The sequence below is a fragment of the Leptodactylus fuscus genome, chromosome 5 (genome assembly GCF_031893055.1).
Source record: "Leptodactylus fuscus isolate aLepFus1 chromosome 5, aLepFus1.hap2, whole genome shotgun sequence".
Lineage (NCBI taxonomy): Eukaryota > Metazoa > Chordata > Amphibia > Anura > Leptodactylidae > Leptodactylus > Leptodactylus fuscus.
Genome location: NC_134269.1, coordinates 67,050,824 through 67,172,719, shown reverse-complemented (window position 1 = coordinate 67,172,719; position 121,896 = coordinate 67,050,824). Strand labels below are relative to the sequence as shown.

Sequence of the window (121,896 nt, the reverse complement as noted above, 5' to 3'; positions counted from 1 at the left end):
GCTCGGAACTAATTGTCTGTTATATTCTGTATTTGGTTCCTAAAGTACCATAAAGACAGGCAATGTGGCTGCTGTGGGCCTCTGGAGAGAGCAGGCCGAGCCTTGGTTGTTTTCATCCCTAAGAAGTGCAGAGAACCTGTGCAGGATTTTCCTCTACGTTTCCTCTGCATGTTAGCCAAGAAAGAGAGTAGAACTGACTCAAGGATAATCAAAGAGGATAAAAGGAGGAATAAACCACAAGCTCTTCCTTCCTTGGAAGCAACATAAAGAGGGCTCTCTTTCTACAGTCTGCACCACTGGTTTTGGTTGTTCTTTAGAAATATAAAAGATATAATGACAATCCAGACCATTAATGGTGTTTTTTAAGATTTCATCCACTGTCCTGCTTACTTTCCTTATATTTTAAGTGATATAACACAGATCTTAAGATGTAAGGCCAACTATATAATGTGTATGAGGTGATTGCCTGGTATTCATGTGACATATGTTGAGAAAATAAAAGATATTGAAATTCTCAAGGAAGATAAAGCCTCTGAGATATCTGGTAGCAGCCCATTACCTCTCATATTGCACATGCACACTCAACCAAACTGGGTGCTTGTGTATGATGAGGTCTGGAGGAATAACTTTTGGCCAAGAGGCTGTTGAAAGTGTATGACCAACTTTACTTATAGAACCATTTTATCTATTGTAAGCCGATGGCTGGTCAGGTAATGGAGGGGGTGTACATCTCACTCAGACTACACAGGTGGGTGAGATGAGAAAACTCTAGGAATGTTTGTTCTCAGCAGACTTTTGTCTGCTGAGCATTTTGGTAAATGCTCAGTACCAGGCTGGATTTTTAGGAATGACAGGTAGGTTGGTAGTGGGACCTGTCATTCCACCCCACCCCCTCCTCCAGTCCACACTTTAGGGATGTTCCAGCAGTGACTCAGCTGCAGAGAGTCTCCTGGTCAAGGAGGCTTAAGAAGCCAGCTCCAGCAGCAACACTTGGGCAGAGTTTGGCTGGAGAGCTGATAGAGAGGTCTTATTTTTGGGAGCTGTGTCCTGAATGATTCTACTATTTTATTTTTTATTTTTTTGGGGTGGGGGGATTTCTGTTATTCTAGGTGAGGTAACATATACTATGTTTAGTTAGAGCCTAGCAGGGCAGGTATTTAATTTTGTATTGTTTCCTTTTGTTGCTGCACTACCTTTTTGAGTGAAAATAAACTCTACCTTTGTTTTAGACTAAAAGAAACTGGACTTGAGTGTCTATGTCACCCCATGTAGCAACCCCAGACCCTGACACTATCTATTGGATTACAACCTCTCTGCATTTCTGCCATTCAGGAATTTGGAGAGCTGGATGACAGCCCTTTTAATGGCAGTTACATTGGTTAACACCTAGATTTCCCAAAAAGGCTAATTGGATTGTTAAGACCTTGACAGAACAGCAGAACTAAAGAACTTCCTGGCATAACTATTCTTATTATTACAGCTATTATTATATTTGATACATGCCTCTTGACAGTAATACTTAGGTTGTCTGGTTTTTATAAGGACTTTCCAATATTTTGCAATTTAATTTCATAATTGCTCAGGTTATAAAAAAAACCTGATGTTCCATTGTTTTGTTATCTGGGAATATTGACAGGAAAGGCGACAGCATTCTACCTTGTGTTGCCAGTTCTTCAAAGTTTTCTACAGCATGATGATTTCTAATTAAGATTTCGGTAAGACTACAGCCATAGATCTATTATTCAGGATGAATGCTCAGTCAGGTTGCATTGTTTTATGTCCACAAAGATAATTCTGCCATATAGACGCCTGTTATGGCATAATAATCTGTGGTGTCTGTGGTGACAATAAAACCAATACAAATCTGTTTTGAACTGACCATATACATTAGATATATATTGGGCAAACTCTCTTATTGTGATGAGACAAGATCCCAATCTAATCTGCATGGTGGCCTCCTGATCGCACATGTTGGTGGAGAGGTGGATTGCCCAGTTGGCCTTATCCATTTGACCCCAGATAGATAAGCTTCTACCTGAGGAGTCTGGCAGTGGTTACTCCTGTCTCACAGTTCTATACACATGCACCCCCCAGGCCGAGCTGAGCTTGCACGTGTATGGAGGAAAGATTCTCCTTCATAAAATCAGAGGCAAATAAAACATCTTCACACCCCGGCTTCGATGTGCTAGAGGTACAGCGCATGCGCACTAAAGCCGAAGTGTACTCCTCTGGCTTCAGTGACGGACTGCGGCACAGGGAGTACAGCGACAGGGTGAGTATAAGGCTTTTTTATTTTTATTGAGGGCACATATGCCTTTACAACAGGGTGATTTGGTACACTAAACCATTGATCCATAAGGTCCTATGGGTGGTCCCAAACTGCCCTAGCAAATTCCCTATAAATACATAAAATGGCATTAAACCAAGGGGTTTTAGTCATGTCAAGCTAGTACAAATTTAAAGACCGTATCACAAATAATCTACAACAAAATACACCAAACCTATCAGGTCTGAGGCAAAACTCGCTATTCTAGATACAAAAACTGTATAAGCTTCCAATGGAATCAGGATTTTCCATGAGAATAGCGCCGTAAGACCAGCACAGGATTCTAAACATTACATTTATATGTATTTTATTACTTAGATTCCAGGAGATGCCATATAAGAAGCCATGTGATCACTTAATCGACCAATCAGAGGTTTAGTATTCCCTGTTGCTAGGTGAGAGGAATGATTGCTGTTCGGGCCTGTGCTATGTGATGTTCTGAACCCCTGGAGGGACATAGGTTTTGGTGGATTAACATGACATACCTTCTCTCCATATCTTGAGCTGGCCATTCACAATTAGATGTGCAGTGTCGGACCGGGATGTCTAGGGCCCACCAATGGAATTGTTTGTAGGGGCCCCAACACCATGAACCCTGCAGATCAGCTGTTCTGAGTGCGGCTACAGGTAATAACAGTGCTGCTCACCTGCCATATTATGTGCACCACTGCACTACCTAAAAATTATATTGTGTGGTGGCAGTCATAGGAGCATCCTGGGGGGGACATTAAAGTGTGTGGGGCATTGAGGGGGAATATTAAAGGGGATGTCAGGCTTAATACCTGATTGGTAGGGGGCTGACACACGGCTCCATCAGCTGTACAGGGCTGCTTCTGGTGGCCGTCCTGTACAGAGTATGGAACCAGAAGCAGAAATCACTGTATCTAAGCACTTTATGAAGTCAGTGGGAGCTGAGCTGCAGTGAAGTTATTGGGTCACTATATAGTGGATGGGGAATTCCGTTTCCAGCCCTGTATTGTATACAGGATGGGTGCTGGAATCAGCTCCATACAGCTGATCAGTTCAGGAGCTGGGTGTCAGCCTCCTACCGATCAGGTATTTATTAGCCCCCATCATGTTACATTCGTGTCTGAGTCCAGACCCAGATTCCAGATTGCAGGTTGCACCGCTAAGGAAACAGGGAAGGGAGACTATCCCTGGCACTACGGTGGCTAGCTAGGCCCTGCCTACGGGTGGTGGTCGGCTGTCCCCAAGCTAGTCTTGGCCCCGACAACTCCTGGCTCTCTAGCACGAAGACCTAGTAGACAGATAGGGCAAGAGCTATAGGAGAGCTAGGGACTGGGGTTTCTAAAGTGGTGACCCCTACAGAAATCCAGGTGCAGCTGCAGACAGACAAACGGGCTGGGAGGTGCTGGACAACGGACACGCAGCACCACACAAAACAAAACAAGAAAATGAGGAGAGGGACAGTGGAAAGGTGAGGAAAGGGTTAACACAGGACTGGGGAAAATACTGGAACCCAAAACCTCTCAAACCACAAGAAAGTGCCAGGCAAACAGAGCAGAAGGATAGGGTGGAGATGAAGTGTGAGGAAACAAACTAGATTCACACAACAGGCAACTTTCACACCACTTCATAATCTGCTGGAACCTTCACCAAAACAATCCTCCTCCTAAGCCAGGAATCCTAAATTGTAAACCATGAAAACCGGCAACATGTGGAGCCAGCCCTCCTCCTTAAAAAGGCCCCAGAATCCTCCCATAGGATGATGGCAAATTAAACACCCGAGGTTCGATTCCTGGAACCTCAAGTCTGCTAAGAGGACTGGCACCAATACCAAACAAGATGGTCCAGTGGTAAAGCAACCACCAGCAGAACACAGGAGGCCGGATCAAATCCCCATACACAAACAACCAGGTCATGACACATCACTACTCCCCACACAATATAATGGCACCATCACTAGCCCCCATACAGTATGGGTGGGAGTCAGTGATGTGGCCACCGTATGGGGGGGGGAAAGTGAAGTAGGCCAGTGAAGGGTGTTATGACGCCATGTGCGCCCTGAGCAGAATTGAGTGGCAGAGACCTTAGAGCAGACAGGTAAGTACCCAGGTACTCAGCCACTCCCTCTCCAATTCTGCAATCCACTTGTATTTTTATCAACAGGATTGGTAGAACCAGGGAAATCTGGGTGCATTTACTTACCAATCCCTGCTCCTGCTCGTGGCCTCCTCCGCTTCTCTATTCAGCCCGATGATGTAATGTGCGCTGCATGGGGCCCTCTGCAGACTGAAGAAGAAGACTGCAGTGAGCAGAAGCGGAGATAGATAAATTAATAGGGACTATTTCTGCAACTCCTCTGCTTATTACAAAAAAAGCAGTGGGGGTACACTAGGGCCCCCTAGAAGCACGGGGCCAACTAGGAGATTCACCAGTTCTCTGGTGGGCCAGTACGAGCCTGTAGATATGTATTGGCAAAGCCCAATAATGTAGTATGGGGGTCTTCTGACTCTTCTCCAGCAGCACATGTGGATGACATAAGGACCAGCTGTTAATTTGCAAATGTCTGAATGCTTTTGCTCTGTAAAGACTGGTTGGCTGCTTGCTATCTATAGTGTATGGGTCAGCTCTGGTCTCACTAGTGGTTAGTAATCAAATTAGACAACTGTTATTTTACATCTATTCAACTGCACAAAATGAACAGGGGTCTATCCACTGAAAACCATCAATGCCATTTTCCTAGATCCAATGATTGCCACCAGTACTGGCCAAGTCCTCTGATTTCCGGTTTCTAGAAAGAAGTGCTTACATTTACATTTGATGTACTACACGTGTCAGTACCGGTTTCTCTCCATTGATCTATGTAGTTAGTGTTCTGTCAGGGGAACAATGGCCATTGTACTCCAGAAAAGTTATTTATGGCATGGAAACCAATAGCAAATCAATGGATGGTGGATCTGAGGCTGCCTGAAAACGCTGCAGAAAAAAATGCAAGGCGTTTCCGCCGTGGTCTTTTCCGCAGCTCTTTTTGGCTGCTACATTGAGACTTAGCCTTAAGGTGGACCTTTCACCAAGTACTGAATGTAAAGGACAGAACCTGTTTGATTGCCATTGTATCTCTAAACAATTTGGTGATTGCTTTTCTTAAATTTATGCATAAAAGGACACAAATGAGTAGTATACAAAATAAGTAAAACATTTACAAATGGGGACCAGTGAGGAAACTTCTGGTGCACTGCATATTACTGACTGCCCTGTATAATAGCAGTAATCATCCTGCCTATATGCAAGTGGAAACAGGCAATTGGAATCAAAAGAACTTCAAGGGAAATATCAGGTCATCAATATCAAATTATAGGTCTGATGTCCAGAACCTCTACTGATCAATTGATTTCAGCAGCCGCTAGGACTGCATATTGTGCAGAGATGGATGCAGACACCTTTGTACACTGTAGTAGCCAAGCTGGGCTTCAATAGTCCGAAGCAGTCACAACATAGATGCTACACAATATGCAATTCTGTATATTATACAGTTCAGATGGCTGCTGTTGTTGATATTCGCTTATCTGTGGGAGTGACACTGACATAATATTGATGACCTATCAATATTATGTCCTCAGTATCACAATCTTTAATACTTTAATACACACACACACACACACATACTGGACATCCCCTTTAAGACATTTGCACACTTTCAACATAATGTGCACCCTGATGTTACCACTATACACACATTCTTTGTACAGCATGGCAGTATATGTTACCTCTATACACACATTCTTTGTGCAGCATGGCGGTATATGTTACCACTATACATAGATTCTTTGTGCAGCATGTCGGTACATGTTACCACTATACACACATTCTTTGTACAGCATGGCAGTATATGTTACCTCTATACACACATTCTTTGTACAGCATGGCGGTATATGTTACCACTATACACACATTCTTTGTACAGCATGGCGGTATATGTTACCACTATACACACATTCTTTGTACAGCATGGCGGTATATGTTACCACTATACACACATTCTTAGTACAGCATGGCGGTATATGTTACCACTATACACACATTCTTTGTACAGCATGGCGGTATATGTTACCACTATACACACATTCTTTGTACAGCATGGCGGTACATGTTACCACTATACACACATTCTTTGTACAGCATGGCGGTATATGTTACCACTATACACACATTCTTTGTACAGCATGGCGGTATATGTTACCACTATACACACATTCTTTGTACAGCATGGCGGTACATGTTACCACTATACACACATTCTTTGTACAGCATGGCGGTATATGTTACCACTATACACAGATTCTTTGTGCGGAATGGCAGTATATGTTACCACTATACATAGATTCTTTGTATAGCATGGCGGTATATGTTACCACTATACACACATTCTTTGTACAGCATGGCGGTATATGTTACCACTATACACACATTCTTTGTACAGCATGGCGGTATATGTTACCACTATACACACATTCTTTGTACAGCATGGCGGTATATGTTACCTCTATACACAGATTCTTTGTACAGCATGGCGGTATATGTTACCACTATACACACATTCTTTGTACAGCATGGCGGTATATGTTACCACTATACACAGATTCTTTGTACAGCATGGCAGTATATGTTACCATTCTTTGCGCTACATAATTTAGTGCCAATTGTAACTAATAGTAAATAAACTGATTTGTAAAGTGTCAGAACTTGGTGAACATTTAGTGTATTTTAGGATGTCGTGTATATAGAAGTATTGTGGAAGTGACAATATAATGAAATCGGTAATTATATGTAACAGAAGTAGCTGATCTGGCACGGTATTAACCCTTCCTGGGCCACTAGTGTGTATAAGCAGCCTGGCACACACACACTGCAGGCTGACTGACTAGATGCAAGCATTCCTCCTGTCCACTAGATGCTCCTCAATCCCGGGTCCCTATCCCAGGCGCTGGGGCTGTGATGCTGCTCTCATGTCGCTGTCACTTTAAACAAAGGGATCAAGGACCTTGGCAATCCTGCGAGCTGGTGGCAGGGAAGTGAGGAGCTGCTGGTATGGAGGCACCGGGCAACCTGCAGCCATAGCCCTGGCACGGATGATGATGGCAGCGCTCCACCTGTGATCCTCCCTCCTCCATGCCGGGGAGCCGGCTGTCTGCCTTCATGCATATTGTATAGGGGCAAGTTGTAGCGGGGCACGGAGTGTAGTGCAGGGGGCACCACAGCAGCCTCTCCCGAGGGCTGCCATCATCATTGGCTATGCTCGGGCTGAGCCAGAAATAAATCAGCTGTGGGTGTAATAGGACTCTGAGGGCAGAGCAGGGATTGACACAGCAGGGAATGGACTCCTCCTTGTGCTCTGCCTGCATGTAATAACACTGTGCTGCCATACAGCACTGGGCATGTGGGCACTGACTGGCACAACAGCCCCTTCTGACTAAGGCCTGGCATAGACTGGAATTAAACAACGTGGAGAATCTCAGGAGAAACAACCACTCCAGGACCAGGAGGGGGCATTACTGGGGTAAGTAGTCTTCTTGTCTCTACTTTATGCAGGGTGGCAGTAGCCCATCACTAGCCTGGCATGTGCCAGTCACTGGCTTAACCCCTCACCTGCTGGAGACCATTCATTGCACTGAATAGCAGGCTGCTGTCTGATTTCACAGTACACGTACAGTAATCTATAATGGTAGTCACTATGTCTCTATTCAGACGTGATTCAATGTTTTTGCTGTACACCTTTCTTGTACAGCCTGTGTGGAAAATAATTGCAGCGAGCACGACTTCAGTCCGTATTGTGTCAGGCTCGGAGACTAATTGGAGAATCCATTGGTTTCCAAGTCCGTCTCCTCTATTGACATTTGCACTAACCGCAAAAAATGCAACAGAGACAATATCTCATACATCCGCGATAATCCAACGTGGCGTCTCTATGGCAAAAGCCACACATAACGAATCGTAGCGTAAAACCGCTGCAGAAAAAGTCAGCAAAAATGCTTGTGTTTTTCACTGCTTTTCCACTGTTTTGTATTTTTGCCTCCCCAATAGGAGTCTATGGAGGAAACGTTGCGTAAAATTTAAATTTCTGCACAATTTTTTTCCTTTAATGTGGAGAGTAAATAAATCTCATTCACTTTACTGTAAAGCGCAACATTTTTTACCACTGACAAAAACGCTTCATGTTTGCGACACGTGGCCTCAGCCTAGGACAGTTCTTAAAAATTTTCAACATTAGGAGATTATTTCCCATATGAAAAGTGTCTCTGTATTGAATATTATTATTTATTTATTATGCTTACTTATATGGCGCCATCATATTCCGCAGCGCTTTACATTCATTGCCAGTCACTGTTCTATATAGGACTCACAATCTACATTCCCTATCAGTATGTCTTTTGTTCTGCTATTTCTGGCTGGTGAGACTTATTCAATGGGATTATTGATAAAAAGTCCAAACCCGAAACATGTCTGCCCCCAATCACTACTTTATCTCCAGTCCGAGAGCCTATATGTGAATGATATTGGCAGCTGTATACATGTATACGCATTAACACCTTCTGTTTGGTGCTCCTTTAAGAGGATGCGTGTTGTGATGCTTGCCATGCAGGACTGTTGTTGTAGATGTGTGCTGTGTGTACATAGGCGGCTGTTGGAGCTGGATGAAATGCCAGCTGTTAGATTAGTAGGCTCCTAAGGATTTGCTGAACAGAGGTATGGGACTGCAGTAAATCTCTACGCGGGTTGCTGGGAATACTAACATCTGTGCCGGATTCTCTAGAACACCATTACATCTTTTTGTTGTTGATAGGCTTGAAGAATCCCTATTTAAAGAGAGTAACAATCCCTCTGTGCATTCATCCAGTTCAGGCTCCTGAAGACAAGGCTTCAATGTGTCACGATGCTATTATTGTGTCGTTCTAACATGACAGTGATGGAAATCTCTGATTCGGGTTCACGATGTTGAGAAGTACTTTGCTTCATGGCGGGGATCTGATCAGCTGGGCTTCTATGGCAGAGCTTTTGTGTTTACACCATAACAATTTGATGGCTTGTTTAATAAGACGTACAATATCTGTCTTAGAATGTTATTCCGATTATTACAAATATTGTTTGTTTGACTAGTGTGTTATAAACATACACAGAACTTTAACCATTAGGCTGCAATTTTTGATGCAGTTTGTAGAGCAGTTTTTAAGATACAGAACCAAAAGTGAATCCCAAAAGAAAAGGCTGACCCTAGTCTTAAAGGGGTTGGCTTGCTACAGCACTGTGAGTCCCGCTCATGCCACTGATCGTGTCATGGAAACCTGTGCTCAGCCAAACATTTTCTCTGCAGCGGCCACTGCAGGGGAATTGCAGTATTGCATGGCGGATCAATGGCTGTCCATCTACTATATGGCTGACTCAAGACTATCAGAGTGGGAACTGATCTTAGAAGGTGGCTCTGTTTTGATTCCTAAACGTCTTTGACAATCACAGATTGGACAGGATAGTTTATTTCTGTCCAATACTTTTGTCTCCTTATAAGGCAACTGTAACCAGAGGTAAATGGCACCCACTCGTATTACTCCTGTCCTCAGCCAAGCAGGTGTATAACTGGACGTCTGGCCATGTTAGTTGCCAACAAAAAGATCTTTAAATATCAGCCTGGTTATTCAGTCCAGAACAAATTTGCAGACAAAGGGACAGCTAAATGGCCTCTATTTGCTACAGTGATAGACGTCGGCCTCCAGGTCCAATTGTGATTATATATAGGAACAAAGCCTTTATTTGGGCAGTTTTTGGAACAATTTTACGGCTCACAAGAGCCTTTCTGAATGCTAGGACTCCTATACAAGAATGTGATGAGATTTTGGTATTACAACTGGACGTGTTGTGTCCTGTATTCTGCCCTCTGCCCCATATTTCAGCTGACAGGTGAATTTTCCAGTGTCCGTATTCACGTTTTCCATGTATGTTCACTTCAGCTAGAAACGCAGGAGACAAGAGTGCCATCAGATATCTCAAGACGCTGCTTACTTCAGCAGAAACAATAGGCTTGGACAGGAAAACTCCATTATGTCTGATATATGATTCACCTATAGACAAGTGTTTGGAAACCTGATGGCTGAAATTCACATTGATCTGTCAAATGAATATAAGGGCTTGTTCCTTTCAGCCGTCCTTGAGTGTATAGATGACACAACAGTACATATATACTCTCATATTCCTCACTTTACTATGTCAGACCAACTTTTCTACAGGGCTATAGTTGTTTTCTAGCACATCGAAAGTAGAATATTTTGGTGGATACCTTGAGGTTAACAGGATATGTGACCAGCGCAGCGATTTCCATATGTCTCAATGTTTGTTTGCAAAGCCAGGATGTAAAGAGAAGGTTCTGAGAATCTGCACATTATTCTTAAAGGGGACTTCTACTATGACTTATTCATATAGAGCAACTGAGAGTGTGTCCCTCCAACCTTAGAGACAGTTACTTTGCCTTTAATGAAGGCCTATGAACTTTCTGTCCATCAAAATAAAACTGTGCCCCAGAGACTGTTACATTGTAGAAAAAAAATATTATAAATCTGAAACCCAGTTATTAATATAAAGAGCCTCAAAATATCAATAGCCGATTGCCCCCCGCCCCTCCCCATTTAGCAGGAGCATACATCACAGTAAGTATACCACAATCGGATTCAGAAAATGCATAGCACACATCACTTTCCCAGGCTTGCATATGCGTGTTATACAACATCGCCTATATGTGTTGCTGTGAAGAAAGGAAATGTGATGTAACAGATCTATTCAGAGAAACCTTGTGACTATGTGCAATGTACATTGTGTAGGGGGGGGGGGGTCCTGTGCTACATCTTTATTATACATCTGCAGATTGTCAGAACAGCAGCAAAGGGTTTTCTGGTCAATGTTTCCATCACTTACTGCAGAAGTTCCTTTTGGTTTTAGGTAGCAAGGATCTCTATTGTAGGAGAACAGTACAATATCACAGAGTGTTCACTCTCCTACAGAACCGTGGAAATACGATTTCTTCAATTGTACATATATATATATATCTCATGAGAGATCACTAATATCTATATGTAAAGATCATGTTCCATCAAAAATACCTGCAGATATAAGCCCATAGATTATCTCTATTCAGTCTATTAGATAACATGATTTTGCAAATGTGACCACCATTACCGTCAGTCAAGACTGTACCCATAGGGGTTGTCACCCACCTTTCCAAAGACACTCAGAGCATATAAATCTGCATTATCTGCATTGTTCTTCAGAAATGTGTTCCTTTTCACTTTATGTTACTGCTGTGCCCTTGTTCCATTGTAGTTTTTAAGCTGAGTTCGCGCTTAGTTTTTTGGCAGCGGATTTTGATGTGGAATCCGCCTCAAAATCCACTGCCAAAATCGGCAACCAGCTCCCATTGACTTCAGTGGGAGCAGCTCGCTTCTTTTTTCCGCTACTAGCTCTCAGAAATGATGACCCTTCTTGCCGTGGATTCTGCGGCTGAATCAGCCACGGCATCCGGGGCACGAGACTCGCTCCTGACTAGGCCCATTCATTTGGGCCTAATCTGGAGAAGAATGCAGCGACTGTATGCTGGTACAATGCATCGGCATCCAGTCACTGCTAGCTGCAGGAGGCATTTTTTGAACCAGATTCTGAGGCGGCCTCTGCGTCAAAATCTGGTACAAAAAACTCTGTGTGAACTCAGCCTTAGTTTTCTATTTCTTTCCATGAATCAAAAGGCAATGGATGACCAGTACTGCAGACCCTTCTCATTATTGGAAGTAAACAATGCCGCCTCTTAGACATCACTTTCTGAGGGCCTTAAAGAACGATGCTGTAATATTAATATGGTGATATCGCCAATGCAAGGAAAGTATAATAACAGTAACTGAAATATATAGATTGGTATACAATATACAGTTTGGAGTTTTGCACATTGCAAACTAGTCAACTAGAACTAGTGAACTGGACTCTAAAGCTGGCCATACAACATCTCATTTGTCTGATAGCTATCCCTCCTTACCACCCATGCATGTGCATGCTTAGCTCTGCCCGAGTATACAGTACGAATATACAGCTAATTCCAGACTTTTCTGCTACTGATTAATCTCTTCTGAGAGAATAAGGATAGGATGAAATCCAATAACCTCATTCTTTTTCGCTTTGATATCTGTAGTCAGCTGGTTCCACCAAAATTGGAAGGTTCGGCCAACATAATTCTAATGTGTTTGGCCAACTTAAGACATTACATGGTGCAAAATATAAAGACTGAGTAAGTTACTTATATAAGTAGTAATATGACCCCATGAATTCTAAATTGGTTTATTTAGAGTCACCACTTTTAGATATACAATAACATACTGCACCAAATGATAGTACATTTCAGAAAGTCCAGCCTGTCCTTGTCTAGCTGCAGGGCTTTTGGAAGTTTACTAAACTTTAGAAAAACTCTTGCAAATGAGATGTCAGGTTAGAGTTTCCCGCAGATCCAGGTCGTCTAAAGCCTGAGAATTCCATCTGATTTATTGTCATCTCCTTTATATTCCTTCATAAAAATGCAGTGACATTTCTTGAATATTCTCCTCTTATAAATTGGCCAGAGATTCTTTATTGATATGACTCCGTCTAAGCAAAGAAAATGTACATGACATAAGTTCTGGTACTGCTGCTGTGTCCAATGATTCCTGCAGAGGTTATGTTGTGCGGTACAACGTTATTGCAGGGATTTCAACAGAAACTGGTACAGAACCATTGGCGGTGGATCAGCTCAGTTTACAGAGCCCTGGCAGGCTGGGAATGCCACTTATTTCTAATAGAGATAAGTGAATTGATTCTGTACAAATCAATTTCCTGAAACTTTTGGGATTCATTCCATACAAATTGTCCACAATAGCACCCATCTTTTTACAGATCAAGAGATAAGAAGAAATATCATATAAGACCTGGTTCACATCTCCGTTTGGGTTTCCGTTTGGGGATTCTGCATGAGGGCCCCCCGAATGGAAACCTATCCGCTTAAAAAAGCGGTTACCTAAGGAAACCTGTGGACTCCATAGACTATAATAGGGTCCGTGTGGTTTCTGCACAAAAAATGCGGAGAGAAAGACTTTTCTCTCTGCATATTTCATGTGGATAGGGGAATGGAATGGCCCAAATGCAGATGTGAACCAGACCTAACTTCTAGTGGTGGCCTAGCAGGCTTTCCCATAATCCCTTGCAGGCAACCCTCCCTCTAGCTCAGGCAATCTCGACAGGTTATTAGTGTGAATCACTGATGATTCACTGGACAAGTCATAGCTACTCTATAGCCAGGGTTGGTAACCCAAGCTACCGTCTCCAACTTTGACTCCTTTATCTTTCCATAGTCCAACTACAACTTTAGAGGAGGTGCTGGGGGTTAGGGAGGGCACAGGGGGGGTTGAGACCAGAGGGCAGAAGGTAAGTGGGGGGGGGGGGGGGCGGCGATTGCACGTGCGGAAAGAGGGGGAGGGTCTCCGGGGTCACGGGTGGGTGGTGGTGGGGGGAAGGGGTAGATGTAGGAGGTGACTGTGATCTCTAAAGGGGGAGAAGGGGGCCGGGGGTGCAGGTTCGGGAAAAGGGGGGGGGGCGGAAGTGCAGCAGCGGGCCGCCTGCCAGTAGGTCGGCGTGGGGGCCCCCGGGCAGCGCTGCAGGTGGTTCGCGCAAGCGTGTGGGGGCCGCGGACGAAGTTGCGGGTTATAGCTAGTTTATAATATTAGTAGGATTAATAATTCCATATTATTGAAAATAGTTAATAATTTTGTATTGAAGTCGGAGAGGGTAACTTTTTTCCACCTTCTCTTCCCTGTATAACCCAACCAGAAAATTCTTCTGCTTTGATACAGATAGGAGAGAATCACAAATGACCAAATCTGATGGCCTGACACGAATTTCTGCAACTTCGTTCACCTCTAATGAAGAATTTACTCTTTTTGCCCATGGAATGCTTTTCATCCTCAAACCTATGCACAATACAACAATACAAAGAACAACCAAAAGAATTCTGGCTGTAAAACTTAGTCTGCAATTTGTCCATGGAGTTTAGCCATTGGTGAAATGTAGAAAGATCCAATCATTACAATAAATACTATAATCCTGTATCAATTACTTTCTATGTCAGGGTTTCTGTGATGGTAATTACTTGTGCATGCTGAGTCCTCTCTGCCTTAAAATCCTGCAAATTAGATGGTGAGAAGAATAACCTTCTCTTTTACTATTTATTTAGTGTGTATGTGACCATTCTGGGACCTGGATAATGACCACATTGGAGCAGGAGCGCTATATGAATCATGAACATCTGCAGTGCTAACTAATGATTAAAATGCAATTATTGTTATTGCACAAGAGGGGGTTATCTGAGCATGCTGTATATATGGCGCTGAGCATAGCTGATATAGGTCTGGGAATGCATGTCGCTAGTACAAGTCTCAACCATTCCCCAGCATAGCCTACAGACAGAAGCCTTGGAAAACTAACACAAGGCATGAAACTACACGTGGTGCAGCCGCTGCATAAATAAGTATCTGCAGAAGTTCACGGAATGGTTACGCCATCTTTAACAAATGTTTCATTAAGATATTCAATTCCTGCTTCTTTGTGTGTTTTCACCCTGTGGATTCTTAAAGGGGTTGTCCAGTTCATATTCTTATTTAATACTATTGCTAGTGTGGATATCCACTGAGTAATCCCCTTTCCCCAGGCAGGGGCAGCTCCAGTCTTCTGTATACATGTATAGTTTCTAATATAGGAACCGAAGCCTGGTATGGGAGACACATAGAGCTCCATAGAAGCGTGTCACCAGAGCCTTATTCACATTGTACCTAGTAGGGCTGGGCAATTTTGACCTAAATAAAAATAAAATGTTAGTTCAATTACGATTAATGGCGATTATTTAGGTCACCCCCCTTTATAGTATGATTACGTGTTGGGTGAACACGTGAGATTTCGTTCAGACCGAACATATCCGAACCAAAACTGCTATTATTATACTACGTATTCTCTTCAACATGTGACGTCAACCAGAAGTACCGAAGACAGCAGAGACTTGTGCAGGGGAGGTAAGTAACACTGTTTTTTTATGTTTCCTCACCACTCCTGGCCCTCCACTTATTATACTCTGGGGTATAATAATAGCTCGGTTTGGACCAAACGAAAATGCAAATAATGTAATAACCAAACCGAAATAACCAACAAGAACAAAATCACATTGGTTATCCAGGTTGTTGTTCATTTCCAGTTATTTTTTGATTAATTGTCCAGCCCTAGTACCTAAGCAATGGCCTCTATCTGATATATAGAGATGTAAGAAGCAAGAAAAGGAACAGGTGAGAGACACATGAGACTTTAGCTTTGGGTAGAATATCCAGTTCTGGGGATAAGGTACTGAAAGGAACATTTGCATATGACTGCTTCCACATGTAAATTATGTGTGTTGTATTTTAAATAGTAATTTGAATTGGAATTGGAGGACGCTTCAGAGGGAGGGGACAAGCTGAAGACTACAGAGTGCTTTATCTTCTAGAAAGCAGTTTAAAGGGAGTCTATCATTAGAAAATACCTTTTTAACTAATTAATTAAGTCTATTGTACTCCTACTGTCCATTCTACTTCCTGCCATTTGTGATACAATCTGTTTCTTCTGTATGCTAATTACAATCACAAAGCAACAGGGACGTTCCCCCTGTGCTCCGAGCACCCCCTGGGTCATAACTTTCCACCACCCCTTAGCTCGTTGTGTTCACTCCCCTCTTCCTCTTCTCCGTATCTTCTGCCTTTCGCAGGCATCGGACGCAGCTCTGTAACAGACCACCAGAAAATGTCGGCTAGGTCATGCACAGTTGACTCTGCCCGAGCTGCCATTTTGTGTACACAACGAGCTGAGGGGCGGTGGAAAGATATGACTTGGGAGGGGGTGCTCAGAGCACAGAGAGAATGCCCCCGGTGCTCCGTGATAGTAATTAGTGTAAAAGAAGAAAGGCTATTCCAATGTGCCATTAGTTAAAAAAGTGTTTTTCTAATGATAGACTCTCTTTAAGATCATACATGTCTGGTAGAATAAAATCTTTTTAAAAACATTGGGCTGTGGTGGAATATGGATCAATCTTGGGTGGAGAATTGTGGCCTCTATATAAAATTATTCAATATTATGCATTATTAAAGGGATTTTTGGGTGCTCAAAGAGGGATGCCTTTTTTGAAGAGAACAATGTCATGGGTTATGGATTCTAGATTTTAAGGACACGTTGATCCAGGGTTTTTATACTGACTGCCAGATTGGAGTCTGGAAGGAATTTTTTCCCCTGAAATGGGGCAATTGGCTTGAGCCTTATGGGTTTTTTGCCTTTCTTTGGATGAACACTGTAGGGGACTGTAGGGTTATACACTCACTGGCCACTTTATTAGGTACACCTGTCCAACTGCTCGTTAACACTTAATTTCTAATCAGCCAATCACATGGCGGCAACTCAGTGCATTTAGGCATGTAGACATGGTCAAGACAATCTCCTGCAGTTCAAACCGAGCATCAGTATGGGGAAGAAAGGTGATTTGAGTGCCTTTGAACGTGGCATGGTTGTTGGTGCCAGAAGGGCTGGTCTGAGTATTTCAGAAACTGCTGATCTACTGGGATTTTCACGCACAACCATCTCTAGGGTTTACAGAGAATGGTCCGAAAAAGAAAAAACATCCAGTGAGCGGCAGTTCTGTGGGCGGAAATGCGTTGTTGATGCCAGAGGTCAGAGGAGAATGGCCAGACTGGTTCGAGCTGATAGAAAGGCAACAGTGACTCAAATAGCCGCCCGTTACAACCAAGGTAGCCAGAAGAGCATCTCTGAACGCACAGTACGTCGAACTTTGAGGCAGATGGGCTACAGCAGCAGAAGACCACACCGGGTGCCACTCCTTTCAGCTAAGAACAGGAAACTGAGGCTACAATTTGCACAAGCTCATCGAAATTGGACAATTGAAGATTGGAAAAACGTTGCCTGGTCTGATGAGTCTCGATTTCTGCTGCGACATTCGGATGGTAGGGTCAGAATTTGGCGTCAACAACATGAAAGCATGGATCCATCCTGCCTTGTATCAACGGTTCAGGCTGGTGGTGGTGGTGTCATGGTGTGGGGAATATTTTCTTGGCACTCTTTGGGCCCCTTGGTACCAATTGAGCATCGTTGCAACGCCAAAGCCTACCTGAGTATTGTTGCTGACCATGTCCATCCCTTTATGACCACAATGTACCCAACATCTGATGGCTACTTTCAGCAGGATAATGCGCCATGTCATAAAGCTGGAATCATCTCAGACTGGTTTCTTGAACATGACAATGAGTTCACTGTACTCCAATGGCCTCCACAGTCACCAGATCTCAATCCAATAGAGCATCTTTGGGATGTGGTGGAACGGGAGATTCGCATCATGGATGTGCAGCCGACAAATCTGCGGCAACTGTGTGATGCCATCATGTCAATATGGACCAAAATCTCTGAGGAATGCTTCCAGCACCTTGTTGTATCTATGCCACGAAGAATTGAGGCAGTTCTGAAGGCAAAAGGGGGTCCAACCCGTTACTAGCATGGTGTACCTAATAAAGTGGCCGGTGAGTGTAGGTTGAACTTGATGGACTGATGTCTTCATCAAACCTTATCTACTATGTAAGTATCTGATTTAGGGGCGAGGTCTGACGCCCCGGATTAATTATAGCTGAAATCTACACTCTAACTGGTGTGGATTTCAATTTTGGGAACAATGGACCTCCCGAGATGCAAACTTTGTACAGCCCTTCATGTTATGGCTAGAAGTACTGCTACGGGGCACAAAGTCACTTCCTTACAGATGTCATTAGTGTGTAAGCTGCACATCACAGCACGGACAACAAGAGGTTACTGACTGATGTCGATTACTGATGTAATGTGCAGATTTTGCATCCAAATATAGGTTAGTAATTGGGCATAGTGGGAAGTGTCAGTGTGTTCACAACAATCACTACATTAAGAGTTCTTCAGGCTTCAGTTGGCGCACTTCCAGGGAAATGAACAGCTTGCATATTACTAGTTCTTGCGCGTCTACAACCTTGTACTAAAAATAAGTCACTTGAAACAAGGCCAGCATGCTGTCATATGATAAGTTATTCATGCAGACATTTTTTTTGCACCTTCGTCTACATATTACCTGTGCTGCATTCTTTTCCTGTTTGGGACTCCCCTTCTGTTTGCTAAGACTAAGGACCAGGTCCAGAATAGCTTCCAGGACTGCTGAATGTATCTGATAACAATGATGTGCTGAATCCTATGGTACTGTGCAATGCCTTAGATGCCCTAGAACAGTTTCCACAGATTACTAATGGAGGGGCTCAAGCAGCAAGACCTCTGAAGTTGACTTCATCATGAAAAGGGCTTGTCTTGTCCAAACCATACGCCATGCAACCTCTGTGAAAAAAAAGGAAACTATGTTCAGTAACACTGCTAATCCTCAGAATCTGTTCTCCTACACTGTTTTTCCTTGCACAGCGGCTCCCTAGCAGTTGCCTATACTGATCATTTACAAGCAGCGTTTAGTCGCCATTCACTCCTGTACTCATAGTTTGGGAGCAGCATTTAGTCTCCATTATTCCTATACTTATAATATGGGTTCTGTGTTTAGTCTCCAGTCTAACCCTATTCTAGTCATTTGGGATCAGTGTTCAGTCGCCAGGTCTCTCTTATATTCAGAATTTGGGAGCAATGTTTAGTTTTAGTCCCTTCTATTCTAATACCGTATATACTCGAGTATAAGCCGACCCGAATATAAGCCGACCCCCCTAATTTTACCACAAAAAACTGGGAAAACTTATTGACTCGAGTATAAGCCTAGGGGGGGAAATGCAGCAGCTACTGGAAAATTTCAAAAATTAAAATGGTCAGTGTTTTTGGGTGCTGGGGAAGGGGAGGGGTGTTTTGGTTGTGTCTGTCCCTTCCCTTCCTTTTTTTCCCCCACTTGGAATTCAGCCTGCAGTATCTGCAGTGCTCCTATTAACCCCTTCCTGATGGAACAGGAGCACTGCAGATCCCCTATATTCAGTAGATCGGGCACTCTCAGACACAGGGATACCTAATGTGTATGTGTTTCACAGCAATTTTCTACTTTTCTATGTATTCTAGGGAAAGGAGCAATTTAGATTTTTTTTTTTTTTTGCATCATTTTATGGGAGATTATATACATTAATATTGTGGCTGGTCATAGACCCACCCTCCTAAAAAAAAAAAAAAATTTTTTTTTTTTTTTGCTGACTCGAGTATAAGCCGAGGTGGGCTTTTTCAGCACAAAAACTGGGCTGAAAAATTCAGCTTATACTCGAGTATATACGGTAATCTGAGAACTGCTATACTTATAATTTCGGTCCTGTGTTTAGTCACCAGACCACTACTATACTAGTAATTTGGGATCAGTGTTTAGTCACCGGACGACTACTATACTAGTAATTTGGGATCAGTGTTTAGTCACCAGGTCACTCCTATAGTTATAATTTGGGATCAGTGTTTGCTCGCCAGGTTATGATTTGGGATCGGTGTTTAGTCGCCAGTTCATTCCTATAGCTATAATTTGGGTTTGGTGTTTAGTCACCAGATCACTTCTATAGTTATAATTTGGGATCAGTGTATAGTCACCAGATCACTTCTATAGTTATAATTTGGGATCAGTGTTTAGTCACCAGATCACTCCTATAGTTATAATTTGGGATCAGTGTTTAGTCACCAGGTCACTCCTATAGTTATAATTTGGGATCAGTTTTTGCTCGCCAGGTTATGATTTGGGATCAGTGTTTAGTCGCCAGTTCATTCCTATAGCTATAATTTGGGATCAGTGTTTAGTCACCAGTTCATTCCTATAGCTATAATTTGGGATCAGTGTTTAGTCACCAGATCACTCATATAGTTATAATTTGGGATCAGTGTTTAGTCACCAGTTCATTCCTATAGCTATAATTTGGGACCGGTATTTAGTCACCAGTTCATTCCTATATTTCTAATCTGGAAGCATTGGTTAAATCGCTTGTATTAATATTTGGGGAACAGCATTTATTTAAAACTTGCCCTAAAGGCTCATAACCCCTCAGGAGGCAAGTGAAATGTTATCTATCGATATGGACACCACAAGTAAAGCTGAAGCACAGATTTTGTTTACATGTGAGACTGTATTCAGTGACACCTTGTCTAAGCCCCCCGACAGCTCGAGGTCCTCCTGGGTCTGAGTTGACATGGATAGCTGCGGACAAGTATCTACTTTCACAGCCCCCTCAGGCATTCCATTGATGCCACAGGACTAATGTCAATTGATTTTTGTTCTTTTTTTCTTTACGACCCCCTAATAATTTTGATCAACATCATCAGGATTGGTCCTGGCCACCATTTCCCATAGTAATCCCTGCCCCCGCTGAAAAAAATAGAGGCCTAAAAAAAAATGATGTTGTGTGTACTCAAAATGAAGCATCAGAAAGAATACAATATATCAGTGTGAATTGTGCCCCACAAAGCGGGATTGCGTATTAAATATTTCAAAATTTACCACTCTTATTTAGATAATTTTTTTTTAATTATCCACTCATACTTTCTTGTACATCAACCATTAAAATATATTTTTCTTCTTTATTCTATATTAATTCAATATATAATTTTATATTGCCCGCAGCCATGTCACTCATTAATAATTCTCTCTATATCCCTAGATAAATACCATGAAGTGTCACTTTACAAATTAAAATTTCTCACTACAAACATCTCCCTCTGTAATTCACATCCACATTTGGACACATATATAGGAGAAATTGTTTATCAGGTTGCGGGGTGCATCTTCTTCTTTAACACTTTATAAACAAAATGAAATATTTAAGGGGCAACCTTATACAGTGGTACCTCGACATACGAGCTGCTCCACATACGAGTAATCCAAGTTACGAGCCTCGATGCGAGCGAAATTTCTGCTCGACACACGAGCTCAAATTCAGGATCAGAGCCGAGCTTCAGGATGCTACCGCTAGTTGGCGTGTCGCCTCTCTGACCCAGAATCCCCTTGCATCCGGTCATCTCGGCCATTCGCACACATTACAGCGCTAAACAAAGTCTCATCTTAGTCGCGTGAGTGAACTTTTCTTGTGCATCATGGGTCCCAAGAAAGTAATCTCAAGTGGAAAGTCCACTGACAAGAAGAAGAGGATGATATCCATAGAAATGAAGCAGGAGATGATTAATTTACACGAGAAAGGGACTCATGTTATTGAACTTGCTCGGATGTACGAAAGTGTACGTATGACGTGTACGTAAGAGTATGACTGTGCAGTCAACTCGTCCTTCCTCCCCCTCGCTCCCTCCTCGTTAGCCGCACTCGTCTGTCACCAATGTAAGATTATTGTACCGTGTTTTATACATTTTATTTTTGTACTTTGTGCATTTCTCTTTTCATTATTTATTTTATTGTTTATACGTGTTGCATGTACATTTATTAATTAAAAACATGTCTTTTTTAGCATTTAGGCTAATTTTGGGACTTTTTAGAGGGCTGGAACCAATTAGATTTATTTACATTATTTTCTATGGGAAAAATCCGTTTGAGATACGAGTAGATCGACTTACGAGCTCGGGCCTGGAACGGATTAAACTCGTATGTCGAGGTACCACTGTACTGGAAAAATTGTAATTTTTCATTTATTTGGCTCAATTTTGGGAAAACTTAAATGCTCAATATACCCATTGATAAATTCCTTAATAATGTCATGTTTTATGAGTTTGGGAGTCCGGAACCCTGCAAATATGTGAAGTTACCTAAGAATTATTCCAGCCAAGTCTTCCCTTCAGAATCCCAATGCGTTCCTTCCCCTCTGTCCCTTGCTCTATGTCTAATATTTCTGCACTGTGGAAAAATTGTTTAACAAATTGTGAGTTGGATTTTCTCTTTTATTCCTTTGTAAGACTGAGGCAAGACTGACATTGTGGAAAGATTGTTTCGGTTGTTGAAGATTTTGTTGCAGTTTTTTGAGCCAAAGCCATGAAAAGCTGCAAGAAGAATAGGAGATATACACAGTCCAGTAACATTAATGTGACCACCTGTCAAAATCTAGAATAACCACCTTTGGCAGAGCGGACCGCTGCGAGACGTGCAGGAAGAGAGGGGATGTTGTGATGATGTTCACTGGGATGTTGAGCCATGCCTGCTCCAGTGCTGTGACCAGCTGCAGGCTGTAGGTTACACGGTTGAGCATCTATGGCACGAACTGCCCGATCGAGGTGGTCTCACAGATTCTTGATTGGGTTTAAGTCCGGGGAATTTGCTGGCCAAAGAAGTATAGTAAACTCATCCTGGTGCTCCATAAACCACGCACGTACACTGCGAGCTTTATGACACGTTGCATTGTCCTGCTGGTAGATGCCATCATCCTGAGGAAAAACAATTCGCATGTAGGGGTGATCATGGTCTGCAAGGATAGATGCATACTTGTGTTGATCCATCGGGCCTTCCACAATGATAAGTGCACACAGATGGCTGATGACACGTGCCATCTGCGATTGGTTATTTAACGTTGACGTCAAAAGTAGGCGGTGGTCACATTAATATGACTGGACTGTGTAGAAGCAGCGCTTATACTTCTACCTTTTGCTCAATCCACTCCCTGATTTGGCTAAAAAGAAATACCACAAAATCTGCAACAAAAAAAGTTCAGTTTCCGCAACTTCGGCCCTTAGCTGGCCGAAAACGCAGTGGTAAAAATCGTGGCGGAAACGCAGCAGTAAAAATCGCTGTGTTTTACAGTGCTTGGAAAGTGGATGGGATTTATGCGAATTCCATGCCCACTTTGGGGAAAAAATCGCAGCGCGATCACGCTGTGATTTCCAAAACCGTTGTGATTTTTAAAAATTGCAGCATGTCAATTATAGCTACGGAATCGCCGGCGGCTTTCCTATAGATATAAATGTAACAGAAAGTCTGCGGAGGAAAACTCAGTGAACTTTCTGTTGAAGCACTGCGGTAAGAACCACATTGGGTTTACGCTGTGGTTCTTCCCGCAGCGCTTTAGCGCTGCTTTTCTGCCCAGTGGGGCTTTAGCCTTAAGATGTACATTTTAGGGCTAAATAAACATTTAGAATTTTTGAGTGAAACACTTTTGAAGATGGGGAGATTTAAGGAGGGTGGGGGGTTAGTAATATAGAGGTTTTTCAGATCCCTTACAGAACTGAATTGATCCTTAAAAAAATTAATTTGGATTTTTTTTTTCAGATTTGGATTATGGCTGTTGGTGAGCTGAGCCTTTTAACATACTTAAAAAATGATGTCAAGTTGGGACTTCACAAATATTGATTTTGATCGAAACCAGATGTGTCTGGAAGAGTCAATATACTCCTCGGTCTCCTCAGGCCCTGCAGGGTAACAACCAAGGCACAGGGAGGGTGTGTAAAAATAATAGTTACTCACCTTTCCTTGTCTCTGCCACAGCATCCTCCAGTGCTCTGGTTCTCTTTCTAGGTCACATCTTATTAAGCCTGTGGCAGAGGCTACGTAAGGTTAGTAAATTTTATACACCTTTGCTGCCCTTTAAAACTGGCAACAGGCAACCATTTTGCTGGATTCATGCAAGGCATGCCTATAAAATTCTCAGTTTGGTAGACCTCAAAGTTTTAGTAATTTTTTTTTTTATTACAAACCCAGCTTAATTATGAACCATTCCTTTCAGTTCAAGTTATTAACTTATTAATCTTGGTGGTACGCCATCTTTCTGAAAAAAAAAAAAGTACCGTATATACTCGAGTATAAGCCGACTTTTTCAGCACATTTTTCATGCTGAAAAAGCTCTCTTCGACTTATACATGAGTCAGGGTCCACGGAGCACAGAAAACTGGAAGGGGGTTAGGTCCTTTAGTGCTACTGCTCTGTGATTGGCTTGTCATGAGGTCACGTGACTGTGATGTCATCAAGGTCCTGTAGCCACTGGTATGTAACATCTGCAGATAAGGTTGAGTCTAAATCCTAGTAGCTCCGCCCACACCAGAGTCCGATCACATGGTCATGACGTCATCAGATGTCTGTTAGCACACTAGGATTTAGCATCTACCCTGCAGATGAGTGGCCAGGATTCATTGTGTCTTATGGAAGATGTCTGTTGTATGGAGGAGAGGAAGCTACAGTAACGTGACACACACAGGGACCTTCCTTTAGTTACTCTGCCTAGTAATGTCAGGCATCTGGGGTTATTAATTTAGTTTCAGTAACTCCATGTGCCTCACATTAATAACAGTTAACCCCATCATGTCCCTCATATTAACCCCTGTGTGCCCCATATAAGGGTTACTAATATGTGAGACACATGAGGGTACTAATGAAGGACCTTAATTATGAAGATACCTAATTATTACCTCCATATGTCCCAGATATCAGTAACCCTTATGTGAGGCACACAGGGGGTTAATGTGAGGGACATGATGGGGTTAACTGCTATCACTATGATCCCCATGGAGTTACTAAGCTGCAATGCACATGACCAGACTTTTTTATCTGCCACGGCGGATTCCCCCCCCCCCCCTCGGCTTATACCCGAGTCAATAAGTTTTACCATTTTTTGGTGGTAAAATTAGGGGTCTCGGCTTCTATTCGGGTCGGCTTATACTCGAGTATTCAAATCTTGAAAGATGCAATTTTTGTACATTTTTCAATAAGTAAGCACAAAACATTGACCAGAATTTACCAGCATGAAGTATAATTTGTCTTGAAAAAAAAAAAATTCTCAGAATCACCTGGATGAAGTTAAAGCATTCTCAATGTATTACCCTATAAAGTGACACGTTAGATTTCACATATAGGGTTGAGTCAGGAAGTCTGGCGCTGTGGCAAGGGGATAAACAGGTTTGTACAAAAAAAAAAGAATTAACAATAAATCCACTGACATATAAAGTGTATAACTTAGATGATATCTCAACAATAGCATGTCAAGGGGTGAAATATTTAGGAAAGCAACTGAACAGTCAGTTTGTGATGTGCTTGAAACCGTAAAAATTGGCAAGCAGAACGACCTTAGCAACTGTAAGAAGGGCCAAACGTCGCTGGTTAGATGACTGGGTCAGAATATCCCCAAAACTGCAAATAGTGTAAGCTGTTCCCAGCATGCCAAAAGTGGTGGAAGGAAGAACAACTGTGATCAATAGCTGTTACATACACACACTCTATACTGCAGGTCCTCCAATCGTCTAGCCTTGGCAGTGTCAAAAATAAAAGGTCCTGGTTTAGGACCTCTTATTAGGTCACAAGCAAGTGAGAAGTCACATGCATGGAAGGAGTCAGGACTCCTTCCAAGATTCTGCAGTGACTGCATAGACCCATTTCAGATTGTGCCCTTTGTTCTCGTGTTTAGTGTGTTTCCATCCTGACCCTGACGCTAGGTTCACACTAGCGTTCGGGTCTCCGTTCTGAGCTTTCCGTCTTCTGCATGCAAAAGACGGAAAGCTGTCAGACCGGGACCGGCCGTGAGTGGTGGTGAGCGCTTTATGCTCTCCGCCGCGAAACCGTTTTTTTAAAACCAGACACAGAGTACTGCATGTCCGACTCTGTGTCCGATTTAAAAAAAAAAAAAAAAACGTTTTGTGGCAGAGAGCATGAAATGCTCACCGCTGCTCACGGCTGGACATCTTTCAAACCCATTCAAATGAAAGAGTCCTGCAGGTTTCCGTCTCCTGCCTCTGTTTTGTGCAGGAAACGGAAACCTGCATAACGGAGACCCAGACGCAGATGCGAACGAGCCCTTACTTATTTCTTTAATATGTGTAAAGGTTTTAAGTATGTCCCCCTCCTTTCTTCTTTCTTTACACTACACAGATTATTTAGGCCTCTCCTGATATGTTTTATGCTTCAGACTCGTAGCCTGCTTTTGCAGTCATTCTATTTTATCTATGCCTTTTTGTAGGTGGGGGTCTACAGAACTGGACACAGTATTCTTAGATGTGGTCTCAGTGCTCTATACCACAGGATCACGATCTCTCTCTCTTGCTTCCTCTAGCTGTACAGTTGAGCATCTTACTTGTTTTCCCTGCTGCCTGGCTTGACTGTTCTCTCATTTTTAGGTTGTCACATATCAGGATCCCTTGATCTTTCTCTTCTGAAGTCCTGGCTAACTCAGAACTACCAGTATGTTATTCAGAGAGTTCCTTCTTCCCATGTTCATTATATTACATTGAACTGTGCTGTATATAATAGAGCAGTGTGTGTGAGCCTGCAGTATATGTGTGCATCAGTGTTGTGTGTGCCTATGTATTGTATACAGAAGAACTGTCTGTTTATATGTGCAGCAGAGCTGTGTATATGTATATATGTAGTATATCTGTGCTTCAAGAACAGACTATCCTAATAACTCCCTTTATCTACCCTTGAGTACAATTCTATGGACCACAATGCCTAGAATAAAATATCAAGTAGGTGACTCTATCCCTCCACTTCCTTTGATCAACAGATATGGTTTAAATAGTCTAAAATATTTTTCTCATTTTTTTTGTTGCCTAAGCCTAGGATATTTCTTATAGTCAGTAACTTTTTTCACACTCCACTTAAACATGTCTCTAACTGCACAACTCTGACTTCATAGCCCTGGCTACAATATCACTGTAGATGGGTGTATAAGTTGAAGCCTGACTTTCTGTTACCGTTATGCTTCTGCAGTGACTTCATAAATCAGAGGTATAATATGTGTAAAAAGTTTGGTGGAAACTAGCTACTATAATGTATGTTATAGACCACACATAAAAAGAAGAGGGGATTCTACTAATCTAAGTTCATTTCTCTAACTCAGAAGCATCATCAGAATCACATGCATTGATGCAAATAAAGTAGTTGAGGTAAAATAGAAACTTCCTGTTCATCTCCAGAAGCCTCTCTCCCTAGTTTTACTCAGCTCCTGATCACTCCATCCTCTTTCCCTTAGATGTACAGTTCTAGCTGTAATCTAACACTTCTCTGAGTTGCAGTCTTGTTTTGCTTTAGCAAGACAGAGTCAGCAAAGTGTGAAACACAGAAGAGGAGACACCGAGTGCCAATATAACATAGTAATATTGGATACTGATGGTAAGAATAAAGGTGAGCTAATGATTAGCCTCTTACCTCAAGATGTTGTGATAAGTCACAACTAGAGATGAGCGAACACTGTGAGCAGTGAAACCATATGGACCCCACAGACTATAATGGGGTCCGTGTGTTTTCCGTGCAGTGTCCGTGCAGTGCGCGGCAAGCACACGGACCTCATTATAGTCTATGGGGTCCGTGTGGTTTCTTTGCTCACCGCTTTTTAATGCGTTCTGTATTCTGTTCAGGGGGTCCCCAAGTGAACTTCCCGAACAGAATACTGAACGCAGATGTGAGCCAGGCCTAAGGTGGACATGATCACAGGTTCTCAGTTTACTGGACTAAACATTGTGTAATATGCAGAAATTGGGGTGTTCCAGAAATAAAGAAGACTTTTTACTTCTCCTGACATGTCTCTCTTAGTGAATGTGTGCTTTCCCAGGAAATAACAATTCTGGAGCATCTTTTCTTATAACTCTATATTGTGCAGTTACTCTGTTACTCTTCCTTGAAATTCAGGAACAAATTGAGTGATTCTTGTCAAAGGGATGTGTCCTTACACAGAAGGATACTAAAAGCGCTGGTTGGACAGTGTCAAACTGAGTAGAAACAAATCCTCAACCAGCAACACCCAGTTGACAATTTCTTTACACCATATAGAATTAAAGACAGTCTACCACCGCCATTTCTTATATGCTGTTGTGGGGGTTGTTAGTGACATAGTGACATATTTTTTGTGAGTAAAAGTGCAGAGAAAATGAGCATTTATTACATATGTACATGAGCTGTTCAGTGCATACAGGGTATGGGCTTCCGAAGCATCTGTTTCCATCTGTGGTCCCTATAATTTGAGTAAAGTACTGGGTGGTGACCACAGGCAAAAAGGGGTGCTCTAACAGCCACAGACACGCCCCAGGTGTACCGTACAGCACATACAGAAAAAAATTGTTAATTTTCTGGCCAGAAAAATTACACAATAGCCCCAACAAGCCTACAGCAGCATATACTGTAAGTGGTTTAGAAGGGATTTTGGTGGGAGTAGACTCCCTTTAAGAAAGGATACTCCAATATTGTTACATCATGCCAAATACATAGAAATGGTTACTAAGACAAACAGGTCCACCCTAGTGTACCTGAAATTTCAGAAATGGCTTGCTCTCTCCAGTAAGTCCCTGCCAGTATGCTATAGAGACATGTAGAGGAGTTATGTTTATTCCTGCCAGTATGAGCTGCACGGGTTGTCATCCTTGTTCCTTTGTCTATAGGAACAGACAGCCATCGCGTCCTCTTCTATTACATTGTTCATTGTCCTCTGTGAGGAGCAGGTGTCTTGTGCATCGTGAACCCATAGGAATTGGATATCCCCTAGTCAGTAGTACAACCTGCTGTTCTTTTGGCGAGAAATAATAGACCATGAATACTTGGCAATCGCAATTGCTGTCAATGACCTCCTCAAAGGAATGGTTCTTGTCTGCTAATTGGCTGCCCTTGCCCAAACAATAGGAGGAATAAACTGCATTATCCCTTATACCTGGGCCACAGAGTTAATACAATAGGTACAATTTATTAAAGAAGTTAGAACACTTTTCTAGCAGTAAAAAGTCCTAATATTTGGAACATGGATGATTTTCTGCTAAAAATTTAGCTTTTTCCGTAGCTTTTTTTTTTCTTTTTTAAAAGCAGGAGTGAATGCGAATTTTAAATTTTTTTTATTTAATCCACCATTACATTACATAAGTAAGCCATAAATCAATGCAAATTAGGTAAGGAGAAATCTACAGTATGTCATGGAGCAGATAAGGTAAGTATTGGGTGCATTCTCCCCTGGCAAAATGGAACTCTGGTGAAATCCAGTTTTGCGGGGGTGTCATGAAAAGAGATCCTGCAGTTTGGGAGTAAATGAATATTAAGAATGTTATTAGTTTCTTCTAGTTACTTTTATCCTCCTAAGGACACAGGGTAGTTTGGGCGTTTGTGCTCTGCTGCTTTCTTTCATTCCAGAATTCATAACGCCTTTATTTTTATGTCAACATGGCTATGTGAGGGCCTATTCTTTGTGCACTAGGTTGTATGTTTATTCTGCACCATTGGGGTACATATAGTGTTTTAGCTTTTTTGGAGGTTTCTGTGTGGAAAAACAACATACAATTCAGCCATTATTTTTGTTTTTGTGGCATCCACTCTGCATTATAAATGACATGGCCATTCTAGCAAATTCCACCCCCTCTTTGCAGTAAAATACACGCTACAGACACACAGCGATTTCCAAAACCGTCACGGTTTTAGAAATTGTAGCACGTCAGTTATACCTACAGAAATGCCGGCGGTTTCCCTATTGGTATAATTGAATCAGAAAGTCCGTAGAGGAAACGTATGTGAACTTTCTGTCCAAAGTATTACGGGAAGAACTGCAGTACGTTGCCGCAGTGGTTTTTCCTGCAGTGTTTTTTTTACTGCAGGACGCCATGTGGGGCCTTGGCCTTATACCTATTATTTATACTTTTTCACAAGGGGATTTGAACCTGGGATTACTTGATTCCCTTTGTTATAGGACCCCATGATCTTATTGTAGGAGAAATTGTGGGTTGAAGTGGGAGAAGCCAACTTGCTCCCTAACCACTCAGACCCAATGGTTGCTATTGTTCATGGTATCTGAAGGGTTAAGCTGTGGGAGTATTTTCTGCCTCCAGCAGCTAGTGCCAGGTCCAGATTATGTAATACAGCCGAGATGCGGAAGCAATGCAGAATGTGCAGATTTTATGCCGCTTCATCCACTGTCTAAAAAAGTGGCGAGCAAGACGCAGAGGCTGAGATATGCCACAGTGCATAACAAATGTGCCAGGCCAAGGTGCAAATACCTTAGTAAATGTGGACCAGTGCATAGAGCTGCTCACTTCCAGTATTGTGTTTTTGCTGGTATTACAGCTCCTGCAATGAGCTAATCGGTGGAGATGTCAGGGCTCCTAAGGATCAGTCATAGATATTAAAATCCTGGAAAATCCCTTTAAAACAAGTACAGATAGTCATGGTACCTTCTTTAGTATGGTGGTCTTTTGAACTTCATCATTGCATAGACCTGGTCCAATGTGAATACATATCTATAATAATGACAGATAAAGCTGCGTGTATCAGCTTTACACCCTCACCTGGTATAGTATGTACTTTCTGTCACAGATCCAGGACTGGAGCTAAAAATATCCCCTGCTCTCTGCCTATCATTAACATGGGATTATACTAAGTAGGACACAAGCAATGTTTGACAGGCTACGAGACAGCGCGGGGTCTTCTCTTCCTAGTGCGCCTCTACATTTCCGTGTTTAAAGCAAAAAAAGAGGAACTGCTTTTGCAACTCCGCTAAGATATGTGCCAATATTCGAGGTCACTTATTTATATTCAAGGGTCACTCTTTAAAGGAGATATAATTAGGCAAGTAAATTAGTTTTTGCTCACTATGAACAATAATTACTGAATTAGCGATAAGCGAAAATCTCTAGATAGTCATTAAAACACAGATGTAAATGAAAAAAGTAAATCTGTCTGGCCCAGGCTGGGCGTAATATATATGTCCCCGGAATCCTTATACATTATTAAAGCATGGGCTACTTCTGTGTGTTTTAATTGAAAGATTCCGCATATGTATCTGCGTTGTCCATTCTTCCTAGTAGAAATTGCCTTTTTTCAACATTGTACCCTACAGGGGACGCATTGTATAACTGATACGGACAATAGCTATAATATTACAAGTTGTGTAATGCTTTGCACAAAGTTCTAAAAGGGTTGGATGGAATTTATTTCTTTGCATGTAACTCTTATGACCAGCCGTAATAGTAATGTAGAGAATCTCCCATAGACGGCAATACACTTGTATTGCCGTCTATGTGACTTGCAATCAAATGACTGCAGGTTCAAGTCCCCCGGGGGGGTAATAAAATAGTAAAAAAAATAAAAAAAATATAATAAAAAATATAATAAAAAATAAAATAAATAAAAGTTCTAAATCACTCCTTTCCCTAGAATAGATATAAAGGCGGGTTCACAGCACTTGATCTCAGTTATGCAGGTTTCTGTTTTCTGTCGGCAGAAGACAGAAACTGACATTCAGTGTCTGTGGATGAGCGTCCTCTGCTGCCCATGGCGAAACCGTTTTTTGTTTTTTTTTACCGGACACAAAGTCCTGCATGTCCGACTAAAAAAAAACAAAAAACCAGGGCCGCCATCAGGAATTTTGGGGCCCCGTACAGCCTAAGTGTCTGGGCCCCCCCCCCCCTGCCATTTTTGCTTTGCGCGCCGCTGGAAATTTAGCCCCACCCACTGTTATGTTGACTCCGCCCACTCATTAATTTTCCATTTGCCTGCACACTGTATAATCCTCCTACAGTCACCCGTAAATTATATGTCCCCCTCCGTCTCTCCCCTAGCTTCATATACACCCTTCATCATACACCCACATTTCTGCCCCCAGATTCATATCCCTCCATCTCCATACCTCTCAACTTTTGAAGAACTAAAAGAGGGACAAAATGTGTGGCGTGCCGCAGCAAATTTAGCCCCGCCCACTTTTGTGTTGACTCCGCCCACTCGTTAATTTTTCATGTGCCCGTACACAGTATAATCCTCCTACAGTCACCCGTAAATTATATGTCCCCCCTATATCTCTCCCCCAGTTTCATATACACCCTTCATCTGCCCCCAGTTTCATGTCCCCCTTCCATCTCTGCCCCTAGATTCATGTCCCCCCTCCATCTCTGCCCCCAGATTCATGTCCCCACAGTGTCATGCCGTCCCCTCCTTCATCTGCCCCAGTGTCATTCCGTCTTCTCTTTCATCTGCCCCTAGATTCATGTCCCCACAGTGTCATGCCGTCCTCTCTTTCATCTGCCCCCAGATTCACGTTCCACCTCCACATTAAACTTACCTTCTCCTCCGCTCCCTCGCCGCTCTCTGCGCGTCTCTCTCGCTGACACATATGCGGCTGAAGCGAGGAGCTGACCTGTGTCAGCTCCTCGCTTCGCCGCTGCCGCCTCTCTCGCTGACGCTGACATGTATGCGGCTGAAGCGAGGAGCTGACCTGTGTCAGCTCCTCACTTCGCCGCTGCCGCCTCTCTCGCTGACACATATGCGGCTGAGCCGGGTTCCGGCTCAGCCGCATATGTGTCACCGAGAGAGGCGGCAGCGGCGAAGTGAGGAGCTGACACAGGTCAGCTCCTCGTTTCAGCCGCATATGTGTCAGCGAGACAGGCGGCAGCGGCGAAGCGAGGAGCTGACCTGTGTCAGCTCCTCGCTTCAGCCGCGTATGTGCTCAACTCAGATCTGCGTCCTCTGGACGCAGATCTGAGTTGAAACAGGACATACAATGACTGCTGCCGGCGCCAGGGGGCCCGGGCCCCCCCCCATTTTAAAATTTGGCCGGGCCCCTGACGCCAGTAGCAGTAGTACTGGCCTATCGGCGGCCCTGTGTGAAACACATACACATTAGGTATCCCTATGTCTGACAGTGCCCGGTCTACTGAATATAGGGCAGATACCCTATATTCAGCCAGGCTGAATTCCAAGTGGGGGTAAAAAACCCAGTCCTCAAGCTCAGGGAAGGGGCAGACAGACAACCAAAATACCCCCTCCCCTTTCCCAGCACTTACTGCACCCAAGAACTCGGCCATTTTAATGTTTTAAATTTTCCAGTAGCTGTTGCATTTCCCCCCTAGGCTTGTACTAGAGTCAATAAGTTTTCCCAGTTTTTTGTGGCAAAATTAGGGGGGTCGGCTTATATTCAGGTCGGCTTATACTCGAGTATATACGGTATATATAAATATATATAATGTACTGTGTAATTCCTATTTGTTAATGCATCCCCTCACACTGGCACTTTATTGGTGTATGGGGATACCTATTTTTACATAGGCTGAGCAAGCAGAATGATCAATGTTAATGAACATGAGCTTGCACTAAGGTTATTTTAATGACAGCTAAATGAGAAATTCTCAAGCCGGTACACATGGATGATCTGTATTACAAGCAATTATGTCTTACAGAAAGCTCTACTTTCTAATATAGCACAGAATGCCTTAAATATCACCTTAAGTAACATGTGGACAACATAATTTGTATAATTTAGCCATAAAATATCTGACCTTTAAAGATTTTGGTGAAAAAGAGCTAAAAATTATCTGATAATCTAATTGAATAGTAACTCTGAGATTAAACATCATAATATTTCCTAGCATAGCTTTATTGAGTTCTGCAATCCATTTTTTAATACAGATGTCGAAATCCCCTATTTTCCCTCACTCAGACATGTAGTTAAATAATGAATTCTCGCTACCTGCAGCCACCTCTAGGACGGCTTTAATGCATTTGGATTTTTATAGTTCCCATTGAATGCAATTATAATGGTTTCCAGGCAAAACCATCATCCTTTATTTTTCCAGTCTGTTCCAACTCCGAATCCTTCATATCCAATAAACTATACATTTAATTAACTGTACAATAGATATAATATAATTGTATATTATCATTTAAAATAATAATTTCATTTTGAAGTTGGAGTCAGTAACTTTTTATCGATTTTGACTTCGGCACCGTCAAACATTTAAAGAGGACTTTTTACCACCTCAACTAACTCTAGTTCTTATCATCTGTTAATAGCTGTGCAACATCTTTACCTGTTCGGGTCTCTGCACCTCCCTCCCCTTGCACGCTGCATTACAGGAGGCATGTTCAGTTATGAATCCTTGCTTTTAGTTTGTGTTGCTCTGTCTGAACATTGCCCTATTCCCTCATCTCTGAATTGATTTTCCACCATATCCATCTCCTTCTTGCTTTCCCTCTACTCCTCTAATAGCTAATCTTAGCCTTACCTGGGTGATTGACGGCCTATCTGCCTAGTGGGTTCTGGACTACAGATATACATCTACCCTCACATGCTTGCTGGCTATTGAGACCCTGTCCTTGCTCAGCTCTTCTCTTGCTATTGTATTGTATTGTACTGTATTGTATTTACTACTTTTGACCTTTGGCTTCCCTTGTTACTACTCTTTTGGATTTCGATTTGGTACTGTTTGTCTCTCTGGTTTGACCTCGTCTTGCTGACTCTGCTTCTATGTTGTTTTGTCTTGTACTGTTCTGTTTAACACTTATTCAAAGAAGTGACTGTCGCCCAGTTGCCCTACGACAACCTAGAGTAACTGAGGCAAGTAGGCAGGGACAGGGGCTGGGTTCGCGTTTAGGAATCACTATCTCTGTTATTCTCTTCCTTCCTTTTTCAGCAACAACCACTAGGGAATTGCTCAACTGGCAATTCCCTTACAAGCTGCTGCCCCATTTTTTCAGTGCAATTGGATTTTTTTCTCTTGCCCCTGCAGATCCTGAGCAGCTAGTGCTGTTAGTTTTGGTGCCTGATATGCTACTTAGGCTGTACTGTCAGATGAATGGTGTCAGGAACGAGCAGTAAAGGGGGGGTGATTCAGAGCTCCAATCAGAGGCATCCAGTGTCAGAGCTCAGAATCACACCGCTTGTCTGCTCCTGCCTGACACCACCTTCCTGACAGTACAGCCTAAGTAGCATATCAGGCACCAAAACTAACAGCACCTGTTTCTTCGGAATAGTGGGGACTAGTGAAAAAAATCCATCTGTGTCAGAAACTGAGGAGCAGCAGCTATTAAAGTATGAGAAAAGCTGGACGTGGAAGAAATGGTGATAGGTTCTTTTTAGGCTAAAGCCCAACTTAGCGCAGCACAGTACAAAATAACGCTGCAAAAAGTGGAAACACATCACGTTTTTTCCCACAGAGTGTTTCCTTGCAGGCTTTCTGTCCCTGTTAGGGCCCCTTCACACGGCGTATACGCTCACTGCTTTGGAGCGTGTAAACGTTCCGTAGCAGCGGCGTCTAAAAGCAGATCGCATTGATTTCTATGGGAGCCGGCATACGCGCGCTCGCCATAGAAATGAATGGGCTGCTTTTTCCATTCATTTCTATGGGGAGCGCGCGTCTGCCGGCTCCCATAGAAATCAATGGGAAGTGCTTTAGACGCCGCTGCTACGGAACGTTTACACGCTCCAAAGCAGTGAGCGTATACGCCGTGTGAAGGGGCCCTTATACCTATACAGAAAAAGGCAGCATTTCTGCAGATATAATTGTCGTGCTGCAATTTTCAAAAACAACTTTTCTGTATCTTTTTCTGCAGTGTGTTGATGGATTAGTTAGAATCCCTTTCATTTTGCAGGTACTGTAAAACGCATGTTTTTTTGCTGTGGCGTTTCCCCTCTGACAAAGATACTGTATTTTCGCAATATGGGGATTCAGCCTTAAACAGGTTTTATTACAGGAGAATAAATAAAATTGGGTATAATAAGTTAATATTAGAGATGTCACGTTGAGGAGCCTCCCTGTGCTTTTCATCGGAAAAAAAATGGTTGTCATACTAGGGCCAGATTAAGGCTACTCTGACTTTATGACGCTATTTCTACTTTTTACTTGTATTAAATCATTTTTTGTTTGTTCACTATAATTGTGAGACCAGCACCATGGATCTGGTAGGCAAGGCCTGGTGGCCATCTCAGCTTATTGATTTATTATTCTTCAGACAATCACCCTATCCTTTTCCAAAGGGTATCTCACTAGGTAACGGTGGTTGCAGCTTTATTTTGCTTGCTCATGCTGAAACAAAAAGCCAAAAATCATGCAGCCAAACGAAGTCCATCACTGTTCAGTGCCTTAAAAGGGTATTCCCAACTTGCCTGTTCACCAACTTGCAGGCTGTGTGCTCTGTTCACTCCCTGGTTTTCTCAGTGAATTGTTGGGCGGGGTTTCACTTGCTGTCTCCCAGACAAAGCCAGCTCTGCTGTCTCTCTTCATAGCAGTACATGTTTGCAGTCAGTAATGAGGGATGGTTGTAAATAAATTAGCACAGTATCACTGGAGGATGCACAATATGAAGCTGATGTAGAAGACCTGGATTTGATAGGTGATGGGAATCCCAAACTTCCATACTACAGTACAGGACGAAGAGTCAGTTTGCAATAAAATCACTTTTAGGTCTGTGTTAACATACAGAAGTAACAGACTCCCTGTCTCAGCCCTTATCAGCAAAATTCAATTAGAAGACCTGATAACTGGAAGAGGGAGATATACAGCTCAGAAATACAAGCTGGTTCCGAGCACTCAGCTCCCCTTTCCCTCCTGAGAGCAGGGAGCTACGCCACTTGTCCTGGGCGGAGAGGTAAGATCATCCCCAGGTCCAAGGTTATGGAAACGCTGTGTAAATAATGAAGTGAATAATCTCAGATAGCAGCCAAACAAAGCAGTTTTGCTGAAGCAATGTATTTAGGAAAAGTCTTAAATCTACATAAACTAGCAGTATAGATAGGATCCTTGAGATGGGACAACCCCTTAAACCGTCAGCGATGCCAGAAAGCCCCTGACCCCTAAAAGGATTCTCTTCCCTCCCCTCCCAGATTGGACTAGGTCCCTGACTGAGGTAATTTTTTTTTTTTTTAGAAAACCACATCCTTGAGACTCTCGCCAGGTCAAATTGGTGCTCAGATGGGACCCATCTTGAAATTCCCTAATGAAAAGTAACCTGTTGTCTCTAGAAGCAGATCCTGTAAAAGGATTCACTCATCGGTCCCACTCTTCCCCTGCTTCTTCTGTTCACTCCCCGGAGATATATACTATGGTCGAGACTACCCCATCATTGGACCAGTCTGTCTCTTCTAAAGACTTCTCTAACTCCAAGTCTGGGCAGAATGCATTATGCAGAACCTCTCTAGAGAGGTCCACAGAACACCTCATGTTAAGGACAGTGACAACACAACACCATCCCTTCTTAGGAACAGGTTTCCTTTCGTTGCAACAGGCAACAACTTCTTGTGTTCCCTAACTTTGTAGATTTTGACAAGGAATGGAACGATTCTGACATACGATTATCTGCCTTCAAGCTATCTCATAGGAAAAAAATCAGATGGCTTACAGGCAATCCTGCTGGATGAGGCTGTATCCCCCCATGAATTCAGCGAGAAACATATAAAATATGTTGTTCCAATGCTGGTGGTTCTTCTCCTGCATGTTATTAATTTGTTGTGAAAAGTGATTTACGTATTTGTGTACTTATTCCTCATCTATGGATGCCATGTAACCGGTGGCACTTTCAGGGACCAAATTTTAGCCATGTACAGGACTCTGAAAACAAAGTTAAACTGTTTTTATATAAATATCATTGAATTATGTATTTTTGCATTAATTATTTTCTAGTTACCGACTAAACTTACAGAATATTAAATACTTAATTCTATATTGGCTGCCTTTTGGAAAATATTTAAAAAATATTCTGTAAAATTGAGTGTAAAGCTTGACATTAAAGGACGTTGTTTTGTGTGATCTTCTTCCAGGTCTGTTCTTACAGCTCCCAGGGATGAAACTGAAGAAGCAGGTGACTGTGTGTGGAGCGGCCATCTTTTGCGTGGCCGTCTTCTCTTTGTATCTTATGCTGGACAAAGTGCAACACGACCCTCCCAGGAGACAGCCCGGAGGCAACTTTCCCAGGGTATGTGAAGATGCCAATCAATGTTTAACCATTGAACAGCAACACACAAGGACATGGAGGTCTGTAAGCAAAGAATTGAAGGTTACTTGCTTATTGAACCATCCTCAGGATTTCATTTCAGGCTTTCTAAAGCTCCCTTGTATATACAGTACAAAGTGGTATACAGCTATAAAATATTTACACTGCAGCACTGAATAGAATGCACTGAATTCTGCGTCCTGTATAATTTGGTTCTGCCCTACGTTACTCTGTAAGCTTCAAGACAGGCGTTACAATGTTACATTTATGACCTTCAGTTTTTTTTACTTACGGTCTAATCTCCATCTTTCACTTTTATGGAGCAGTGACACATTTTCTGCTGTGATGTATTCAATGTGCTTACATAATGCCTTTTTCCCATACACCTCTGCACGACCCCTTTTTTCCGTGTTCCTTGTTGGAGGAGGAGAAACATATAGCAGGAGCCTTGATTTTACAGTACTTAAAAGATGAATTGATGTACTCTATCTATCTTTCAATATAGCCGTGATTTTTTGTGTGCAGATGTTAGTAAAATTTGACAAATAATTCTTTAGTGATATCACAATGAAAAACAGAACTGTGCTACATAAGAGGAGCATTGCTGTAGAACATATAAGTAATATTAGCATTATTATTAAGTGATTGAAGTAATGGTAGTTGTTAGTTCAGACATTTATAGTTAAGCAGAGAAAAGTTTTAAAAACCAACCTACAAAGTTTAACCCCAGTAGTAATCTTGTAGGTACTTTGTTACCTGGCTCCCGTAATGTCTTCACCTCTTAATCAGATGACTTGTATTAAACCTTATTCACACAACATCCATTAAAATGTTAATGTACATTTTCTAGGGCCGGATTGCATCCATTCAGTATTTCCATTTTTTTACGGCCAAGTGTCATCCATTTTGCATCATTGAAAAAAAAAATGGATGAATTTCATTGGTCTTTCTTTTTTGACTCAACCGACTGATCCGTTGTTAATGGTCGTCAGTCCCTTTTATATTCATTGATAACAGATCCATTGATTTTCTAGACACTACCTAGCCCTGTCTTTCTTTCATGGTTATAAAATTGTGTTATACAGTATATCTTACTTATATAGAGCCAACATATTATGCATCACTCACTGTCCTAAGTAGGTCCTATATCTTTGGAATTGGGGAGGAAACCGGAGTACCTAGGGTGGATTTGAACCCAGAATTCCAGTGTTGCAAGGCAACAATGCATCTTTGCTTATTCAAAATACTTGTGTAGAAGTACAAGCTGTGTCGGACTAGGGTACCTAGGGCCCACCGGTACAATTCATTCTGGGGGCCCACTATACAGCTACATACAAATATTAACTAATGTTCATTCGTATTTTCCTAAAATGTTGCCAACATAAATTTGTTTTCATTAGTAGATTCCTGCTTCGCCTTTGCCTCTGTTTCTGTTCTGGGTACTGGCAGTATTCTGCTGCCTTGGGCGAGGGCTCTCTTTGTGAGCTTGGGATGTGTGCACAGCAGCAGGTCTTAGGCATCAGCATGACCCTGCACGATGACTGGTTAGTGGGGCCCCTGCAGTATGAGGATGAGAAGATGAGGGCCAGGGAGGAAGGAAGGATATTGCTTCACCTGACTATGCACCTAGATGTCATCTCATCCACTCAATGTGTCTACAACATATAAAAATAAACTAGGTAGTTTAATACTTTATATTATACCGATGCCTAGCCTGGTTCTATTGAGTATTTGTACCATGCCAAGATGAGCTGGGGCCCACCTAGCTCAAGGGCTCAATGGAGGCTTCCCCAGTTTACCAGTCTGAGCCTGAATACGAGCCACAAGATGGCTTCAGTATTGAAGGGACTGACATAGTATTGGTGTAATCTGTGCAGCTGCCAGGGGCCCAGTAGGTCAGGGGGTCCTTTCGCCTTACCAGCAGATTTCTACTGTCTATTAGATTGCAGGTAAATGCCTAATCCACTGAACTTCATGGCTTGCGATTAATGGTGGATTGATAGAGGGACATAAGGGGGTACTCTATACTGAGATATTGGAAAACAAGGGGGACAATAAATGTTCTTACACAGGGACCCTCAGCTATTTATGTCCACTTTTGAGTTCTGACTTTCATAAATTCAAAGACTGAAAAAATTAGAAATTGCAAGAAGAATTCAGTAAGAAAGGTTGTGGAACTTGTTTGAGCATAGGGGCTGTTCCCTGGCGTTATCTAAAATGGTGCTGTGCATGTAATGTATGTATGCAGCAGTTCAAGTAGATAAGATTGACCTATACTAAGCACAGATTCATGGAAGTAGATAAGGCTGACCTATACTAAGCATAGATTCATGAAATAGTGCCGTGTCTACTTCTTTTGCTGATAGGTAAGGGGTATCGGTGGACGGATTGCCACCAATCTCACATTTATGCCCTATCCCCATTTTTAAATTAGCAGGGAACAAAGAAGGAGGAACTGGTAATTTTAAGGTTGTGGTGCAGATTTGCAAGATATTATAAGAGTCATTTAGCATTTTTAGCTCTCACTAAATGTTCACAGTAAAAATACAAACAATTACTTATTTCACTACAGAGTCAGATCTCCGTACTGCAGAATCGGATAGAGCAACTTGAGCAACTTCTGGAGGAGAACCATGAAATCATCAGCCACATTAAAGATTCTGTTCTGGAGTTGACAGCGAATGCTGATGGACAGCCCATCCTGCTCCCATATCACACTCCTAATGGAACCTGGGTAATTCCACCAGACCCACGGCCCAGCTTCTACTCTATTTCCCCCCAGGATTGCCAATTTGCTGTGGTTAATAAGGGGCAGAAGACCGATTTACAGGTAAAGCAAAAACTACAGTGGCACTACTTGATTCTGGGCTAATCGTGGAGTAAAATTCAGACATTTTATTCCACTTTTGTTAATATAGTTTGACTGAAGTTTTGAAGCCTTGCACCAGCTCTGAGCTGTCATACAGTATATTGTAGGTTTTAGAGGGTGGAAAGTGTACATGGTAGCAATAATAATAATGATACATGATTATTCTCCATTATACCAGTAAGAATATTTTATTGTGTTTCATGTTTGTCTCCATTGACTACCATTGTAAAAGAAAACAAAAAAAAACAACACATACTACTTAGAAGATGTTTTGTGTGGGAGGCCTTTCCATAAGAAAGAATAGTTAAAAAAACATAGAAACCAGTTGGTCAGAAACCAAAAAAAGACATTCTTTTGGACAGGACCGTAAATGCCTCCCCCAAAGGGGCCAACCTGGACCAGTCAGCATTAACATCAAAAGGCTGGTGCCTGTAAAAACCTTTCTACCAGCAAATTTTCTGTTGAAGTTAGTGGATGTTTTTTGCTATAGTAACCTTTATTACGGTTCCTCCTCTCCTTTAGCAACCCAAGGTCATGTCATGTGGGCGCAAAGTAGCAGAAACAACCACGTGTACAAGCTCAGGCTAAGAGACAGATATGTGACTGTTTCTCATTGTAGAGTTCACAAAATAATTCCCTTATATCAAACTTAAAAATACAAAAAAAGCATATAAATCATTTGGTAGAACCAAGATAATATTAGGTCATTCTAATGATTAATATGTTTTTGGAGAGTGTGAAAAACATGAGTACTTATAGGATAGGCTACCATAAGCTAGAGGAGAATATACAGAACCAATGAGTCACCATGCCTTTTTTTTGCTTTTTTTTTTCAAAAACATTTGTTTACCCACCTGCACATAGAAGAGTAAAAGAAAAATACACATTTGCCAATTCATCCCCCTCTTATGAACAAAGGTGGAAAACCCTTTTAACATCACCATAGAGTATCATTTAACGGGTGACCTGTTGTGAACATTTTTGTTACATAAGGGTTTTGCTAATTTTTTGTAGTTTTTTGTTAATGTGTCAGCTGTTGCGTTTAATGCACCTTTCATACAATAGGATAAAATGCTTGTGTTGCAGATGCTGGATATCTACACACAGTTGCCTTTTGATAATGTCGATGGAGGAGTGTGGAAACAAGGGTTTGACATCACATATGACCCTGCAGAATGGGAAACAGAACCTCTGCAGGTCTTTGTCGTGCCTCATTCACACAATGATCCCGGTAAGAGAAGAAATAAGCTTTCTACCTGTGTGATGTTTGTGACAGACGTCTTTATTCTGCAGAAGGTCTCACAGCTGGCGGCCATTGTAGTGGTGGGATTGGGTGGGTGGGGGTTATTGGAACTTTTATTTAAAGGTTTTGATGACAAATGCCATAATATTGAGTGATAGTGTTCACATTTTCTAAACAAAGTTACTTAGCAACTTCATTCGTTGCCGGGCGACTTAGAGGATGTCGGGATTGTTCAGGTTTGTGATGCATTCAAAGAGAGATTTTTTTCTGCTCTTTCAGTGCATTGTAGAGAGCTCTGAATGATGGGCTGTGGCAGTTCGGTTTATAAGTAGTGTCTTGTGTGACTATGCTAACTGGCTGTAGTGCATAGGGAAAAAAAACATTAAAATAATCTTTACAGAACTATCCAGGTGACATTACTATGGCCTCCATATGTTTCATTAAGAAACATGTACGGCTGATAGGTCACATTGTTGTGGAAGTATCAGAATTTGCACAATTGGGGATCGGTTAGGTATTAATTTTTTTTTTATACTTGGCATTTTTAACCAGAATATACTGGCAGGACGGCCCCTTTAACATACAATTTCATGGACTTGTATTTCCAGTTGGTTCTTATTTTATTTTTTAGGGGGTGCGATTTCAATTTATATTTGGTATGCAGCAAAACTTGTATTAATTTGCTGCTGTAAATTTGGACCTGGGAAACCAAATTATTTTTGTAAGTGAGCAAGTTAGTTGGTTGTAACTACTCTCCAGTAGGGGGCTGCACTTGGGGTCTAAACTACAAAAGACCAGGCCCCATAGCAAACTTTTGACAAAGATACCCTGAGGCATAACAACCCCTTTACTCGGCCCCACACAGTATACCGTTTACTGGCCCCCACAGACTGACTTTAGGCCACTACCTCCAGAAGGTAACAACCAATATTCCCTAAACCATCCCCACTCCTACCTATTACCTCTTTAGCTCTGGTCTCTTGCTCCCTATTACAATCCAACACTGAACAGTGCCAGGATGCGACATTATTCAGTGTTGGGATGTAATTTGCAGCACACCCTAGAGCCCAAAGCAGACCATGCTGTGGTCAGTATTGTGGACAGGTAAGTGATTCCTTCTTGAACCTATAAGAAGAAATGTCAGATCTGTTGGGTCACCCAACTTGACCAATCAGCTGTTAGGTTTGCGCTGTTTTACATGTAGTCCATGCTAACCTACAACCATCCTCCTTGGGTGCTTATTGACCCATGGGTATTTGGAACCTCAATATAACTTTGAGCAATAGAATTGAAAGTTACAGCCATTGATGCCATGTTTTTCATTGATAGGATCATGAAAATAATCTGTGTACCTATGATGGAGGCAACCGATTTAGTACTTAAATTAGGACTGGATGGGCCCATCAGAGGGCCACATGTTTGGGCACAATTAAAAAGCTTACCAACAACAAGCTGATGGGGTTTACTACCATATCAAAAATAACCTTTTAGTTTTTATTGGCATTATTGCCTGTGTGTTTAATAAGAGTACCAGACTATCTGCACTAAAAGACATGTTAGTATTATAATGACACTCAATGCAAATATTACTTACACCACTCCTTAATATTAAACCAGAGGTCATTTTGATGAGACTGTCTCTTTAAATAATGTGAGTTATAGGGGGAACCTGGGACAGGAGTTCTGTCCCCATTAAAATGGATGTCTTGTGACATAAGGTAAGTAGTTCATCAGAATTTAGAATAGCAGGAATAAAATAACCTACCATACAGGAATGACATCTCTTTATCGCTTGACATCAGGCACTTGACACGGCTATGAAGCTGACTTGTGCCCTGTGAAACTGGAAATCGGATAGTGTTGACCTGCGCTATAAAAAAGCTTCAAGTTTTATTTTCTTTTTTCATTTTCTTATATTTTGACATTTCCTTTGCTGTCAGCTGAAATGTTAACTCAGGCAGGATCACCGGAGCAGGAAAATTAATATATATCTGAATAAAATTCATTTAAAATATTATTTGACAGGGAACTGAGTCAAAATGAGCAAAGCTTCACACAGAATTTTATATCCATTTCATTCCCCAGTGAGTTTTTACCACCGGATTGTCTGCAGCCAGTGCTGAGGTAGACAGTCATGTGAAATACCCAAGGTAACGTGAAGGCTTCTTTCTATCAGGTCTTAAATAGAATCTGTCATATAGACATCTTGTTTGGTTAGGCCATGTGTCAGATGCACTAATAGTAGTAAGCTAGGGGGACGCATTTACCCCCAGATAAGGGGCTGGAAGGCCTTATGCACAGACAAAAAAACAGACATAAAAAAAATACAGATTAATCTGTTAGTTTTTCATTCATGTGTTAAATATTTTTCATCCTTCTGCCCATGTGTCCATTTTTAGTGTTTTGCATTAGTTTGTTGTTCATTTTTAACTATCAGTTAAAATGACAGATGAACTTAAAGTAGGTTCACACTTGCGCCATGCAGGGCTCTTCATTGTTCGGGTCCCGCAGCAGATACGCACGACGGAGAGCCCATCCGTTAAAACTTAAGTTACTGCGGACCCCATAAACACCCACTGGTTTTATACCAAAACTGGCAAAGGGAAATTCTCTCCACCAATTTTCAATGGAGTCTCTTAGGCCTCGTTCACATCTGTGTCGGTAATCCGTTCGGGGAGTCCGCATGGGGACCCCTCTGCACGGACTATCGAACGCATTTGCAAGTGGTGTGTGGTGAAAGCACACGGACCCCATAGACTTTAATTGGGTTTTGTGTGTGCTTTCTGCACGCTGCCCACACGAATCATGCGGACAAGAAAGTAGATTGTGAAGTACTTTCCTGTCCGCATGTTCCCTGTGGAGATCTTGCGGCAAGCATACGGACCCCATTATAGTCTATGGGGATCCGTGTGCTTTCACTGCACACCTCTTGCAAATGTGTTTGGTAGTCCGTTCAGGGGGTCCCCATGCGGACTTCCCCGAACGGATTACTGACGCAGACTTGAACGAGGCCTTACAGGGACTCCGACGCAGATGTGAATGAAGCCTAAATTAGACTTTCTGCTCATATATCAGAAAAAAAAATAAAAGGTGACCCATCTGATGGATTGTGTTGATGACTTAGAGGGGGGAAAAGCAGAATGGTTAACAATACCAAAAATATTGTACAATATACAAATATGGATAGTGAGACACTGGTTGAACCCAGATCTACCCTTTATGATGAAACAGTGAAACCCATCAATGTGGGATTATTGGAATAGAACATAAAGTATATTTGAAACGGGGAGGGGGGGGGGGGAGAAAGGGGGTTTGTTGTAAACTTTGTCAAACAATGGGGAAGGTGGATTGGTTATCCAGTACTGGCTTCATGGGACATGCTGCAGTGTAGGTTGTTTCATTTGGGGGCTTGGTAGGTGGCCGCATGACGTAAGAATGGGAATGGGATCAGCATCAGAAATGATGGGGAGCTAGCCCCACAACAGAATCATTATATTATATATTCTGTTATAGCAGATAAAAATAAATCAAACAATGAATGTATCTATCTATCATATGACAGATAAACAAATCCTAATGGCCCTCATTGACTGTAATTTTGTTGGAAAAAAATCTACAACAGAGCCTTTCAATGGAAGAGCCAATCTACTTGTGAACATAAACTTACTTTTAGAAATGTATTTAGCATCTAAGCTATATTGAGCAGGAATTACTTTAGATTTTGAATAGAGGTGAAGAGGTATTTGTCACCTCCTGATTTCCAATATTGTATGTTCATAACATGGTCCTGCTTCTGATCTTGCATCAGACTGTTATATCAGGCAGAAAGAACCTAACTAAACACTAGTGATGAGCGAGTAGTATTCAATCGAATACCTCACCGGCATAGGTATGCGTGTAATCGGCCGGACACCAAGGGGTTAAACGCATCGAATATTCAAAGCGTTTAACTCTTTGGTGTTCGGCCGATTACATGCATACCTATGCCGGCGAGGTATTCGATCGAATACTACTTGCTCATCACTACTAAACACATAACTGTTTTTCTTTTAGTCAAGCCCCACCCTGTTGGCTAAACCCTTTCACTCCGTGCCTGATGATGGAGCGGCCTAGCAGGAGGTTAACACTTTCTCTGCTGGATTTCTATAAGTCTGTTTGTACCAGAATCAAGAACATTCTTCATACTTGCAGTAGTGAACTGTGCTACTAAATTTCTTCTGTACTTTTAGCTTTCATCTCTGAGTTTAGTGTTCCTTTAAGTTATCTGACGCTTGTATGACCCCTGTGAAAAAGTAATTTAATAACTCATTAAAACACCTTCAGCGCCAGTAATCCCATCTATGCACTTCAATCATCAGTCTTTAACATTACTGGTGAGGCATTTTAGCCTATTCATTTTTGCAAAACTGCTTTACATTTCTTCATTTTTCGTCACAGCGACTTTATTGTGTTCAAGTCGAGACTTTGACTAAGCTAATCCAAATCTTCAGTTCTGTTTCTTCGTAACCATTTACATTTGCCATTTGCCTTTGTGTTTTTAATAGTTGCCTTGATGTTAGGCCAATTATGCATCATTTTGAGCTTATGGACAGTTTCCTAGACATGCTTCTGTTAGATTTTTTTTACACTTTTTTTCCTTTCAGCAAGCAGTGTTGAAACCCTAAGGTAGCAGTCGTTCCCACAACATTGCACCAATATAGTATAAGAGTTAATATGAGTCTCTTTTTAGACTTCTTTATCCAGAGAGTAATATCTCTAGGCCAGGCTCTAGGTGACTTTTTTACACTTGTATGATGAGCAGTCATATTACTCTTGGACAGTGGTCTTCGCTTGTTATGCTCTGATGAAAGCCATTTCTACTCAGTCTCTGACCCTTTTGGAGGCTGAAGAATTCTGCAGCTTATTGAAACGTCTTTTAGGATGCTTAGTGACTTTGTGGATAAGTTTCTGCTTCGCCCTTGGAATAAATTTGGCAGGCCATCCTCTCATGGGAGAATCTCACTGTGGTTCAAGTCCCCGAGCTTTAGAAATTGATTTATAACCCTTTGCCAGATTTTTTTTTTCCTGGAATTTGCTTTGATCATTGCGGAATTATCTCTCCTTCACATTCTTACTGCAGAAATGATTACAAACCACATAGGAAATTTGTAAGGCCTGATTTTGGTATGTGCTGATGCTAGACTTCGGTGACTTCAAGCTTTGTCCTTCCAAGTAAGAATACATTAATTTGCAAATAGCCCTACATTTTCTGCATTTTGCGTATTAAATCATATTCAATATCTTAACTGTAACCCATGTGACCCCTAGCTAAAAAAAAGGGTATACAAAAAGAGATAAAGAAGTGACAACTGTTTTGGTCACTATTTTGTTCCACCACCAATTGAGGAGATGGTAATTCACAGATTAGTAAAGGAGCAGAATAAGCATTTTAGTAGTTGATAGCCTTTCCTTCTAATGGCAATATACACCTGTTTTTGCCATCAGAAAAAATTCAATTCCTTACCGTGCTGAAGACATTTTGTAGGTCCGTGAGCCTGGAGATGTCATAATAACTGAAAGTATCAGATCTGTCTTCGTATGGCCTGCTTGTATCCGTTATAAGGCTAAGGCCCCACATTGAGGACACACACCTTTGTTTTTAAGATTTTGCTGTGGATTGCACATTAGGGAGAAGTATAAGAGTTCCCCATTCTTGTAGCTACGCTTGACTTTGGCTCAAAAAAATGCAGCAAAATTTGTAACCAATAAACGTTGCATTTCCGCAACGTCTTAGCCTAAGACCATTTCTTGCTAATAAGAATTTTGACCAAATGTTTGGTCAAATGGTTTTCCAAGCTAAACAATATTTTCTAATTAGGCAGGGGAATGTGAAAAAAAAAAAAAACATACTCATTTGTCCCTGATTCTCCATTGTCCTCCCAGGGCGATCCAGTCTGGTTGGCTGCCTTCTTGCTATTGAATTTCTCGCCAATTTCGGCGCTGAGGTCGGTGATGGCCCTCAGCGCTCACTTGACTTCTGAGGCCAATTATTGGTCTCGGTGGCCTCTTGGAGGGAGTCATTGCCTGTGACATCCCCGATTCCTTTCTTAAGGCCACCTATTGGCCTCAGCAGTGACGTGGTAACAGTCTACTGTGGGGACAAGACAATTCATTGATGATTGGTGATATAAATTGGTGATGATTGGTGATGATTGGTGATATAAAAGGGGATAATATTCTGTATGGGGGCCAGTTAAATGGATAATATACCATATGAATTTTGCTTCTGTTACCCATTAAAAACAATTGAACGCACCATCAAGCCTTTTTTCACATGAATTGTGACATGAAAAACTTGCCGTAATATGTTGTTATCCAGCTGTCCTGTATATTCACAAAGGATTCTTATAGCATGTTATCAAGCCCCCATTTGTCTACAGTATATCTGGGCTACAATTATTGACCTGAATGCTGTATTGGGTAGTAATTGCAATATGTATGGTCAGTTTAACAGTTCTATATTGGTTATTTTTGTTATTTTGTATGTTCTTTTTTTGTTGTTTCTCTTTTTTTTTTTGCAATAACTGATGGTTAGAAGACCAATTTGTTCTATTTGGCTGTTTCATACCGTTCATTTAAGTGACACATAAAGAACAACGTATGAGAAAAGGATTCAGGATTTCTATCATTGTATTCAGTGGCGAGGAGATTGTGAGGAGCTGTTATTAGTACAAAGGCAGAAAGGATTTCATAGGAAGAGACAACATGTGGTTTACAGCAAATAAAATGCACTTATTTCATGTGTCTCTTTGTAGCGGCTAACAAAGGAAGCTTTATCCAGGAAGAATAAGACAAATGGCTATACCCTTATTCTGCTCTTTTCTGTATCAATTCAGATAGGACAAATTAATTTCACATTTTGAGGCCAGTTAATTCCATCACAAAGAATAAAAGCAAATGGCAAACATGGCTTCCTAGCTGACACGGTAACCCTTCCTGCGAAGAAGGAAATGTTAAAGGAGCACTGACACTTGTAGAAAGCTGATAAAGGAACACATATATATGGAAATGATTCTGGAGGGTCTCAGAACTGGAGATATGTGAGATGAAATCTTTGTTATAGGGCAGACGTTCATTGGACGTCCTGTCAATAACCCAGTTGAAGGACATTAAGGTCACATTCGTAAGTCTTCAAAGGAGCTGTCATCTCTCCTGATGTGTCTGTTTTGGTAAATAGTTCATTATAAAATACCATCATTCTGGAGAATCTTTTCTAAAAGATCTGTATTGTGCCATTCCTCTGTTATTCATCCTGGAAATACATTGACAACTGAGTGTTACCATTCCTCATATCAAAGGGGCATGTTCCTACTGAGTCTGGCACTAGTTTACCAGTGCTGCAAGTGTCATACTCTCTAGGGCAGTGATAGCGATCCCATGACATGCGTGTCAAAGGGGACACACCAAGACATTTTGGGTGATACACATCCACGGCTATTCAATGTGTTATTGCAATAAGCAGCTGCCGATCATTTTTACTCACCTGTTCACACTCCTGTCTTGGCCACTCTCTGCTGCCTCCTCTGGCTGGTGCTACATTTATGTCACAACGCTGGGACCATTCACTACATACAGCATCCTGGTGTTCTTCAGTCTCGGCTACAGCGCACCCTGGAGGAGGCAGTGGAGGGAGACCAGGACTGGAACGTGGACAGGTGAGTAAAAATTATCGTCCTCTACTCTGTAGGGTTGGGGGGGAAAATGGCATCATATCCTGTGTGGGGGATATAAAAGGGGGTCATAAACTGTGTGGGGGCCATAAATAGGGGATCATATGCTGTGTGCAGGGGGGATAAATAGGGTCGTCTAGTGTGTGGAGGCCATAAAAAAAGGGTCAAATATGTGTAGGGATCATAAAAAGGGGTCAAATACTGTGTGTAGGGGCCTGAGAAAAGGGGTCATATACCGTCTGATAATACATATAATACAAATACATATATCAAAAATATAAATTTTTTTTTTTTTTTTTTACTAGAGCTAAAAATATGACAAAATGATGGATATTTCTAGATGTGTCATGGCACTAGGTTTTTTTATGAATTATGAAACACTGAGCTCAAAAGATTAGTCATCACTTCTCTAGGGATACACCTTATTGACAAAAAGAATCAATTTTTCCCTAATTTCCAGGAAGAATAACAAATAAATGACACAATGCAAAGTTGTAAGAAATTCTGCATCATAACTGTAAATTCATGGGGAATACAAAGATTTACTTAAAGCAGCTATGTCATTAGAGGTTTCTTAAACAACAGTAAGAGCAACCTTTTTCTATTTTAACCTGTGAAGAGTCATTACATATATAATGGGAGAACTAATAACATGCTACTCTAATATTAATAACTTTATATAGCACCAACATATTCCGCAGAACTATACAAATCAATATCGCAAATCTAGAAGACAATGTGGTTATAATAATAATAATATATTTTATTTATATAGCACCAACATATTCCGCTGCACTGTACAATTTGTAGGGCTCAAGTACAGACAAAAAGATACATTACAGAGAAATAGTCACTTCACACAATGGGACTGAGGGCCCTGCTCACAAGAGCTTACAATCTATGAGGTAGAGGGGGTGACACAAGAGGTAGCAGGGGCGGCATCGGAGGTAGCATTACTTATAGAGTGGTTGTAATAGAGGTTACTGTCATTACACAAACATAAAACTGTATGAGCCGTCGCCAGTCATGTCCTTTAACGTGCAGATTGTGCCTGGACTCATAAAGTTAGCCTGAAACGGCATCATATCATGTGGGGTAATGTGGCAGCTGGAACAGAGAAGGGTTCATTTTAGGGATTCTAATTATGGTACGGAAGGGTTTACATTAGTAATTTGATAGGCCTGTCTGAAAAGATGCGTCTTTAGTTGGTGCTTGAAGCTGTAGAAATTGAGGATTAATCTTATTGTCCAGGGTAGAGCATTCCAGAGAAGTGGTGCAACTCGGGAGAAGTCTTGTATACGAGCGTGGGAGTTTCTGATGAGAACGGATGTAAGTGTTAGGTCATTGAGTGAATGTAGAGCACGGGTTGGGTGTTAGACAGAGATGAGGGAGGAAATGTAGGGAGGTGCGGCATTATGGAGAGCCTTGTGGATGAGGGGGATAACTTTATATTTTATTCTATAATGAATAGGCAGTCAATGTAGTGACTGGCACAGACCAGAGGCATCGCTGTAGCGTCTAGCCTGATAGATGAGCCTGGCCGCTGCATTCAGAATAGATTGTAGAGCGGAGAGTTTAGTGAGGGGAAGACCGATTAGTAAGGAGTTACAGTAGTCAAGGCGAGAATGAATCAGAGAGACAATAAGTGTCTTTAATGTATCTCTGGTAAGGAAAGGACATATTCTGGAGATGTTTTTGTGGTGGAGTTGACATGAGCGTGCGAGTGATTGATTATGATTGGTTATGAACAGACTGACATAAGTGTGGAACATAGCGCATGAGTTAAAACTGAGTTAAATTTTTTTCTCACTTCCTAGAGATATGGATGTGACTTCTCTGAAAAGGAATGTGCCAAGTTGTACCAAAATCTTGGTTTAAAGGGAATCTATTGGGTTTGTTTTTTGTTTTTTTACCTCAACCAACCACAGCAGCTGCTGCATCATGTTCTGCGCCGTCTAGATATGTCCCAAAGTCATATTTCTGATCATAAAACCCAAAGTTATAAGTTCAAAAATCAGATTGGAGTATGCAAATGTATCTGAACTAGTCATGGTGAGTGGATACTTCAGCATGCCTGTTATGTAGTCTGGGGGTGGTTTTGGCACTACATCAAGTTTTCCTGTCTGGTGTCCTCTTCCTCTCTCCTTATGTTCTCCCAAAATTTTGTGGAGTTACAGCCATCTCTGTCCAAACTCCTTCCACACTCTGCGCATGCGCCCCCTCCAGCACTCAAGTCAGAGTGCTCAGGCCATAGCAGTTAGGGAGAGAGGAGAGGGACATGGGGAAGTTGTCAATCCCATTTAGTGGGCATGATGTAGTGCTGAAATAACTGCCCAGACTGCATGACTAGCAAAGCTGAAGTGTCCGCAGAACGTGACTAGTTCAGGTACATTTACATACTGATCTGGTTTTTAAAAGGTTATAACTTTGGGTTTGGTCATTAGAAAGCTATTAGGTACATGACTTAAAAGTGCAGAAAGTGATGCAGCAGCTGCCGGGACCGATTTGAGGACAAATAAAGACCTGACAGGTGGTATAAACGGAGACTAGACAGTCTATAGATACGCCAGATTTCTGTCATTTAGCATCAGTCACTGTGATAATTATGGAGCATTTTTGGGCTATTTGACTAAGGTCACACTGACTGACACTAAGGTACATCTAGGCCATTTTGTCCATTTTATGTCCCTTTAATTGTGTGACACGGAGAGGATCTGCCTTTGTAATGATGTAATGATGATATATAATTCTTGCATCAATCTAATTTCTGTCTTCCATTTTGTACGCTAGGTTGGATAAAAACATTTGATAAATATTACTATGACCAGACTCAGCATATTCTCAACAACATGGTAGTGAAGCTACAGGAAGATCCTCGACGGAGGTTTATATGGTCAGAGATCTCCTTCTTCTCCAAGTGGTGGGACAACATCAACTCCCAGAAGAGAGCAGCAGTCCGAAGGTAACGGACATGATACCCATCATATTTCTCTGTGCTATAAATATGTTAAAAACATGTTAAAAATGATTCCTGGTCGTAGACCATTATGCGTTGTGTCAGCTGGTTTAATATCTTAAAGTTGTACTAAAGTTGAAAAAAAATGTTCTTCTATAAAATACCCTGCAGGTATTCAATTTGTGCCCCCTCCTTCATCTACAATATTACACCTATGTCAGCATTAGCTTAGAAGTGAGGGGTAGGGCTTAAAGAGGACCTTTCACCACCTTCACCAATTCTAGTTTTTGGCATCTTTTAATAGATGACACCTCACTGATTCCAGCGCAGTTGGAATTTTCTCTGTAGCTCCCACCATTCCCAAGCAACAAATGCAGTTAGTTTTGGTGCCTGATGTACTATTTAAGCTCTATAATGTCAGAAGGGTGGTGTCAGAGGCAGCCAATGTCAGAGCTCAAAATCACATCCCTTATCTGCTCCTGCCTGACACCGCCCTCCTGATAGTACAGAGACTAAATAGATCATGAGGTACCAAAAGTAACAGCACTGATTGCTGGGGTGGTGGTGGGTGGGGGATTCCATCTGTACTGTGCCTATTAACAGATACTGAGAGCTGGAGTTGGTGGAGATGGTGAATGGTCCTCTTTAAGTTGACCTGCCTTTCATTGGAAAGCTGATCCCCACATACTTCTGTCTACTATTCTCCCATTCATTTTGTTAAACAGTTCCAGGCAAAAACTAAAAGAACAAGGAGACTAAAGCAGCCTATACACATTAGAGAATAGTCAGACTGAACCCACCGATTATGACGGGGCCTGCCGAGTATCTAATATCTATAGGACCTACTGACTTTTACCAAAATTACATATGTCAAGGATGATGAGGAATTGGCAATAGGATTTTTGTTCTCTCATCTCTCCCAGTTCAGTACATAGAGAGCTGTTGGTTGTATAAGTGATTGGACAACAACTATCCAAAGTGTATGGCCAACATAATGACCTCTGTTTCTCTGTCAGATTACTACTGAATGGTTGCTTTTAGCTTCATTTGGGAGGCTTTTTAGATGTAACCAGACTGTATGCATTGCTTATGTATTCTCTTTGTATTCTTCATTACCTGTTCTGTTGACCTGTGCCTCTGTTTTTCATCAGGTTAGTTGCTAATGGGCAACTGGAAATGACAACTGGTGGTTGGGTGATGCCCGATGAAGCCAATACTCACTATTTTGCAATGATTGACCAGATGATAGAAGGTCATCAGTGGCTTAAGAAAAATATAGGTAAGGACGTAAATTACTTCCTCTCTGATACTTACTTCAGTTTTTTACCAAAGAAACCATCTTTATTAAATTTCATCAGAGATAATAAATAAATTGTCCAGAGGGAAGAACTGATCTTTGCCTTTTCAATACATCACCTCTCCACGTAAATCGGCCCGAGCTGCAATATCTCTTTGATATAATAAATTACACATCTAGAGTCATTTGTTATTATGTTATTTTATTTTTAACCAAGTGATCTCATCCTTATCAATAATAATAAAGTTTCTTTTCACGCAGAGTAAAATAAAATCTTTATTTTAGGTGTCATTCCAAGGTCAGGATGGGCAGTGGATCCATTTGGGCACAGTTCCACCATGCCATACCTTTTAAAGCGCTCTAATCTAACCAGTATGCTGATCCAGCGGGTGCATTATTCTATTAAAAAACATTTTGCAGCCACTCGAAGCTTGGAGTTTATGTGGAGACAGACATGGGGTAAGAAACCACCAATTGTTTCCTTGGCATTAGTCCTAGGCATGTGGGTCTACAGAATTGTAGTGTGCTCAGCAGATGTGCTGCCAGACTGTCTGACTGTATAAGTGCACAGTAGAAACCATCTGTACAAAGACGAAGGTATTGATTTTTCACTTAACTGATTTCTGTATTACTTATTATTTTGTAAGGGACTGATAAATGTTACTGCTAAAACGGGGAGCTCATTCTTAATCCTTAGGCTGTAGAATTACAAGGTGGAATTTTCAGTTTTGTTATACTGTAATATTAAAGAAAGACCTCTGGCAGAAACACAGCTTTCCGTCGCTGTTCCCCCAACAGATTGTCTATCGTGCTCTAGGCTTCTATATATACTCAATGTCCACTTTATTAGAGATACCTGCCCTTTCACAATTGGAGCTTCCCTGAATGTAAATGAGATATGTTACCCCGAGTGCAGCATTAAATCAAGTGAGTTTTCCATGGATCAGATGTGAATCAGTACTGGGAAAGTCAAGCCTTCCCGAGTCCGTTTGAATGTGGCTTGGTCATTGGTGCTTGACTACCCATTTTATGGGGTTTTCTCATACATTGGCATAGAAAGCATTGCTGAAAATGGTGGGGTAGAGATAAAAACATGCACCCTTCTTTTTATCCTTCTGTCTTTTTCTGATCAGTTATCATATTGAATTTAAGAGTTCACCCTACTTTAATATGGACAGCTAGAACCAGTACCATCTCTGCCTGCTGGGAGGACATTGCTGAGAATGGTGGGGTAGAGATAAAAACATGCAACAAAAGGGCATATCAAGAATTGTTTAGCAGCTGAATACAAACCTGGTGCTCCAACTAACATGTCTGAGTGCACAAATCGTTCTTCTTTAGGGCAGGTGGACTAGTTCTAGTGTCATTGCTGTCTAAGGAAAACAGAAAAGCAAGACTCCAATGAGAAAAAATACAAACAGTGTATCACTGAGAAGTGGAAACACATTGCCTGGTCAGATGAATCTAAATTTCTGTTGCACTATGCTGACGGGAGGGTTAGAATTTGGCGCGAGCAGCATGAATCGCTGAATCCTTTGTGTCAGATGTCAACAATCTAGGCTGGTGGGGTAATGGTGGAATGTCTTTTTGGTTCTCTAATATTTGTGGGATGGTTTTTGTTGGTGAATGCCTCAATGAATAGTTGTGGTTATGAAGGCTAAAGGTTGCCCAACATGATAGAGGAGTATCTCTAATAAATTTTCCATTCAGTGTACTTTGCACTTTCTACCCTTCTTTTTATCCTTCTGTCTTTTTCTGATCAGTTATCATATTGAATTTAAGAGTTCACCCTACTTTGACATGGACAGCTAGAACCAGTACCATCTCTGCCTGCTTGGGAGGACAGTATATGTGCTTGTGCTTGTTTGTGAGAATATCTACTTTAGTTTTGTTAGACTGGTTAAGAGGAGTTTTTGTAGCAGAGCTTGACTTGAACAAGTTATTCTACAAGACAATCTATTATAAAGCTCCTGTGGTCTGTAAGTCACTATGTGTCTAGTATTTCTCATAACTGTAAAAATACCTCTATAACATAAAATAACTTGAATTAATTTTCCAGATATTTTAACACATTATTTTTCCAATTGTGTTCCAATTCTCAGACCCAGATTCTGGTACCGATATTTTTTGCCACATGATGCCCTTTTACAGCTACGATGTGCCTCACACATGTGGCCCTGATCCCAAAATATGCTGCCAATTTGATTTCAGGCGCTTGCCAGGAGGAAGAATTAATTGCCCTTGGAAAACACCACCAAGAGCCATCACTGAGTCCAATGTAGCTGAACGGTAAGTCATTTGGTGCGAGAGTAAAATGTGTACAAAAGCAAGACATCTTGCTGGTAATTGTTCCTAGGTGAAGAATAGAGGCAGTTATGTTGCTCATGGCAAAAAATTTTAATGACTTAAAGGAAGCGTATCATCAGAAAATTACCTATTCTTTACAAAGTAGTATATATATATATTATGTAATTTTCACTGTGGTAACTAAGCCTAATAATAGGCTGACACTTGCCAATTTCTTTGCAGCGGTGACCTCAGTTACATCACCAAGATCACATCATCATCAAGATCGGATAACAATAGTAGAGAACATCTGTATAAGCATTACAATAGAAGCTCACATCCCTATAGATAACATCACTTTGTTCATCACTGAGTCGATTATCAATTACTGACTGAAATACTGTCTGATGGAAGCATTCTTCATAATTATATATAACTACATATATATTGCTATATAGACCTTTGTGCAAACCTGATTTCTGAAGGAAACAGCACTCAGGAAATGGGTCTTTAGTGTGGGGGGCTCAGCGCACACACTGACTACTAACTGCATGTAAAACAATAAGTGTGGCAGTCCTCGGGATTCTTTTGTTTCTGGATGGGAGGCCGTTTGCTATAGCAGAAAACATCCAATTTTATATTAGCTAAAACCAGTTCCATAAAACCCCGCATCTACCAGAGTTTGGGGACCTTTGAGGAAGCATTGCAACATGAACAGAAAGTGTATGGTTACATTGTATGTGTATTTTATTTCCATTATCCCAAAATTTCAGGTCCTTTTAAATTTTGCAAAAAAGCTGAAATCATGAAGGGTAACAAGTTGCTCCAGTATTTAGACATGAATATGGCAGTTTCATCGACCTCCTAATACATCTATTTTTTCATTACAGAGCAAGCCTCCTACTGGACCAATATAGGAAGAAATCCAAATTGTACCGCAGTAAGGTGGTCCTTGTGCCCTTAGGTGATGACTTCCGATATGATAAAATGCAGGAGTGGGACGCTCAGTTCATGAACTACCAGAAGCTCTTTGACTACATGAATTCCCATCCAGAACTCCATGTTAAGGTAAGTACGTAAGATTTGATGTGTCAAAAGTGTTTTGTGGGGATATTTTGTCAAAAATGAACATTATTGGTGACAATGATTTGGGATAATAGGGTTGATTAAATTCTGTACTTCTGGGTCCTTTTATTTGTTCACCAACCATGTAACTTTGTGTAGCAAGCATGGGTAAATCACCCAGTACCTACAGTATGTCTTGGCCTAATGTTATGACAGTGTTAAGTGTGCTTCCACCTCTAAGACTATGTGACTGTTCGTTGGTCTCAGTATTTCTTTTCTAATAACCGGGACTCCCCCTACAGGCTCAGTTTGGAACTTTGTCAGATTATTTTGACGCTCTATATAAAAAGATGGGAGTAGCCTCAGGGGTGAAACCACCCGAATTTCCAGTGCTCACTGGAGACTTCTTCTCTTATGCTGACCGGGAGGATCACTATTGGACTGGATACTATACATCAAGACCATTCTACAAGAGCATGGACAGGGTCCTGGAGTCACACATACGGTAGGTACAAATACATGTGAAGTGCCAATAATGAATGTAGACAAGTGAAAGGGTTTGAGCTGCAATACCGAACCATGGACTGTCCGGTATTTCAGAACTCATTTGTAGATTTTTTTTGTAATCCTTGACACCCCCATGCTATTGTCGAAGATGTAGCTTATACTTCGCCCTTTGCCGGAGACAGATATAACTGTCGTAGAGTAGTAGTCGAATATCAATGGTATGACATGGTATGTGAGGGAAAAGCACATTATGCAGATATGACATGATGGCAATTATTATGAAAACTGCACCAATATGGGGTACATGGAATAATACATTTAGAGCAACTCACTGAATATGTTAGTCTTTTTTTTTTTTTACCTTATTGTACCTCATAGACTAATAAAATGGCACACTTCTTAGTGAGACACTTTTTATCTTAACACATATAACTGTTAAGGGAAGCAAAGTGTGAAATAATACATTTGCTATACACCTTGTATACTTGGCATAATTTCCACCAGAGTTCTGGTACATTTAGATTAGATAACCTAACTTTTACACCCTTTCTGGAAACAGTTTTATGAGCTCTTACCAATATACTATAGTAAAAAAATCATCCCAAGAGAAGAGCCGCCATTGTGTGTAATGCAGCCAGCTCCCATGGATTCCCTTCACTCTGATCTCAAGCTGGCTACTGATGGAAGGTATGGTATCCAGACTTGTCCATTAGCAGCTTCTATTCATGGCACTGCACATATTTTAGTTATCTAGGTCATGAACAGTGTTCTTCTATGTAGAAGACATGTGCCTCTCCATCAGCAGATTGCTTGGGACCAGAGGGCAGGGAAACCAGGGAAGCTGCTACTGTGATTGGGACAAGAGGCAATGAAACCGTACTTCAGTGTATTAAGTTCATACAGGGTTTTTTGGTCAGGATTTTGAGGCCATATCCGCCTCAAAATCCTGACCAAAAGGAAGACGACTCCCATTGAAATCAATGGGAGCAGGTGAGTTCTTTCCAGGAGACGTTTCTTCTGGCTCCTGGAAAAAGAAGCGACATGCTCATTCTCAAGGCCCTGAAGACTGAAGACTCTCCCTCCTCCCGACTAGGCCCATTCATTGGAGGAGAGGGGGAAGGGCGCAACTGGATGCCACTGCAGTGCATCGGCATTCAGTCGCGGCTACCCATTTTCTGGTCAGGAACTGTTCCGGACCAAAAAACCTTGTGTGAACCCGGCCTTAGTGAGTGCTCCTAGTGCTGTTTCCAGGAGGTTTATAGAAGATACTGTAAGTGGCCAATCTTTTTCATTTAATTCCATAATTAGAGGGTTGGGGTTTTTTTTGTTTTTTTTTTAAAGACAAAGTATTATTTATTATTATTATTATTATTATTATTATTATTATTATTTATTTTTAGAGAACCATTAATTTCATGGTGCTGTATAGAGATGAGTGAGTAGTATTTGATCGAATACCTCCCCTGCATAGTTATTGGTGTAAAAAAGCGCCAGGGAAGGTGGGAGGGGCATCGAATTTTTACTGCGTTTACTACGTGGTATTCAACTGATTACACCAATAACTATGCAGGGGAGGTATTCGATCGAATACTACTCGCTGATCTCTAGTGCTGTACATTATTATATTAATTCTATGGGGCTGTACCTTATTATATCATTCCATGGTGCTGTGCCTTATTATATTAATTTCTTGGTGCTGTACATTATTATATTCATTCCATGGTGCTGTACATTTGAGGGTGTACATACAATACATAGAATACAAAAAACAAGTACAATACTATCAGTGACCAACTGGTACGGTGAGATAAAAGGCCCATAATGGCTTACAATCTATGATAGTAGTAGCAACCAGTTCAACCATGGTTCTTATTTACTAAGCTTTGTTGGGGATGACAATGGCTAGAAATATTATTTAGTAAAGTTTTAGAAACAAAGTCCAGGCATCCATTCCTTTCACCTAGACAATGTTCTAGTGACTTTTCACCACTTTTAACTGGTCAGATGTTACTTTAAAGAGGACCTTTCATCAGATTGGGCACATGCAGTTCTATATACTGCTGGAAAGCTGACAGTGCGCTGAATTCGGTCCCGGTACCGTAGGGCTTTACAGTCAGAAGGGCGTTTCTGACACTTAGCCAGGGGCGCCCTTCTGCCCAGCAGCACCTATCCCGCTGTGCTCTAAGACTGGGGAGGAACGCCCCCTCCCCTCCTGATAATACTCGTCTATGGACGAGCTGTGTGAGCAGAGGGAGGGGGCGTTCCTCCCCGCTCACACAGTACAGCGCGATAGGCGCTGCTGGGCAGAAGGGCGTCCCTGACTAACTGTCAGAAACGCCCTTCTGACTGTAAAGCCCTACAGTACCGGGACCGATAGCGCTTTACACCGGGCACAGATCAGGAAAGCCGATAGTGCGCTGAATTCAGCTCACTGTAAGCTTTCCAGCAGTATATAGAACTGCCTGTGTCCGATCTGATGAAAGGTCCTCTTTAAAGTTTTAGTGCTTGGACTTTTCGTATAATAAATGAAAAAGATCACAGCATTCCATGTTCATGCGATAAATACAGTGCTCATTTATTATATCAATCATATCCAGCTTGGTGATCAAGGTGTCATATCCAGATCCAATAGTAGCGACATTACGGCTATACGCTGTAGAAGAGTAGAGCTAGAAGGCTGGAGTTTTTGTAGGCCTTTCAATTACAACTTTTTTCAATCGGAGTCATACTCTAGATACACACTATATACACAGAATGTTGTTCTGTGCGGTATTTTATGTCCGTAGGCTTTTCTGTTGGGCTTTAAAATGTTATAAAAACTCATAAAAACACTGATAATGGCTTTAGTTTTACTAACTTTTCAAAATGCAAAAAAGTGTATGTGAAGAGGCTTTTTAAGGTCAAGGTAATTGACATTTACATGGTCAATTTAAGGCCTCCCATGTTAAACTAAGTTTGTAATGGATGCAAAAACACATGCAAGATAGCTTTGTGTGCTCCTTGATTCTTGGAAACTAGCCATGGTACCTAGACTCATCATTTAACCAAAGAACAGAAAAGGGGCAATATAATATAATGTCATTGTCACCTAGTAAGCATTCTTCATTCTTTATCTGAAGATACTATAATTGATGTGTATTATGTTGTGTACATTTGCAGAGGGGCTGAAATCCTGTACAGTCTAGCCATAAATCATGCTAGAAGAGCTGGCCTGGAAAGTAAATATCCACTTTCCGATTATGCATTGCTAACTGATGCCAGGCGCAACCTTGGTCTGTTCCAGCATCATGATGCCATCACTGGCACAGCAAAGGAAGCTGTGGTTATTGACTACGGTGTACGGTAAGAAGCCTCCAAAATGACTGAATCACTAGAAGAATTCTAGAAACTTCCGTAGCTCCTTTTTCAATGTATTTAAAGCTGTTTTCTGAACATTTCATGTCAATGACTAATTTGAGAAGCTACTTACCCCAAAGTTATATAGTGTACAGAGTCAGAAACAGACAGCTCTGTATACAGCTTAGTAGCACAATACTTTAATATTTCACCATAGCTCCAGTGAATGAGAACTGAGCTACAGTGACTTGGCATTGCCAGCATACAATGGATGGAGCTGGCTTCTTCTGGACCTGTCCAGTGTATCTGGATCAGTGGGGGTGCCTATTGTTGGACAACCCCCTAATCTGATGTTGGTCACCTATCATAACAGTAGGTTATTAATATTAAAGCCTGGAAAACACCTTAAGGCGAAGGCCCCATGTGACGTCCTACAGCTCAAAAGCGCTGTGGGAAAAAATTGGGGCGGCAACGCATTGTGGTTCTTCCTGCAGCGCTTTTGACAGAAAGTGCACAGAGTTTTCCACTGCTGACTTTCTGCTTCAATTACGCATATAGGAAAACTGCCAGCATTTCTGTAGCGTTTTGGAAATCGCCGCATGTCCACAGCGCATATTTTGACGCAAAGTGGGGATGAGATTCACTAGAATCTCATCCACTTTGCTGTGACTGTAAAATGCAGTGTTTTTTTTTTTTCACTGTGTTTTTGCCATGAGCAAACTGCCGCAATTACGCCACATGGGGCCCGGGCCCTCGGCTGAAGCCTCACATTATGGAAATGCAGCTTATTTTGTTACAGAACTTGCTGCATTTTTTGAGCCAAAGCTAAGAATGGCTACCAAAGGAAAGGAAAGTTTATAGTAAACAGTTATACTTCTCATTTCTGCTCATCCACTCCTGGCTTTGGCTCAAAAACTACAGCAAATTCTGCAACAAAAATAGCTGCATTTCCACAACATCGGGTCTTAGCCTACTTTCTTATATTATTAAGACTTACTAATAAAGATGTGAATACCAGAGTTGACCCTCAGAATTATACGTCTCTCTTCTTGACATTATAAGGTGCAATAGACTGTAACCTCAATGCCATTGGCTCCAGGTATGGGGGAACGAGATAATAAATTGTCTACTAAAGGCATTCTCTACCTTCAAACAGTACATCATGAGAAAAAGGGAAGAAGGATTAGATCCTTTGTTCTCAGAGTGAGTTATACTACCTCTCCCTGTTGAGAACACATGCACCCGTGGCTGAACCAACTATACATGCGTATGGTCATTCATGTGACAGTTACTGAGGGTGTATAGCCAGCTTTAGAACTGATTCCAGTTATAGGATTCTGCAGTGTTTGTTCAACATAGATACACAAACAGTGGGAAAGTAGTTATGATCAATTGTGGAGAAGGAACCACCAACTGCACATAGTCACACTATGCAGGCACCAATGAAGGATCTTCAGTACAAACTTTTAGTGTGTATAAACATAAAAACATAGGGTCTAATATAATAGTGTGATGGTGAAACTCTCTGAAGTACATACAAAGGCTTAATCTTGATTCTCGCTTTGACTCTCTTTCCTGAACCTCCTTACAAATGGCAGTCTATTGACTAGTTGCTTGGTTCTAACCCAGACCTGTATCTGGCTTGTCTTTCTGCATGTCAGTCTTGCATGTTCCTCTTTGTCTCTCAGGTTGCTCCATTCGCTGATGAATCTGAAACGCATCTTAATTAATGCAGCTCATTACCTGGTTGTAGCAGACAAGGAGAAGTATCACTATGATCACTCTGTGCCATTCTTCAGCACGGTAATTGTATTATGGACATAACAAGATGGCTCTGCGGGTGTGTTTTTAATAGGTCATCTTTCAGCGGAGTGGATTAATAAGTCCCATTGTGGCTTTGAATGAGATGGAGAATAATAAAATGCTGCTCATGTTAGGGCTCAGCTTCAGCACTATACACTAGACACAAATGGAAGACTTGATTCATTTTGTGATAACTAGGCAGTGGATTTCTATGCAGTGTTCTATGCCAGTTCCACACAATGTTATAGTTTTCATGGGAACAAAGCTGAATAGCAAATGTGTATGAAAAAAGAAGTATATGTGCAGATAAATGGACTGCGATTCACTTTCCACATTAGTATATTAGAAAGCTCTATTCACATTGGGTTTGGCTTTGCATAAAGGTGTATATGGCTATACAGTTGGACATGTCTAGCTCCTTAGGGTGCGTTCACACGGAGTAACGTGCCTCGTGACCTGGCACATAGACGGCGTGTGAGATTTTGAGTGCCGTATACGCACCCATTGATTTCAATGGGAGCCTGGATCGTATACGCTGCGTTATTTTGCGGCCGTGATTTTGTGCTCAAAATCTCACACGCCGTATAAGTGCCAGGTCACGCGGCACATTACTCCATGTGCACGCACCCTTGCTTTGAAACGTTTAGTCAACTGCAGTTTTAGTCCCAACATAAAAACTTCATAGATGCCAATTCTGTAGGCCGTCTTTATCCCACCAAACACCTTTGACCCATTGAGGCATTAACTCCAAAAGTCCTCTTTGGTGTTCTATGATATTGGCATAAAGATTTTAGCTGTAGATCCTTCAAGTCCTGTAAGTAGAAAGACGGGGCCTCCATGGATTGGACTTGGTTTAGCTGCAGATCCTGTAGATGTTCAATCAGATTGAGAACTGAGGAGGTTGAAGGCCAAGTCAACACCACAAACTGTTTGCCAGGCTCCTATAACCATTCCTGAACACTTTATGCAGTGGCAGGGAATTTCTTGCCATTAGTTTTAGGTGAGGGTAGGCCCACGTGTCTGGACACTGCAGATAAGCTTTTTCATGGGGCGTGCAGCTGCCATCAATTTTGTAGTGGTGGGTAATCCCTTTAATGTATGGGATTTGTTGCCAAGATTTATAAGGCTGGATTGGACGCTGTGGAAAAGCAACATTTTTTGTTGTAGTTTTGCTGCATTTCTTTTTTAACCAGAATCAGGAGTGGCTTAGAAAGGAATGGGAAACATAAAGGAATCACTGAGACCTTTCCCTTCTATTTATGGTAATCCACTCCTGACTTTAATTGAAAAAAAATGCAGCAAAATTTGCAACAAAAAAAAGCTGCGTTTCCATAATATGGGGCCTTAGCCTAAAGAAACGTCTTTGAAAATACAGCATGTGCTACTCGCATCTGTGTTGCCTTGTAAAATGTCCATTTTAGTCTTAAGAAGAGGTTTCAGAATATGAATGGATCCATTTGTTAACAGCATTGTTTTTTTATGTGTCTTCTGTGCTATTTTTTATATTAATGGGCCATCTTCTTGGAAAAAGCAGAAAACACATAACAATCTCTTTGTTTTACAGAGCAAAACTGATAAGGCGCATCTGTTTATTGAACACTCCTCCTGGACTTCAATGGGCATTTTACACTCATAAACCAAATATATTATATGCGCCCATGTGAAAAGCCTCGCAAACAACTTTAGTTCCAATGTTCACAATGAATATTTTATAAAAGTGGCTAAGATATGGATGAATAATATACTTGGGCTAAAGTGGATTTAAGCCAGTTTCAGACAGCCATAAAGATGACTGTCCCCTGATGGGCACATAAAGTACCATAACTGAGAGATTGTATATTTTAGGAAGTATCTTTTAAAGCCTTGTCTAGTTGAATTAAGAGAATTTTCCTCTTGTGGTCCAGTAAACATTTTGTATACATATAATGTGTGCTATGGAAAGTGATATTTCCACATTAATCTATCAATTTTCACTTTCAGGATGACAGCCGGTTGACCCAAGAGACTCTACCAGAGAAAACCATTATTAAATTAGGTACAACTCCAAGGTACGTTGCTCCAGGCCATCTGCATAAACTATAACATTATATCCACTAACCCATTATAGTACTTATTAAAGTTTAAGGATTATTTTTCTGGCAAGTTGCCTTATCAGTGTCGTAGACACATATTCTAGAACCATTACATAATAAATTAGACAGGATTGATAACTTCTATATTTATTACTTACAAAGCAGTTAATATCCTTCCTGGCATGGTGTATTGGTGCCTTGTTGGTGCCAGTTGCATTAACTTATCTTTTCTCTTTTTTTTGTTATAGGTACTTAGTCGTCTTTAACCCCGTAGAGCAGAATCGCTTGTGCGTAGTCTCTGTGTTGGTGAACACACCTCATGTACGTGTACTCACAGAAGAAGGGCAGCCAATGGCCGTTCAGCTTAGTCCAGTTTGGCAGTCATTGACAGACATGAACCCTGATGTTTTCCAGGTCAGGAAGACTTTTGGTAATGGAGTTCAAGCTGCACGTTTCCATTATACTTGATCAATCGTTCTCTGAACTCATCCTTTCATGGTCTACTTACATATTTTTATGAATTTCTAATTTTTTTTAATCTATTTTTTCTTTTTTATGGAAAAGCCTGTTAGCAATTTGAAAATATTAGAAAGTATATATGACATACAATAAGGTTGAAGAGGCTTGTACTGAGTGCTGGGCTTGTGCTTCTGCTTAGCAGCCAATCTGAAGAAGCAGATCGGAGGCCCGATTTACATATGCGCATGGGTTTCCATTTTGGGAGTCCGCTTGGGGACCCCCCGAACGGAAACTTAATCTGCATAAAAATGCGGTTACCTAATGTGTTAGGAAAATGGTGAACCCCATAAACTATAATGTGGTCCATCTGGTTTCGGCACAAAAAATGCATTGAGAAAAGTGCTGCTTGCCAGACTTTTCTCTCCGCAATTTTTATGCAGAGAGGGGAACGAAATGGCCCGAACACAGATGTGAACCGAGACTGAGAGGGACAGTACAGCAGTCTCAGTATCTGATGACAAAATGACAGATCAGTTTACTTATATACAATGCAATCAACTGGACTTACTAATCATAGCTACATATAAAGACAAATCCAATCTGCCAATGTTATGAGAGAGTCCTATCATTAGATACAGATGCACAGATTTATCCCAAACTTACAGGGAGTCTTACCACCTTCAACTCTCACCACCATGTTACAGAGCACATTATAGTAATAAATAACAATACTTTTGTTATGTATGTCACTATTGGAGATTTAGAACAGTTTAAAGTCTTATACAAATAATGTAGTCAGAGCACTAGGGGTGGCTGTCAGCTCCCTGGGAGTACTGCTGTTAGCGCTCAGATGTGATGGGTGATGTCATAGCAGTGGGAGGATCAATTTTCATTGCACTGGGTGGTGCAGACAGGAAGTGGTCAGGTCTGAGTTGCAAGAGCAGTGCTCCAGGAAACTGACAGCCCATCCGCAGTGCACCAACTACCTCATTTGCATAATATTGCAAATATGTTTTTCTCCAAACCTACAAAAGTGACAAAGATATCATGTTTGTTCAGTATAATGTGCTCTGTAATATTGAAGCGACATTTGAGGAAGCGGCAGAATTCCCTGAACTCATCTCCAATTTGGTTAATTTTCTAACCTAAGCATGTACTCACAATACTTGGTTAGGGTACTGGTTTCATCAGTAACTTCAGCCGGGCCACATTGTCTTGTGGAAAACTGAAGTAGTCTGGGAAAAATTCTGATGATTATTGTGCATACTGGGGTAAATTAACTTTACTGAGGGGACATGTGCTTTGAGGTGAAACTCCAACTTAAAGAGGACCTTTCACCACTTTTGGGCACATGCAGTGTTATATACTGCCAGAAAGCCGACAGTGCGCTGAATTCAGCGCACTGTCAGCTTTCCCGATCTGTGCCCGGTGTAAAGAGCTTACGGTGCCGGTACCGTAGTGCTCTATGGTCAGAAGGGTGTTTCTGACCATTAGCCAGAGACGTCCTTCTGCCTCGCGGCGCCAATCGCGCTGTACTGTGGAGCAGGGAGGAACGCCCCCTCCCTCTGCTCACACAGCTCGTCCATAGACGAGCATTATCAGAGGGAGGGAGGGGGGAGTTCCTCCCTGCTCCACAGTACAGCGCGATTGGCGCCGCGAGGCAGAAGGACGTTCCTGGCTAATGGTCAGAAACGCCCTTCTGACCATAGAGCACTACGGTACCGGCACCGTAAGCTCTTTACACCGGGCACAGATCGGGAAAGCCGACAGTGCGCTGAATTCAGCGCACTGTCGGCTTTCTGGCAGTATATAACACTGCATGTGCCCAAAAGTGGTGAAAGGTCCTCTTTAAGTGCAACTTTAAGGGTTCGCTGTCATAGTCATGCTGAGTTTTTACTGCACTTTTTGCATTTTTATCAAAACAAAAATTGCTACAAATACCATGATTTTTAAATATACCTTAAAGCATACCTCCATTTTAAACAACTTTTCATAAATGAATAGTGCGTGGGAATAGTGCATGCCTCACACTTAGAGCTCTATGGAGAAAGGAGGGGTGAAGTGCTAGTTAGTAAATTGATTTATTGCCTCCTTCTGTGCACTAGTAGCCTCTTATCTGCAATATAACAGAATTAAAATAGTTCAAAATACCACAGTGTAAAAGCAGCAACTATTTGAGTGTCTTTTCTATCCCCCCTCCCCTCTTCATAGACTACTATGGCAAAAATAATTCTTCCTGTAAAGTGGAGAAGAAAACATATTTTGTTAATAAAATATAATACAAAATTTCACATATTCACCTGTACTAATCGTATGAAAAGTTTTTATAACTGGAGGTACACTTTAAAGTTTAAGGGGTTATCCTGCTTTATAATACTGATGGCCTATCCTTCAGCTGTATACCAGAGCATTGTCTACATGCTGGATGCCGCGCTGCTCACAAGCCATACATTTGGCAACTGCAGTTATCGATTCTGCATCGGTCTCCCATAGGCTTCAATAAAGATGGATAAACTCTTTAAGGCCATGGCCCCACATAATGCACCGCTGCAAAAAAGTGCTGTGGGAAAAAATGCGGCGGAAAAGCATTGCAGTTTTACCTGAATCACTTTTCAGAGAAAGTCCGCAGAGGTTTCAATTATATGCTTCAATTATTTCTATAGGGAAACTGCCAGCATTTCTGTAGATATAATTAGCATGCTGTGATTTCCAAAACCATTTTGGAAATCAGAGTTTCTGCTGCTTGTATTTTTTTGTTACTGTGTGTATGGGATTCACTAGAATCCCATCCACTTTGCAGTTACTGTAAAACACCACGGTTTTTGCCGCAATGTTTACGTCACACAGGGCCCTGGCATAACTTGGGGGAAATGCATAAATTATTTATAATTTTGTGCAAAGGTCATTGTGCAGGAGCATGGTGAGTTGTCTCATCAACTATTGTCAAATATGGATCTTGGGTTATTTGGTTTCACGGTTCATTTTTATCCTGCCTGTGAAGATAATGCGATGACTGCTGAGAAGCAATCTCTACAAAACGGGAAGTGTCAGCCCCACTGTGAGGCTTAGCCAACAGTGTGAATACTGCAAGATGTATGTATTTTGTTTCAATTTAAATAGTGAAATGGAATTATATATATGGTTAAAGGGGTATTCCCATCTCAAACTTCACAATCTGATTTGCTGATTATGGCAAAGTGTCTTTACAAATGTTATGGTAATTTTGTGTCTACATTGTTGAATGCTGTTTGTCTAGGTCCACAGCCATTGTATATAATGCTATATAGCCATTGTATATAATGCTATATAATCTGGTTGACGCTAAGTTCACACTAGTGTTGGGATGTCCCATTTTCTACAACTTCAGTGGAAAGGCAGAATGCTAAAGTAATGGACAAAAACTGAGCCCAACAGACCCCATTGACTCAGTGAAGTCTGTTGGGTGTCCTTTGCTTTTAATCTGAAATTGACAGATGAAAAAGTCTTAAAAGCGGCTCCAACGCAGTTGTGAACGCAGCCTTAATACAAAATTATAGACTATTTTTTTCTAAAATCAAAGTATAATGTTTATATTTTGATATTTCTGCTTGAAGATCGAGTATGACGCTTATGTATTTTTGCAAGGTGAAAAAAATCAGCTATAGGAAAAATAATTGGCATCCTCCCTTTGAGATAACTTGAGGCTCATTTCAGGTGGAATTTTGAGGCAGAATCTACCTCAAAATTAGTTCTATATTACTCTGTGTGAGGCCATGGCCCCACGTTGCGGAAACGCAGCTTTTTTTGTTGCAGATTTTGCTGCGATTTTTGAGCCAAACCTAGGACTAGATTGAGTAGAAGGTAGAAGTATAAGCACTTTCTATATATTTCCCATTTCTTGGCTTTGGCTCAAAAAAATGCAGCAAAATCTGCAACAAGAAAAGCTGAGTTTTTGCAACATGGGGCCTTGGCCTTACAGTCATTGTTTGACTAGCTCAGGTCTTGAAGGATATTGTTCATTAATATGGAAATGTTTCATTAATATTTGGTCATGATCTGTTTCACTGTGACAGGTGTCCTTCACGGCCCGCTTACCAGCACTTGGGCTGAGCATTTTTCAGCTTTACATGTCATTTGATGCACACACTACCCTTAAATCCAATGTTCGGGTTTACCTACATGGTAGAGACCTAAACATAAAGAAACAGGAAATGTTTCCCGTCAAGCTTTTAGAAACCAGCACGGATGACTTCTATGTAGAGAATCAGTACATGCAGGTGTGGTTTTCTGGCGTCACAGGTCTATTGAAGGTGAGTAAATGGGAAGAGCACCTCTGACTATATGTTATTCTTGTATGTGGGCTCTCTGCGCCATGCTCCATCAAATGCTGTATTACAGATATAGTATTCCCGAATTTCTTTACTCAACTTTAGTTCTAAAGTAACCCAAATGGCTTTTAGGATCAAAGGATTTCCTGTATTGTGTATATTTAGTCTTTACTGTATTGGATATCCTCAGATCTTATCCTGTGTGTGGGCATGTGAAGACTGCATTTGAAAAATACTGCTTTAGGCTAAGGCCCGATGGGACGATCCGCAACGGGAAAAAACGCGGCAGGAACGCATCGTGGTTCTTCCTGCAGCACTATGAACAGAAAGTTCACTGAGCTTTCCTCCGCAGACTCTCTGTTACCATTATATCTACAGGAAAGCCACTGGCGTTTCCATAGATATAATTGATATGCTGCGATTTCCAAACCCTCGCCGGTTTTGGAAATCGCAGCGTTGCTGCGCTGCGGATTGAAACGCAAAGTGGGCATGGGATTCGCATGAATCCCATTCACTTTGCAGATACTGTAAAACGCCACGATTTTTCCCCGCGGCATTTCCGGCCCATGGAGCCCTGGCCTTAGGCTAAGGCCACACATAATACGTCATAGTTGAAAAATTCTGTGGAACAGACCACAGCGGAAATGCATTGAGTTATTTCCCACAGTACTTTTCACAGAAAGTCTGCAGAGCTTTCCTATATGGAACATGACAGTGTTTCCACAGGTATAATTGACATGCTGCGATTTATTTCTGTAATGTGTGGATGGGATTAGCCAGAATCTTATCCACGTTGCAGGTACCATAAAACACAGTGTTTTTGCAATGTGGAGCCCTGAACTTAAAGAGAGTCACCAGGGTGAAGCATGTTGGAAAGGTCAGGCTCACCTGAATTTAATGCCTTTTTTCCCATGAAGATTTTTGCCTCCATTGCAGAGATATTCATTTATTTCACAATATGCAAGTAAGCAGTCTGGAGCACTGGGGGTAAATCCTTTGCTCCAAACCACTATTCTGCACACTACTCTGAGACGCGCTGCTTCCCTTTTTCTTCTTTTGAGTGACAGGGCCAGAAAACTATGCTGAAATGTTGCTTGGCCCTGTGTTTGGAGTAATGGATTCGCCCCCTTGGTGCTAATGTGCATATTGTGAAATAAATGAACATCTCGCCAACAGAGGCACAAATTTTCATGGAGCCTGATCTATCTAACTGTGTTGCTGGTTTTATATACTTCACCCTGGTGACAGATTCCCTTTGAGGATCTTCTCACTTCTTTTTTTGAGAGCATCTCCACCATTGATGCAGGTCTTCGACCTACGCCACTGTATAGGCATACAGCGGGATTGGTCACTCAGGTTCCCATTGTAAAAAATGCATACCCCATGGTATCTCCCTGTGTAGGATAGCATAGTAAAATATGCTGACTCAATGGTAGCCTGTGGACATTTTGGAGCTATATGTTAAAGTGATTCTATCATTAGAATCCCTTTTTCTACAATGACCACGTCAAGCATAGCCTAAAGGAAAAATAGATCTATTTTCCGTGTTAGTGGATAGAGCAGATAGACTTAGAGAGTCCTCAGCAGTTGATCGTATCTATTGGCTAACTGAGCATATGATGACAAATAGCGTGCTTTCCAGACTCCTCGGTCCTAAGCACTCTCCAAGGCTTACGATTTGTCATCGTCTTTTCACTTAGCCATTAAACAGTATCAACTACTGAAGACTCTCAATGTTTATCCTAGTCTGTTCCCTAGTCTCTCTAGACTTCATTTTTTTTATGATTTAAGGGAAGATTTGTGAAAGCAGACCATTAATGCACAGCATTATATCCTTTTGTGTAGCCCTGATATCTGTTCAGGCTATAGCATGTTATATTAGCCTGCTATATTCACAGGTTATTCTAACATGAACTCCTAATGTTGTCTGCAGTCCATAAGCCACAGCTTTTAATAAAAATTGCAGACTTTATAAAGTGATATTGGTGTGTTATCTCATATCTCCATAGTATGTTATGCGCGGATCAGAACTTGATGCAGTTTTGGGCACTTCATGCCGGGTTTCATGTAATTATATATCGATTGTTGCAGGGCATTAAGCGAGCCGGAGAGGAGCAGGAACAGAAAGTCAGCATGGAATTTCTCATCTATGGAACTAGAACATCCAAGGACAAAAGTGGAGCCTATCTCTTCTTACCGGATGGAGATGCCAAGGTATAGAGGTTATAATATACACAATAGAGCTCATAAATTCAAAGCCGTCTCCTCTGCAAACATATGGAGCTCTATATGGATTCAAAATTATCCATTTGTTGTAGATGCAACTTGGATGATTTTTCATATATCGGTGTGAACACAGCCTAAGGATTATGGCAATATGGGGTACACATTCCACTGGTTGTGAACCTTAGGGGTAGAACCCATCAGTAATAGACATACGATTCTGTTCTCCATGGCTGTGCGTATCCATGTATTAACAACTGACAAGCACTATAAAAACTCACTAAGAAATGAATCAGCAAACCTAATTGAACGTATGTAAATAAGAAAATACCTAGCCTTAACCTTTAAACTGTTATTACTATCTTATGAAGTATAAAAGCTGAATACTATGGTGCACTACTCACAACATCAAGCACTCTGCAACCCCCTCCACTTGTGTCCTCCTGTCACTCCTACAGCACTGTGGGCATTTCATTATCATATAAATACACATCACTTCCATTTGATTACATTCCGTTCTATGTATTCATATGTAAATATTACCTTTAGCTGGCATACTTACCCAAAGCCAGTAAATGTTTCTGGCTGGACTTAAATCAGGTTTCTGTAGAGTTCCTAAGAGGCCACACTGCTTTATTTTACAGCCGTATACTCCAAAAGACCCTCCTGTGGTACGCATTGTCGAGGGTCCGTTCTATTCGGAGGTGACTTGCTATTTCCAACATGTTCAGCAGACTATGAGAGTCTACAATTTACCAGGTCAGTGGTCATCTTACTTATCATATATATACACTGTTTATTTATATATAAATATAAATACATACATATACAGAGAGAGAGAGAGAGGAAGCTTCTCTGAAATATGAGAGTTAGAAAAACTAGGGATATCCATAGATATTAGCAATTGTTATTAATGCTCCATGTGTAAAATATGAAGTATGAATAATAATAGTTTTATATATATATATGTAGGCAACAGTGGGTTGTGACTCCAAAAGAAAATGGGTGCTTCAGCAGACGTTGCCCCTCCCTAGGTGCACCAAACCGCTATTTTGCTTATGGAATAAAAGTTGAGGTTTTAGTCAGAAAGGCACTTTGACTCAGGAAACTGGCTCTACAGCAACATGTAAGGGAGATTTTGGTTGCGATAGCCTCCCATTAAAGGGGCTCTATCAGCAAAATCATGCTGCTAGAGCCCCACATATGCGTGAATAGCCTTTAAAAAGGCTATTCAGGCACCGTAAAAGTTATATTAAAGGCTATTCACGCATATGTGGGGCTCTAGCAGCATGATTTTGCTGATAGAGCCCCTTTAACATTGAGTTTAATAATTGTGTAAACATCAACACCATCATTGGATGGAAGAAGGAAGGAAATCTATGTCCAGATCTACATGTTATTTATTTTAAGTCAAGTTCATCTTAGGTATGGTTCACACTACCATTGGTGTCCACTCAGAAGGTGTATGTTTAAAAAAAACAAAAAAATGAACACCTATCATAATAGACACAAATGGACAGTAACTGATGGCTATCAGTTACTGTCAGTTATATGTCCGTTGCCCATAGAGCTCAATGATAAAAAAAAAAAAAAAAAAAAAAAAAAAAAAATGGACACTTACGAAAAGTCCTGCATGTAGGACTTTTTTGACCACTTGAAAAACAAGACATGGTTGTAAACAGACACAAAATAAAATCTCATTGAAATGAATGGAAATTGCAAACGGACCAGCTATCCGTTGCTAAAATCTTGAATGGACAATTCAAGAATGCTCAAAAATATTGCAGCAAAAATAAGACAAAAAAAAGCTACTTTTCCTCAACTAGTGGTCTCAGCCTAAAGCTAAGGACCCACGGGACGTCCCACAGCAATAAAACACTGTGGGAAAAACCACAACGGGAACGCATCGCAGTTCTTCTCGCAGAGCTTTAGACAGAAAGTTTGCATAGTTTTCATCCGCAGACTTTCTGTTACAATCATACCTATGGGGAAACCACCAGTGTTTCCGTAGGTATAGTTGACATGCTGCGATTTCCAAAACCATTCTGGTTTTGAAAATTGCGGCGTGTCCACACCGCAGTTTTTACTACAAAGTAGGCTTGGGATTCTCTAGAATCCCATCCTTTTGCCTTTACTGTAAAATGCTGCGATTTTTCCTGCGGCATTTACGCCGCATGCAAATCGCAGTGTTTACACTACGTGGGACCCCGGAGTAAAGGAAGGTTATTTTCACATTCTGTTTTGCCAAATCTATGTATAAACATAAAGTGACATCTCTTATTCCTGATTATGATCTTAGGTTCCCATTGTAAAAAAAAAAAAAAGTCTACTGTTAAGTTTACAGTTTTGTTTTTCTTACTGGATGCTTCTGTATGTAGCATTGCAGTCTGCTCTACTATTCAATACGTGTATAAAAATATATCTGGCATATACTGGCCTATAACTGATTAAATGTGTTCCTAGGGATGTATTTGACATATGGCCGATACAGAAAACATGTACTGCATAAGTGTGAAAGTAGCCTAGCACAAAAAGCCACAACAGTGCTATATATATATATATATATATATATATATATATGTATATATATATATATTTGTTGTGGGTCATTGCACCATGTCTTTTAAGCCGGGATATACAGTTCTGTACAGTAGCTATAGGGGTGCAGAGATAGCAGCCGTAGAGTTTGTATAGGTGTTCATGAGCTTGAAGCAACACTGTGACCCACATTTTGTATGTATGAGTCCTTTTCTCTATGTTTTATCAGTTCTGTGTTCCCCTTACAGGGACTGACGGCCTTTCTGTAGATATCAGCTCACTCATTGATATCCGTGACCATGTCAATAAAGAAATTGCCATGAGACTTAGCAGTGACATCCAAAGCGGGGACACCTTCTTCACTGACCTCAATGGCTTCCAGGTTCTTTCTTGCATTCCTCTTAATATCTACTTCTCTCATAATAAAGAAGTAACAGTGCTCCAGACTAATAAAACTACATATGTCTTTGCTCCAAAACAGAAATAGTTAGCAAATTTAAGTGTATATAACAATAATGAATGACCTGATAGTTACTCACCCGCCTGGCTGTTATAACTATTATAGTACTTCCACCTGTGTACAGGAATGTACCTACTATAATACTGCCTCCTGCCATAGGATCAGGACTCCAGATCGCGACCAAAATTGTGGCAGTTGTAATTCCCTCCATTAATTTTACATTTATAATGTATGATAAAATAAATAAGTATTTGTGGGGTGGCATGGGAAAAGAACACAATTCTGCCAGTTTTTTTAGTTTAATTTTTACAGCTTTTACTGTGTCATAAAAATGGTACATTGGGACTCAGCGATACCAGTTATCAGCATGTTTTTTCTTTATTTTGGATTTTAAAATTAGCAAAGTGGAATGAATTTTAACATTTTGTTTGCTTTAAAAAAAAAAATTAAAATTTTTTGTAGTTCTCTTTTGGGGTGGGGATTTTCACATGTGATAGTTGATCGATTCTGTATTGTAGTTTAGTTTGATTCTACCAACGTACTGTTACATCCTATAGAACTTATAGGATGACAGGTCAGGAAACGTTCAGTAGCCTTGCAGCTGCCATGATGAGTGATCAGCTTTCTCATTCTAATTGGATAAAGATGGCATCTCCCTTATAATCCAGCATCTTAGATAACATAACTCTGTAGCCTGTGCCATATAATACCTGCACATAATCACAGTACACATGACAGATGTCTCCAAGAGGTTTAAAGTTATAGTCACTAGAGATGAGCGAACAGTGTTCTATCGAACACATGTTCGATCGGATATCAGGGTGTTCGCCATGTTCGAATCGAATCGAACACCACGTGGTAAAGTGCGCCAAAATTCGATTCCCCTCCCACCTTCCCTGGCGCCTTTTTTGCACCAATAACAGCGCAGGGGAGGTGGGACAGGAACTACGACACCGGGGGCATTGAAAAAAATTGGAAAAAGTCATTGGCTGCCGAAATCAGGTGACCTCCATTTTAGACGAATAGTGGATTTCAAATCCGGGTCATATGAGAATGTGAACTTTGTGACTATGAGACAGGGATAGCTGTACAGGCAGGGATAGCTAGGGATAACCTTTATTTAGGGGGGAATGTTATTAAAAATAACTTTTTGGGGCTCTATCGGGTGTGTAATTGTGATTTTTGTGAGATAAACTTTTTCCCATAGGGATGCATTGGCCAGCGCTGATTGGCCGAATTCCGTACTCTGGCCAATCAGTGCTGGCCAATGCATTCTATTAGCTTGATGAAGCAGAGTGTGCACAAGGGTTCAAGCGCACCCTCGGCTCTGATGTAGGAGAGCCGAGGGTGCACTTGAACCCTTGTGCACCCTCAGCTCTGCTACATCAGAGCCGAGGGTGCGCTTGAACCCTTGTGCACACTCTGCTTCATCAAGCTAATAGAATGCATTGGCCAGCGCTGATTGGCCAATGTATTCTATTAGCCTGATGAAGTAGAGCTGAATGTGTGTGCTAAGCACACACATTCAGCTCTACTTCATCGGGCTAATAGAATGCATTGGCCAGCGCTGATTGGCCAGAGTACGGAACTCGACCAATCAGCGCTGGCTCTGCTGGAGGAGGCGGAGTCTAAGATCGCTCCACACCAGTCTCCATTCAGGTCCGACCTTAGACTCCGCCTCCTCCGGCAGAGCCAGCGCTGATTGGCCGAAGGCTGGCCAATGCATTCCTATGCGAATGCAGAGACTTAGCAGTGCTGAGTCAGTTTTGCTCAACTACACATCTGATGCACACTCGGCACTGCTACATCAGATGTAGCAATCTGATGTAGCAGAGCCGAGGGTGCACTAGAACCCCTGTGCAAACTCAGTTCACGCTAATAGAATGCATTGGCCAGCGCTGATTGGCCAATGCATTCTATTAGCCCGATGAAGTAGAGCTGAATGTGTGTGCTAAGCACACACATTCAGCACTGCTTCATCACGCCAATACAATGCATTAGCCAGTGCTGATTGGCCAGAGTACGGAATTCGGCCAATCAGCGCTGGCTCTGCTGGAGGAGGCGGAGTCTAAGGTCGGACCTGAATGGAGACTGGTGTGGAGCGATCTTAGACTCCGCCTCCTCCAGCAGAGCCAGCGCTGATTGGTCGAGTTCCGTACTCTGGCCAATCAGCGCTGGCCAATGCATTCTATTAGCCCGATGAAGTAGAGCTGAATGTGTGTGCTTAGCACACACATTCAGCTCTACTTCATCAGGCTAATAGAATACATTGGCCAATCAGCGCTGGCCAATGCATTCTATTAGCTTGATGAAGCAGAGTGTGCACAAGGGTTCAAGCGCACCCTCGGCTCTGATGTAGCAGAGCTGAGGGTGCACAAGGGTTCAAGTGCACCCTCGGCTCTCCTACATCAGAGCCGAGGGTGCGCTTGAACCCTTGTGCAGCCTCGGCTCTGCTACATCAGAGCCGAGGGTGCGCTTGAACCCTTGTGCACACTCTGCTTCATCAAGCTAATAGAATGCATTGGCCAGCACTGATTGGCCAGAGTACGGAATTCGGCCAATCAGCGCTGGCCAATGCATTCTATTAGCCCGATGAAGTAGAGCTGAATGTGTGTGCTAAGCACACACATTCAGCACTGCTTCATCACGCCAATACAATGCATTAGCCAGTGCTGATTGGCCAGAGTACGGAATTCGGCCAATCAGCGCTGGCTCTGCTGGAGGAGGCGGAGTCTAAGATCGCTCCACACCAGTCTCCATTCAGGTCCAACCTTAGACTCCGCCTCCTCCAGCAGAGCCAGCGCTGATTGGCCGAATTCCGTACTCTGGCCAATCAGCACTGGCTAATGCATTGTATTGGCGTGATGAAGCAGTGCTGAATGAGTGTGCTTAGCACACACATTCAGCTCTACTTCATCGGGCTAATAGAATGCATTGGCCAATCAGCGCTGGCCAATGCATTCTATTAGCGTGAACTGAGTTTGCACAGGGGTTCTAGTGCACCCTCGGCTCTGCTACATCAGATTGCTACATCTGATGTAGCAGTGCCGAGTGTGCATCAGATGTGTAGTTGAGCAAAACTGACTCAGCACTGCTAAGTCTGCATTCGCATAGGAATGCATTGGCCAGCCTTCGGCCAATCAGCGCTGGCTCTGCCGGAGGAGGCGGAGTCTAAGGTCGGACCTGAATGGAGACTGGTGTGGAGCGATCTTAGACTCCGCCTCCTCCAGCAGAGCCAGCGCTGATTGGCCGAATTCCGTACTCTGGCCAATCAGCACTGGCTAATGCATTGTATTGGCGTGATGAAGCAGTGCTGAATGTGTGTGCTTAGCACACACATTCAGCTCTACTTCATCGGGCTAATAGAATGCATTGGCCAGCGCTGATTGGCCAGAGTACGGAATTCGGCCAATCAGCGCTGGCTCTGCTGGAGGAGGCGGAGTCTAAGATCGCTCCACACCAGTCTCCATTCAGGTCCGACCTTAGACTCCGCCTCCTCCAGCAGAGCCAGCGCTGATTGGCCGAATTCCGTACTCTGGCCAATCAGCACTGGCTAATGCATTGTATTGGCTTGATGAAGCAGTGCTGAATGTGTGTGCTTAGCACACACATTCAGCTCTACTTCATCGGGCTAATAGAATGCATTGGCCAGCGCTGATTGGCCGAATTCCGTACTCTGGCCAATCAGCACTGGCTAATGCATTGTATTGGCGTGATGAAGCAGTGCTGAATGTGTGTGCTTAGCACACACATTCAGCTCTACTTCATCGGGCTAATAGAATGCATTGGCCAATCAGCGCTGGCCAATGCATTCTATTAGCGTGAACTGAGTTTGCACAGGGGTTCTAGTGCACCCTCGGCTCTGCTACATCAGATTGCTACATCTGATGTAGCAGTGCCGAGTGTGCATCAGATGTGTAGTTGAGCAAAACTGACTCAGCACTGCTAAGTCTGCATTCGCATAGGAATGCATTGGCCAGCCTTCGGCCAATCAGCGCTGGCTCTGCCGGAGGAGGCGGAGTCTAAGGTCGGACCTGAATGGAGACTGGTGTGGAGCGATCTTAGACTCCGCCTCCTCCAGCAGAGCCAGCGCTGATTGGTCGAGTTCCGTACTCTGGCCAATCAGCACTGGCCAATGCATTTCTATGGGGAAAAGTTAGCTTGCGAAAATCGCAAACTGACAGGGATTTCCATGAAATAAAGTGACTTTTATGCCCCCAGACATGCTTCCCCTGCTGTCCCAGTGTCATTCCAGGGTGTTGGTATCATTTCCTGGGGTGTCATAGTGGACTTGGTGACCCTCCAGACACGAATTTGGGTTTCCCCCTTAACGAGTTTATGTTCCCCATAGACTATAATGGGGTTCGAAACCCATTCGAACACTCGAACAGTGAGCGGCTGTTCGAATCGAATTTCGAACCTCGAACATTTTAGTGTTCGCTCATCTCTAATAGTCACAGAAGTGTGTTTGTGGACCTAGTGGCAAATGGTGAGAAGTCCGTAAATTTTTGTTGCCATTTGTAAATTCTACCTCATATTGGTGATCATTTTGGTCACCATCTGGAGCCCTGAATAAAATGTAAACTCTGTTGTCTCCTGTTATGCTTACATGTATATTACACAGTAGAGATGAGCGAACACTAAAATGTTCAGGGTTCGAAATCCAATTCGAAAAGCCGCACACTGTTCGACTGTTCGAACGGGTTTCGAACTCCATTATAGTCTATGGGGGGAAATGCTCGTTTCAGGGGTAGGCAACATTCGATCAAATTCTACTTACCAAGTCCATGAGTGAGGGTCGGGCTGGATTCTTCTCCCTGTGCAGTGTCCCCACGTCCTCTTCCAGCCTTGAATTCATTCTGCTAGGCATCGGGCCTGGGCAGAGCCGACTGTGCATGCCCGCACTACAAGCGGAGTCGGCTCTGCCCAGGCCCGATGCCTGGCAGAGTGAATTCAGAGCCGGAAGACGCCACAGGGACATTGCGCAGGGAGAAGACTTCTAAAGGTAAGAGAAGAACCAGCGTTGATTGGCCGACTGTATAGCATTCTGCCAATCAACGCTGGTTTTGCATCGAATCTTAACTTCGAACAGCTAGTAGTACTCGATCGAGTACGAGTATTTCGAATACCGTAGTATTCGATCGAGTACTACTCGCTCATCTCTATTACACAGTACTTATCTGACTGTGTTCTACAGTGATTCTGACAGACTCTGTAAGTTTATTTGTTGTATGATGACCATGGTGGACATCTACTGTTATAATTTCAGAGGGTCTTAAAGTAGAAGTCCACTTTTTTGTATGTTTCTATATTGGTGGTTTAGTGAAGTAGTGTAAGGGTTAAACTAGTTGAGTTATTCCGCAGACATAGTGACGGAGTTGCTCAGGTGACCAAGCTCCAAGGAGGCACTGTCTTACTCAGTGAAGCAGAGCTCCAGCTTTCCATGTATTCTTATAAGAGCCTGAGTACCATAGAAATACATTGAAAGCCTGTTCCAGCTCACTGAAAAAGACAATGACGTTCTACAATTTTCAAGCAGGTCACATGGGATAGCTGGGGGGGGGGGGGGGTTCACTATGTCGGCAGAATAACCAAAATAGTATGCTTAACCCTTAAACCAACCCAATGAACAAACAATTTAGAAACAGAGGTGACGATAATAAAAGCTGAATATTTGTTACCATGTTCTGACAGTATAATAGGAAAATGGTTTTAAAGTTCTATACATATACTTCAGGTTACAAGTATTGATGCTTTTTTATCTTTCTTTTATTAAATGTTGCTAAAAACCCTTTTCTATAATATAATAGCTTTTTCACTTATCCTCCTCCATGACAGGCCAAATCCTCTTAAGAGTTTTAGAGTCTCCAGCCGACTAAAATGTCTTTCCTTTCCAGCTGCTCCTTGATCTTCCTCTCAATCCCCCTACAGCCTCCTACATGTCCTTCAAAGTCAGGATGCAGTCTGTCAACCATCTCTTCCTATCTTTTTGTTATTTCTCTTCCCCTTGAGTTGCCATCTCTAGCTGTCAGTCTGAGATGTCCATGTCAGCATCTTACAGGTGATGTGATGCATTGATGCTAGAGCCAGAGAAGATGTGCACAAGTCCCTTTGCACTAGTACAAGTGTGCAGCACATGACTCTTTGGCACCCGGACACTGTTCATTCTGTACAGTAAGATATGTCTTATTCTGCAGTGCAGATTGAACCACTTCTCACCGTCTACTCGCCAACCAACTTTAGTCATGAAAGGCGCCTGTCCTATGTTTAGCTTTGTAGATAGAGAATTATCTACTTCCCATCTTCTGGTTCATTATTTATCCCAGGGGTGCATGTGACATTGTGGTGGACCGGTTGTGATATTATTTATTAAAGTAGCACTCTTACAAAATTGTTTAAGTAAGTCACATGTTACTTATGGTGAAGGTAATCTTTAAGTTGGTGGATGTACATGCCCCTGACCTGGTCCTCCTGGTGGACACTTTAGGGCAGATTTATTATCATTATACACTTATACAATTTTCTTGCAAGGCATAAAAAATTGTAAAAGTTTTCCATAAAATGGGGTTTCAGAAAAAAATTGTTACTTTTTTTTGTTTTTCTATGACTTTCATGGACTGGCACGTGGCAAGGGTGGCTAAATCTATTGTCATTTATAATGGTTTACTGGTGTATATGAACCCTGACATCAACACCTGCTACAAGTAGCCTGGAGATATGAAGACTAGCGTTGAATATGCCAGTCTTCATAAATTTCCCCCTTTGGCTCTCCATCTAACAGGGCGCCGTGTGCAACGGAAGTCAGTTTCTGCATTCATTCCTATGAAACTCCCGAATGAATAGAGACACCGATTTCCTGTCCACACATAACATGCTGTGTGAGTTGGATAATTTTATTGCTGGTCATGTGACTCAGCTGAGGATCTGACGGAAGTGGATAACAAATACAGCCACCAGTAAGAAGATTATTTTGACTACAATTTCCATCATATACCTTTCCAACAAGCTACAGAAATGTTTTTGTGGCAATGCTACTTGCATGGTCAATTGTGAATGACTAATTGATCCTCAATACTGCTATCATTATGGCCATGACTATATTGCTTGCTTCATATTTACCTCCAAATCAGTCATATTCTTGTTTATATTTTTATGCAGATACAAACTAGAAAGTTTTTCAAAAAACTTCCACTTCAAGCTAACTTCTACCCGATGCCGGTGATGGCATACATCCAGGATGAGCAGAACAGATTAACACTACACACAGCCCAAGCCCTGGGGGTCTCCAGCCTGAAGAGTGGTGAGGAGACGCGCCGCGTTCTCTCTTAATTAATCACTTGGAGTATCCTCTAGTTAGGAAAACCAAAATTGTTAAATCTGAGCACCATCTGTCAGATGTATATAGATAGCACACAAGTGATCAAATAAAGCCACTTAGCTGTATAAAGACTATGAAATATTATATCTCTGGACAGAAAAGTGTACCATACTGTATTGTTTTATAGGTCAACTCGAGGTTATTCTGGACCGCCGCTTGATGCAAGATGACAATCGTGGTCTTGGTCAAGGCTTGAAAGACAACAAACGAACATGTAACCGATTTCGCCTTCTGTTGGAAAAAAGATCATCTGGAAATAAGGTAAAATAGTTACTGTAAATAGCTATGCAAGCTTATTGCAAGCTTAGGCTGGCTGGCAAAGCATGCTGGGAGTTGCAGTCCATTAACGCTTGAAATCCACAAACCACTCATTCTGATTGTAGCTACATAGATATTGTAGTGCAGCAGTTTTAGCACAACTAGTGCAGATTGTCTATAGGAAATGTTGAATTTTCACTCTGTGTAATGCCATTTGTCAAATACGCATTATAAAATGATACATACAGCGTCAATTGGGTGCCTTGCAGATCATGTCATATATAAAGGACCTACTCGGTGACTTTGTGCCTTGACCTACCACTTTACATCCAAACTGATGTACACAGTGCAAACAGACATATCCATAGGTCAGGCTGATATACAGTGGTGTAGAATATAGAGTTGTGTAGTTTACTATGCTATTCTATACAGAAGCATCTAGTAAAAAAAATTATACCATGCAGTATGTATTTCTTTTAATATGGAAGCCTATGGACAGTGTATGCAATGTATGTCAGAGGCATATGGTAAGAGGATATTCCAATGTATACCCCATTATAGGCACACACAGTAAATCGGGGCTTATTGAAAACTTAGAAGCCACACTTGTGTCCTATTCAGCACAACCCGTATATTAGAGCACCCAGTAGCCTGAAAGTCCAGCAAAGGAAGAGCCACAAAATAATACAGAATCTGATAAAACAAGTGGGAAAGTAGTGTCTTCTCATAGTGGGAGACTTTAGGTTAGATTTTTGTAGAATCCTTGCTAAACACCAAAGCTGGCCATAGTTTGGAAAAAGGTGGTAAAATGGACTGTAATAAATCACATATGGCTGTAGGCTTTGTGAATTATAACCATGATCATTTTATTTTTAATAAAAATGTTCCTATTTCCTATTTTCCTATTACCCATTTTCTAAATCTCCTCTTCTCTGGGATCTGAAGTAATAACATTTCAGGTCTTCTCTACCCAGTGAAATTCCAGCTTTGGTTTCTTTTGGCTTTGGTTTTTACATCTATACAATTTGCAGTAGCTCATACAGTGAAGCTATTCATAAGTTATGTAATGTATATATAGAAATGTAGTGATTTTTAAGAGAAACTAGCAATATATTTTGGGCAGCAAAAACTAAAATCTAGGTGACTCCATCATGCTGGCTTTTGGCCTTAAGAAGTGACTTTGTGCCATGAAGGTCCTTTGAACTAACAGCCTGCATGAGCCTAAGTTATGCCCAATGTCAGAGTGGGCGCAGTGAAATAGCACTAAGCATCTGCCAAAAGCAGAAATAATGTGAAATAACTTTTCATGAATTGTTCCACCAAAACCCCTCATTTCTCGAAGTGGTGTAATGTGCAAGATTTTTGTTTTCACTTACATCTTATTATACTGTTAATTTTGTGACCTCCCCTCCTAACCCTCCATTGGTTTGCCATTATGATATGCAGTTCATCACAGTCTGAGTGTTAGTACTGCACTTCCTCCCGTCCCCTAAAAGATATCATCCACGTATTGATCTGTGAATCATCACTGACTTTGTATATGACATTTTCCCATCCATGTCCATCCATTTATTACCTCTTCCATTTCATTATTCCCCTGTTTACCATAACCCCTCTGCCCAGCTTTCCAGCTTCCTTTCTAAACTGCTTTCCTGGTTTAGAAATCTGGCTTTTTCCATCATGAAGACCGGCAGCTATGAGGTAATTCTCTTCAGGGAGTAACGCTGAATGGCTATGTAGTGGTGTGCACTTGTCTTTTAGTTAGCCGCTTTGTAGACGCTTTATAGCATAGTATGTGTGGCTTTGGCTAAAACCACTGTGTTCCTGTAATATACACATAAAACAGTCAGTCATTTTGTCTTATCACTCATCACTTGTCAACCGGTGTCTGTCGTGTCTATTAACTCTACAATACTCAGTTTGGACAACTAAATTGGACGGAAAACGATAGGTTCTCTTCAGTATGCAGTCATTTTCCCAATTCACGCTGTGACTGTGTAGATGATACTGTGACCCAGTTCTGGTCCTTTTCATATTAACTTTCTTTTGTGCCTAACCCGTTCTCATGAACGCTTTGTGTATTCAGCTTTTTATACTTCTTACTAAGCTCCTTATCTTCCTTCCAAAAGAACGGCTCTTCATTCTCTTTATTTTGTTCTCATTTAATCCAGCACAATGTTGCTTTTTTTCGGAGTGGGTTTTGTCACTACTTTCACTGCTTCTTGACTGTTGAAGAACACTTTATGCATTTTGTTAAGGCTAACCACCGGATGGATAAATGTTTTTATATTTCATCAACATTTTGAGACAGTCATGACAAAATGCAGCTTGTTCTTTATAAGGTTGTTTAGTTCTGTCTCCCCACAGAACTAGGGGCTCCAAAAAGTGGGGAAACTCCGCACAATGAGTATCTATCTTGTGGGAGAACTTTTATGTTAGTGCCATCCCTTGTGTATATTCAGTGGATGTTGCATCGTCCTCTAGCAGTGAAATTATCACCCTGTATTAGCTCAGCATGCCACACAAGGTTAACTAGAATAGTAGCAAACATATACGAACCCCGTACCCATCCCCCTCCACCACCCCTCTGGGAAATACATTAGGGCTCGTTCACATCTGCGCCTGGTCTCCGTTCTGCAGGTTTCCGTTTCCTGCACAAAACAGAGGCAGGAGACAGAAACCTGCAGGACTCTTTAATACTCATTCATTTGAATGGGTTTGAAAGATGTCTGGCTGTGAGCGGCGGTGAGCGTTTTATGCTCTCCGCCACAAAACCGTTTTTTTCAAAATCCGGAAACAGAGTCAGACATGCAGTACTCTGTGTCCAGTTTAAAAAAACGGTTTCGCGTCAGAGATATACACAATAATAAATAGGTAGAAACAATATTAATACATGGGATGCTATAACATTACTATAGCAAAATCCCAAACAAGCTAATACTTATACAAAGGCCAAATGGCACGTAATAGTTTGCTCTAAGTAAAAAGGCCCAAAGTGAGAATAAATAATACTAACCCATCATAAGGGTCACACTGCCAGGCGTCCGGTTATGTAGGGCATTGTATGCATTTTTGTGCTATGATTTACTTATATTGGTCCATGGCATTGTCTTTTTCCGATTTTTTTTTTTTTTTTCCAGTCACTTGACCTGTATTTTTTACCATGTTATATGATAAAGTATATCATATTTTTTATCTTATAAGAATTTTTGCATTTTTGTTTTTTGGGAGTTTGATATCCACATAGGGTGTTTCTAGAGCATAAAGCCATGACAGTTCAGCTTCAAAAGGTAGAGACATAAGGACTCTATGTGCACTATATTCATACGTAGGACATTTGTGATATGTACACAGGATACGTTCTATATTACACCTCCTCAGCAGGGGTTTCTGACCCACTTCTCACCTGGAGTGATGCCAACAGCCACCATATACAGACAGATTGAGGTGGCATAAGAGGTGGCTCCACTTCTATAGGAGTAACAACTGAGCAAGCGCACGTGACTGTTTCTACATTCATTCTTCATCAGGATAGGGTGGCTGAAGGACTCAGATTTTGTGAATCGATGTTGATCAGCGTCAGATATATCTAAGTTGGAAATACACCTTTAGGCTAAGGCCCAAAGTAGCAAAACTCAGCTAAGGGCGAGTTCACACCTGCGCCCCAGTCTCTGCTTTTAGGTTTCCATCTTCTGCCCAAGAAACTGGAGACGGAGACCCAGCAGATAGTGTCTGCCCGTGACCGCCTGTGAGCATTTTGTGGTCTCCGCGGCGAAACCGTTTTTTTTTTTTTAACTGGACACAAAGTCAGACATGCAGGACTTTGTGTCCAGTTAAAAAAAAAAACGGTTTCGACGTGGAGACCACAAAACGCTCACAGGTGCTCATGGGCAGACACTGTCTGCCGGGTTTCCGTCTCCTGTCGACAGAAGACGGAGACCGGGGCGCAGGTGTGTTTTTTCCACAGCATTTTTCAGTTTGCGCTGTTTTTTTTTCTTTTATAGGGAATCCATTTGCATTTCTACAGCTAGAATTAAGATGCTGTGGTTTTGCTGTAGTAAACATGTGCTTTTGAAAATTCAGCTTTTTAACAATATATGGATGAGATTAAATGAAATCTTATTCACCTTCTGCAATAGCCAAAATCTCCACAACGTGGTGCCTTAACCTCAGGGGGATATTCTTCCTGAGAAACAATTCTTTAGGATAGAATACCTCCATAATATGAATGCCATGATTTTTTATTTTTTTTGCTGGATCCACAAGGGATTTCCTATAAATATACTCTATATTTCTCCATATTAAATTAGAATCCTATGGAACCATGGTTGGGTCCCACAGACCTATGGGTGTAGTATTACAGCTTCATACACATCTAAGGTGGCTTGTTGCCATAATAAGGATGTGTCTATGAGCCTGAAGTTCAATGACATTAGTCAGACTATATAACAGCTGTTACTTTATACTGTTTCCAGCATCTTCTACTTCCATTACTCTATCAATTTATGATTAGAAAGTCCTAGTGTTAACCCAGATCCTCCATGTTACATTATATTGTCCTTTGTATTTAGCCCATGTAACCTTTCCTATCTCTATTAATCCTAAAAAAAAATTAAATAAAATGATGTACTGTATCCTCATAAAGCATAGTGTAGAAATAGTAGAACAGAACCAATGCTGTCAATTACTGTGTTTTTTTCCAGGGTCCAGGAAATCAACCAGTCAGCTTTCCGTCGCTCCTTAGTCATATGACGTCCATGCATTTAAACCAAGAAGTCTTAGTGATGTCCGTGACTAATGATAAAGGTGGAGGTCCAGCGCTTAGATCCTTCATGCCACTGTCTGCCACCCTGCCATGTGACATTCACATCCTTAATCTGAGGACCCTACAAGCTGAGGTGACTATGTCCATTATTATGATTACTATCACACACAAAGTCTAACCATTTATTCTGAGTATTGCAAATTGTCAGTAAGGCCTGGTTCACATCTGCGTTTGGTATTTTGTTCAAGGAGTCTGTTTGGGGACCCCCCCAAACAGAATACTGAACGCATTCACAAGCGGAGGACTTATGAATGCACATGGACACCATAGACTATAATGGGTTTGTGTGTTTTCCGTGCGGTCTCTGCACAAGTCATGCGGAGAGAAAAGTACTGCAAGAACTGCGGAAAACACACGGACCCCATTATAGTTTATGGTGTCCATGTGCTTTCATAAGCTCTCCGCTTGTCAATGCATTCGGTATTCTGTTAGGGAGTCCCCAAGCGGACTCCCCGCATAGAATACCGAACGCAGATGTGAGCCGGGCCTAAGATGGGAAGATGGAAACTTCCAGCGCTGTATATATCATGTATGTATGTATCATTTGTTGTGATGTCTTACAGGATGATGGTATACCTTCACTTGACACGGCACTGATCTTACACAGAAAAGGATTTGACTGTGGACTGGAAGCTAAGAATCTTGGGTTTAATTGTACCACAAGTCAAGGGAAGGTAACAAACCCTTTCTAATATTACTAATGCTTAAAAATTTGAAAAGTTGGGTATATTAGATTACTACAAAATGAAGTAAACTTCAGGAGAAGCATGGATTGGGCATGTTGAACTTTGCACGCCCAGATATTGTTCTCTTGGGAGGTAACCTGCTGGTATAGGTGTTGACAGTGGCTTACTCCCACGCACAACGAAACCAAATTTACATGTATATGTAAGGTATTAGCTACACTATTACGGGTGTATGGGGACCTTTATTTCCACAGAATGTGCTAAGATTTATTTTCCCCCTCTTCTAGAAATGATATAAATCTTTGGGATGTTGAATGTGATGATCCTTTGTCTTTTTTTCACCCTACATAACTATGTTCCTGACTCTTGTTTTCTAGTTGTCACTTGGAGGTCTATTTATGGGGCTAGAAGTAGGACTGATGCAAGCTATGTCCTTGACATTGATGTATTCTCTAGCTCCCCATTCAAACAGCAGCAACCCCACACTCAGCATGGACCCAATGGAAATTTCCACTTATCGTCTGCGCTTTAGCTAACATCAGCCGTGTGGGACAAAGATCCCATTGCACACAAGCCAAGGACTGGAGCTGGATGGTTCATCAATCAGTGTGTACTCTTTTCAAGGGCAACACATGTTTTCTGTAGCTTGGAGCACAGCCAGCACTGGAAAAGCCCATTGCGGCATTTGGGACTAACCAAAACAACCCTGTAAGCCTAGGTATTGCTAAGAGAGTAAAGTGCTTCAGGCTCTTTTAGCACTCCAGGAGTTAAAGATCTAGATTGTATGTTACCGACAGAGCAGAAGCTATTTATGATAAACTTGCTTTTTAAAGAAAACTATTTATTTGGTGACTTTCTAAGCACATCTGCTCACTGGTTTCTGCCACAGCCTGACAGTCCTCAACGGAGTAGAAAACTCAAAGCAATTTCCCCTGTGCCATTAAATGCTGCAGACAGGTCAACAAGAATATTTCCAAGAGTCCTGAGGGGAATTACCTACTAGATGGTATATTAGGCCTAGAATAGGAATTTTGTCTCAACCATTGTCAGTATTCTTCCATATGTTATCTGTCTTTTTTATACTGTAGCACTGAAGAAAACCAATTATGGAAAAGGAGTATTGAGTAAAGTTCGGCATAATGACTTGTCAAGTGATGGGAATATCTTGTTTCTGCAACTGTGGTTATAAATACAGATCTGATACCATCCCAAAAAGTTTGGAATTGTTTTGCTTATTGACCGTGAACATTACAACTATAGCATTGATATTCCAATATTTACTGTTATGAATACAGGTAAATCCAAGAAAACGTTATTTAAATGACAGATTTGATCTAACGCTTAAAAGATAAATCTCTGATACTCTAGCACATGTGGGCCTAGAACATACAACATTAAAGGCTATTGATACCTTTTGTAGTGACTTTCTTTATTGTACATTTGCTTACTAAATGCAGACTTGAGCAACTCTGAAGATAGTCTTTATTAGGAATTATCTATTGTTTTTTCCTAGCTATTTATCCTGATAGATCTGAAAGCACGCTGTCTCTGGTGATGTCTGCTCTCTGTGTTCTCCTCCTCCTTTATCATGTTCGAAATAGCACCAGGGAAGGAAAGAGGATGTAAATGGCAGATGAAAGTATGGAATGAAGGGAAAGTATCCAAGTCTTCACAGGGGGGCAGATCACACGGTCTGTAGTGTATTAGAGCACAGATAGAAGAAGAACACAAGGGAAGGGGCTAAATCATCCAGGCTGTGTATCTGACTGTGACACTCTGCAAATGGTAGGAAACACATGTGTTTGTATCTGGCCCATAAAAGAAGAAACTAGACTGTATAGGAGAACAACTAATGACAGCAACATTTTAGATGCATGGACCTCTTATACAACATATACTGTATTGCTAGGAGGGACAGGCCAAAATAAGAACTGCATATAGGGGGTCTAAAACTGAAAGTTAGTGTAATTTGTAAACTCAATGTAACCGATAAAATGTAAAAATCATTTATTTACATAGTTTTAGCAAAATTTAAAGGGGTATTCCTATGAGCATAACCATTTTCAAGTTTGTAGATAATTAAAAGTTAAACATTTTTGCAAATATAAGTAATTAAAACTGTTACCAAGTTTTAAAGATTTTCTCTAGTTATGACAGTCTCTTGTCTTGATCGATTGCCAGTAGATACGACCATGAATGCAGGACCTTTCTAAAGTCAGAAAATCAGCCATGGTGTCCTTATTGTGGCCAGAATATCTTCTCATACATGTAGTGTCCCTGCCTGATAACCCAGCTACAATAAGGACATCTTGGTTGGGTTTTTGACAAGTCCCAGAGCATAGAAAGTTCCTGCATTCATCGTCTTATCCATTGGCAACCAATCAAAACAACAGATGTCACCACTGATATAGAGAAAATCTTTAAAACCATGCAACAATTTTACTTATATTTGCAAAATAATGTTTTACTTTTAAAAATATACATGCTTCTTTTTTATGTTTTCTATTCCTTTTTTAGCCACTTTCGACTTTCAGCAAAATCTGCAACAAAAAAAGCATATTTTCTGCATTGTGGGGCCTTTGCCTTAAAGTGACTCTCCAGGCAAATAGCAAAATCCAAAAAGTATGCCTATCCCATGTACAAAATGATAACATGCTCCAACAATATAAGGGATAAGCTACGGGAACTTCTTAAAGGGGCTGTATCAGCAAAATTATGCGGACTCCCGACGGAGCCCATTATAGTAAGAGATGTCTTTGGGTCCCGTCTTCCTCCGCTGCTCGCGAACTGCCATTGATAAAAAATGGCTACTACTACTGCGCATGCACCGGCGCCATTTTTTATCAATGGCAGTTCGCGAGCGCCGGAGAAAGATGGGACCCGAAGACATCGCTGGAAGAGGAAGCGTGGCTGAAGATGACGTCAGACCCTGAATGCCCGCCCACAGTGCACAATAGATAAGATTAACATATTCTTTTTTAGTTTTATTTTAAAACCGGGGGGGGGGGGGGGTAGTTTGGTGCCTGAATAGCCTTTTTAAAGTTTATTCACGCATATGTGGGGCTCTGTCAGCATAATTTTGCTGATAGAGCCCCTTTAAACAGTGTCCTCATTATGGAGAGCTGAGTAGGCAATAAGTGGCTCTGTAGAAGAATGTTTTGTAGAACTGTGTAAGGCTAGGTTCACATCTGCGCACTGGTTCTACTAAAACAGCTGTCACCCGTGGATCTCTTACTATAATGGGCTCCGTCGGGAGTCCGCTGTTTTTATACTGAAACCACTGCAGAGAAAAAAACCTTCATTCAGTACTTTTCTCTTTGGCGGTGTCTGCTGCGAAGTCTCCAACAGGGACTCGAGTGCAGATGTGAACCTAGGCTCACTATGAAGAGTATAAAATGTGACCAGCAGATGTCTGGTGTGAGGACTTGATCAAATATCTCAGGTACCTCAACCTTTTTTGTATTGTATTGTTATTATTTGAATTCTTATAATTTGTACTTCATAATTTGATAGCAAATCCCAAGTATTTTTGTGATTTATATGTGTTTTTGAGAACATTTTCACCCCCAAAAATTCCTTTTCCTTCCAGTTTCTTTCAGAATAAAATGACATAATGCATTTCGCCAAAATATGAATCATTATATTATATTCCTCTTTCTAAATGGAGAAAATTAGAAGCTGAAATATTCTTAGCTTGTTGACTGATATATTTCCAATTCTAAAAGGCGATAAAGTCACACTATTACAGTTTTATGTAGTTTCTTTCCAGCCAGTATTTTTATGCCCTGAATATTTCTATGTCTCTGCACCACTAGATGTCAACAGCATCCTGAATTACTGAACAGTGTATGATCTAGGAATGTTAACTTTAATAAAAAAAAATCACTTTCATTCAGACTAAAGTATATATAATGATGGGAAATCTATTATATCCATACAGGCGGTTCAGAAAGCTGGAGCAGTAGGTGGAGATCTGTCTGTCCTAAGTTATGATTATGGGGATAACGTCCATCCTTAGGGAGAGACCACCTTTTCAGGTGTGTGGAGACTTATAGCCATAGTTGCTCCACTGCAAGGGAACGTGGGAAGAATATGCAAATCTGTCTCCCAAGATGTAAACAGGGAGACAGTGCCTCTGTTATGCTGCCCTCTATGGGAAACACCCTGAACATCATGCCCGACTTTCCCAGAAGTCTTTGCTGCATAATGCGGGGTTATGTCCTAAGGTATGTTATAGTAGGCAAGGCATCTTGTGCCCTGGTAAAACTGTCATGAAATTCTGTGACTCCAGATCAGCCCTAGCGTCCTAAATATCCTTATTGAATTGATTTAGTCAGGCATAACTCTTCTCTGGCAGCCCGTATACACAAGTCCTCATTACTGTCTGCGGGAATCGCGTATTTTCATTTTTTTACATATTTTACTGCAGAGTCCTATTGAAAAAAATTCTTTTCTGAAAAGTGTTAGCACTAGAAACGTAAAATTGGCTGTCTGTTATTAAACCAGAAGCAGCCAAGGTTTGGTCATTACATTTCAGTTATTTATAGAGATATTGGCACATTTCTGTTTTGTTCGGACAGACGTTTTTGTAGAAGTCATTATACGCACTGATTCTGAACGTGTTTTAACATTCAGAATCAGTCAGCGTATCCGTAGTGTGAATGCACCCTTACATCCGCACATTGTACAGTCCCCACTGCAGCTGTCACAGACTATTAGGCCTTATTCAAACAAATGCCAAAAATGGTTGTGCGTTTTAGTACACATTGGGGTAGAGTCAGACTGGCAGTTTGTATGCCAGTCTTATTAAAGGCACTGATAGGTACAAGACACCTGATTTATCAAAAGGCTCCAGGTCTGTGCAGCAGAATGGAAATCTGTGCTAGTCAGCATGAACTATACAGGAATTAGCTTTACTGTATAACTCATGCCAGAAAACTAGAGTGAGTTATAACAAATATGTCAGGCCAAGAGGATGTTAGCGGGATGTGAACGTCTATGAGGGATCCGTGAAAATGTATGCCCCACAGATGTGATACTGTTTGTCAGTGGATGGGATTAGCCAGAATCTCATTCACTGAGCTCGTACTGTAAAATACAATGGTTTTTTTTTTCTGCTGCATTGAAAAACATTGCTGTAAGGGTGCGTTCACACGGAGTAACTTGCGCGTGATATGGCACGTATACGGTGTGTGAGAGTTTGCGTGCCGTATACACTCCCATTGATTTCAATGGGAGTTAGGATCGTATACGCCACGTTATTTTGCGCCCGTGATTTAGCAAAATCACGGCCGCAAAATAACGCGGCGTATACGATCCTAACTCCCATTGAAATCAATGGGAGTGTATACGGCACGCAAACTCTCACACACCGTATACGTGCCACATCACGCGGCACGTTACTCCGTGTGAACGCACCCTAAAGCTGCTTTTTTTGTTACAGATTTTGTTACTTTTTTTGTGCCCAAGAGTGGATTTATTATAAGGGAGAAGTTACTATATATTTTACATTCTTGTAGCAATTCTTGGCTTTGACTCAAAAAATGCAGCAAAATCTGCAACAGAAAAAGCTGCATTTCTGCAACGTGGGGTCTTAGGGTCCATTCATACAGAGGAATTTGGTGTGGAATTTCAGTGCTGAAAAAAAAGCATCCCATTGACTTCGATGGGTTCCTTTTTCTACTAGCAGAAAAAGGAACCCATTGAAGTCAATGGGAGGCTTAGAATGCACCCTTAGAATTAGGGTGGAGCCACAAAACTGTTTTTTTTTTTGCTGCAATTTTGTATTTTTTGAGACAAAGCCAAGAGTGACTTTAACATGAATAGTAAATGTATAGGAAGTACTTATACTTCTCTCATATGCTAAATTCACTTCTGTCTTGGCTCAAAAAAATGCAGCAAAATCTGCAAAAAAAGCAACTTTTCTGCAACGTGTGGCCTCAGTCTAAAGTGGTATACTTACTTTTTCAATTTATATTATTTAAGTCAAGCTTTTCTCCTTTTCTGTGGTGACCATTGCAAAGATGGATACGAAATTGTATGCAAAAAGAACGTCTGGGATTATGTGTATAGTGAGTCAAAGAGGACTAATGTATATGACGTGCTTGCGTGCTAGGCAGGGGTGTTTGTGGCTGGGTTGGGAGTATAATAATACATATATTGTATTTGTAAAAGGCACAAAACATGTAAATGCATTGGGATATTTTCAATGAATACTTTTATGGTAAACACCCAGGACCCCCATCAGGAGAATCAGTTCCACCCTAATCTTGGACGCTGCTTTCTTCTTCCTTACATTTGTTATCAAGAGTTGATCCATACACGTTTATGACCAATCCTGTTGAACTCGACATTCTTATTTTATGGAAATTTTTAGTTCTGAAAACTAAACCAGCTATAGAGTTTGGAAACTGTGCTTGTTTTTCTGGAATATTTTGTAAGTGAATTTGTCAGCAGGATGAGTAGTAATATTGTAAAGGTTAGGAGGACAGGCTGCATCCCAGCAGTAGAGGAGCTGTAGAGGAGCCAGCATCTGAGTAATCAGCAGGCGGCCATGTTCATTAATAAATGGGTTATGTATATACTGTACATGCCCAATCTTAGTATTAATGAATAGTAGGTTCTTTATTCTCTATGTGGAAAATATAACAACATAAAGCTTCCAAACTTGACCAATGTGAATGATCAGGAGACTAGTGCGCATAAACACACAATGCCGCGCTGGCCACATGCCAGTCGATACTGCCACTGACTTCACTTACGTTATTAATCATTTATTGATTATTTCTAGTTCCTTTTCACTGCCTGTGCCATTTTGTGGGTAAACCTGCAAACCCGTGAGGCTGCTAACAGGATAACAAGTAATAACTTATGTTTAATTGTGTAAGTATAAGCGCAGGTAGCGCCATATTGTTTGGCTGTGATCAGTTGATTGGATTATTCACAGCTCTAGATGTGAACATGTTTGTTCTGTAGTCTATTTAATATCATGAATTCAATGGAACAAGGAGCAGAAATGTGCAGCCTTCAAAACACCTATTAACAAAAGTAACCATTGTGGGTAGGAAGCAGGTTTAGGCTAAGACCCCACAGAGCGAAACACAACTAGAAAATGCATTGAAAAAAAATGCTGACATTTGTGAACAGACCCATTAACATACATGGGTTCTATAATGCTTGTGTGACGGTCATTTCAAGAACGGTTGTCGATTGGCCATTATTCACTTCCATTTGAATAAGTCCCTTCCATGATATTGAATTGGCCAATATGACCATTTTTCACATTAGGTCCGTGAAAAACGGCACTGTCACGTGAATAAGGTCTTACTCTACTGGAAAAGGGTAGCTTTATGCAGCCTAAATACTGTTTTTGCATATACAGATATAGACTGGTGCTTCATATGCCAGTCTTAATGAAGGCCCCAATAGGCACAGGGCACGGCTGATTTATAATTCCCCTTGTCTTATAAATGCCCTTGTCAAAGCGACGTGTCCCTACACAGTATTATACTGGGAGCCCCGACTGTACCCCATTGAGCTGTTTAGGGACACAACCTCAACATTAGTTGTCAATTTATTAACAGCACAATGCATACATCCAAGGAATGATGCCCCAGAGCTGATACTTTCTGAGGAATAGAAGGATTTACTAAAACTAGGATGTCAAGATAGGTGACAGGTCCACCTAAAACCAGCCGCTTGTTACATATCACATTGGTCATGATCTATATAAAGTATGTAAACATAAGCATATAAATATATGTGCTGGGTATAGAGCGAGCATGAATATTTGCTACAATGGTAAGTTTTAGTTGTTTCTTTCAGAATTCTATTCTTGCCTGTGATCAGTAACTTGTCTGCCATACGTTCATTACACAGTGCTGTGAGATGGTGTGAGACCTGCAGATTGTATGCATTCATTAATCATAAAGCAACCGTGTGTCTCATGTGTCTTGTGTGCTCTTCTTACATAACGATACCTATCAGCTAACACGTGGACAGTTAACCTTATTGTGCCCAATGTACAGTTGTCTTAGCGGGACAGCCACCTTAAAGTAACTTGTTTAAATTCGGTGTACATTTCCAGGGGGATATTATATTGATGGCCAATACTTAGGACCTCCGCTGATCAGCAGTAGAAACGGACAGTTGCCCTTTCTGGGTGCCATGGTTTCCTCACTGCAGTACCCAGTGTAGTAACATTACTTATCTGCAGTTGTGAGGGGTCAGGAGTAAGACCCCCACCAGTCATGCACTGATAGCCTAGGCTGGTGGTAAAGGGGGAGTAAAGAGTTTCAACCAGAATGCTGTTATAGGGTTATTCCAGAGGGGGTCACCTTAAAGGGATCCTATCATTAAAACTCATTTTTTTCTCACTAACACGTCAGAATAGCCTTAAGAAAGGCTATTCTTCTCTTACCTTTAGATGTCTTCTTCGCGCCGCCATTCAGTTTAAATCCCGGTTTTTGTCGGTATGCAAATGAGTTCTCTCGTAGCACTGGGGGCATGCCCCAGCGAAAAAGCAGCACTGGGGGTGACCCCAATGCTGCCAGAGAACTCTCCAGCACCGCATCCATCTTCTTCAGGAAAGTCCTCTTCACGCGTCTTCTTCCAGTGGTGGCTTCAAACTTCTAGGCTTCGGGCCTAGGGCAAAGCCGACTGCACATTACCGCCAGCCACAAGAAAATGGCCACTTACACAGTTTGAAGCCTGCACCGGAAGATGACGCGTGAAAAGGACGTTCCTGAAGAATATGGAGGCGACGCTGGAGAGTTCTCTTGCAGCATTGGGGACGCCCCCAGGGCTGTTTGAGCGCTGGGGCCCGCCCCCAGTGCTGCGAGAGAACTCATTTGCATACTGACAAAAAACGGGATTACAGGCGAACAGCAGCGTGGAGAAGACAACGAAAGGTAGGAGAAGAATAGCCTTTCTTAAGGCTATTCTGACGTCGTACCTAGAAAAAATTGCATTTGAATGATAGGATCACTTTAATAAAATTTGAGTTAGTATAACATTTAAAAATGGTAACATGCTATAGCTACAATTTTGATTGCCAATAAACATATATACTACAAAGTATACACATGTATAGTACTGCTATACTGCACACATATATAGTTCTTCAATATGATTCACAGGTAAATTGACATTATAAAACATTTACACATACATACACCTTACATACATACACACAGGTGCATCACTAATAAATACACAATATTATTGTAAAGACATTGTTGTACATTACACACATATGTTAAAGAGGACCTTTCACCTCCCGGGGCACATGCGGCTTTATATACCACTAGAAAGCTGACAGTGCGCTATATTCAGCACACTGTCAACTTTAATGTTCTGTGCCCCGGGTGAAGAGCTATCGGTGCTGGTACCATAGCTCTTCACTGTCAGAAGAGTGTTTCTGCCAGTCAGTCAGGAACGCACTTCCGCACGGTAGCATCTATAGTACTGTACTGTGAGAGCAGTGAGGAACGCCCCCTTCCCTTTTGGGCGGTAGGGAACACCCCCTCTCACAGTACAGTGCTATAGACGCTGCTGTGAGGAAGTGCGTTCCTGACTGACTGGCAGAAACACCCTTCTAACAGTGCAGAGCTACAGTACCGGCACTGATAGCTCTTCAGCGGGGGCACAGAACAGGAAAGCCGATAGTGCGCTAAATTCAGCGCAGGCTTTCTAGTGGTGTATTATACCGCATGTGCCCCAGGAGGTGAAAGGTCCTCTTTAATATTATATATATATTGTAAGCCGATGGCTGGTCAGGTAATGGAGGGAGTGTACATCTCACGCAGACTACTCAGGTGGGTGAGATGAGAAAACTCCAGGAATGTTTGTTCTCAGCAGACAACTTTCGTCTGCTGAGCATTTTGGGTAAATGCTCAGTACTGGGCTGGATTTTTAGGAATGACAGGTAGGTTGGTAGCGGGACCTGTCATTCCACCCCCCTCCAGTCCACACTTTGGGGATGTGCCGGCAGCGACTCAGCTGCAGAGAGTCTTCTCGTCAAGGAAGCTTAAGAAGCCAGCTCCAGCAGCAACACTTTGGCAGAGTTTGGCTGGAGAGCTGACAGAGAAGTAATATTTTTGGAGCTGTGTCCTGAGTGATTCTACTTGTTTTTTGGATTTCTGTTATTCTAGGTGAGGTAACCTATTCTATGTTTAGTGCATGTTTTTTGCACCAAGCATTGTATATCCCTTTGTGAATAAACACAACTACAAGCAATCTTTACACTCCAAGTGGGATCTTTATTGCATTATATTACGGATTGGGACCCTATCCCATTACGAATCCACCCATATATCCATCACAGTTCCTGGTACTATTCTATGTTTAGTTAGAGCTTAGCCGGGCAGGTATTTATTTTTGTATTGTTTCCTTTTGTTGCTGCACTGCCTTTTTGAGTGAAAATGAACTCTACCTTTGTTTTGGACTAAAAGAAACTGGACTTGTGTGTCTATGCCACCCCACCTAGCAACCCCAGACCCTGACACTAGATAGATAGATAGATAGATAGATAGATAGATAGATATAGGAGTACCCAAATTACATTCACATATAGGCACAATACATACATATATATTCACACAGTACACATACATACACACTGTACAAACATATGTTTTACACACACATAGTTACACCCATTGAAGGGATTGTCTGGTCCCAAATTGATTTTTCATATTGATGACCTATCCATCAGTTTAACAGGAGCGTTGCTGCACATGCGCCCCACCAGCTTACGGTGACTGGAGGTTGGTGGAACAGCTAATCTGTGTGTCAGACTCCCACACATCACATACTGATTACCAGTGCTCAGGATAGGTCATCTGTATGAAAAATCTAATTTAGCCCAAAACCATTTTTAGGCCAGGGCCCCAGGGGGCGGTAACACTCCGGGAAAAATTGCGCCATTTTACAATACAGGCAAAGTGGAATCCTGTGCTCATTATGCGGTAAAAACGGCCGTGCAGACATGCTGCGATTTCCAAAACCAGCACAGTTTGGGAAATCGCAGCATGTCAATCATACCTATGGAAACCTGGCTGTTTCCCCAGGTATAATTGTAATAGATATTCAGTTACATAGAAAGGAGAAAAAATGGGGGCACTCACCTAGGCACCTTTTCTTAAAAAAACATTTCTTTATTCGTTTTCATAAAAACATCTTGGGAGAGATCGACCATACATCAAGGCACAGATGGAAAAAGGCGACAGCCGTTTGGCGCAGAGCAGCGCTTTTTCAAGCCATATAGATGTTTTCTCCTTTCTATGTAATTGAATATCTTTACTTTGGGTGTGAGCACCTCCTGCAAAAAGGCACGAACTTAGGGTGCATTCACACTACGGAACGCCAGCGTGTATCACAGCCGTACACGCTGGCGTTACAGCAGGGCTGCCGGACACTTCCCATTCATTTCTATGGGAGCCGGCATGCGAGCGCTCCCCATAGAAATGAATGGAAAAAAGCAGTCCATTCATTTCTATGGGGAGCGCTCGCATGCCGGCTCCCATAGAAATGAATGGGAAGTGTCCGGCAGCCCTGCTGTAACGCCGGCGTGTACGGCTGTGATACACGTTGGCGTTCCGTAGTGTGAATGCACCCAAAGGATACAAACTTCCTCTTCAATGTTTAAAAAGATATCAGTGATGCTGGTATGAAAATTTGAGGGTTATATGCAGTGCCACCTTTTTTCTTTTCTTTTTTTTTTGTCATAATTGTAATAGAAATTACACGGAGGAAAACTCTGTAAACTTTCTGTTTAAAGCGCTGCGGGAAGAACTGTGATACATTGCCAGCACGGTTTTTCCTGCAGCAGTTTTTAGCTGTGGGACATCCCGTGGGGCCTTAGCCTTAGACAAACTTACCTTTCCTGAAGAGTTGCCACTTCTCAGGATGAATATGAACCCTGGGGAGAAAAGCAGAGTCTGCATCTTGCAAGTGCTGTTTCCTGCACCCTCCCTTCTGTCAGCCCCTACCTGAATCAAGTTACAACAGCCTATAAGCTGTTGTAACATTATACAATACAGACAGAAGAGGGAAAAGGAAGTCAGAACTTTCAAAGATGTAGGTACTGCACCCCCTTCCAGATATTTGGCATCAGGTCAGTGTTTCTGGACATTGCAGCTCCTGGTAATGCTCACTCACTGTACAAAATGTAGCAGAGTTTAGGTACTGCAGAAGTGGCCAGCTGAGGTTTATGGAAGAGGACCACCGCAGATCTAACATTGATGACCTATCTTAGGTGGTTAACCCATTTAACACTTTAGATGCATTGGGCAAATGAGGAATATGATGAGTGGCAGCTGTGGGTTCCACCATGTTGTCTCAGACTGCTGTCCCATGGAACTAGATACGGGGGTAGTGATCAATTACCATTGAAGGCTCCCAGACCTGTCATTACTGACAATGGATTTTATTCTTCAGTACATTAGTATTGCAACATATTGTATGAGTGATCAGGCTCAATGTGGTATAAAAATAAAATTAAAAATAAAATCTGAAAATGCCTGGCTACTTGGCTACATCTGTATAACTGCTTTTGTTTTCTCTTGTGAGGTCTATATAACGCTCAGGAGAACTATGTAGTGTACCAAAGAAATGGCAATACTGCTGCTACTATTGGACCCGCAAAACACGGAATCTAAAGCTGCACCCTGGCATGGCAAAGCTGCTGGGTATTAGCAAAACTCAGATCGACACTGCCAGTGACTAATGTCACAACAGGGAGTTATTCCCTTGTAACTAGGGCTCCTATGAATGCCCCACTTACAGTGAATGTTTTGTGTCAATTTACAAATTTAAAGGGATCCTATCATTAAAACACATTTTTTTCTGCCTACTAAATAGGAATAGCCTTAAGAAAGGCTATTCTTCTCCTACCTTTAGAAGTCTTCTCCATGCTGCCGTTCCGTAGAAATCCCGTTTTTTGTTGGTGCGCAAATTTGTTCTCCCTTAGCGCTGGGGACGGACCGCAGCGCTGAAACAGCACTGGGAGCGTCCCCAATGCTGCGAGAGAGCTCTCCAACGCCGCCTCCATCTTCTTCAGCAACGTCCTCTTCATGAGTCTTCTTCTGGCGCAGGCAGTCTTACTTCTAAACTTCAGGCAGAGCTGACTGCGCATGCCCGCGGCCACAAGAAAAATGGCCACTTACACAGTAAGTAAGCGGCCATTTTCTTGTGGTCTGTGGGCATGCGCAGTCTGCTCTGCAGGAGGCCTACAAGTTTGACCACCTGCACCAGAAGAAGACGCATGAAGAGGCCGTTCCTAAAGAAGATGGAGGTGTCGCTGGAAAGTTCATTGCAGCATTGGGGACGCCCCCAGTGCTGTTTGAGCGCTGAGGCCCGCCCTCATTGCTACAGGAGAACTAATTTGCTTATTGACGAAAACCGGGATTTCTACAGAACGGCGGCACAGAGAAGACATCTAAAGGTAGGAGACAAACAGCCTTTCTTAAGGCTAGTCCTACGTAGTAGGCAGAAAATTTTTTATTTTAATGATAGGATCCCTTTAAAGAACTATAAACTGAAAAAAGATTTTTTATTTTTGTGCAGTTTACTTGAACTGAATCTGACGCTATAGGTGCATACCTGCATTCGGGTTTCCATTCTTTGGATCCACTTGTGGATCCACAGAACGGAAACATAATCCGCTTAGAAAGCGATTACACACAGAAATATTGTGGACTACAACTATAATGGGGTCCACTGGGTTTCCGCCCAAAAAATGCAGAGCAAATTTGGGGATGGAAACCCCGAACGTAGAGAGGGTGCAGGTTTGAACCTAGCTTTAAAAAGAAAAAAAAAACTTACCTAAAAAAAAAATAATGTAAAGCTAAGGCACCACGTAGCAAAAAAAAAAAAAACGCTGCAGAAAAGACCGCGGCGAAAGACCAAGCCAGTATTTTCCATAGATATAATTGAAATGCTGTGATTTACAAAAAATGCAAGAGTTTTTGAAATTTCAGTATTTGAGGATTTTTTTCTGTCATGTGTGGATGGGATTAGCCAGAATACCATCCACTTTGCAGGTGATGTAAAATGCTGTGTTTTTGTAACGTGGGGACTCAGCCTAAACATTTTTAGTAACCTGACATATAAAAAGGGGCCATTTTGTTATAAAGACCCAACCAGGCCTGGTCATTAAGGGGTTACAGTTCATTTTAACCCCTTCCCACAAATGTACAGTACTGCCAGCCATATATTAGCGCACAGAGCTGTCCATTTAGAGCTTTCTGGGAAAGGGATATTAGACTAAGTACATTGATTGTCCATTTACACGGAGCATTACAAACAGCAGATACCAATGGCACATTCCCAAAGATTTTATAGGGAAGGTAATGTAGCGCTAATACAATATTATAGATTCCTCAGTAGAAGAACTCTTTGGTGTAACCAAAGATAAGATAAGGACGCTTCACTCATACAATAGTAGTCGGACAAAACAAAATTTGTCTTGGAAAAGGCATTGAAACTGTAGACAACACCAAAAGGGAGACTGATAAAATCTGTATGTCACTACAGCTCTACGGCTATTAGGAATGGACAATATTCCTTGTCAGAATACAGAGGGAATATTACCTGTGTCCTATCCAAAATGACTGCGAGCAACTACACCAATGTATAATCCCCTTTGTGGGGGACATAACAGTGGTATAGGCCAATAGGGCAAAGAATGGTAAGAGGACTATATAGGTAAATGCATCATTCTTTTGTTTGTAATGTATAGAAATATGGTACCAATAATCAGACCTACAATCTGAACTACACCCAAATGGGTTACATCCAAACTCCAGATTTTGCAACATTCAAAATAAAGTGTAGGGACAGTACTACATTTAGCCATGAAATCGCAGAATATTAATAATAGGGAAATTCTGATAAAAGCCATAATTGGGCCATATATTTATGTAGCATCACATTTCAGCTAGCATTACTTCAATATCTATCATAAGAAAACACCCAAATATGATCAAATGGGTGTATATCAAAATAAGGTGGACACATTTCTAAAACGGTGTGTAGATGGATAAGAATGAAGGTTGTTCTAGTCTCCATATTGGTTATAACTAGAGATGAGCGAACAGTAAAATATTCGATATTCACTTCAAATAACCACTCAATATTCAACTATTCGATCGAATATCGAACCCCATTATAGTCTATGGGGAAAAATGCTTCGTTTCAGGAGAACCCACCATTCGACTCAGGAGGGTCACCAAGTTCACTATGACACCTCAGCAAATGATGCCAACACCTCTGGAATGCAACTGGGACAGCAGGGGAAGCATGTCTGGGGGCATCTAACAAGCCCAAGTCACAGTTTTACCCCACCATCAAAGCCTATCAACTACACACTTTCTACACTCAAAAAAACATCTATCAAAGTGGTAAAAAAAACCTGGAAACCTTCTTTCTTCCTCAATTGGATGGACAGAAACTCAAATTCAAGCTAAAGAAACATTAACCCCTTTAAATCACATTGCCCATGACAACCACAGATGGAATAGACAATGGGAAATCCAACAGTGCCCACCCTGAATTGTCATTGTGGATGTGTGTGTGTGTGTGTGTGTGTGTGTGTGTGTGTGTGTGATGTGGTAAGACCTTCCAAAATTCACTTTTATGGCCCTTAACGTGAGCCCTTCAAATTTAAATTACAGGCCCTTAAGCTGAGCTACCAGCAGAGATTGAGGCCCTTTAGGTGACTTCAGCCTCTTACCTGCAGAGTTTTAGGCCCTTAGAGTGAGTAGAGCCTTTAAAAAGCAGTGTTTTTGGCCCTTGCAGTGAGTAGAGCCTCTAACCAGCAGAGTTTGGGGGAATCCATGTGGATTGAGACTCTAACCAGCCGAGTTGGGGGGAATCAGGGTGGATTGAACCTCTAACCAGCAGAGTTGGGGGGAATCAAGGTGGATTGAGCCATTATCACACACGACCATGCCTGGTCCCAGGTGCAGCGGCGAAAACCATGTTGCCGTCTCATCGAGGAGGGCATCCCTCACCTCGGAGGCAGTGTGCTGTCTGTCCCCCAAGTTGATGAGCTTCAGCACAGCCTGCTGACGTCTCCCCATGCCAGTGCTGCAGCGTTTCCAGCAGGTAGCTGGGGTCGATGTGATGATGGAGGAGGAGGGTGGTGGTTCAGAGCCAGGAATGTTGGGCGAGGAAATGAGGTACAGCGCCCCAGATTGTGACTCGGTCCCAGCCTCAACTACATTCACCCAGTGTGCTGTCAGTGAAATGTAGCGTCCCTGTCCGCATGCACTTGTCCACGCATCGGTGGTCAAGTGGACCTTTGTGCAAATTGCGGAAATTAGGGCCAGCCTGATGTTGCGTGACATTAGTGACGGCTAGGGACGGCATAGCGGAGGTGCTGCACTTGCCATCAGGTTACGGAAGGCCTGAGTTTCCACAAGCTGGAAGGGCAACATCTCCTGGGCCAGGAGTTTGGAGATGTGCGCGTTTAAGGCTTGTGCATGGGTGTGGGTAGCGCTGTATTTTTGCCTGTGCTCAAAGGTCTGGGAGATGGTGGGTTGCTGTGAAGAGGCGCATGATGGTACAGGAGAAGGAGCTAAGGCAGGAGAAGGAGCTGAGGCAGGAAAAGGGGAGGATGAGGGAGAAGTCTCCAAAGTGGTGGCCAGCACTGGCAACAGTGGGAGAGGCAGTGGCGGCAAAGCCGGATGGCGATTGACCTGCGTTTGCTCTCTGAGTCCAGTGCTTGCCTTCCAAATGACGGCACATGCCAGTGGTTGTAAGGTTACTCTTTTCAGAGCCCCTACTCAGTTTCGAGTTGCAGAGTGTGCAAACTGCAGTATATTTGTCCGCCGCACATACATTAAAAAAATTCCACACCACTGAAGACTGTGGCCTCGATGTGGGAGTTTTTCTACGCTGGCTACAAGAGGGAACATTTTGGGCCCTGCTGGCAGTGGCCTGGCTTCTGTGCAGCAGATGTCCTCTGCCTCTGGACATGCCTCTACCTCTAGCCACCCTCTTTGGTGCTGCACTTCCCTCCACATCTACACTGCTCTCCCCGCTTGACATCTGCCCTGTCCAGGTCGGGTCAGTGTCATCGTCGTCCACCACCTCCTCTTCCAATTCCTCTAATGGCTCCTCCTCCTCGTCTTGCACACCGCACATGGCAACAGGCTGCCCTGATGGCAACTGTGTCTCGTCATCATCGTCACTGAGGGCCAATTGCTGGTCAACAACAACAACAGGAGATAACGGATGCTCCAGTGTTTGTGCATCAGGACACAGCAACTCATCTGTTACCTCTGGTGATTCAGGACGTGGTGGGACAGAGAGAGGGACAGTGAATGGACCTGAAAACAGCTCCTGGGAGATGGGAAAGGTGGGATTAGGTTGCTGGGAAGATTGGTCATGTTGTGAGGAAGGAGGACCAGACTGTTGAGTAGGAGGAGGAGTTGAGGTAGAGGCTGACTGGCTGGTGGAGAATGTGCTGAAAGCATTGTCTGCCAGCCATTGTAACACCTCTTCCTGATGCTCGGGCCTGGTTTTGGTTGTACCCTGCACCCTACTTAATGTGGCCATCAAGCCGGAGACTGTGGGAAAGCGCAATGCTTGCTGCCGCAGAGGAGTAGGCACAGTAGACGCTGTTGGTTGAGCGCAACCATGCTCCACATCTGCATTTCCACGCCCTCGTCCCCTTGCGCTAGCCTTACGCATTTTTTGATGCAGTGGCGTAACTAGGAATGGCGGGGCCCCATGGCGAACTTTTGACATGCCCCCCCCCTCCCCGACCAACCCTGAAGACCTTGACCAACTGACCCCAACCACCGCCGCCACCCCCCCGCGCATTTCTGCACACACTATATTGGCCCCCATATTGGCCCCTGCACACAGTATTGTGTCCCCATAGTGGCCCCTGCACACAGTATTATGTCCCCATAGTGGCCCCTGCACACAGTATTATGTCCCATAGTGGCCCCTGCACACAGTATTATGTCCCCATAGTGGCCCCTGCACACAGTATTATGTCCCCATAGTGGCCCCTGCACACAGTATTATGTCCCCATAGTGGCCCCTGCACACAGTATTATGTCCCATAGTGGCCCCTGCACACAGTATTATGCCCCATAGTGGCCTCAGTACACAGTATTATGTCCCATAGTGGCCCCTGCACACAGTATTATGCCCCATAGTGGCCCCTGTACACAGTATTATGTCCCTATAGTGGCCCCTGCACACAGTATTATGTCCCATAGTGGCCCCTGCACACAGTATTATCCCCATAGTAACCCCTGCACACAGTATTATGTCCCTTTAGTGGACACCCATACCTCCCAACCGTCCCAATTTCCGTGGGACAGTCACGATTTGGGTGACATGTCCCGCGGTCCCGGTTGGAGGGAGGTATGTCCCGATTTCAACTCAGATCGGCGTCCAGAGGACGCCGATCTGAGTTGAACACATATGCGGCTGAAGCAAGGAGCTGACACAGGTCAGCTCCTCGCTTCGCCGCTGCCCGCCTCTCTCCCTGACACATGCGGCTGAAGCTGCTCGCGTGCTCGCTTCGCCGCTGCGTGTCTCTCTCGCTGACACATGAGGCTGAAGCGAGGAGCTGACCTGTGTCAGCTCCTCGCTTCGCCGCTGCCGCCGGCTCCTGGCTTGTAGACGCGATGTACAAGCCAGGAGAGAGAGACACGCAGCGGCGAAGCGAGCACGCGAGCAGCTTCAGCCGCATGTGTCAGGGAGAGAGGCGGGCAGCGGCAAAGCGAGGAGCTGACCTTTGTCAGCTCCTTGCTTCAGCCGCATGTGTCAGCGAGAGAGGCGGGCAGAGAGCGGCGAGGGAGCAGAGGAGAAGGTGAGTTTAAGGAGAGGACGGCATGACAGTGGGGGCAGAGATGGAGAGGACGGCATGACAGTGGGGGCAGAGATGGAGAGGACATGAATCTGGGGGCAGAGATGGAGGGACATGAATCTGGGGGAAGAGATGGGGGACATGAATCTGGGGGCAGAGATGGAGGGACATGAATCTGGGGGCAGAGATGGGGGACATGAATCTGTGGGAAGAGATGGGGGACATGAATCTGGGGGCAGAGATGGAGGGACATGAATCTGGGGGCAGAGATGGAGAGGACATGAATCTGGGGGCAGAGATGGAGGGACATGAATCTGGGGGCAGAGATGGAGGGACATGAATCTGGGGGCAGAGATGGGGGTAATGAATGTGGGGGAAGAGATGGGGGACATGAATCTGGGGGCAGAGATGGAGGGACATGAATCTGGGGGCAGAGATGGAGGGACATGAATCTGGGGGCAGAGATGGGGACATGAATCTGGGGGAAGAGATGGGGACATGAATCTGGGGGCAGAGATGGAGGGACATGAATCTGGGGGCAGAGATGGAGGGACATGAATCTGGGGGCAGAGATGGAGTGGACATGAAACTGGGGGCAGAGATGTGGGGACATGAATCTGGGGGCAGAGATGGAGGGACAGGAATCTGGGGGCAGAGATGTGGGACATGAATCTGGGGGCAGAGATGGAGGGACATGAATCTGGGGGCAGAGATGGAGTGGACATGAATCTGGGGGCAGGGATGTGGGGACATGAATCTGGGGGCAGAGATGGAGGGACATGAATCTGGGGGCAGAGATGGAAGAGGGACATGAAACTGGGGGCAGATGAAGGGTGTATATGAAACTGGGGGAGAGATAGAAGGGGGACATATAATTTACGGGTGACTGTAGGAGGATTATACTGTGTGCGGGCACATGAAAAATTAACGAGTGGGCGGAGTCAACACAAAAGTGGGCGGGGCTAAATTTGCCGCGGCGCACTACGCGCGCCGCACATTTTGTCCCTCTTTCAGTTCTTCACAAGTTGGGAGGTATGGACACCCATGAACAATTATTATACTCTGGGGTCTTTTCAGACCCCAGAGTATAATAATCGGAGACCCAAGGGGGGGATACAAACATAAAAAACTCTCTTACTTACCTTTCTCCCGACTCCCCTCCTTTCTGTCGGCCATTTTCCGGGACGTCATGTGACAGGGCCCTGCGTCGCGGGTCATATGACGTCACGCAAGTAGGCCGAAGCCTGCGCGGAGCCTGGAGAGGTAAGTAACAGTGTTTTTTATGTTTCTTACCTCTCCGGGCCTCCGATCATTATAATCGGGGGTCCGAAAAGACCCCCGAGTATAACAGTGCTTGTGGGGCCCGCGGTGTCACTTACCGATCCCGGCCCCTGCCAGGATCGGTAAGTATATGGGGCCCGTTACCGGCTGGAGTAATTCCAGCCGGTAACGGCCTATTAAAAAAAAGCAAAAAACGCAGCGGTAGCGGCTGTCACCGGGCCCCCTAATGTCCCGGGCCCTGTGGCAGCTGCTACTGCTGCTACCACGGTAGTTACGCCACTGTTTTGATGTATACTAATGCCCTTTTATGGTCTATACACCCTTGAGAAAAGCTGTTTGTCACGTTTATAGCAAGAAGTAACTGCTGTGGATTCCTGTTATTTTGTGTGGGGACACCCCTGAGAAAAGCTGTTTGTCACGTATATAGCAAGAAATAACTGCTGTGGATTCCTGCTATTTTGTGTGGGGACACCCCTAAAAAAAGCTGGTGTGCAAGAAGCAAGAAGTAACTGTTCTGTATCCCTGTTTTCTACTGTCCGTGGAAAGCTCCACTCCTCTCCCTGCAGTGTATAGCTCTGAAAAGAGCTGTTGTTGTTCTTCGGTTTTTCCCTGCCTATCTGAAGCTAATGCCTATCTAGCCCTCAGCAGATATGTCTCTCTCCCTAGCTCTCACCGCGAAATGACACAAATATGGCGGCGGCCGTTCTTATGAATGGGAGGTCACATGTTTTCGGCAGCCAATGGATTTTTTCAATTTTTTTTCACTGCCTCTGTTGTCGTAGTTCCTGTCCCACCTCCCCTGCACAGTTATTGATGCAAAAAATGTGCCAGGGAAGGTGGGAGGGGATATGAATTTTTACTGCGTATGCCGCATGGTATTTGATTGGGAACGAATACCTCGAACGGCCTGATATTCGATCGAATACCTATTCGACCAAACGATGTTTGCTCATCTCTAGTTATAACCCAAGTAGTAAGCTTCTTCTAGTGATGATTACAGATATACAGGATTTTATCATACATTTCTATGGGTTTGTTTAGAGAATTGAGAGCCCATAATCTACAAAAAGTTACATAAAATGAAATTAAATTACATTGAGTTTTTTTCTGCCAGGCACGACCATTGTTAACCACCACCAATGATAAGACAGTGGGCGTGTTTCAGACTACTACACTGTAACCAAACTATAGACACAGATCATAGCTCTGCTCTAATGGAGCTTACTTAAAAATCAGCCAATAAGCCAGATGAGAGGAGAATAAATAGCAGTACGACTTCCATATACATTATTCAGCTTCTTACAGTGGGGGTTCCTTTAATGCTCCACTTTAACGTGCTTTTAAGTTTTGGGTCTGTTCCAATCTTGCTGTCACGGCATACAATTTTCAGCTCATAATAACAATATTTTTTTGTAGTATGGAAAAACTAATCCCGTGCGTCGGGGGCTTATACAATGACAGGTTAGTTTTTGTTTTTCTTGCACACACATACATCTTAGGTGCTCAGCTGCTACTCAGTCCCAGCGGAGTGAAGGTGGTTAAGATTTTCATCTCACGTTGTTGCTTTATTTTGCGTTAACCCTTCGCAGTTTACACAAACCCCGTTCTATATTCTAAGTACCTGGAACCAGGCTCCCAAAAGAGGCAGCCTCAGGACCAGCTAGACTTTGGAATCCCTTTGGTTGCTATGGAGAGCTAGTATTCTTATACTGATGGAAGGCTGTATTGCACTTACAGTACCTCCATCTCTCCCAGAGGAGTAATTATCAAGGGCTGGCAGGCTGCGAGTGGAAACAAACCATCAATTACATCACTAAGCCAGATCCATTTTAAAAAGCAGTTATTGAATTAAAAGGCGCACACATACAAACACACAAAACTTCTTTCTTGCCTCTCTTTCCGCCGCTCCATACAAAGTCCATATATCCATAGAAACTGGATTAGTTTAAAAATTAAATAGTAGGCCCGGGGCTGAATCAAGGTCCCCACAGTGACTCAATTTGTGCAAAACACTTTGCTGTTAAGCTCAGTACCCTAGAGAAACACGAAAAGCAGCTGCACTCAGCTCATATGCAGATGCAAGGGAGGATTTCCTCCATATTAATGGATTTTTTAAATATTTTCAAATAGATATGCCGAAAACTGTGTCGTGTAATTGAGGTCAGCGCTTTGTCTTTTTTTTTCCTCCAAAACATCTCTGAAGAAATTTGATGGTTTCGGAGTCTTATCGCAGCTGCTGGGGGACAAGTTTCTGAACACAAGTTCCTAACTACAGGGGATTGAGTATCCAGGAACTTCGGCAAGATGACAAGAGACCATGCTGCTCCAGGGACTGCCCAAGTAATGAGGCCGCTACATGGAAGGTAGGTGGAAAATGGCATGAATCCATGTTATTCACAGATGTCTGACATCCTGTACCAATGCATGCAGATCCTTGTATTTATACTCGTACATTCATTGCATGTCATTATATATTATATTACTTTCATTCAATTTTTTTCCCTAATATTTTTGTCATCCTGATATTTGTATTTATGGTATTACTAGACAAATTTACCTGTATTAAACATGATATTGAAACTTTAAGTTTTGAGGCATGAGGCACCAGCACCTCTTGCTCCATTCTACTAATAGAGGACAAATACTGCTTATTTTCTAAATTACTATTTCTACTAAAGCCATAACACATAGAGATAAGGTGATCATCCAAAGGTCATGGAGACAGGTACTGAGCCTCCACCCACACACCTGTGCAACCACTTACATATGTCTCTGGAGATGATGTGCACCAAAATGACCAAAGCATGCCTCAGAAAAGCCATAACTCACAATCACTTGTACATCAGTATTTTTTTCCTGCAGAATCCAATCTCTGTTGTTTCTTGTTGTCTTGTAGCCATAAGAGCTTGCAATCTAATGGCTTCAGTTTTCCCTGAGATCCCAGGGAGGCTGGGGCTTCCAGCTAGCAGTGTCATTCTGTGTGATCTGCTTCCTCAGTCTCTGCTTAATTAAAGCGTTTAGTTCTAGACCTTACATGAATACATTTTAATAAATTACCTTTCCGGGGGCTGCAAGTCACAGACTTTTATTTTTTGGTTTTGTGTGGGAGAAGGCAGGGGCAAAGGTCAGGACCAGACCGAACAAAACACCTCTCCTTATATTACACACTAGAAAGTACTGGAGATCTATTCAAGGCTGCCTCAACAAAGGAGCTGTCCAAACAGAATGGATCTACAGTCATCCATCAGAGCTGCACGTAAGTCTCAATCCTAATACAATTTGTGCCTGTACAGTAATTACTGTAATTGCTACCTACTATTTGTAGAGAACACTGCTGTATGTCCTAGAAACTGTAAATACACATTTTGCTGCTTTTACACCATGTGGGGCAGGAAGGAATGGGTTAACAAAAAATCTGCCCCTGTCTGTCCGGTTTTTATGTATCAGTTCTATATCATGCTGCACAGATTTGTGGACTGGATGTGCTGTATATAGTGTGGATATAGCTACAACTATCACTGTTATAGGTTTACTTCTCCTCTTGCCCCTCCTAAGGGCCTGACGTATAGATTTCCACATAATATATATATATATATATATATATATATATATATATATATATATATATATATCTTTTATTCCCTACCCTGAACTTTTCACGATACATTTGGTAGCCATGTTCACAAACATAAAATCAGAAATCAGAGGGATTACAGTATGTACTTTCCTGAAGTCAGAAGAAATGTTACATAGCTATAAAATAGTTTTGTCTTGCCTTTCAGTGAAGTCATGGCTATTATTTTAGTTTTGGACTATATAGATATACATCACACAGACTAAGAATTGTCATTGTTATTTCAGAAGTTTCATGTAAACCCCATGAGCAGCCCTGGTTCTTAATGCTTATGCTTAGTCAGACCATATTCATGATTGAAATGGTAATGCTTTTGATGTGGGTGTCTGTGCAGCTGTTTACTGTACTCTTATATTATCCGAATATGTGAAATATCTGCAGTGTTGTCTATTGGACTCATATCTACATTTAGAAAAATACAAGTATTCTATGTTTTATTAAGCATCTACTTATGGACATTACCAATGTGGAGATTCCACCTTCATTAATATTAATACTAATATAATTCGCAATAATTGAAGATACAACACAGTGTGAGGTCAGAATCTGACAGTCTTATACGGATGAGTGGTTACATAAGTGCTCTCTCTTTTTAGTATTTTTTCTGACCACTACATGTACAGTGTGCGTTCCAGGGCTTTAAACTTGCTCCATTGTAAATGCATAGTGCAGTTTGGCGGTTTCTAAACGTTTCGCTCTTCACGATTGCAGTGTACATAGCGCTTAATGTATAGTGAACAGAGGTAGTGGCAATTCGCAACCATCATTTCCCCTTGTAGTGACATCCCCATAGATTTTTTTAAAGACCTTACTAGGACATAATATGATTTAAAAATGTTATATATATATATATATATATATATATATATATATATATATATTTACATTTAAAATATATATATATATATACATATATATTTACATTTAAAATATATATATATATGTGTGTGTGTGTGTGTGTGTGTGTGTGTGTGTGTATATTAATAAAAATAGAACATTTTTTTATTAAAAAAAGAAAAAATAACATACTACCCATGCCAACCAAAAGCATTGCCATACTTTATTTCTTTGTCAATTTTCAAATTAAAAAAAAAAAAAGTTTTTAAAGGTTTCCCCTCATTATGTTGTTATGTAACTTATAAAAAACTTTAATAAAAAATACAGTTTAAAAAAATAAATAAATAAAAGTTTTCCTTTTTGTAACCGAAATAGAGAAGAAAAGATTTTTATTTTATAATTGTCTTGCGTGTCAAAAACAAAAAGTTGCAAAATTATTTTGTTGGCTAAACAAAAAAAAAAGTCAGGGCTGTTAAATTAAGTGTTCAAAATTAAAAAGTGGCAGATCTGATTGGTGACACTGACCGTTAAGGGGTCCTCAGTAAGGGGTCCTCAGTAGCAGCATTGCATATTATACAGTATTATGCCCAGAGCATAAAATAACAGACCTAAGATGCTGCAGAACTTCTTTTTGAAAAGGTGATGAATGTTTTATAGCCATCAGTGGTAGACATGAAGCTTCCGCCTAACCTTCAAAAAGATGATCCAAATAAAGCGCCATTTTCCTCAATGTGCATGGACCCTTAGAAGACACTAGGGAGTTTTTACTTGTGTAAAATGACTCTGCCTGTGGCCTTGTGCTTATGATGGGTTACATTGTTCACTTTCTCTCTCTATTTACCTGTGTAAGACTAAAGGCAGCACACGCCAGTGAACACTTGGGAGTTTCATAATATCTTGGCCAAAAATGACTGTAACATATGCTGTCCTGAGAGAGTTTGTCATGCCCTGAAAAAAGTCAATATTTCATTATTGTATCATTTAAGTCAGCTTTGTAATTCTTGTTATTCAATCTCAGGTATTATAAATGTTCTTTATTAGTGTAGCGCACCAAGTAACATGATGAACAGCCAATGGTTACCAACTTACATATCAGAGCAGCCATTATATATGTAAAAAAAGAGATTGTCACAGCCCTGCCCACATTACTTGTATCAATGAATAGCGATATAATCCTGTTTATTATTTCTCACCTGTAACCAAGACTAGATTACCGGGAAAATCAGTATCAAACTCATGGCAGAACCTTGTAGGGCAGTTGCTACACTATCCAAAGATGCCTTTCTTATTCTGCATTGCTGCTCCATTTTCATGAAAATCAGTGTTTTATTCTTATGCAAATTGCTGTGAAAGGCTTTAGGGGCATTTCTTCTCCTGCTGGGGCTTCACTCTCTGCTCTAGATATCCAAGCCTTAGGGAGCCTTCACACAGAGTTTATGCTCCACTCATTCAGACACTTAAACACGTGTCAAAGTGCCCACTGTAAAACACAATCCCATAGACTTCAATGTGTGCTGGTCTTACGCGTGCTACACATTGAAATCAATGGTAGGCATTTAAACCCATTGATTTCAATGTGCAGCGCGCGTAAGACCGGCACACATTGAAGTCTATGGGATTGTGTTTTATAGCGGTCACTTTGACACCTGTTTACGTGTCTGAATGAGCGGAGCATAAACTCTGTGTGAAGGCTCCCTAAGGCTGCTTTCACATGGTCAGTGTTTGGTCAGTGATTTTGTTCAGTGATTGTAAGCCTAAATTAGGCGTGGAGACCGCACAGAGATCAGGTATAATCACTGATGACAATCACTGACCACACACTGACTGTGTGAGAGTAGCCTTACTACCACCAGAGCAGAGGGAAGCCCCGACAGGAGAAGAAACTCCCATAAAGCACTTTTTAGCTAATTTGCATAAGAATAAGATCCTGGTTTTCATGAAAGTAGAGCTGCAATGCAGAAAAAGTAAGGCATATTTAGAAAGTGTAGAACCTTTAGGACAGTACCTGCTCTACAAGGTACTATCATTAGTTTGATTCCAATTTTCCTGCTGACAGACTCCCTTTAATTCCTCTGCTATAGAAGATATGTAGATATGAAGTTTGTAATATTTGGAAAATTTATTATAAGCACCCGCCTGTTCCCAAAACCATTGGGCTATGTTTATACTTGTTTTAAAGGGAGTCTGTCACCAAGAAAATCGTGTTTGAAGTTAAAGCAGTACCTTATAGTGCTCTTTACATATATAACAAATGTTCCTTTATTATTGCACATTGCAGTTTCTTGATGGGAAAAAAAAACTCTGTTTTATTAATATGCAAATTAGATGAAAAGTGTTTTTCGGGCTTTGCTTATACTCCTACACTACCGCACAAGAAAGCACCTAAAAACCACCTACCTCAGTCCCCATTGGACGATTGACACCTCCCCCTCCCAGCATTCATCTAACTCATTGCTGTCAGTCTACATCCTTTGAATGATTGACACCTTCCGCGGATCGTCCTCCTCATCACTGCTGGCAGGGGCAGTATTGAGCATACTGTGCATGCCTCATGATGTCACTCTATACCCATACCAGCTTCCCTTCACTTCTGTGTGTAGAATGACATCATAAAACTTGTGCATTATGCTCAGTACTACGCCTGCCAGCAGTGATGAAAACAATGAGCGTCAGGATAGTGGAAATGTCATTGAATGAGGATGAAATGGTTCCGGCTATTAGGGGCAGTCTTGTAATGCAAAGAGCAAAGACTGGGGAGTATAAGCATGTCTTGACTGCACTTTATAGCTAATTTGCATATGACTAAAAGGACAGAACTGTGTTTATTTTAAATATGATTTTCCTGGGGACAGACCCCTTTTAGGTTAAGGCCCCACGGGACGTCCTGCAGCAATAAAGGACTGTGGGAAAAACCACGGCAGGAACGCATCGCAGCTCTTCCCGCAGCCCTTTAGACAGAAAGTTTGCAGAGTTTTCCTACACAGAATTTGTGTTACAATTATTCCTGTGGGGAAACCGCAGGCATTTCCATAGGTATAATTTACATGCTGCGATTTCCAAAACCACGATTTCCAAAATGCGTGTCTGCATGGCGGTTTTTACCGCAAAGTGGGCATGGGATTCGCTAGAATGCCATCTACTTTGACTGTACTGTAAAAAGTAGTGATTTTTCCTGTGGAGTTTCCACCGCAGGGTAATCGCAGCGTTTCCGTCCTGTGGGGCCCCGGCCTCAATGTGTGTTTTTATCTGCGTCCATTTTAGTTGTTCTGTAAAGATTGATGTGACACCTGTCAGGTAATATCTGCTGCCCTGTCTGAGACCAGGGTATGGTAGAGGGAGAAAAGCTGAGCTCTGCGACATAAAAGTTTTACATCCATTTAGCATATCCCTTTAATGTATGCAAAAAACAGGAAGACAAAAAAAGGACACAAAAAAAAAATGCAAAAATGTGATGTAAATAGATCCCTTATGATTAGAAGCAGGATTTCTTAGTGAATCCTAACAGGACTCTTAGTAGGAGTCCTGCGTCCCTGTTCACACACAGTGATTGACAGATTTCTCTGTATGTGTGAGGACACAAAAGGCTAACACTGTATGTCAGTGGGGTGACAGTGCAGCGGTCATTCAAGATTCCTGAAGGCATTGCTTTTTGATAACTGTAATGCAGCAGAATTTATCCCTTAGCATTATGATCAAATAGGAATTAAAGCATCATACAATACACCAAAAGTAAAACAGCGATTGCAAAGCTTCGACATTTTACATAGGTTTACACAGTGAAAAATGCTAAATGGTATTGTGAAAAAGGTATTACTTATCTAACAGTACTGTTCGGTATATCCCCATATATAACAATAAAATATACTGCTTTCAGTTCGTTAAAATTATAGGTACGCATACTTATAATCATAATACATAATAATATATAATATATAATACAAAGATAGATAGATAGATAGATAGATAGATAGATAGATTATATATGATCATAGATAGATAGATAGATAGATAGATAGATAGATAGATAGATAGATAGATAGATAGATAGATAGATAGATAGTATATATGATCATAGACAGACAGACAGATAGATATGATCATAGATAGAGAGAGAGAGATAGATATGATCATAGATAGATAGATAGATAGATAGATAGATAGATAGATAGATAGATATGATCATAGATAGATAGATAGAAAGATAGATAGATAGATAGATAGATAGATAGATATGATAGATAGATAGATAGATAGATAGATAGATAGATAGATGATAGATAGATAGATATGATCATATATGACAGATAGATAGATAGATATGATCATATATGATAGATAGATAGATAGATAGATAGATAGATAGATAGATAGATAGATAGATAGATCATAGATAGATAGATAGATATGATCATATATGATAGATAGATAGATAGATAGATAGATAGATGGATAGATAGATAGATAGATGATAGATAGATATGATCATAGATAGATAAATAGATATGATAGATAGATAGATAGATAGATAGATAGATAGATAGATAGATAGATAGATAGATCATAGATAGATAGATAGATAGATAGATAGATAGATAGATAGATATGATCATATATGATAGATAGATAGATAGATAGATAGATAGATAGATATGATGATAGATAGATAGATAGATGATAGATATATAGATAGATAGATAGATATGATCATAGATAGATAGATATGATCATATATGATAGATAGATAGATAGATATGATCATATATGATAGATAGATAGATAGATAGATAGATAGATAGATAGATAGATAGATAGATAGATCATAGATAGATAGATAGATAGATAGATAGATAGATAGATATGATCATATATGATAGATAGATAGATAGATAGATATGTGATAGATAGATATGATCATAGATAGATAAATAGATATGATGATGATAGATAGATAGATAGATAGATCATAGATAGATAGATAGATAGATAGATAGATAGATATGATCATATATGATAGATAGATAGATAGATAGATAGATAGATAGATAGATAGATAGATACCCTGCTGTCCCCATGCATAAACAGGTACATTACGTCTTTCAGCAGATTATATGCTGCCCAGCAGTAGATCACTCATGTAGCAGAATGAAATGTACTGTAATGTCTGAATGGTGAACTGCCAGGTAACTAACACCGCTGGAATAAAAGGCACCCAGAAGAGTTCTAAGAGACTATTGCTTTTAAAAGAGGAGCTAATTGGACTGGAACAATAAAATGTATTTGCTCATGTGGCAAGCCTTAATGGCATTTGTTCTCTGTTTATTGTCACAGGTAATGGATGCAAAAGATAATGTTGCTTGCGGTTTCTTTGTATCTTTCTTCCCACCCCACTGCTCTGGCAAACAATGTCCACAGAAGGCAGGAACTCCTGAGAAGATGAAGCGGCTGAATTCAGCTAACCTGCTTCGCTTGACTGTGCTGCTCCTCAATTATCTCTGGAAAGGTATCTGCTGCTTTCACTCCTCCTCTTTCTCCTGAAACATTCTTACCATTTGACTACACTAGAGAATAGCTGACGCCAATTCTACCATTACGAGATCTGACTTAATACCCCCATGTATTTGCTCCTTGACTTCATACCTAGTTATAACTGGATAAGTCTCATTTCATATCCCTCGTTGCAGCTTTCCGGACAGGTATCAGATTTATGTTTTAATGCAAGCATTGTTATTTAACCTGCTTTCTTACTTTCCTTAGGTTAGGTTGCTGTGACAAGAAGTGACAGGGACAGAACAGCTGCAACAATAATACAAATGGGAGACTGTAGTAGAATATGAGATTTTACCAAGTGTTTTGTATAGTTTATTATAAGTTATTATATGACGGACCTACCATATATGATCCTACAGGGAAACTTTAGCAGGAGATTGGTGTATACTTATTGCATTGGCTTAACTTTTATATGTTTTAGCAATTATAACATACTATCAATGAAATAAGTGAAACATATATATAACAAAGAGGTTTTTAATGTTTTCTTGGTATATTATCAAGTATATGTATGCCAGGATTAGATACAGTCCTATGAAAAAGTTTGGGCACCCCTATTAATCTTAATCATTTTTAGTTCTAAATATTTTGGTATTTGCAACAGCCATTTCAGTTTGATATATCTAATAACTGATGGACACAGTAATATTTCAGGATTGAAATGAGGTTTATTGTACTAACAGAAAATGTGCAATATGCATTAAACCAAAATGTGACCGGTGCAAAAGTATGGGCATCTCAACAGAAAAGTGACATTAATATTTAGTAGATCCTCCTTTTGCAAAGATAACAGCCTCTAGTCGCTTCCTGTAGCTTTTAATCAGTTCCTGGATCCTGGATAAAGGTATTTTGGACAAACAATTCAAGTTCAGTTAAGTTAGATGGTCGCCGAGCATGGACAGCTCGCTTCAAATCATCCCACAGATGTTCAATGATATTCAGGTCTGGGGACTGGGATGGCCATTCCAGAACATTGTAATTGTTCCTCTGCATGAATGCCTGAGGATTTGGAGCGGTGTTTTGGATCATTGTCTTGCTGAAATATCCATCCCCGGCGTAACTTCAACTTCGTCACTGATTCTTGAACATTATTCTCAAGAATCTGCTGATACTGAGTGGAATCCATGCGACTCTCAACTTTAACAAGATTCCCGATGCCGGCATTGGCCACACAGCCCCAAAGCATGATGGAACCTCCACCAAATTTTACAGTGGGTAGCATGTGTTTTTCTTGGAATGCTGTTTCTTTTTGGACGCCATGCATAACGCCTTTTTTTATAACCAAACAACTCAATTTTTGTTTCCAAAATGAAGCTGCCTTGTCCAAATGTGCTTTTTCATACCTCAGGCAACTCTATTTGTGGCGTACGTGCAGAAACGGCTTCTTTCTCATCACTCTCCCATACAGCTTCTATTTGTGCAAAGTGCGCTGTATAGTTGACCGATGCACAGTGACACCATCTGCAGCAAGATGATGCTGCAGCTCTTTGGAGGTGGTCTGTGGATTGTCCTTGACTGTTCTCACCATTCTTCTTCTCTGCCTTTCTGATATTTTTCTTGGCCTGCCACTTCTGAGCTTAACAAGAACTGTCCCTGTGGTCTTCCATTTCCTTACTATGTTCCTCACAGTGGAAACTGACAGGTTAAATCTCTGAGACAACGTTTTGTATCCTTCCCCTGAACAACTATGTTGAACAATCTTTGTTTTCAGATCATTTGAGAGCGGGCTGTCCATGTTCGGCGACCATCAAACTTAACTGAACTTGAATTGTTTTGTAGAAAGAAATGGTCCAAAATACCTTCATCCAGGATCCAGGAACTGATTAAAAGCTACAGGAAGCGACTAGAGGCTGTTATCTTTGCAAAAGGAGGATGTACTAAATATTAATGTCACTTTTCTGTTGAGGTGCCCATATTTTTGCACCGGTCAAATTTTGGTTTAATGCATATTGCACATTTTCTGTTAGTACAATAAACCTCATTTCAATCCTGAAATATTACTGTGTCCATCAGTTATTAGATATATCAAACTGAAATGGCTGTTGCAAACACCAAAATATTTAGAACTAAAAATGATTAAGATTAATAGGGGTGCCCAAACTTTTTCATAGGACTGTATACCCTGTTGGTAAACTAGGTACATGCCGAGAGCTGGACAGTTTTGAGGGAATTTGCTTCCTTTTAGTATTATTTAATAATTGGTCTGTGCCTACTAATATTTTTCCATGGTACAGATAATGAGGGACGATTGTTCATTAGCAAGGCATACACATCTGCATAACTACTAATTAATGACATTACACCCCGACCAGCGCTCTCTGTAAATTACTTGTGAATATGGTAAGTAACCAAGAACATGTCTCTAAGGCTGTGTGCACACTTGTGTTAATTGGACACTAAAGGCCAAAGCAGCCACAGCAGGTTGTGAGGGGCAGTGGGCCTACTTAGTCTAAGGGTCCATTCACATGTAGGAAAATGGTGAGGAATTTGATGTGGAATTTCAGCGCTGAAAAAAAAGCCTACCATTGACTTCAATGGAGTCCTTCAATGGGGACCTTTGCTAGCAGAAAAAGGAACCCATTGAAGTCAGTGGTAGGCTTTTTTTTCAGCGCTGAAATTCCACACCAAATTCCTCACCATTTTCCTACATGTGAATGGACCCTTAGTGGTTTCTTTTTGTAAGGGATATATAAGGTGGAGTCTACTTTGTACATGAGATCTACTGTACGACACCATTATCCTATGTATACCATAACTCTCCTATTAACAGGCTGGTATATTCAGCATTCTCGATTTTGCTAAAGAATCCTACTAGTTACACCCCTCTGCCACCTCTTTTTTGGTTGCCAATAAGTTTTTAGTGAAGGGCTATATAGATAACAAACACCAAGGCCGGAGAGGCCACAAATACAGAGTAACAAAGTAGCCCACTTGACCAATTGTCTCAGGTGAGAATATGATCCAGGTAGAACACACAACAAACAAGCTGTTTTCTAATATGGCTAAGGTTAGATTCACATCTGCACTCAGTCATTCAGACACCCTGAATGGAAACCTAATCCACATAAAAAAGTAGAAAAAATAGGGAATGAGGGAGAGGGATAACACAGCCCACTTATCAAAGTTAGGTAATGAAAATTGTATTATTTTCAAAGATATAAACAGTCCATGCTTTTCTCAAAATTGTATAAACAATCCATGACTTACGTCCCACATTCATATGAAAGTTGCACAGAAAGTAGCTCCCGGTCCGGAGCACTGCACTGTAGGAAGTTGATCTTCAAAAGAAGGGGATTCCGGCAATCAAGAGTTGAATAAAAGATCCAGTTTTTATTTCACCAATAATAAAAATCATACATAAATAACAAAATGTATGTGGCAATATTTGACACATGAAAATGGCAGAGCGCCTGGCTGACGCGTTTCGGTAACGTTTTACCTTAGTCTACCTTAGTCGTAGCTACGACTAAGTTGCACAATTACCAAAACGCGTCAGCGAAGACACTCTGCCATTTTCA

The 121,896-nt window shown here is 41.7% G+C and overlaps 2 protein-coding genes and 1 pseudogene across 3 annotated transcripts in view; 2 read left to right on the top strand and 1 right to left on the bottom strand.

Annotated features, from left to right (window-relative positions):
• The first annotated feature begins 7,323 nt into the window (after positions 1 to 7,323).
• MAN2A2 (mannosidase alpha class 2A member 2) lies at positions 7,324 to 89,462 on the top strand. Of its 2 annotated transcripts, XM_075273373.1 has the most exons (24): positions 7,324 to 7,847; positions 37,798 to 37,952; positions 40,543 to 40,800; positions 41,926 to 42,070; positions 52,582 to 52,753; positions 53,899 to 54,026; positions 54,330 to 54,503; positions 56,147 to 56,333; positions 57,221 to 57,398; positions 57,698 to 57,900; positions 61,062 to 61,244; positions 62,927 to 63,041; positions 65,022 to 65,089; positions 65,362 to 65,527; positions 69,625 to 69,861; positions 71,971 to 72,093; positions 72,747 to 72,861; positions 74,889 to 75,022; positions 82,259 to 82,400; positions 82,606 to 82,739; positions 84,360 to 84,437; positions 87,440 to 87,634; positions 88,125 to 88,235; positions 88,625 to 89,462. In XM_075273373.1, the coding sequence occupies exons 2-24, from the start codon at positions 37,821 to 37,823 to the stop codon at positions 88,781 to 88,783; spliced, it is 3,537 nt and encodes a 1,178-aa protein (XP_075129474.1). In that variant the 5' UTR covers positions 7,324 to 7,847; positions 37,798 to 37,820; the 3' UTR covers positions 88,784 to 89,462. The 2 variants fall into 2 exon arrangements, with proteins under 2 accessions (XP_075129474.1, XP_075129475.1); XM_075273374.1 differs by lacking the exon at positions 84,360 to 84,437.
• LOC142205430 (small nucleolar RNA SNORA17) lies at positions 32,455 to 32,578 on the bottom strand (annotated as a pseudogene).
• Positions 89,463 to 118,162: 28,700 nt separating the features above from the next.
• The window catches only part of LOC142204501 (protein shisa-like-1a), an 11,623-nt gene continuing 7,889 nt past the window's right edge, over positions 118,163 to 121,896 (top strand). Inside the window, exon 1 of the mRNA XM_075275815.1 lies at positions 118,163 to 118,331. Coding sequence (XP_075131916.1) covers positions 118,163 to 118,331 — 169 coding nt within the window. The remainder of the gene's footprint in view (positions 118,332 to 121,896) is intronic.

Coding starts and splice junctions, on each gene's coding strand:
- MAN2A2 (XM_075273373.1), top strand. CDS start 37,821: ATGAAACTGAAGAAGCAGGTGACTGTGTGTGGAGCGGCCATCTTTTGC. Junction 56,334..57,220: donor GAGTCCAATGTAGCTGAACG/GTAAGTCATTTG, acceptor TTTTCATTACAG/AGCAAGCCTCCTACTGGACC. Junction 63,042..65,021: donor CTGTGCCATTCTTCAGCACG/GTAATTGTATTA, acceptor TTTCACTTTCAG/GATGACAGCCGGTTGACCCA.